We start from the raw sequence: 130,445 nt of genomic DNA, 5'->3' as shown, positions 1-130,445 counted from the left end.
TTTTTGTTACTTTCTCAGCTAGCAAAACCCATTTCCTAGCTTCTTGATGTACCCAGAACTAACCTGCTTTTGACACTCAATACCCTCACACTGGGTTGCCTTTGGGCCGCCCAGAGCTCCCTATTACCCTGTTATGAGCTTTTCACTCAGTATTGCCCTCCATCTTGAAGTCTCATTCTTCAAACTATCTCTTTTTCTGCAGCAGAAAATGCTAGTTATTTCCTCCATATCTGTATGTCCCTTCTTCCTTAATGAAAGAGTTTCCATTTTCTGGCTCCATTATAGTTTGTTATGGCTGTGTAACTAAGTTTTGCCCAATAGGATATGAACATAGATTTTGTGTGCAATTTATAGCAAATGTCCTTAAAGAAAGGTGTTGTATCTTTCTTTCCCTCACTTTGTCCTGCCTGCTGGACAAAATGTAGATTTAATTTCTGGAATTATAGGAGTCTAAGTCTCTAAGTCTCATGGAATGCCATGGCAGACTTGGACTGACAAGCTCATGAACTAAAAAGACTTCTAGAATATGATAGAGAAACAAGCTTCTACCTTGTTTATTATTATCTGAAGTAATTTGTTACTTGCAGAAAAACTTAACCTAACTATTCCCCCTCTTTCTGTTATTGAGCAGCAGGACTTGTGGCTTTGCTAATATAAACAGAAGAGTATCCTCTCTATAATACAGAACTTTATGAGCTGGTCCCTCTTGATTCAGCCAGTGACTATTAAAGAAATTTGGAAAAACTCTCTCTTAAAAACTCAGCTTGTAAGGCCACTGACATGCATAGTAGTACTATTTTACTTTCAGAAACTATCATATAGCTTTCTCTTTTTGCATCTTTTCACCTCAAATCCTAATTTTTCCTTTCTACCAGCTAGATCAACACCTCTGCCAACTAGAGCACTGTACTCTGAGAAAAGCAAAAGAGAGCATCATAATAATGGTTTTTGAATATTATCCTGTTAAGTTACCTGAAGGAAAATATCTAAGTCTTGTTCTTTTGCATTCCTTAAGCCACTTCCCATCCACATAGCCACCAAAGTTCATCTTCTAAAAATGAGACAAATTCATAGACATGGAAAGTAGATTAGAGGTTATCAGGGTTGGGGGGAGGGGAAACGGGGAGTTATTGCTTAGTGAATACAGTTTCTGTTTTCAGTAACAGAAAAATTTTGCAGATAGCTGTGATGGCTATGCAACATTGTAAGTATAATTAATGTCACTGAATTGTACACTTAAATGGATAAAATGGTGTATTTTGTGATCTATGTATGTCTTACCACAATAAAAATAATAAAATAAAATGTCAGAAAAATATGTCTATTAAGGGAGTAGAGAGAAAGATGCCTACCCCTAAAATCTTATAATAATGTGTCTCTTCCTTTACCAACTTGTTTGTATTGTTTTCTAATTTTTATGTACACTTTTGGAAATTAAAGAATGTGACTAAGATATGCTACAATGATAACGAGCATATTTTATTTGCTTGGCTGAATAATAGTAAATAAAAGCACTTTTTTTAGTACATGATTTTCCCTATTTACATTTAATGATGTAGGGGCAGGAGAATCAACTTCTTAGCAGCTCATGCCAAGATTCCTTTTACTGAGAAACTTTATTTCAGCTAAGTTCTGAGGTGAAGGGGAACCTGAGCTGGGTGTGGACACTACTTCAGTTACTCCACAGAACAATGGAGGGCCTACCTGAATCACATTTAAGCCTGTCAAACCTACATCCTTGATTAGCTTACAAATTATCTGTCCTAGGATTGTGTATAACTTTACATAGTGTATGAGGTTAGCAGAATCTCCTTCAGGAAAGACTTAATTAAATCAAGAACCCCCACAGCTCCTTGTTAGGAAATATGAAGTATAAAAGAAAAAAGTCCTTGATGGGAAGCAAAATGATACTATCTCCTAGGATATTAACTAAGGTAATGACAGTAGAAGGATCAGATGAACCAGAAGAAAGGAAAATACAAGGAAATTATAATCAGCAAATAAAGCAAAAAGTGTTCTAAAATCTAAGTGGGGATCTAAATAAATAGAATGAAAAGAAGTTGTGGGATTACTGAAACACCTGGCAATCTTAAGATTCTTTTCCATTTTTAAGCCTTCACAAAGTAGTATTTAAGTTCCTATATTAACTATGTCTTGAGCATTACTATATTCATAGCAACATGTAAACATTTGTCCTTGCTTCTACAAGAGAGGAGATTTCATAACTGCCGCTCAGGATAATTTATTCTTCTCTACCTTCTACATGTTCACAACCATATAGTGATAAAATGATAGTCAAGGCCAGAGATAGGTAGCAGAAAAGGAAGTAACTACTATGGTATGACTTGCTGAAAGAGCCTCTGTCCAAAATCAATTCCTCCCCTGATCTGACTCAGTGACTCAAGTCCCCACCCTTTGAAATCGTTTGCTTTGTGTTACGGTATTACTGTCACAAGAAATTTTAACAGATAACTCTCACATAACCCAAAGCTGTGGGATTTATGTGTCAATGTGAATTCAGAAAGCCGTGAAAGAACAAGGCACAGGACAACTAAATTATTGTGTGTGGAGGGCCCCATGAGTCTGTTCTTTCTCAGTGTCTCAGAAGTCTCATATCACTACATATGTTAACACGCTTTCCTCCTTTAATATCCCATATTGCTACTGATGAGTATTTCCCTTTAATTATAATTAATTATACTTGGGTCAGAGTTATCTTCACTCTTCCCACACATAAAAGCAGGCAGTTCTTAATTTACAAACAAGCAAAATATTCATATAATAATTTTAGCTTCCTGCTGCCCATAAATTATTAAAAACAGGGGAGCTTTTGGTGAATCTGGGGCTCAAACATGAAGGAAGGGAAGATTCTCCAGGTCAAGATGAGCCTAGGAGAGCTGATTCCAAGGACAATCTCACCGGTCTACCTATATAAAAGCCACTCTTTCCCCCCTTTACCCCTAAATCTCTTCTGCATATTGCCTAAAATTCCACCTTATAGAGTTTGTTTTGATTAATAAAATTCAAATATACCTGAAAGAGAATTTGGACACCCTCTTTAAGACTCATAAGGGCATGACAAAAAGGCCATAGAAGTCAAATTGGGGCAATTTAAATACCAAAAGGAATAATAGCTGCAATTAATTATAAAACATTTAATAAATAAAATATTCAATACATTTTTTAAAACATGGTAATGTGATCACATAAGAGAATGCAAGCTATAAAGTATTAGGGGGAAAGTGTCATAAGGTTGGCAATGCGTTTCCATACAGATACATAAAGAAAGAATATATGGCAAATTATTATCAATTGTTGAGTTTAGTCGATGGGTATAAAGGTGTGCAATTCTCTCAATTTTTCTTTCTTATCGAAATCATCTACAATTTTTTAAAAAATGGGAGAAAAGTAGCCCAGAGAGAATTAAATGTCTGTCAGCCAATACAGATGTTAGTCTCATTTTTTTCAATCAGATTATTTTCTTTCTAACAGTAGCTGAAACCAACTGTACTTTAAACAACCCCAACACTAAAATTCTTTTTCTTCACAGTTTTACATTTTATACATTTCCATTCAGTGTGTACTCTGACCTTGCTCAGTTGCACAGAAGCCAGGTGCTGCATGATATTAAAATTAAAGCAAAAGTATACCAAAATTAGGGTGATTGGGGTAGTGGTGGTTGCTGGTGATGAACTGAGGTTGAGAAATGAAGATAAAACTTAGGACTGGCCAGTAATATCTACCAAGATACCACAGTAAAAACTGCCAAATCTAAGTTGTTACATAGAGCACCCCAGTTATATGGAAGTAGTCCTGAACTGAGGAGCCTGTCCACTAAAATTAAGTCCATCCCCTTTCTAGGCTCCCATCTCTTTCCTCTTACTTCATCTACCTATCTCCTTCCTAATATTTGGGTCCCATTTCATGCTGAGATTGCTCTGGGACCCATTCAAAATTCTATCCCTTGCTTCCAGGACTGGAGCTGACAGTTCACCTTCAGCTTCTCCAGTCCTGAGCCCTTCCCATGTAGTACTGTGTTGTAAGTAAACTTGTGGGTATTATCTCATTTAATCTTATCTCTTTTAACCCTTTAAAGAAAATACCATTATTTACACAGCTACTAAGTATCAGAAGCTGGCTCTGCTGACTCAAAAGTTCACCTTCAATCTTCTATCAAGGACCCAGTATCAAATTCCTTAAAAAGTCACTTTATTTTCTCTACATATTTTATCCCTAGCCATTAAGCTGTTTTCTCACTTCCCTATATTAATTGAAGATGTGGTATCCAATACAGTTTTCTTCTCTCCTCCAAGCCCTATTATCATCAGGGATAAGTCCAACGTCCTTGGCCAACTAGCCTAACACTCTGACTTCACGTTTCCCTGACCCTCTCACCCCCAGGAGGCATCATCTCCCCTCTACTTCAGCCACCCAATTCTATGAACTTTATCATCATAGGGGATTCTTCCTCTGACATCTTATGCTCATATATCCCACCAGACAACAATCTTTGATCCTTCTAGCTGTCTTGTCCAGTTATTTTTCAATATCTGATTGCTCAATTTTCTTTCAATCCACAGGGTCTTCACTTTTTTATCTAGTCTTCATGACCCATGACCTCAACCACTCTTATCAATACTCTCAACTCCATTGCTTCCCAAGACCTCCTATCCAGTCCTACAATCCTGGACCAAACTGACTGGTTGACTTCTTTGTTCACACTCTCAGTCCACTGACACCATCTGGAAAAAATTACTCAGCTAAGGAAATTGAAGCCACCCCAGGTTTCTCGCCCTTAAACTGGGTTTCTGGAGGTCCTGATCAGTTCTTTCACAACAGCTTTTCAAAATTTCATCAGCTTCCACCATCCCTAACCATCTCAGCAGATAATTTTGTTTCCTACTCACTAGGGAGAACAGAGGCCATCAAGCATTGATGTCCTGAGACCCTACCAACAATCTTATTTGATACCATATTCATCCCTGAGTGAAATAACTGCCTCCCCAGTGAAGAGCTAATCTTTCTCTCTACTCCCAAGAGCCCTTCTGCTGATCTAGAGCCTTTCTACGATCTTACTTCATCCATCAATTTTCCTTTCTCTTGCATTTTCAAATGCTTCTACTCTGTTGGAAATAAACAGTTCTTAACTGGCCATTCCCCTTCTTACTCCCAGAGCTCAGCGTAGAAGGAGTAGACAGAAATGCCCATCTCCTAGACTTTCCCTGAAAGAGGCCTACTTGCTACTGCCTGAGGATCTAGCTTCCAATCAGCCTGCATCTAGGTGCTGACTCAGAGTCTCCCTTTTACTGACTTGTCTTGGCACATCCTCAGCCACTAGGAATAAAGAAGGCTATTTGGACAATCACGAAGGTTTGAAAGAGCATGGACAGGGCTAAACAATAAGGTTCATCTCCTATAGGAGACCACTACTTCAAGAATCTTTCTTATTCTTATTCCTTGTTCTCCCCATTATCCACAGTGTTCAATCCCTCATGTCCTTCAAGTCTTTGCTCAAACATCAACCTTCTCAATTAGGCCATCTTGGACCACCCAAATACATTTTCTCCTGCCTCCCCCAGAACTCTCTACCAACTTCTCCATTCTGCTCTGTTCCACAGTATTTATCACCTTGTAATATCTTATATTATTTTTTTAGTTAGTTAGTTTATTGTCTGCCTCTCTCATTTTGAATGTAAGCTCCTCCTCCATCCTTCAAGGTTCTTTCCTCTGGTTTAATAGTTAAATCTACATGAGATGGATTAATAAGAGAAAATAACCAGATTTAATTACATACGTATGTATGGGAATCCCACATACATGAGAGAGTCAGAGACCCCACAAACACGAAAGGTTCAGAGACAGAAAGGGAAATTGAGGTATACACGGCATTTTGAGATAAGGATGAGTAAAATAACTTGGGGCTTCAGAGAAGAGAAAGGTCATTGCAGGAAAATAAAAAGAGCAGATGTTCATAATTACTAGTTTGCCCTGTCATATAGAAAGGTTCAAAAGGTTATCTGATAATCTCTTATTATGATAAGGCCTCTAACTTAAATTCTTCTAGGTAGCTAACTGAGGCGGGAAGGGTACGGAAGTTTCTCTTGAGCCTTCAGGGTCTCGACTGACTTTAGCTCAAAATAATCCGTATACCACGGAGGTACTTTTTGAGGTGACCTGTTCTGAATCACTGCAGCAAAGACTTTGGCTTTTTTTTTTTTTTCCCCTAGTGATGTATCCCTAGCACCCAAAATTTTGCCAGGCACATGGCTGGTGCTCAATAAATATTTGTTGAATAAATAAATGAATTAGTAAATAATAAGTCACTTGCCCAATCTGAAACCAATTACTGTAGGTAGAGGGATATAATGTTCTAATTGGCCAGGCCTCAGTCAAATGCTGCACCTGTGGTCAGGGATTGGATGAGCTCTCCCTGGAATCGCATGGTCTAAGAATGAGAAGTGGGTGGTCCCATAAGAAAATTAGAGTGCTATTACTAAAAGGGAACTAGATGGTAAGCGGGCAACATCACAGATATTCATCTCAAAAGATGTGACTAGAGAAGTATAGGGAAGTTGTTGTTAAAAAAAACCCAAAAACCACGAATACCAAGATTTTAGACTTTTCAAAGTCCAGTTGAGATCTACCTGAGAAACAGCAGTCATTGTGTATGACTCATCAGTACTTCTGGAATCAAATTACCTCTTCACCTTTTAAATTACCCAGGGAGTAATAAGTTCATTAAGGTGGAACCCCCATAATGTTATTGGTGTTCTTGAAGAAACACAAGAGCTAGCTAGTGTGAGCCCTCTCTCTGTCATGTAAGGACACAGCAAGATGGCCATCTGTAAATCAGAAAGAGGGCTCTCTCCAGCACATGACCATGCTAGCACCATGATAGACTTCCTAGTCTCCAGCACTGAGAGAAATGTTTTTAATTCACCCAGGACGTGGTATTTTGTTGAAGCAGCCTGAACTGACTGAGACAGGAGGATTAATATTGAGAATGGGAAAATTAATTTGGCAGATAATTTTTTGTGACCTTGGAGAGAGTTTCCATAGCCTGGGGCAGGAACTAAATTATGAACACTTAAGAAATGAGTGGCTAATAAGGAAGTAGAGGTAAATCACAACATGGAAAATGAATCAATTGCTCAAAAGAGACTAAGAGCCTGCTCTAAACACTAGGTACCAGCGCCAGCTTTATGGAGTATGACCTTTGTAGTCACACAGGGCCCTGTGCTCAAAAAAGTCTTGGTGCGGCTTAATGCTCTGATGTTACTATCTTGAAATTCTTAATAAATTTTGAACAAGGGGCCCTGCATTTTCATTTTGCATGAGGCCCACAAATTATGCAGTCGAACATGTAGGGCACTGAAAGGGACCCAAAATATTTCATTCCTCATTCATTCATTTATTTATTCAACAACAAATAAATGAATTGCCTACTACAAGCCAGGCACTCTAGTAGTCTCTGCAGACATGATGAAAAAGGTAGTCAACATGACAGATGTATGACAGAAAATCTTATAGGAAGGTAGTCAACATGACAGATGTATGACAGAAAATCTTATAGGAAAAAGTTGTTACTTCAAAGAATATTAAAATATAAATACAGCTAGCTATGACATGACTTTCTATCTTGGTTCCATGTTGTATGGCCTATATAATCCTGGTAAATTTATTCAACTTCCTTAAACCCTAGTTTACTCAATACTCAACTTAATCTAATTGGCTATATTAAGTGATTCCTAAATCATGCAGCATCCTATCTAGCAACTGGAAAGGCCCTCCAAGGGGTTGTACAAAATGGAAGGTTTTTATAGGCAAGAGGGTGGGACTACGAAGTTAAGTGTGGATTATTTCAGGCTAGGATATCTTCCTTTAGGGAAAGGCAGGGGGTTTTATTAAGCAGATTACCTGACTACTGTGGATCAAGAAATTCCAGACTGATTGGTTTAAAACTCTAGTCTTGGAAGAGACTGCAACTGCAATTAGGTTAGGTATTACATCCAGGTTTGGTATCATGGGCTTTTTAGCCCAAACGACACCATTTTGGGCCCGTGGCTTTTCTTTTTAACATCTGAAAAATGACAATAATAGGACCTACTCCTAAGGTTGTTTGGGGAATTAAATGAGATCAGGAACATAAGGTGCTTAGAACAGTAGAAGATATGTGACTATGAAGAATTTCTGGCACTTGACATTGCCTAGTACATAGGTAAGAGTTCAATAAATGACTAGTTTGTTAAGTAGAGGTAAAAAGGAAATTACATACCAATCTGGATAGCTTGTTTTATGTGTATATATGAAGCAGATATGGCTATATACACACATTAAACATACTTAGGGAATTGAGTAGCCCCAGAAGAAAATGTAAAAGGATATATACTAAATTGGTAACTGTGGTCAAATCTATGCAATAGGATTTGAGGGGAGACACTTTTTGCTTTGTTTTGTTTTACTTTATATACTCTTTATTTAAAAAACCAAGATTTCAGAAAAATAAAGCTATTGGCATATTTAGAATACAGTGGCAGATATCAAAGCTTATAGACTATCACAATTTTTCCCTTCTAAGAATTACTATCCTCCTGTCCAGAATATTTTCATTCAATTTCCATTCTTCTAGTTCTGAATCTGCCATAATTTGTTATTAATCTTGGAAAAAATCAATTTCTTGATCTGCATTACAGATTCCTTATTCATAAAATGAAGCACACAATCCAGACAGTGCTTCCCAACTAGTGGGTTATGGCATACTGGTATCCTGAATGTGGGTGAAAAATTGACCCCTCTTTCAATGAGGTAGCTGAGAAGGGTCAGGGGCAGCCAGAGCCTCCTGATCCAGTACCTCTGGCAATGAGCAGCCTTGTTTAGGGCTCCTCAGGGCACTCTGGGGTGTATGCCAAAGATGCAGCAAGCACTATGGACAACAACCAACATACAATTCAGCTGTCTGTGCGTGGCCAAGGATGCTGGCCACATGGGCATCTATCTGCAAGGCACTCCACTGCCCAACATGGATCAGACATTCTGGTGTCAATGTACAAGTTTGTGATCCAGGTGCCCAAGGCGGACAGCACACAGATCCAGGGGAAACCTGTCAGGGGGTGAGAGAGGATGAGCTTGGACACAGTGGGGTTCCTGGTGGGCTCAGCTCTAGGCAATGCGCTTAATATTTGTCTTAACATGTAGTGGCTATTTCTATCTTTTTATGACAGTGCACTCTTTTAATGGCTCCCAGACTAACTTGACAATGCATGCATGTTCTGAAAGCTAGAATTTCATTGTGAAAACACTGATATAAAAATGTACTATTAGTTTGAAATCAATTTGCATTATCATATGAAATTGCAGCATTACATTTGTCAATAAAAGAGTTGTTATTCTTTAAATATAATTACAATTGTAAATTTTGAATGATAGTATAAAATGGTTTTAAATATTTTATCACCTACTTAAGTGATCACAGTCCCTCACTGATAGTTACTATTCAGAATCTGAGTTTATCATTAAAAAGTTGAGATTAGAAACTGCAAAAAGCCATTTCAACCATAAAACCTAATATCAAAATATATTCATAGGAACAAGTTCAAGCTTATCATTCAAATATGTGGAAAATTTTTATCTGAAAGTTTTATTCAAATTCAACATTTAATATCTTCTCTAATACACTGCATTTTATTATAATTATATAATTTAAAGAAAATGTTATGAATTTTTTAAACTGTCATTTAGATGTCTCCAAATGTTTGTGTAACCTAGTGTATTGTACAAAAATGATCTTTTTCTGTATGTGTTGATATGAAAGAAGTTGAGAGGCCCTGATATAATTATTTATAAAGCTATCTGCCACTCCATCCCTCCTTAGGACACTTGTCTTGCTTCCTAACCCATATTCTCTCTTTCTATATCAGTTTCAAAGAGCCAGGTCTATAATGATAGACAGCAGCTAAGTTTCAAGTTTGTGTCCAACGGAGTCAAGAACACAAGCAGAGATATTTATATGAGATACCACGTGGCCCCAGAACTGGGGGTACACTTAGACAAAAGCATAAGAAGTAGCTAATGTCTAAAACTACAGTCTGGATGAACTACACAACTCCAAGGGGAGGAATCCACATTTTACTGAAGAACAAAAGACCTGAATAAATGGACTGATATACTATGTTCCTGGATGGAAGTACTTAGTATCCCATTCCCTATCATTTATCAATTTAATATAATTTAATACAATTCAAAGAAGAAAGAATAACAGAAGTTACTAATTAGAAGTAGCTTGGTTAGAAAACACCTGTACAAACATGTCCTAAAGTGAAGCCAAGTGATCAGTCTTCATGATCACCTTTGTAGTGTCTCACAGAGTACTTTGGTGTGAATACCATCTTCCTAAGGTCTTTAACTTTGCATTTTTCAATTTACTCAGAGTAGAAACAGAAATCATTATCCGTGACTATTTCATACTAATCAAACTCAGAAAGCCTTGATATGTTAACAAGACACTAAAGGTATAAATGTTCCTAACAGTCTCAAGTATTGTTATTGGCTATCAGGAGTACTTGATAAGCTGAATACACAACAGTTTGCTTGTGATTAGAGCAGCAGGAGGAGGCTAATTTGGAGAGTTAGTTCATTCAAGTTATATTAAAGCCTGGTGACTGGTTTCTGCCCTGGAACAGAGTACCTTTTGTTCATGTCTGCCAAATAAAATACCTGTTCTGCTTGGGCAATACTAGATAAACTTTAACAATTTTTTTTTTTTGTATGTGCTTCTTTTTCCCAAGCTCTAAGCAGACCATTTGTGACCCTTTTCCCATTTGTTAATACAAACTTAAAAAAAAACTATTTACAACATAATTAAATTTCTAATCTTTCCAAGGGAGGAGCTTCGATATGGGTTGCCACATTAAAATACAGGACATTTCTTAGTAGGATAGGGAGACTTGTCAGTGGTCACTTTCATCAGTACCTTTGTTTAACATGAGTCCAGAGATTAACGGCTGTCACGGAGAGATCACCTAATCTCACCCTATTTATGTTTTAAAAAAACTAAAACTGGAGCTCAGTCAGGTCGAGATTTAAAATCATTTACTTAAGGCCAGAAAAGATTACATCTCTATTTTTTTTTAACTCTTTAAGTGATCTCATTCATTATGCTTCAGAACACAATTAGAAACAAAGGTAAAAATCGCTCGCGAATAGGTAGCATACCTACTTTTTAAAGTTTTGTAAAGCATTCAAGTCCTTAAATTCCACCCGTGAGAAAAGTTGCTTCAGCTCTTTCCACAGTGACTAGCAAAGTGTTAGAAAATAGTGCCGACAGATTTGAGTTCAGTGAGTACCTAATGAATTGACCATGGCTAGTCCTGCCTCAGCTCGTTAGGGGTAAAATTTCAGTATGTCAGCGGCGTTGTGAGTGAGGCCTCTCCAAAGTGCCCATGATTCATAAATGGCGGTGTCGCAGGGATTTTAAGTACGGTCCCTCACAGTTGGCGTCGCAGTCACAAAAAATGGTCCTTGGCATTTGGAACCATGTGAGGAGGCGGCGAGGGGCCAAGAATTCTTTCTTGCGACTTTTAAGTACAAGAGAGAAAGTATGGTTTTATTCAGGGACCCGCAATGGAAAGAATTCGGAAATGGAGACTGAGAGGCCTACGTGGGGGAGGGGAAAGAAGCCTGAGAAGAAAGGGAAAGGCCTTTTTCTCCGGTGACGCGCGATCACGAGGCGTTCTCCCGACGTGGGCGCTCGCCATTGGCCAAGCCAGAGCTGACGTCCCCTCAGCGGCCAGGGCGCGAACGGCAGCCAGGGCGGTGCCGCCCTGGAAGTTGGAGAGGCGCGCGCGCTCCCGCGGCCTGCCACGCCCCCGCTCTCCGCCCGCCAACCCGCTCCTCCAGTCCCTCTTCGCGCCCAATTGACCACGCCCCTTCCTAACTCGCCCCTCCTCCATCAGACCGGCGGCGCGCGGAAAGCGCGTCACGTGATGATTGGTCCCGCCTCTTCCTCTCGGTCCCATATTGCACTCGAGTTGGAAGAGGCGAGTCCGGTCTCAAAATGGAGGTAAAACCGCCGCCCGGTCGCCCCCAGCCCGACTCCGGCCGTCGCCGCCGCCGCCGGGGGGAGGAGGTATTAGGGGGAGAGTGGGGGGTTGATGGGTAGTGGCCGGCGTGGGGGGCCTGGCTCGGTGGGAGCGGGGAGGCCGGGTGGACGGGTCGGCCGTCCCGCGCTCTGCGTTGAGACGGGCGATGGGAGGGGGAGGGGAGCGGGCCTGGGAGGCCTCCTCCGGGCCTCTCGCTCTCCTCGCTTTCTCCTTCGGCTGCACAGGTGTCTCCTTGGAGGTGCGGCGTGGCTGAGGAGACCTCGGGAGGGGAGCTGGTCCGTCGGCCGCGCGGCTTCGGATCGAGTCCGAGAGCGGCATGGCGGGCCTGGGCGGGAGCGGTTGAGAAGAGGCGGTGGGGGAGGGGAGGGGACGAGCAGGCACATCCGGGCGAGCGAGCAGGCGGGCGGCGGCCACATTGACATTGATCCGCTGCCGCGTTACGAAATGGCGCATTGGCCCGCAATGGCCGCCGTCTCGCTCCGCCACCAGGAAAGAGCGCGGGGATTGGAAGGAAGAGGGAGGATGCGGCCCAGCAGAAAATGCTGCAAATGGCCTCTTAAGCTTGGGGCGCATTGCTTTTCCTGGAGTTCTGCCGTCGCGTTCTAGGCTTTACAGACATCTTTAAGGCGTGGAGAATTTAATTCTGTCTTGCTCTTTTATTCGCAGCATTCTGTTGAAAATAAGTTTTGAAAAAGTTTGCTGCTTTTTATTCCTGATGTTCTTGCTAAAGTACTTAAAATTATACATATTTTCGCGCCATTCTCACTAATATTTGAGTGTGGATGTAAAATAGAAACTGGAAAATTTTTTATCTCCATTTTTCTCATTTTCTGATTGGTCGGCTCTGGCTAGAGTTTCTTGGATTTTTGTTTTAGAGGACTGCAACCACATTTGAATTTTTCGTGTGCTTGAGAGAGAATTTTATATGGGTTATGGCTTTTTTTTTAAAGTCAGTATTGTATGTTGCTAATGAAATGCATTTAGCCAAGAACCGAACAGATGAGAGTAACTGAATTAATGCTTGAGGCTATTAATCATTTAACTTTTTTTCTCTAGCATGTGACAGTCTCTTCGTATTAAATGCCTTAACGTCGCCACTTTTAGAAATCACAGGAAGACCTTAAAATGTAAACGTGAGCCCCTTTAAGGACTGGATGAATGATATCCTAATGCATGTGTTAGTGGCAATTAATGTAATTTTTTAAAGAACTGATTTAAGTTGTAAAACAATTCAGTCCCGTTTAAAAAATCTCAATTTCTGTTTTATTGTGTTACATTCTTTTCAAGTAATATAAAGTATATACATATACACACACTTAAGTCCAATTTGTCCTTTTTGTGACCCCCCCATAAAATATTGTATTAGGAAATTTTGTGCAATACAAATGCAGATAGGTAATTTTCATAGCACATAACCTGTAACAGATGGTACAGAAAGCTATCAAGTTTCGTGAGGGATTTTGTTATATTGGGGAAGGGGAGTGTTGGTGTGGCCATTTATTGAGGAATACCTGTTTTAACATGTTGATTTGCTTGAAACCGGTGAATTTCTCTAAATTTGCCCCTCAGAACTTATAAGTGATACCTCACAGTTTTGTAGTTTAAAATTAAATGCTTGTTGGCATGTAGACAGTAGAGAAGACATGGAAAAAAACTGGCGTGGTTGAAAAGCACTACTTCTATAATTTTGGTTTCTTAGAAAATGGTTTCTCAGTTGTAACATCTGACATAATCTATTACCAGGTACTTTTGTAGTTTACAATTAAGGGGCTTTTGATTCTAGGATTCCCTTGGACTTCAATTTAGTTTGTGATGTTGGCCTTTGAGAGGCTGATTATAGATTTTCTTGGTAGTTTGGTTCCTTTACTGAGTTGATGTGTAATGTGTGTGATCCTGCTCCATTTTTTAATTGGACAAAGTGTTAATGGTACAGAATTTAACATTGAGCTTATTTGTAGCTGATTAAAGAAAGGCTTGTGGGTCTTCCTTAGCAATTCACCTAAAAGAAATAATTAAAATATATTGGTTTGTTTTCTCAGGGCCATGATCCGAAGGAACCAGAGCAGTTGAGAAAACTGTTTATTGGTGGTCTGAGCTTTGAAACTACAGATGATAGTTTAAGAGAACATTTTGAAAAATGGGGTACACTCACAGATTGTGTGGTAAGTTACTAAAGGAACAAAAAAAAGTTCTTAAGGGGTAAAGAATTTGTGGAGATGTCTCAGTGCTTTAAAATTTGTATTTTGTAGGTGATGAGAGACCCCCAAACAAAACGTTCCAGGGGGTTTGGTTTTGTGACATACTCTTGTGTTGAAGAGGTGGATGCAGCAATGTGTGCTCGACCACACAAGGTTGATGGGCGTGTAGTGGAACCAAAGAGAGCTGTGTCTAGAGAGGTATTTTAATAATACCATGTTACATAACGTAAAATTGTTGTAAAAATTTGTTCTTTTTACTTAACGTAGTTTTTACTTGTAGGATTCGGTAAAGCCTGGAGCCCATCTAACAGTGAAGAAAATTTTCGTTGGTGGTATTAAAGAAGATACAGAAGAATATAATTTGAGAGACTACTTTGAAAAGTATGGCAAGATTGAAACCATAGAAGTTATGGAAGACAGGCAGAGTGGAAAAAAAAGAGGATTTGCTTTTGTAACTTTTGATGATCATGATACAGTTGATAAAATTGTTGGTAAGTAGTTTATCAGAACGTGAACGAGAAAGCAGAAATGACTTTTCTACACTAAATTTGCTAAATTTTTTATAATTTTACATTGTGCATAATAGCATATAAAGTATTTTGTTTAGTTTTCATAAAGTGACTAAACTTGTGTAAGCAGCATTGGCTCAAGAAATGTTAACATGAGAACATTTTCTAATCTCTCTCCAGAAGTCCCTATCTTGATATTTTAATGAGTTATGTAGTGCTAAAGGATATAACATACATGTGCTTTTTCAACCATCAAGTAACTTTTGTTTGTTTGATTTAAAAAAATTTAGTTCAGAAATACCACACTATTAATGGGCATAATTGTGAAGTGAAAAAAGCCCTTTCTAAACAAGAAATGCAGTCTGCTGGATCACAAAGAGGTGAGTAGGACCATGTATTACTTACACAATAAATGTGAGTGGTATTTGTAAGAGTCTTAAAGATCTTCTTGCCTGTATTAAAGGTCGTGGTGGTGGATCTGGCAACTTTATGGGTCGTGGAGGAAACTTTGGAGGTGGTGGGGGTAACTTTGGCCGTGGTGGAAACTTTGGTGGAAGAGGTAGGATGGTTATCTTATTTTTAAGTACATGTCTACCTAAAATTTATTGGTAAGTGGAATGTACACTTTTAATTGATACCTTGCTTTTTCCTCAGGAGGCTATGGTGGTGGAGGTGGCAGCAGAGGTAGTTATGGAGGAGGTGATGGTGGATATAATGGATTTGGAGGTGATGGTAAGTTTTTAAAAAATTAATGTTTGATGTTTTGACTTTGTTTACTGTGCTTTATTGAAAATTAACTATTTGTTTTAAGTTTTTCTAGTTTTAGCCAGAATTTACAGTTTAATAAAGTGTGCTATATTAATAATGTAGAAGGCTAGATTTTTTTTCTCTCTAAAGCTTTAATATTAGCTAGTTATTTTTAGCTAAGATTTGTTGTATTAGTAGCTGAGCTTGCTTTGTCGAAGAGACTGTTGATCATTTTCCTTAGCGAAATTTAAAAACATCAAAAAAAGTTTTTAGTATCAAGATATTTAATCTTAATCATTCATCTTAAATTGTTACTACCCAGACTCTTGGGGTTCTATTAATCAGGTGTTGCCAGGCTTTAGTGTTAAATCAACTAATTGGCTTATTTTCCAGTGTTTTAAATGTAACATAAACTAGAATTCAATAATTTGACCCTCATGTATTTTTTTGTGTGTGTGGCTCATTTTTTTTTTTTTTAGGTGGCAACTATGGCGGTGGTCCTGGTTATAGTAGTAGAGGAGGCTATGGTGGTGGTGGTGGTGGAGGACCAGGAGGATATGGAAACCAAGGTGGTGGATATGGTGGTGGAGGATATGATGGTTACAATGAAGGGGGAAATTTTGGCGGTAAGTTTTCACTTGTTTTAAATATTCATTATAGTTTTATTACAGATGTAAAGTATTAAAGTGGAATTTGGTCAGATTTCATGATGTATAAAATAAAATATTCAGTAGATAATTGACAATTTTCGCACGTTGCTGGTTATTTAGTAAGTTGGTAGAATGTATTCAACTATTTTAGTTTAAATGGGCATGTGTTCGTAATCTCAGAATTTTACTTAATCCTAGGCACTTTTAAGTTGGGAAACGGGAACTTTAACTTTAATGTACAGACAGACATGTTAAAATGAATGGGATGTCTAAGTGACAAAAGTACTTTGAGTCTGTCACATATATTGCAGACGGCAAGCAAATCTGCATCATTGCTCCATGGTACTATATAGAGTTTTGTTGTCAATAAGGTTTTTCTTAATTATCAATTTAGGATACTTTCTCTGTCATTGATTTCAAAGTTGTACTGCATCAGAATTTGTGAATCAAACTTTAACAATTTTAATAGTGTTAGTGGTATGGAGAGAACATGTGCTAAAATGTGGCATCAGGTATAAACAACATGGCAGCTATCTAGATACATATTCTTCAGACCATCTTCCAGTGTTTTTTCTTTTCCTACTCAAGCCTGAGGTCTGCTGATGGACCTGTGTGTTCGTGGTGGAGTTTGGTAGTTCTGTAAAATATTTTTTCAAAGGGTTGCGCATATATATGTATATATGTATGTGTATATGTATATGTATATTATAATGTGTTGCCATGATTGTCAAAAGATAATAGGTACATATATTAGAAGAGGGATGTAATTGTACATATATTAGAAGAGGGATGTAACCATAAATGAAACCTTTGTCGTTTCAGGTAACTATGGTGGTGGTGGGAACTATAATGATTTTGGAAATTACAGTGGACAACAGCAATCAAATTACGGACCCATGAAGGGAGGGGGCAGTTTTGGTGGAAGAAGCTCGGGCAGTCCCTATGGTGGTAAATAATTTTTTTTAATCAAAAATTCATTATTGCCTTTTAAATTTAAAAACTCAGGTATATTTTTTTTAAAACTCTCTGCGTATGTTTCCAGGTGGTTATGGATCTGGTGGTGGAAGTGGTGGATATGGTAGCAGAAGGTTCTAAAAACTGAGAAAAGGGTAGGTATCTTTAAATTTTTATTATGATGATAAAGCATATGTGGAACTGTTCACTGAGTGTAATAATTTTTTTATCCTGTATTATTCAACAGGCTACAGTTCTTAGCAGGAGAGAGAGCGAGGAGTTGTCAGGAAAGCTGCAGGTTACTTTGAGACAGTCGTCCCAAATGCATTAGAGGAACTGTAAAAATCTGCCACAGAAGGAACGATGATCCATAGTCAGAAAAGTTACTGCAGCTTAAACAGGAAACCCTTCTTGTTCAGGACTGTCATAGCCACAGTTTGCAAAAAGTGCAGCTATTGATTAATGCAATGTAGTGTCAATTAGATGTACATTCCTGAGGTCTTTTATCTGTTGTAGCTTTGTCTTTTTCTTTTTCTTTTCATTACATCAGGTATATTGCCCTGTAAATTGTGGTAGTGGTACCAGGAATAAAAAATTAAGGAATTTTTAACTTTTCAATATTTGTGTAGTTCAGTTTTTCTACATTTTAGTACAGAAACTTTAACAAAACGCAGTTTTGAAGGTGTTTCCTTGTGAGTTAACAAGTAAAGAAGATCATTGTTAATTAATATTTTGTATGAATTTTGCTAAAGTTAACTGTAAAGAAACACCTGCTGACTTGCAGTTAAGGGGAATCTATTCTCCCCATTTCCAAACCATGAAATAAATGGGCTCTGACATGTGGAGAGAATAGATACTTGTATGTTTGCAATGTGTGTTTTAGATAAATAGAATTGGGTATTTAAATTAGCATATTTGTGACTTTAATAGCGTTAAGATTTACCTTCAAATGAAAAATTTCAATTCCTATTTGGTTTTTGTGCATTTTCTTTCAAAATGTAATCATGATTTTAGTGTGTTAGCTTTGCTGAGAGTCCTAGCTGTGTTTGGAACATCTCCATTCTACATTCACCTTGGTCACATGTGAACTGCTGCCATAGTTTATTCGGGTGTAAAGAATGTCTACTGCCCTCTGTTTAAATTCTGGAAAGGGAGGGGTAGTGGATGTTTTCCCTTTCCTCCTACGTTAAAAATCATTCATAGAATCTTTTCAAAATACAGAACCACTAAGCCTGCTATATCTGAGCAAATTAGTGGCTACCTTTTTCCTCCCCCCTTTTTAAAGCACAAGAGGCCCATAGATCTTCAGTTTTTTTTCCTTGGTTTAATATATTTTTTTGATACAAGCTCTCAAAGCAAGAGAATAAAAATCATGCATTGTTGAACCCTTAACCGGCTGGCATGCTTTACTGTTTGTACCCTCTACATTGTATTGGATGAAACCAAGGGCAGTCTAGGTACAATTGTCCCAAATGACTTAATGCAGTAGACGTGTACCACTGTTGCTTAGTACAAGCTTCTCACTTCCCAAAGACCTGAATTCAAATTTGCGTAGTCTTGAGTTATTATTCAAAATCCCAAAGAACACACTGTTATTCCATGTGTATGCTTGAATCTAAATCATGTTGGTATGAGCTAATTTGTTTGGAAGACCCTGGTTGAGAATTTTAGATACTAAGGTCATATATATAAACCAATGTCAACTGTTTTGCGCCAGCCTACTGCTTACAATTTCATTTGAGCCCTAAGTATGTGCCCTGCTGTTATTTCTTTGGCAGTTGAACATTGACTTCAAGATTCTTATTTTTGTTTTAAGAAGTACTAAGCAAAACAAGCAATAAAAAGGGGAATGGGGCGTGCTAGTGTTTGCATTTGCTCTCTTGTTGCTCTAATTCTGTGCCTCTGTGCATTAATATTTGGATGCATGCAATGCCAGCATGGAAATCGGTCTTCACAGATACTGCAGTTTTCCAGAAAACACTCACAAACCAATAAATGTAACAGACAACACACCATTTGTTAATGGACATATGTGAATAAGCAGTGTAGACAATAGGAAAATACTAGAAAATGGTTAAGTCTTTAACAATTTCAAGTGTGGTTATACAAATGGACACTGTCAATGTTTATAACTTAAAGCTGGGTACCTGGTCAAAATGCTTGGGAAACATTTTATTAAAATTGAGCTAAATTGTCTCAAGTTCTTTTATTCATATAATAAAGGTTGAAGGAATGGGGGAGATTAACATTTCCTGTTTTTATGTTTGTGGAATTGTTTGACACAACCTTGACAGTATCCTTTAATGGCATATGAAGTTAATTGTACTGTTAACAATCTTTCTGTGTTCTGGAACTAGTTTAATAGTGAAATAATTTCAGTAAGTTGATGTTTGCAACCTATAAGCAGGTGAAATCTGTATGTGACCTGTTTATAAGTTGTATTAGCTTAGTTCTTGTGAACAGTGTGGAAAAGTAAGCCATGAGGAGAGCGATTTAACCAGCTTTAATGGACCTAAGATGTGCTTTTTAAGCACAGTGTGGATCAAAGGAGACTCACTAAGACAGGACTTCAGCAGCCTTTTGAGTATGGACAAGGCAGCAGCAAGAGCATCAACTACAGAGAAGTGAAGGCATAAGATACTATGGTGATAGTGAGCAACTTTCCAAAAGCTAGTTAAATCTGCTTATTACAACTGAAATATCGAAGAAAGTCTAGCAGGAAGGAGCTCTTCGCCTTTTGGAACATCAATGAGAGATAGTTGCCACAGTCACTAGGTCTAGCATTTAGACCTGCAAGGAAGGGCAATAAGCATTAGGTAAGGCTTGAATTTGAATTTTTTCACTAATTAAAGAGTAATTTTTTGTAAAGCAAGGTAAGAGTAATCTTTTTGATTTGCAGGTTGAATGAGAACCTACTTGCCTAAATGAGGAATGTCTTTCCTACCATCTTAAATACGAAGGTTTCTGGCTGGGTAAGGTTTGTAGCTCACAGTAAAACCTGCTGACACCATTTGTTTCCCTACAAATTTATATTACATATTTTAAAACTTAGATACATTAGTGAAATTGGTCAGAGGAACCACATCCAACACATTTTAAAGTTTTAAAAATTAACCTGCATTAACCATGAGTTCAGTCCTGAGTGAGATGTGGACTCATGTACACAATTTATTATTGGTGTCTTTAGGGTAAAAGTTAATTTTTGATGAGGAAGGGAGTAACCTCAAATTTTGTGAAGTTTTTATAATAAGCATGATCTAATTATAGCAGTGAAAAAGTATTAAGCTGTCAGTCCTCGTTCTAGGAAAAACACCTTGTAGTGAACTTTTTAAATTGCCAGATGATACATAAAAATGGTCTTTGTTCAAGTGGCCTCATATGTAAGATCAGGAGATTATTTGGACTAAGAATACCTTGGGGTTTTATTTTTTTGCGGAAGGGGGGGTCATTAAACCCATTAAGCAGAAGCAGGGGGGCCTAATTACATTAATGCTCCTTTTTAAGACAAATGAGATCCGGCACATTCAGAGTGGCATGGCCTTAGAATGCTCCTTTTTAAAAGACAATTTTTCCCAAAGAATAAACTATTAGTTCACTTGCTGGTTTCATAAGGGCTATTGTTGCCCCTTTAAAAAGGGCTTGTTAAAAATTGAAATTTGATGTTAATTCACTTTTTTTTTTAAAGGCATTTGGTAGATAAATGCTTAAAACTAGTTTCTAAATTATAAATGACATTCTTATGTAAAGTTTGCCAGAGTTTAATTCTCTGAAAATGACTGGTTGGCTCTGTTTAAATCAGGACTGAATTTCTGCACATCACCAATAGAATGAAGTGTTGAACAAGATAATTGGCCTTTGGTAAATTTTCTTAACATGGGTTTAGTGAGGCAGATTTCCTAAAATAGGAAGCATTTTCCTTTTTTAAAGGCATCGTTCTTTCCAGTCCAACTCATTTCTTTTGGTAATAAAGTGATTTTATTTAAATGTAGTCCCACTGTCATTTCTGAAGAATATTCTCTTAAAGTCATGGTACCAGTAAATAAAAGGACGACATTCATAGGGAAGTAGCCAAGGCAAACAACTGATTTTGTCAAAGCAACTCAAGAGGTTATTGCTTGCTATACACTGTTTCTTCAAAAATCTTTTTTTTTTTACATTCATGTTCTAAAGAAGAAAATTTGGTAATAAAGACCCATTAGTTCAGCAACCAATTGAAATAAGTTTGGTTTTCTGAGTTTCAGTATAGAAGTCAAACAATTTGAAACATTGCTAGTTAATGACAGTATCTCTTGGGGTTCCAGTAATTGATGTCACAAAGGGGATAAGCATGCTAATGTGCAGGGGTAATGTAAGGATTGTTAGCCTATATATAAGTATTCAAAATTTTAAGTTTCAAATGTTTTCTGACTTGAGGTGGCCTGTAATGGATTAAAATGTTTCATTTGTGGTATAATGAAATGTTTACAGAAAGATAACTTTTTCATTAAAATATTTTTAGAAATGTGTGTGTTGTTTTGTCACTTCACAATGTTCATGTAACTTAAATGCTATATATAGGTGACTATTACATACTTTACTAGTAATAAAATAACAGGAAACTTGGAATGAGCTCTTACATGTCAGTTGATTTAAAGAATGGATTCTATTCAATGGGAAATAGGCGTGGGAAGAAAATCTTAGAAAATGCAACTAAAAGGTTTCAGTCTTAAAGGACAATATATGAGATCTTGGGTGATAAGTGAGGAATCTTACTTGCGGTGTAGGTAAGGATAAGTGAAAATTGGGGAGAAGTATGAAAGCTTTCTAGATGTTAAAGGCATTGGTTGAATATTTTGGTGCTGTGAGGATGGGTTGGAAAAAGCTTTCATGAAATCAAGTAGTCAAAACTACAGTGCTGCAATTTGAATCAAGGGAAGAGTAATCTTGGTAGGTTTATGAGGCAGGGTTTTTGATCATTGTGATTTTGAAATTTTTTGTAACAAGTATTAGGATTTTTAGCATTAATAGTTAAAAACGTTAAGGTAAATTGTGAGTTGAAGCCTTGGGTATTTTTAGCTGTTAACAGGATTATAACATGCTTGTATTCAACACTGGTTTCAGAATGTGTGTGTAGTGGTTTCATATTCTGCAGCTTGTAATTCCAGTTTATTGAATCAGAATAACTCATGGCAAGAGTAGATTTCATTTCTACCAAAATAAATATATTTACTTAAAACAAAAATACATTGTTAAACTGCAAAATATTTAGGCAACAAGATAAATTGGACTCTTTCTTGTACTCATCATAGACCAGTTTTTCGAAGATCAGTGTTTTTTGCAAAAGTGGGATCCTGTCAGTATATTAGGTCAATATAACTTAGAATTAAATAGAAAGTACCAAAGGTTAGGAGAGAGTAAGGTAATAGTAAAATACACCATTTCTACCTATCACGTTTTCAAAGACAGGTAATGGCAAATGTGTGTTTACTATTCATGTGGGAGAGTTAAGTGGGCAGAGTCCTGAAAGCTAGGAAATAGGAATTTACCCTTACTGAACTATTAAAATTTAATAGTAATGGGAAGTTAACTACACGGGTGTTGACAGCGTTAAAATATTTTAAAAGGAAGTGGCTAAGTTACATTTATATAGCCATTAAAATTAATAGTTAACGGGCTTGTAGTCAGATGAAAATTCTACAAGTGTTAACTAGCTATATCTGAAAGTTAAAGGTAATTCATTATTAAAAATCAGTACACGCATTCTCATGTTGGGAAAACTTAACATCCTTTAAAATATGTTTACATCAAAAGAAGTGAATTTTCTATTTGTATTTAATATCAGTTTTTTCCATCCTTATTTAATAGGTACTAGAAAAAAATGCGTATCAGTAAAAAATTTGAGTACAGAACTTAAGTATCATGAACTTGAGCAGGTTGCTTGGAGCTTGCTTTTTATATCATGTTCCCCTTCGGTGGTTTAGTGATGCCAACTGACCCCTTAGAATGAATTCATATGCATTAAATACGTAGAATTAAACATTGAAAAGTTACAAAATATTAAATTTGGTTTAGCGTGTGCTTTAAACATTAAATGAGGTTAGTGGTGGGTCTAACTTCTAACTTTGAAGAGATGTATTTTGAGATACTTGGTGGCAACAGTAATCTGATGTGATTTTAATGACAGTCACGAATTTTGAATACCATAGTTTGCTGTGATATTGAAGGAGTTTTGATTTCACTAAATGTTAGTGAAAATTAACATTCTCCCAGTCAAAATCCTGACCTAAATTCTATCCTGATTAAAAACTTTTTACCTAACTCCTTTTGTACAATGGAGATAATACCCTCATTGAGTCTGAAGATTAAATATAATGGAATTAAAGAGCTTAACTTAGTGTCTGGATCTTTAGCCCTAAAAATAGTATTTTTGGTAATCATGAGTACTGTATTCTTAATGTTCTGAAGCATATCTAAAGTTTTAATGGGTGATAATAAAGTTAATTATGCCAGTGTCTCAGTTTTTTCCTACACAAACACTGACTAAAAGTTTTTATGGTCTCTACATTTTTCCATTTGTCAAAAAGTATTACACAGCATCAACTGAAAACTGAAACTGCCCTGATAATTAAAATAGGAATGAGAATTGTATATGTTCTGAGGCTTAAAAGCAGAAGTGTGGGTATGGGCTGTCTCAAGAATGGGCTTGAGAAATCTCAGCAAGAAAATGTTTTATATAACATGTATCATGCGATTAAAGTTTAATAAGATGCTTTATAAGTCAGTGTAAACCATAGATATATTTTAAAATCACAGTTCAGGTGAGGTTTAACAATTGGATAACCAAATTTAGTGTGAGGGACACGGATCTTATATTTCAAATCCAGAACAAGAGATGAAAACTTTTAAGTCATAGGTTAAGTTGGTTTTGTTATACAGGCAGACCTCCAAGACCCTGGCTCGGTTCCACAGCACCGCAATAAAGCAAGTCATAATCTTTGGTAAAGGGAATTCAGTTTATAAAACATCTGTGAAGAACAAAATGAGAAATGCTTGTATGTAAATTGTTTTTGTTTCTAATATTTGTACAATATGTCTAGTAGTTCAAAATAATTTTTAGGTTTCTGTAAGATCTCTATGATAGTCATCTTGAATGAACTTGGCAAAGTATTTTGAAAAATTTGACTACTTCAAAAAATGCATGTGAACAAAGGCATCTGCTGTCAAGCTAGTGGAAGTCTGGTCAGCCTAGCAGTGCTTTCCGTTGTAGTTGCAGGCCAATTCCAGGTGCTCCTGACGGGGCTGCTGGTAATAGACACCACCCCAAGCCCCACCCATAATTTTAGGGTGGGGCACTCTTCAAACTTTTTGTCCTGAGGTTGGTCAGAAAAGTCCTATCTCCTGCAGGGCTTGCTCTAACCACCACTACAGGAGGAAATGCCTGACCACATTAGGAAGGCCAGCAGTGGAATCACCACATTTGAATGCTAGTGGTCTGCAACCTTTTTGGTACCAGGCACTGGTACTCCTGTAAGAATCTAATGCTTGATGATCTGAGGTGGTGATGCTAGTGCTGGAGAACAGCTGCTTCACTCACTTGCTGCTCACCTGTGTGGCCCACCTTCTTCAGGTCACAAACCAGTACCTGTCCATGGCTTGGGGGTTGGGGACCTCTGCTTTAAGTCATTTTCAACATGGAGCTTTCCAGTCATGAGTCAAATTCTCACTAAGCTAATTTGGCTTTAGTTTTGTGTGCAACCAAAAGGCATCCTAAAGCTCAAGAAAATGAGGAAATGCCCATTGTGCTAGGTACAGTATTTTTTGTGGAGTAACAAAATTCTTGCTTTACAGATGAAACAAGCCTGATTGAGTTTGAAGGTCATTCTAGGAAAGTGGCAGCAGCAAGCCCAGGTGAACTGGCTCTAGGCCCAGTGGACCTCTACTGTATTGCTAACAGTAATAGGATGCTCAGTGAATCATTTGCACACAGTGGTTATTCTAAACATGTTTAACTTTCAGATGAATCTCCCTTTCTCCACTTAAAAAACAAAACTTGAAGACAAACATTGGATTAGGTAGAGTAGTAGTGACTCAATGCTGTAAATGGTTTGTTGGGCAGCATGCAGATTTTCAGTTTTGTGGGGCCTTGACTTTGTACTTACTATTTACATGTTTAACATGTTCCAAAGTGAACCGATTTTCCCACCTAGATCTCCCTCTAACCAGTCTCCATCTGTGGGCACCTCAGTTCTTAAAGATGTTCAAGCCCTGACTCCACCTTCACCCCACATCCATTGTTAAAATCCTTTTAGTTCTACCTTTGAAACATGCAGAATCCAGTTCCTTCTCACTACTACTGCTTTCACCCTAGACAAAGACACCGTGTCCCATGTGAATATTGCAGAGCCTCCCCATGGGTCTCCGTGCTCCCACCATTATCTTCTAGACTATTCTCAACACGAGGCAGAGGAGACTTTATCAGATGTTACCCTTAACACCTTCAATAACTCCCCAACTTTGCTATGTGAAAGCCAAAGTCCTTAAGGCTTAACAAAGCAGTTACATGTTCCACTCCTCTACCCACCCACCCTTTTCCTCCCTCTCCATTTTCAACCATATAGTCCTTCTGAAACAGGCCTGAGTCTTTGAACTTGAGTTCAGTCTGAAATATTCTTAACACCATGGGTTTCCCACACCTTCAAATGTTGCCACCTCAATAAGGCTTTTCCTATTTACAACCTATTTTAAATTACAATGCTTCCTTTTTACTGGTCTTCCTAATCCTCTTTCTGGCAGTGTAGCATAGAACATCTTTGAGATGTACCACCTGTTGAAGTGATAAAATATCTTCTTGGTATATTTTATTTTTCTGTGTCTCTAGCACCAGAATTTTAATATAAAAAACATATCAAAACATTCTGAAAATGCATATCACCTAAATATGTTGTATGTAATATTAATGTCCTGGAAAATACTGTGAATAAACTCATGAATTGCAAAGAAAAGATTTAACAATCACAATATTCCTTTATTAGTACCAGCTTTCCAACTAATTTTTTAACCAGAGCTAAACAATTTCATATAAAAAAAATGCCATTTTTTTTTCCATACAGTATTTATAAAAAAGTACATAGTGGTTAGTTTTGCAATAATTTGCTTTTAGCCAGATGTCAAAACATATAAATCTATGGATGTAACAAATGAGATAAGAATATAAGAAGTTTTTGTAGTATTTACATGTATATAGAATGTATGGTGTACTAAGAAATTAAGTTTGCAGTTAAAGTGAAACTGATTTCAGCATACTGACAACTTATTTTAATGCTTCTTAAAGTTTTATATTATTTTCTATACTAGTTTGACTATAATTTTGCATAGAATTACTTATAAAGTATATTTCTGCATTTCACATCACAGTAGGAACTTAGTATAACAGTACAAAAAAGAAAAACCCACTATCTCAGAAAATGTCAAGGCCTCCCAAATCTAGTTTTTCTTAACATCTGGCTTCTTACTCTTGGGAACAAGGAATACATTGCCATCTCTTGTTTGCTGCAGGGAGTATTCACTAGGAGAGTAAGGTTTTCCATCTTCATCCCGTAGCATGCTGAAGACTTCGAGATACAAGGTGCTGAGTTGTTTTTTCAGTAGATGGAGAGTTCTGTCATTTTCTCCTTTTTCTTTGAGCAATTTTTCTTTTTCATCTTTTAAATGATCCAAATCTTGCTCCAGTTCCACTATGTTTTCCAGTTTTCTTTTTCTGCAATTCTGAGCAGCCACTTTATTCTTACCCCTCCTACGTATATCTCGAATTAATGCAAGTTGAGCCTCATTGAATTGTTCCTTGGACATCATTTCATTGAAGTCATCAACAGGGAGGTTAATGATTTTTTCTACAGGGAATGGGATATGGAGAGCTTTTGCCCTTAGCTCATCTCTTGTTAGATGAGCCTCCAAGCGGCTTGAATGTTTGTCTTTTGTGAATGGGGTTTTGCGATGACCAGGACTTAGAGGCAGTTCTTTCTTGGGTGTACTTTCGCACTGGGCATCATGTGCTGGAGCACTGTGCCCCCGAGACGGTGACAGGGGTCGGGCTGCATCCTCAGAAGACTGTACTGGCTGTGTTTTAGGACCATTCTGTTTGACACTTCCAGGGGCACTATCTATCTCTTCCATTTCGGAATCACTGAAGCCAAGTGGTGTGTCTCCATAGACAGAAGATTCCACTGAGTGTTCTGGGGATGCCATGCTGGGACTTCTGTTCAGTGAAATGCCAGAGTCAGAATCATTGAATTCTGTTGTGCTTTCAGGGTGGTTTTGGTTGAAGGCTTTACAAAGTGATAGATCAGAAACATCAATGGGCCCATTTAGAAGTTCAGAGAGTGACTGGCTGAAAGTAGAAGAGGACATGCTGTTGATGACACTGGGCTCTGCTATGAAAGCAGAATAAAATTCATCACCAAAATCTATGTTTGTTGTGGCATTTGAATTTGGTGAGTTCACTGTCAGCTGGTTGGGGTCTTCTGTGGAGAGGATGCTGCTGAAGGAATCCTCAAAAGTACTGAGAAAATGTGGACTGCCGTTACCTACTTCTTTTTCCAGTGGGGGTACTGAGGAGTAGAAATGATAACTGTTGCCAATTTCTGTCAGTTTGGTTTCTGGACTTGGAACCGTGCTGCTCTCAACCAGCTTGAAATTTTGAATATTAAGACACTGTATGGAAGAGACGTTTATACTATGTAAATCAAAGTTAAATATTTTTAACAGCTGATGATACTCTGTATCTGAAGGTAAAAACTGTCCCCACCCCCATTATCTCCAAGCTTACCTCTTCTATAATTCAGAGATAATTCCCATTTCCGACAGATCTTTATGCCTAAAGCATCTGTATTATTTTCAGAGTTCCGAGATCAGACTTCATGTTTATAACTTGATCTATCCTCAATACATCCAGCTCATGGTAACTAACAAGACTGTACTTAAGTGAGCATGGGCAGTTCTCATGACTAATTTAACAGCACCCTCTAATCCTTCCTAAAGTAGGTGGCACATAAATAATAACTGGAATGACTAAAAGTACTGAATATAAATAGCATCTTTGGTATTTATAATATTAGATCTTAGTTACCTGTAATTCTGGAATGGATAATAGCTCCTCCCAAACTTGCTCAATGTCCTGCTGCATATTATCTAAATCGGCACTGGTTAGCTGAAGGACAACAGGTTCAGGTGACTGAGTCTGATTAGGAGCAGTGAAGACTGGGCTCTCGATGTGGCTGGGAATATCAGGAACAAGTGGCTGAAACGTAGCTGAAGAAACCTAAAATTGACAAGGCATTTATCTACATGAGTCTGCTACCAACAGTGGATGAGTACACTCCAAGGCACCATCACAACACCTTAAGTTGGAACTGGCTTCAGTTCTGTATTCCTCTACTTAAAACTATTTAATACCTCTATTTCTGTATAATGAAATATCTTTTCTTCTTACCCAACTGACTCCAAATTTACTCTTTATCTACTGGTTTGTTTGATCTTGTGCATTTGAAGGCAAACTTCAAAATAGGTAAGAACAATCTTTAGGATTTAACTTGTATTTCTTTATATAATACCTCATATAGTGCTTCAAACACAGTACGTTTATTAAAATTGTTAATTAAGCCAGTTTCTGGTGCATTACCCAGGTTGCTCTTTACTCATCAAAATTATTTTTTAGTGCCTATAACAAATGAGTTACTTGTTTCCATGGTTAGGCTGATCCATGCTGCTTCTGGCTATGCAGTAGTTAATGTTTGGGGTTTTGTATTGTGAGGGGGTCTGTAAAATTATGTACAGGTTAAGGCTTCATTGACAAAATTTCCTCCTGATACATGTTTTTCATTTTTTTTAAAAATGGAGACATTGAAAGGACCCATAAAGGATGGATTAGATGTAGCTATGGAGTTTTGCTATGAATCAAATGTTATACCTCATCGTCATCTACAAATGGGAATGTCTCTGCCAAAAGCTGCATGCAGTCATCGAAGTACAGAGCATCTGGTTTGGGAATGTGGGCAACCTGGATAAAAGAGAAAGACATAAAGGAAAAACAATGATTTAATGTTCCATTCCCAGCTAAAGGTTCATGATCAGTGTTCTTAAAATGTTCACTATCTGGTTAAGTAAATATTTCTTGTATTTCAGAAATTAGGTTAGTGTCGTGGTTAAGAGCACAGAATTAATTGAACCAGATCATCTGTGTTCAAATTGGCTCCCCCAATTTCTTGAGTGCTCTGGGCAAGTTATTTAACATCTTTAAGCTTCAGATGCTCATTTGTAGATAAGATGAGGATAATGGTACCTAATTCATATAGTTGTTATACTGATAAATCAATCAATATATGTCAAGTGCTTTAGAACAGTCCACAATGCCTGCCAGTTAGTGCCGTACATCATCCGTACCTACTAGTTCCACTATTGCCACCACAGCTGCTGCTTGATCCTTTTATGATGTTTCTATAACATACAAAGCTCATCTAATTTATGTCCTAATCCTAATAAACTCTGTGAGGTAAGTCAGTCAGGTACTGAACTCATCAGGAGGCTGAGGTTGGGAAAGTGACATGATACAGTTTGTGAAGGCAGCAAAAGGCAAAACTGGAACTCATCCAGACGTTTTAACTCCTGGGTTAATGTTCTTTCCTTAAACCCTGCCATACACCTGCATAAGAACTAAGTACTCCATACCTGGGAGTAGTTGTCAGATCCACTGGTTTCTGACAGGATGTGCTGGGCTGGCTGAATGGGGAGGAATTCTCCTGTCTCTTCGTCTAGTTGTAACTGGGCAAAAAAGGCTTTCTCCTGCTCCTTTTGGAGTTGTTCTTGTCTTTCCTTTTCAAGTTTTTTCTGTTTTTCAAGCTCATGCTCCTTCTGTCGTTGACTAAAGTCAAATACTTCTCTACTCACCCCAAGATCTATATCTTGCCTCCAAAGTATGTCAATCAAGTCCATGTCCTATGTGCAAAACAAAAAGAAGAGAGAGACCATAGTTAAGATGGTTTTAAAATGGCAGATTCCGCATAATTTACTTTATGCCATTGATGATGGGGGCGAGGAATTACAACCCGATTCTGAATGGAGACAGAGATCCAATGTTCTGGAAGGGCACAGTTAATTCCACTCAATCTATTCATTAAAAAAAACAAAAAACTACAAACACAGTCATCCATCCTAATCTCTAATTACTTAGATTATTAGCGACCAGGTCTGGGCAGAGGTCACTAAACAGCAAAGTTAACAAATGTTTCACATTATGGTTCTTGAATTGAAAGACTCCACACTTGTTTAATGGGAAACAGAAATTAGAGCAAGCACTTAAAGCCGCTGGTTTATTATCAGAAAAGGGATTTGGAAAACATGATCGAACACACAGAATTTTTTCTAAACTTGCTCAGCAAATGTCCAGTTTACAGAAGAGGAGGAAAACCTCAAGTTAAATTGTTAGTCTAGCAGTTGTAAAATAGCGCCATTCTTTTGGTTTTTCCTACATTGGTTTATCTTTTCGTCATCATTTCATGCTACTGCCTCTGTGGCTCACTAAAACAATTTCACAATGACTTAAATTTTGTCTCTTGAAGCATGAACAAACTGGCAAACTGGTTAGAAAAGTCATAGCTCATGGTAATCTTGTCACATGTGGGTGGAGCAAGAGGTTGCTTGTTGTCTACCAAGAGTTGGGAAAGGAGTGGTGCCCATTAGATTCACTCCTGAGAAATCATAAATACTTTAAATCTCAAATCTTAAAAACAAAAAAACATGGCTCCAGGAAAGGATAGAAGATGCTAAGTTTTAAGATAATGGGAGAATCTTATAAGGAGAAAATGGCTATTTTGATTTATACAACAAGGCTAGGCCTAGGTACCAAGTCCATCCAGATTTTCATAAACACACAAATGTGTCAAAACCAGTTTTTCTGATTTATAACTTTAGTTTTTGGAAACTTATAAAATGAGTGGGAAATATAAGTCAGTTTCCACTTAATAAATCATGATATATTGAAAACAAAATCAAATTGAGTGGAGAAAGCAAGACACAGAGGGAAAAGGAGTTGAGGCCTGACAACCAGGAGACAGCGTGCACAGAATCAAACTTTGTATTTTGGTTCTGATGACGGCTGGCAGCACCAGGCTGGCCCAGTATGTCTAGAGCTCTCCTAATATCAGCCTCCCAAGGACAAAAATAACATGGTTGTTGCTTCAGTTTGCTTCAGTGAGCAGTCAAGCTATTTTTACCCAACAGAGGAGGAGTAGGCCACCCAGCCTAGAGGCAGCTTTTGGCAGCTAGCTGGATAGCAGAGGCCATCTCTAGCCCTGACTGAAAATTGGTGTTGGGATCTTAAATGCTATGAAACCTTGCTCATGGGGATTCATCATCATTCTAGCCTGAGCAGTATAACATACAGTATGTAAAGCACACAGAGTAGGTAGAGTTTAAAGCAACACCTGTAGCTCTAAAACTGGCTAGGGTATATCTGTGTTTAAACCAACATCTATTGAGAGCTTTTATATGCCAAGCATTATTCTAAGTGCTTTAGATATATAAACTAATCCTCAAAACAACCACATAAATATATATCACTATTTTACAGATAAGAACTACAAGGTTTAGAAGGGAGACCACTAGAAAGTGGCTGAACAGGGATACATATGCGGCAGCCTCAATCATGGACTCTTGCTTTTTAAACCACTACCCTACTCTAAAAATATATAATCTGATCATTGGCCTAAATTGGGCAGGATGTAAAATCCACTGTCTCATATACTTTGTCTTAAGATCTTGATGGTATAAAGAAGTGACCAGTTTATAGAAGGCCGGATTAAGCATATGTCACCTGGATCATTTTCTTGACCACAAGCAACAAATAGCAACCAACAAAATAGCAACCATAGAAGCATTCATGGCTATGTTCTCAAGGGGATCCCCCACTGAAATAAAGCATGAGAATAATTCCCATTTTTAAAATGATTTGTTTCCATTTTAATGGGCATGTTTACCGAAGGGTCATATGAAAGAGAAAGGCCTAGGGTACAGAGAACCCTACTTTAAAATTGCAGTTAGGTTGGGCTGTATCTTCTTGGGAATCTAGATAAAGCAGAGTATCCTATCTAGGCTTTTTTTCTGAACTGGAGCTATCGCACCTACTAAGACTGAAAAAGGAAGGCATGCTCTCAGCATCTCAACAGAACTCCAGTCTCTAAATAGGCAGTACCTGTTCCTACCCATCTCAAAAAGTGATGTGGAACGTGCACTGAGCTATTTACAGGATCGATGAAAGGGAAACCCAAATGCTTGTCCCTGCACCTGGAGACTACTCTGACACATCCTTCCCTCACTTTCCCCAGACTACCTATGCCTGAGGCTTCTCTTTCTTAAGAGATCCCAAAATAAAAACCAGTATCTAGTTTTGATTTTTTTTCACAAACAAACTGAAAGGGCACTGAAGCAATTTGTGTTGGAAACACCTGCACACACATCTGACTATTCCAGAGTATCCCTAGAATAATTCGAGGAAATCTTCAAATGTAATTTACTCCAAAATCATCAGTTGTACCGAGTTGATAAAACTTTTTTTCTTCCTTTCCTTCCCACCAGATGAGATGTGTTGAGCAGGTTCAGATGGTTTAGCTATAAATTTAGTATAATTATTCCATCTTATTCCTACCATACAGATGTTGGTGGATCAAATGAGATATGTAAAAGAACTCTCTATAAATGTAAAGTATATGCAAATGTTGTTACACATGCTGATGGTGGTGGGCCCTACAACTAGCTATAATGGAGACCAAAGTCCAGGCCATGGGATTTAATGAAGTCGTGGACCTACCTGTATTGGGAGCATGAAATAAAGCAATGAAGCTATTTGGTTCCTCCTCAGGCAAGGCCTGAAATTGACTATGAAGCATGTGCAACATGTGTTGTAAATAAAAATAACTTTACTTTTATGTACACACCCATTCAATTGCCACTCAGTTCCTGATGCGACTACCTTTCAATGCACAGCTCCAAACCAATTCAATTTTTAAAAAAAATTTCCCATAACATGATCAGAAAAGGATACTTCGATGGAATCTTATCAACAAAAAGGAAATATAAAACATGAAATATCATTTGGATCAGCTCTTGAGTACCTACCTGTTCTCATTATCTGACCTGAAACAGTGCTGAACTCTGGGGTACAGAGGGCTTCTACAGCCTTAGTTCATTGTGTCCACCAAGAACACCACCAAAAGATCTTTCAAGTGACATCTAATTGTTCTTAATGCAGGCTAGGCAGCCTTCAATGACATCTTAATGGACCCCAAACATATTTCAAAGTCTTCTCAGATGTTTTCCTCTGTATGTCTATTTTTATGTAATGTTTATTCTTGCTATGAGAGGTCTCTAAAAGAAAACATGCCTTAAAAAAAACAACTGAGTTTTAACTATTTTGAATTCCTTAAGAAAGTTGTTCTGATCAAATTTAGGATGCAGCAAAAATGGTTTCTTGTCGTGGCCTCAATATCTAATACTCTTTACTCAGATTGTCATGTAAGTTTCAGAAGAAGAAAAAAAAACCTGCAGGGATTTGATACTGTGTGAAATACTCAAAGCTTTATGTTGAAAATGAGAACAGAAGTTTGTCCACCCAGGACTCAGTACCGGGGACCCCATAGGCTCAGGACTGTGTGCGTCCTGTGCTAAACTAACAGGCAGTGAGCATTTCCTGCAACGAGCCCTGTGACTGTGCACATGACTTCTTCCACAAATGACCCAGCCCTGCAAAGCTCGAGCACCACCTCAGAGGAAATAGTCCCGGTGGAGCCCATAACAAACAACATGACACTGGACAGTGGGGAAGGGAAGTGCTTAAGGAAGAACTAAAACTGCTCTCCTATACATAAATCCAAGGCACTGAGGAAATACAAGCTGCCTTACCACATCCAAGCCCCCATGAGCAAAGCCGCCATACACAATGGCAGATGAAGGGTTAGGGAGGGAGAGGAAAGCAGGGGATGGTTTGCACAGTATTCCAACAGGAAATACATGAAGGCTGCCCAGGGCGGCTGTGAGCCTTCACATGCCGCATAGAGCAAATGCTGCTGGCCACTTAAGTGCCTGAATTTTTTTGTTGTTGTCCTTTAGTAATTCCTGAATATGTTTCAAATTATGTTGCCAGCTTGGCTTAGACAAAAGACAATTTAATAAGAAACATAAATGTTCGACAATTCACATTAAATCACCATCTGGCCCAATTGAAATATTTATATTTAAAATGTATATATCATCATTTGCCATCTGGGTAATATTACACGTTTTATGGGAAATTTGAAGTTGGACAATTAACTCATACTACTTTAAAACAAACATCTTTGTTCCAGGATAAACAAAGAAGAAAAGCCTTGAACACAGAATCCCATATTAAAAGTCTTTTGCAAGCCAGTTTTAGTGCCTTGAACAAACCAGCATTTATCATGCTCAGATGATCGCCCCAAAATAATAATAAGATACAACAAAAGCAAAAATACCAGAAAAGATAAGCAATTCAGTAACTGAGGCTTTGGAAAAGTATTTGAAATGAAAAATAAAATGGTTTCTATTATACATTCAAATGTGTAAATGAGGCTTGTACCCCAAACCCTCCTTCCTCCCTCCTTTCTCTCATCATCTATTTTGTCCTATGAATGACAGGAAGGTGGTGGGAGGTTTCTTTCTAAAAATAAATTTCCCCAATAAACTGTTAAAATAAATTTTGGATTACTAACTTTGTAAACAGAGAATGAAAATTGATTCTCTCAATTTTACTGTATGAATTAAGACAATATCTCAAGTTATTCTTTCTTAAAACCATGTATTTCTATTAAGAAAATAAATAAATCTTAAAAGTTTATTCCCTTGAGATAGTATCTTTATCTAAATATTAATTACTAGCAGTAAGAGTCTGAGTTACACGTGGTAATGTTTTTCTTTCATACAATTTTTAGTTTTTATATTATGCCCAGATTGTTATATTTACCTAAAAGCTAAATCTGGTTTAATATTTTTTCCATAGAAGTTGCTCAAATATTTTTGAGCAAGACCTGATGGAACATGAATCACATCCTACCGTCTGTCAAGAGTATAAACCCAATGAAGAGCTATAGGAGGCTACAAAAAAAAAACAAACCTGAGGGCATTCCTGAATTTTGAAGAATTGCTAAAACAACAAAATTAATCTCCTCTTGATTCACAAGGCTCTACCTTGCAGTAACAATACTTAGTGAATAAAGTAAAATGACACCAAACAGGTGTGTTTTTAAAATACATCTTGCTGATGACTATTATTTCATCAATATTTATCTATTTACTTTTTTTCTTCTCTACCACTGCTTCATTACAAGATACACAACACAATGCCAGTTGTTTTCTCACTGAAAGCAGACACATTATTCTTCATACTTTGCCCACATTCAAGTACTTTTGGTTCTACTGGACTTGCTAATTTCTGAATATATTGCTACAATAACTGTGAAGTAGGTAATTAAAAAGAAATCTCTCTCTTTCACACACACACACACACACACACACACACACACACACTCACTCTCTCTCTCTCTCTCTCTCTCTCTCTCTCTCTCTCTCTCTCTCACTCATAAAATGTTAGTGATGGAAGGGCCTTCCAGCCATCTAGGCCAAATGTCAATGTTGCTGGGTTCATTTCTTTGTAACCACAGCTCCTTTTTTTTTTGAAATCGCCTACACCACCTGGTCTTCCTAGGTGGTCTCCCATCCAAGTACTAACCAGGCCCAATCCTGCTTAACTTCCGAGATCACACGAGATTGGGCATGGCCGTAGACTACAGCTTCCTTTTTAAAAATAACTGACCTAGCAACCAGTTGTACGTGTCAACAGAGATTCCTAATAGGTAGTAACGGTTACCACTAATCCAAACTTTCTAGAGAAATCTTACTAAGAATTACTTCCCTAATCTTCAACAACTAGCAATTTTTAACAGCATAAAAATTCTCAAACACACACCTAGAGAGGAATTATTCAACAAGTTAAAACTCTAGATGACAAATTTTGCTATTCCTTGGGTTGTAGAATCATTCTTCTGCCGTTGGTCTTTCAATGAGAAAGTGGTCCAGTTTCCTCAGTCTGACATGTTACTCTGTACAGACACTTTAATGGGCTGCTTCCTGTTCATAAACAAGTTTCTTAGCAATGACTCAGTCTAAGAAATATGATCCCGCCAGTTTACTGGAAGTCATCCATTACAACTGTGTGCAAACTGCAAAGCATGATGCAAAGATAAAGCAAGACTGGAAACTGAATAGAACAGGAACTCTGATTATTTTCTCATGAAGCACATAAGTATTTGGCCAAAAAGATCAGAAAGTTAATTTTCAAAATAGTAGGTGATCCCACTGGCTACCAAAAATGCATGGATCTGACTTTTCCATGAGAAGTCACACCTAAATCTCAATGGAGTTATTTTTTGGTGGCTGGTATCAGCAAGATGCTGCTGCTACAAAAGATATATGCTATCATTACTTTGCCAAGAGAATGATTTGGTTTGATAAGCAAACTTTAGGATATGTTTTGCTAAAATCTTCCCCATTTTGAACAAGCCATGGTATGTATTGTTCTGGATGCTGTCTTCCACACATGAAAGCAACTTCTCCCTTTGTGAGGTCTTCCAATAGTATTAGAATGATTCTACAGGGAAACATACACACCTGCATGCACCATTATTATCAACAGAACCTTCAGGAGCACTGGATCTAACTCCCTAACCACCTCTATACCTTGTGTATAATGAAATTAACTGGGTGTGGAATAACCAGGTGGCTCAGCCACCCACCTTGGGCAAAGAGCCCTGCTTGCCCACCCTTGTGTACCCTCCTCCCACAAGACGCCCCCCACAAGGGAGGGCAGTGCTCCATCTGGCAGGCTTGAACACTTCAACTCCCTAAAGATCCTTGACCCCATTTGGGTTCCGCATTTGTAAAAAGCAATTATTTATTTCAATCTTAAAGCTCCTTTTCAGGTTTAACTACCTACAGTTAGCTTAAAAAAAGAATCAGAACAGTCATTCAGGCTTGGGGGCCAAATAAATTCTCTATGGAGTCAGCTGCTGATAGCCAAAGACCTGTGTGCTGGTGGCAGTGTGAACACTGGCCATGGCCATGGTGATGAATTGGAGATCTGTACATTATATGTTGTAACAGAGACTATTTAAAACACTTACCTTCCTTTTTTTTTTTAAACTGCGGATACTGTTAAAATATATTCCAAGGGGTTTAATTTTTTTAGTGTGGACTTTTTAAAGTATGACATAGTTCTTCAAATAATAAGATACTAATAGGTAAAACTTAATTTTACCAGAATGGTGGTAATTATAATAAAAGTGGTGATCAAGATCAACAAGATTAATACATATACTACCCTAAATGGATCATTAATCCATCCACCCATCTAATACATATGTATAGATCACCTCTCAGGTGCCAGAATGTGCTAGGTGCTAGGGACACAAAGGTAACAGATATTCTCTGATCTTAGTTTTGAGATGTGATGAGAAGCATGTAGGAGCTAAGGCAGCACAGCAGAAGTGTCACTAAACTGCATGGACAGACCTCGCAGGGTGACAACTGACAAAGTACACCAGTCACAACCATGTGAGCATCCTATCCTACAGACCAAGCGCTTAACCTGGTTTCCACACGTCTAGTCCAAGTGAATGTCTGAAAGCAAAGGTTATAAAGGTGAAGAGAACACAAAACACTGCTTTTTTGGGTCACCCCTCCTGGCAGTAGCAATGTTTCCCCCTTTTTCCCCACAGAAGCTCATATTTACATCTCAAGGAAATTCTCAAACGCAAAAAGACTTCTTTCTTGCATTTGGACTTTTTGGTCAGTATGACTCATCTCAGCTGTGATGGGAATTGCTGCGAATGCCACACTGTCATGGCATGCTACACTGGAAGGGACCATAAGACTCACGTAGATAGCCTCTTTCATTTTTTAAATAGGGAAACAGGTCTAGAGGGTGAAATGACTTGCTCCAAACTCTGAGGTCAAGGCTTCCAAAACTACCTTTGATCTACTTTTCTAATTTTACAACTCTTGCCAAATTATTTGGCAGAGGGAAAAAGATATGTTTCTTTTCACTTTAATTTTTGAATTAGCATCTCTTGCTCCAGCCTGTAAGCCTGCTGCTACCTAACAGCTTATATTGCAGCTGGTGTCTGCATGGTTTACAGGAGTGTTTGTAGGCAGCATCTCATTCAAGCCTCACTGAGAAAGCATGGGGGAGGTGCTTTATCTTTATTTATGGATGAGCACATTTAGGCTTTGGGTATCAGGCAACCTTGCCCCAAATCACATGTTCTGCAAGTAGCAGAGCCAGGACTCCAACTCAGAATTGTTTCTGAGCCTGGCAGGCTCTTCCCGCATCGTGGTGCCACCCCTTGGTAGTCACAACAAAACAAGGCATGGAAACTTTTAGCCCCAGTGCCCTCTCCCCAGGCAGGACACTAGCACTTGGAAGTCAGCCCTCTGACACTCAGACCTGCCTGCTCTAAAGGCCCATGGGTAAATCAGGTCTGCTTAACGGGATAAGGAGAGATTAACATTTAAATAAACCCTTCCACAAAGCTGGTATTTTACCCTGTACTTTACATCTCACCTGGGCTTTCTTTTCTTTCAATGGCCTGACTAAACTGTAAACTCCTATGTCTTTGGGAAGTAGTTAACATGTATATAGTACAAAATACAAAAACTACAAGTTCTCTCTCTGTTACCCTCCTCCAAGGCAACCACTGACATGCGTTTTTTGTTTTCTTATGAAGATGTTCTATTAAATACACACACACAAAGTAGCACATAATCATTGTGTACTACATTTATTTCTCCCTATTTAATATGTTTTAGAGATGGTTATACATCAGGGCAGAGTTGTCCCATTATTTTTAATGGCTGAGCAGTATTTCATTATCAAGATGTACTATAATAATATTATTTAATAATATAATTAATCAGTCCCTCGTTGAGCTTTTAAGTTATTTCTAATCTTTGGCTATTACGAATAATGCAATAATGAATATCCTGTATATAAATCATTTCATAAATGTGTGAGGATATTGTAGGAGAAATACTTAGAAGTGGAATTGCTGGGTCAAAGAGTATATGCATTTTTATGATAGATACTGCCATATAGCTCTACACATACGTTGCACCTTTTACACTCCCACAGCAATGTGTGAGTGTGCCCGTTTCCCCACTCTTCTCCCAATTCATGCATCCTTCACACCTTGCACTTACTGACACATGGTACCCACTAAATAAATACACAATAACTGTTGTACAAGTCTCCTATGTTAATTCCAGAATGACTTCAAGGCAGAGGTTGGGCAAAGTCTCAACAGGTGAAATACTCAAGTGTAATAGGCAAAATCAGCAAGCTCAGCCATTAATGAACTTCAAAGAAAAAGCAAATTCAGCCAGGCTGACCTGTCTACCAGCTCCTTAAAGACCAGGAAAAGGCATTCTTTCTATGGATGCGTCTCTCAGGAATAGATGTTTGTTGGCCATTAAATTACATTTAGAATACATACTGGACTAAGGAGAGCTGACAGTGACCTTGGAAATCACGGTCCAAGCCCTAGGTTTATGAAAATCTTAAAGCCCAGAGATGCTAAATGGGCAATCAGCCCTGGGTCTCATCTGACTGAGCAAAACCCAGGAGGGGTGGTCAACCTAATACAAATTAGATTCAAACTAGACTTCCTTATTGCAATTTCTATTACTTAAAAACTCACGGGCTATTAAGAATTCTTTGAAAACAGACCTTTACAAGACTGTTGTGTGGCATTCAGCCCTGCAGCCAAATTAAGGGCCTATGAAACTCTTTTATTAGGAGAAAACGACCAATGTTTGACCTGTACTTTTCTGTAGAGAACTTTCCCCAACCCCAGGCTCTAAGTACTATGTGGTTTTCTAAAGACTCTGCCTGTGCTCAATACAGTCGAACTACAACCAGACTAAAAGTCTCCCAGTTCTAAGGCCCTTCAGGCAGATCACTTCTGCTACCAAGAGTGAAAGTGGCTCAAAATTAATGTGGAGCCCTGAGAACTCCCAAATCACGGAGTCAAGGCCATGTACCCACTAAATGCACATTCCAAATGACTGACTCATGCAAGGGCTGGCTAAGACCAAGTGTAACCCAAGAAATAGCTCTACATCTCCTTGAAGAAAGTTCTTGGAGACACCAGCCCTTACATCTGTAGTGCTTTAGAGCACAAAACTCTCTCACCTGCATCATGACATCATTTATTTATTTATTTTTTTACAGCAGAAAGGAAAAGCTTTATTAGAAGGGAAAGTACACTTCCATGGAAGTAGGCCTGAGCAAGAGAAGCGTGACTCAAAAAGCCTGCATCATGATGTCATTTAATCCTCACACTGCTCTGTGTGAAGATTAGTGAGGTGAAGAAATTGACGCATTTGCAGCCAGAGCAGCCCTCCTCTAAATCTGATGACATACCCATAAATCAAATCATAAAAGTAATGCCTCCCTTTCCTCCTCTAAATATAAATATGATTCTGGTTTGCTCTAAGAATGGCCACTGTAGTTGCTGGTGGCTTCTTCCTTTAAGTCAGTTGGTAAACTCATAAGAAAATGATACCATAAAACAGGGCTAAATCTCTACCAAATGATCTCAGAAAACCTAACTGAATAATAAACACAACCTAACTGAATAATAAACACATGAGGTCAAACTTAGCCTTCTCCTCGAGGACAAAAGCTGTGGGTCTGTCTGCTGTAAAGTCTCTGGCTTTGGGAAGAGGACCAAAGCTAAAATCTGAAAGCCCGCTATACGGAGTTCTCCAAAGCAAATGCTCATACGAAGTATGAGAATTATTTTTACCTTACTATTCCCCATGAAGGTATCATTATACTGCCCAACAAAAATATACATCACATACATAATTAATCATACTGTTCGCTGGTAGGCACAGCACAAAAAATTACTTTTCCTTACCACCTGAAATAATTTCTTTTAAAAGTCCTTTTCTTTAGCCTGGATCTGGAAGAAATTAAAGTTCTTTGAAGCCCTGATGCCTACCACATTTCCGACGCCACGTTAATCCAGGACACATCAGGTCCCAGTCCCTGTCTGGGATTGGGTTGTGCCACTGTTTGGTAACTGTTAGCCTCGGTTTCTTCATCTGCCACAGGACACATCTGGCTTAGGCAACCCTAAGATCCTTTCTTCTAAATACTTCTGAGTCTATGAAGTCCAAAATTATGTAAACTTAATTCTGAATTTTAAAACAGGCTAATTAAAGCTACCTGTAACAGATGCTCTAAAGCAGCACTGTCCAACAGAAATACAAAGCAAGCTACATTGTATTTAACATAACTTTTAGTAGCCTCACTAAAAAAAGAAACAAGTGAATTTAATTTTAACAATATATTTATTTAACTCGATATATCAAAAAATTATTGCAACATGTAACCAAGATATAAATTTATTAATGTGCTATTACAAGTGATGAACACATTCAACATACAGCAAATTCCACCTGACATCATCATAGGAAATATAGCCTTACCAGAATAGTTATATTTCACAGAGATACCTTACAATACTGCTGTTCTTACATTTAAACCAAAATTCTTTAAATTTAAAAATTCAGTTCTTCACAGGCACTAGCCCCATTTTAAGCACTCAAAAGTGTCAAGTGGCTAGTGACTGCTATTGGACAGTGCAGCTCTGCAAGAGCCTACAAAGTGAGGCCTGCACTCTCCTTAGGGGGCATTGTATTGAACCAAACTCCTGTTTTGCAAGTTACTTCCTGAGGATACACTGGGAACATTAGCCCTTCCAAACTACACTAGGTAGTATTTATACTTTTAGCAGTTATTTAGAAAAAGCTACCTCAATGACCTGAAAGTGTTAGTGTGAATCTGAATTACTAAGAGGGCTCAAAATAACTAAATGGATCATGATATTATTCAGCAATGTTAAGGTCCAGATGCCACACAATTACCATGATTATTGTAAAGGTCCTCTGAAGAATGGGTAGAAATAAGGAGTCTTAGATGATGGGAAAATATTATCTGTTCCAACTAAAGATATGAATAATCCTGAGTTTGAAAATTATATTTTGTCTGCTTTCAGATGTATACATTTGAAAATGCACAGTACCCACTGTTGCTGCCAATTGCCAGGTGGCAATTTGGACCTCTTAGAAAGGAAATTAGTGTATACATCATATTATATTCTCTTAAAATATAGAAATCTTTTAATGTAAATCTTTTCAATTAACTTGCTAAATAAATATGTAAGGGTAGTGGTTACCTGGTGAGTCTTCACATTAAGGTTTGAGAAAGATCACAGTGCCAATATTCTAAGTCCAGATAAAGATAGGTATGACAATCTAAGTGATAATAATAATGGCTACCACTTACTGTGCACCTTTTATGTGCTCAACACTCTTCCAGGTACTTGTATCCATTATCTGTTTATACTCACATCAGTCTGCGAGGTGGGTAGTATCATTATCATCACCCTTTTGCAGCAAGGAAACCAAAGCATGGAGGTTAAGTAATTTTGCCTGAAGACCTCAGTCTAGTAAATGGTGACAGTGAGATCCAATTCAGGGTCATATTACAGAAGCACTCAAATAACACAGGTTCTTACTTCAGAATAACCCAAGCCTCTTTAAAAGGGAGGCTGACAACGCTGACTTAGGGACACCAGCGGGTGCCGTTGGGGTTCAGCTAATTAGCTGCGTGGGGTAGCTCGGCCTAGATAGCTGACCTCACTGTGCTGTTCCTGTGAGGGAAAAACCAAGGCGATAAGACATGTCATCAAAGAATTTTTTTTTTCATATGAAAAAAAGTATGTGAATGCCCCTTAAAAATACAGTGGACAACTCGGGGGTCATTAATAAATTCAGTTCCTGTTGCAGATGTCAAATGAACATGAGAAACATCTAATTTTCAGGCTTCTGGGTCTAACCACTATATAAAAAATAGCAAGTGAGGTCCTAACTTATTTTAATATCAGGTATCTGCATGGCAACAACAAAGGGTTGTTGGTAAATGTAAAGTTTTCAGCTGTGTCATCTTCCTGAGGGTCTTAGAAGGTTCTTTTCCTTCGCCACTCTGGTTTGTTGTTGTTGTTGTTGCTGTTGTTGTTTTTTAAGGCCAGAGTTACTTCGGGGTAATTATTACTAAAGAAATATTTTGGTCAAGACTAAAAGAAGGGGGTGTGCTTAGGAAGAAGACAAGGCCACAGGGGTCAGCTTGGTTCATGTTTGAATTTAGCCTTCCACTAATGTACTTCTGCCTCCCAAACTCTTTCTGTTCGTACAACTCTGTCTCTAGGCCCAGAATCTCAGAGTAAGAAATTCTGCCAGAAGTGAAAAAGTGTATCTGGGAAGAAGTTCAGCGGGATGGCTTATTAATCCACCTAAGTCCAGGGAATCCAGAGGAAAGGCCAGAGGGTTCCACAGAGGAAGCTGGGCAGTGCATGACACTGCTGTCCTAAGGACGCACATTAAGGCCTTGCCACCGATTGGTTTTCTGTCTCAAGAGGCTTCAGTTGCCACAACAACCAGACCCTCACATGAGGCCTGGGACGCGCACAGGGAAAACCAAAGGAAAATAAGAAGTTTATAGCAAAGACCAAGAAGAATCATGTGAATGCTTATGCCATTACACAGCTAGAATTCAAGGAGGGATTTTTTTTCAAGGTGGCCATAGATATCTCAGACTCCCACACATTCAAATATCCTTGACAAAGAAGAAATATAATAACAATAATCACAGTCACCATTTGTTCAATGTGTACCATGGGCTAGGTCTTGTACCCAGTTCTTTTCTTAAGAATACTGTGATACAGCCATATCATAGAGATGATGAAACGGAGCCATATCATAGAGATGATGAAACGGAGGCATGTCCCACTGTAAAATCTATCAACTTCACCTCTTGGGACCTCAGTTCTGAAAGCCTATAAAACAGGGATAATGCTTCTTACCTCACAGAGTAGAGTAAGGAGTACACAAGACAAAACCAGTTTGTTAAAGCACTTCGCACCCTGCCTGGCCTTGGTGAGAGCCTGAGAGATGGCAGCTGTCATCACCAATATTGTCAGATGCCCGCCTCTGTTAGCTTGGGACTTACGACCAAAGCCCATGGCAGAGAAAAGAGAGGACATTGTTTTTTCTTTTCTTTAGTGAATACTGCTCATCACCGGGACTGGAAGCCAAGGATGAGACCCGCAGATGACTGGAGGTGGCCGGAGTGAATCAATCTCAGGAAAGAGCAGAAAGAGAGAAACTCTCCCTGTGCCACCTTGGAGAAGAAAACAATCCATCCTTACAGCAAAATAGCAGTTTCTGGCTTGTTCTCCTCTCCTGTCAATGGAATGAATATACTGGTGGATGGGTTTCTGTTAAAACACAGGAATAACTGGGCATGCACACTTGTGCACAAATAATTGCATCATGGGGCTAAAAGGAAGAGAAAATCTACTCTCCTCCAAACTTTAAAAAATTCTTTTAAAATAGCTTACAAAGGTACAGTTTAGAGTTACAATTACAGAGCCTCGATCCTTGTGCTGATGCCTAATTGACTCAGCCATTCGCACACCAGAGCCCCCTCACCATCTCTGCCTTCAACCTGCCTGTCTTCTGATTCACGGGCCATAATAACTTCCTGTCCACATCCAGCTCTTCCTTGACCTTTCCAAAATATTCCATGATTTCCAGCTGCCTTGTATAAACATGAAATGTCACACGCAGGCACTTGAAGGCCCTCTATAGCTAGCCCCAAATTAACCTTTTCGGCCCTAGTGACCCAATACACTGCCACAGTCCATCCAGCTCACGCCTACACCTTTCCTCAGGCTTCCAACTAAAGCTTGTGCCAAGTGAAATCCTTGGCTTGAAAAAAAGTCTAGTTAAAATGCTACCTCTCCTCTGCACTGTTATGGAGCTGTCATATATCACAGAAGAGCCTGTATAAACACCAAGCTCCTAGAACGCAGTAACAAACTCACTCTTGTGTTTATTCAGCAACTACTAATAAGTACCAGGCACAGTGCCAGACATCAGAGTTATAAAAATGAATAAAAGACAGTCCCTACCCTGGAGGAAGTCATATCTTAAACAGATAAAGACGTAATTTATAATCATTATGATATGATGCATGCCCTGTAATCCAGGTGTACAAAGGGATCGAATAGTTACGAGGGGCAATTTAGAAAACAAATGTCCTTCAAGGAGAACAGCACATTTGCCACATTATCTTGAAAGAGTAAAACAACTTTATGTCCTGAAAGTTCTGCAAGGTGTGTAAATACCTAATAAATACTTGTGGAATGAGTAAGTGCACATTTGTGCTCAGAATTTAGTATCTTCATTGTACACTTAAGATGTCTGGGGTTAAATAGTTCTAACTACTGAAGTAACAAAGATATCATGTTTAATGTCATTTATGACCCAACCACTAGTCATAGAGAAAGTATTTAACTTTAATCACAGTAATGTTGCTTCAAATTATTCTTTGGGTACTTTACTAAAACAAAGTGTCATTTCTTAAGAACTATAAACGCACACTGCAAATTAAAAGTAAAGTTGATTTTTTAAGAAAACAAACATGATCGTATCCTTCAATATCCATTAAAAGATTTTGCAATTTGGATAGTATAACAATTAATCAACCAAAAAATGCTGATTAAGTGTATTTTCTTAGAGGAGACTAGTTATTTCCCTCAGACTGATGTTCAGAAAAAGGACAAGAAATGGGCAACTTCACTTTGCCCCCATATTCTAGGATTTTTCTCCAAAGCATCAATCTATTAACTATAATATCCCAATCTCTTTCACTGTTCTACAGCTTCCCTTACTCTCAGTTCTCAGATGTCTTCAAATAGTGCTCAGCAGAAAAGGCAGTAAAGACCCAGAGAGCTATGGCATATGACTTTTAACTTCATCTTGAAAATTAAAAATAATGTTTATCTTTTTCAGACCAACTTCTTGCAGCTGTAGGCCCAAGAAATGGTATATAGCGGTAACAATCACCATCAAATAACACTGCTCTGTTAAGGGAACTGGACTAGATATTCTACCTGAGTCAATGAAATGTACCTGGTCCCTCTGGTTTCTAGAGCTTTTCACCACTATGATCTCTCTTCCATTACCCTGTTTCAGTTTAGAATACAAGGTGTGAATGGGCTACCATCTGAGATGCTGGGCCTCTTTACAATGACCAAGGAGGTAATATCCTGAGATTTCCTGAGAACGAGCAGTAATATTCTAGAAGTCAAGGCATCAAAGTGGTTCCACCAGGCTGGCACTGCCACCTCAGAGCATTTAGAATTGTATGGGGGCTGATGGGTCTGCCTTCTGGTTGTCACAAAATATCCTGTAGTGTGGGACTGTCCTCCAAAGACAAGTTCAGCCCATGTGCCAGTAGCACTCCATCAATAAACACAGAGTACGCTCCTTGAGGTTGGGACTCTGTCTTAATTTTTGTCAAGGAGTCTATTATTCATTGGCATCTAACAAAACAACCATAGTCATTAGACAAGAAAAGAAAGGAAGGACAGAGGAAAAGAGGGAAGGGAGAGCGGAGATTATGAACAGATATCTCAATTCCTGCTCTGCCATCACAAGTTGCATGGCCCTGGACAAGATATTTTAACTCTTTGTATAGGTTTCCTCATCTGTAAAATGGAAAAAAACAGCCCCCGTCAGCATAGATTTATTGTCTAAATCAAGTAAGAGAACATGTCTAGGACCTATAATAGTACTAGCAAGTGTTCAGTAAAATTTAGTCTTTCCCCCTTTTTCTTCCCCATGAAACTGCCAGTTATCTGTATTCAGATGCAACTACAGAAGGCTGGTTCTCTTCACAACGTAGGAAGGAAATCAGTTGGCAACGTGAACCTAAATAAAGACTAACTGTTCTCTCTGCCTCTGTTATTATCTTTGCCAGCACATACGTAATCACTGAAGCTTTACAGCGCAATTGTACTGTTACCAAGTGGACTTTGGAAACCTGTAGCACAGGGCAAGAGATGTGTATTCTGGAGCCCTAGACTTCCAAGAGTCCCTCAGGGACAGAAGGAAGAGAGATGCATAAATTCTATCTAACGGAGTTATTTCTACTCATATCTCCCTAGGGAGAAAAGGTTGTATTTATTAGGATGAATGAGAAAAGCTGTGAAGTTATCCCAGTTCTTCTTAAGATACTTTCCCTCCTTTCTGAACCTCCCCCCAAGTTCAAGACCCAAAGGCCCAAGTCCTTCGGCAAACCCAAAACATCTATATATAATCAATCCTGCCCTGGCATCCAAGGGGTACCTCATAAGGGAAGGGGAAGCACAGAACCTACCAACAATGGGAATACTTATCTAAACCAGGAACTCCCCAAATAGGCCTCCACCTGCACTCCTTAGAGGAATTCCTAAGATTACATTACTACTGAATTACTCTGCAGTCACACACGTATGGCCATAACTAGAGGAAATGTATAACTATAACATGTTACATGGAAGTCAGAATACAGTGGGCATTGTAGTCTCATTCTCCTTGCAAATGGGGAAACGTGAATTCCATACTTCATGGAATTCCCATGCAATTTATCCACAAGCAGGAATGACAACTGCCCCTACTCTGTTCCCAGGCTCCCTTGCCAACTGGCTTCCGACTATGTTCCACCAAGGACTGGGGGTGGGGAGGACACTGGAGAGATGCTAGAGATGAGAAGGGCACTTGTCAGTAGTCACAGCTTCCAAGGCCAGGGTAACTTCAGGAGGGCAGGCCAGATCCTGGTATTCCACTGACTCCCTCAGCCCCTCCAGCCCTACAGATGGCAGTGGCTTCCTAAGGCTGCTAATCTCTGGGTTGTCTGGCTTCTCAGCTCTTCCATCACCTATGTAATTAATTTCCTATATTAAATTCCTTCTGTTTGAAATAGCTCTCGTGGTTTCTGGTTTTCTAAACCAAACTAGACTGTTTTTTAACCTCTCCAAAGAGTTTTCTCAATAATGACAATATCTACATTAGAGAGTTGTTAAAAGAACTAAAGATAATGTGTGTAAACATAATACAAGTAAATACTCAAAAATGCTTTCCCTTTTTTCACATGGAGAACTTAAGGGAAAGTTGCATGTTGAAGAGCATAACTAAACATTACAGATTTGGGAAATCCTCAGGTAAAAATTCTGGGGCAACCTGAGGTCTCCCTTGGGAAGAGCCCCCAAAGAGATTCCTCCTGGGTTCATTAAAAGGAACCCTACAGGCTAGTTTTCTTTTTCCTTCCAGCCCCTCTCAGTTTAATTACAGAACCCTTCCTCCAAGTGAAACCTAACCTATAATCTCCTCTCTTGAAGTCACCATCCTCACTCTCAATCCAGTGACCCAAGGAGTCTCCCAAACATGCAGCGTGGTAAAGACGTTCCTAGCAGAGAGAGGTGAGCTTCTGCCTCTGGAGAAGAACCTGAACCCACAGGACAGTTCTCCTTCTTGGCTTGGTCTCAGCTTGGGTGCCAGTGGAAGAACATATGGCCAGGGATGACAGGAGGACCTAGCCAGCACAAAGTAAAGGAGCCTTGTTCTTGTCTTTTAGGGTTTCTCAGTATAGATTTTGTAGATCTTAATTATGTTTCATTGAGAATTACCAAGAACAAAAACAACTTCTTCAAAAATTGGCAATTTTTCCTATTGCAAGCAAAAAATGATTTGTTTTAATTTCTGGTGGTTTTCATCACCAGGATTTTAATGATTTAAAATTTTTTTTTTTTGTTGGTTGGAAAAAATTCATGGTTCTTTAATACTCTCAAGACACAGCAGCAAGACTCTAGCACTGTGAAACAAACCAGCAAAAAGTACAGGCCCTCAGCCCTCAAGCACCCGAAAGAGTGGTATAGTTCCATCATGTGCCATGCCTCTGCGCTTCTTTTGTTCACAGATGGCGACAGAGCATCATCATCTTTTTCTCTACACCACTCCCTTAGGCTAGGAATAGGCTGGGTTCTACATCCACGTATCGTATTATAACTGTGCTGAAGCAGAGTAGACAAGATTGTCAAGTAAAAGATTGTAAAGCAAAATTCCACACCCTTTGTCAGCAGGCCGCTAATACCTATTATTCTTGACTTTCACACAGACATAGGAGGGTGACGGGGGGGATGGTACGAGATCACTTTTGCCGCTTACACTCTGGCAAAAAAGAGAAAGGGCACTTAATGGGAAAAATGATACATTAAAATACAAGTATGCATTGCATGTAACCTAAATGTTAACATTGAAGTCCTTCCCTTTTGAGGTAAACACATATCATGCATAAAATTCATAAGAACAAGAGAAAGAACAGGATAGTTTTTTAAATCTTAAAACAATAGGAGGGGACGGGTTAAAGAATTTCAAACTACTGATGACTAGAGTTGGAAAAGCAGGCATTTTCCCAGAGGTGACTAAATGTACCCCTACCCCAATGGGATGATGGCTGGGGGCAAGACTGGAATGGGGCCGCACAAGCTCTGCTGGCAACACCGGAGAGAGATCGTGGCTGGCACAGCGATGCCCACTTCCTTCTGGGCCTGTTCCTACCCTGTGTGCACGATGGGGCTAAGCCAGCTTCAGAAGGCCCTGAACCACACCCTCAAGTCTCTTAAGTGGGATTTCTGTGCTATCCATCACTCACTCTCTCTCTTCTTCCAAAACAATTTCAGAAGTTAGCCCCTGTTGCCAAATATGTAGACCAGAAAGCCACTCAGGTAAGTACAAACAGTAGCCACTATGGTCAGAATATGAAGTTGACTTTACTGGGCAGATACAGAAAATCAAAAAATTGAGTTGCTAAAAGATGCCTTGTAGATTTAAGGGGTTTTTGTTTGTTTTGTTTTGAATTGGGAAGAGACGAGTGGATAAATAAAATGTTGTGTATTTGTACAATACACTAGTATTCAGCAATAAAAAGAATGGAGTCCTGATACATGCTACAACATCATTAAACCTTGTATACATTATGTTAAGTGAAAGAAGCCATAGTCACACAAAACCACATATGGTATGATTCTATTTACATGAAATATCCAGAATGGATAACTTCATAGAGATAGGAAATAAATGAGTGCTAACCAGGGACTAAGGAAGTTAGATAGAAATGCAGAGTGACTGCTAATGGGTATTGGGTCTCTTTTCAGGGTCATGAAAATGATTGTGGTGATGGTTATACAACTTTGAATATACTAAACCACTAAACTGTCCACTTTAAAGGGGTGGACTGTATGGGATTTGATTTATATCTCATAAAGCTGTTAAAAAAGAAATATAAAATATAAATATAAATATAAATTCTATGCCCAGCTCTCAAGGAACTAGCTGCAGAGAGAAAGAAAAGATTCAGAGCTAAGACAAGTGTCAGTAGCTTTTTGTTTTCGTTTTTTTTTTTTTTTTAATTTTTATAAGAGTTTTTTGAGCCAAACTGACAACATATGCCAGGGAGCAAGCCACCAAATGCTCCCAAGCATTAGATTTTAAAAGTCCATTAAAGAGAACTGCCTAATGTAGGAAACAAAATCTCTTAAGTTCAGAAAGAGGCTTCAAAGCCCGAATGATTTGATATTTTCCTTCTTACCTAATCATTCTTCTCTGATTTGTGAAAAAGCAATGGAGAGTTCGGATCTCCTCAGCATGCTGCTGATATTACTGGCCCCAAAGTCTCAATTTCCAAGCCTGTGAGAAAGGAATGACTACTTATCATTGCCAAAAAATATATATATTTTTAATCCTTCAGAATATAGCCTGTTGATGGATTATAATGACTCTCAAGAGTCAATTATCAATAAAACAAATTTGGTAATCTAAATCCTTCCTTTGCCCGGCATTTGTCTTTAATACTACCAGTTTTTGGGCCAACACACTTATGTGCTCACATACACAATAAGACTTTCATATATGAGGCTTTGTGACATACAGTTATCACAGGACATATGCTGTAAAAACGACTGGTGATAAGTACTTTCCACCCACAGAGTTCCTAAAATTCTAATAATAAAGTATTTACGGTGGCAGGGGTTGACACTGAAAAGGCCAACTTTAGGCAGGGTGGGCTTTTGTTTAGCAGTTTTGTTTTGATTTTGTGAGGAGAAGGGAACAGTTGGTGCAAGAACACCATGTGTATTTTTCTAATACCGTTTGAGAATTATATACTTGAACAGATTTTTGCTTTCATTTCCAGAGAACATACCATTATCAACTGAAGAAGCCTTGGCCTATACCTTAGAGCCCTTTTAATAAATGTTTGTTGAGCATACTTAAAAGCAGATGGTAATGAAATTTTAAGAACTCACAGAAATCATATTAGCAAAATATAAACTCTATTCTCCATTTTATGGTAAACTTAAACACACAGTTATAGGTAAAGAAAGCAAGTTAAATACTGCTTTAAGTAAACTTGTCCTTTTACACCTTGGTGTGCAACAGACTTCAGCAAATTTTATAAGTGACTGTGCCAGGCATTTAAAGACCCTGGGTTTACCCAGACCAACTTTTCGGTAATTTCATCCACTGGATCCTAAAAAACCTGCAGGATCCTTAATTCAGACAAATAGGACAATAATTCTGAAAACAATTTAAAGATAAGGACTAAGAAATAAACCATTTAATTTTGAACTGTACTATTCTCAAAATTACAAATGAGCTTTAATTAGATACACTTGAGCCCTTACATGTGCTTCAATTTGTCAATACCAAAACAGGAGATTCATGTTTAATTTGAGCCAAAGGTTCCTACTAGCTGTTTTTAAGTCAAATTCTTTCTCTTCTACCCACTTTCCTTCAACCTGATTTAATCCCATCTGTCCCATTCTTCACCATAGATAAATTTTCACTACTGAAGTTACTTTGGACCACTACTTCAAACTGAAAAAAGCCAACAGAACAGGAGAATATACCAACTAACAAGGCAAACAAAGGTGAACAAAGTCTCTCAGAGGAGCTTAAGAGACTTAAGCTCTCTCAAGCTAAGAGACTCGATCAAGAAAAAGGAAAACAGTCCCTGAAAAGTGTTTGAGGCAGAATCGTGGACACTGCTGAAATCCCAGAAATTTTAAAAACTATTTTTAAGAAACAGTCCTGCCTCTCTAAATTAACCCGTTTGGCCTGTGTCTTCCTTAAAAGGCCCCCATGTGGTAATTCCATTGGTAGGTCTAACTATTCTTATTGTATTGAAGAAGGTCCACGTCCTCCCTCACAGTTACTGAATTTCTTGGTAAAGAAAAGTCTAGTCTTTTTAATTCCTGCCTTTCCCCAGTTTTCAATTTATTCACTTTTTAAAGTGTGAGCTTTTCCTCCAGTTCAAAGTTTAACTAGTCCTGGTCCAGTTTGGAAGTGGTGATTAAGTGCCATGGGAGTCAGATACCTAGGTCTGAATTCCACCTGTGCCACTCAATAATTGGGTTACTTTAAGCAAGACTCAGCCTCTCTATGCCTCTTGTCTCACCTGGAAACTGGAGATAATAGTGTCTCCCATGGGGTGACTGTGAAATTATGCATGTGAAGCAATTATGGCACTGCCTGCCACCCAAGGGAAGTGCCCAATAACACATCTATTATCACCTTAGTGCCAAGTTCTTCCTGCACCCTACTGAAACCTTAACCTCAGATCAAGGAAAAATTAAAGAGGAAATATTATTTATGCAAAAACCCCTTTAAGTAAATGTGTTCAGCCAGGAGAGAGGAAATTCCCAGGGGGGAGAAAAGTGCTTTTAGTTCACAGAGGGTTCCTTTTCTCATGAAGCTTCTTAAGTAATTCATCCTGAATAAAAATAAATATGAAGAAAAATAATGTATTTGGCTTTCAACTCTTTCTGGTAATCCTAAAGACAGACAGGGTTTGTCTACAGAAATTCAAGTTAACAAGAAAGATTTCAAAATGGCCTAAGTTATTTTTAATGCAGAAAGACCGATGTGAGTTGTGTATTTACCTTTTACATGCTGCTTCCACAATCCCAAGAGCTTTTTCACATCTTAAAAGACAAGCTGGTTTTTGGTTAACATTCACTCAGGAGATGGAGAGACCTGTACTAATTTTCCTTTAAAAGTAATCGTATTTGTCTAATCTAAGATCAATGTCATCCCTCACACACAAAAGTACTTCATTTTTCCAAGACATCTTTGAAAAGAGTAACGGATGGCTTCTTCCACCGACTGGAGAAAGCACCTAAGGTTCTTCTTACTGACCTGTTCATCAACACCTCCTCTGCAGAGAGGACCAAAACCAGTATCATAGTACCACATCACACCTGAAGTTGCTTTGACAAAAGATCAGAATTCACTTTGACTTTTTGTTTGAATTTTTCCGGACTACAATGATTTAATATGAATCGGAGTTATAGACATGAAATTGATTCTAAATTTTACTCCATTTTCCTTTTTCATAGTCTTCAAGTATGCTAACCGATGTCTGATTACAAAGGTGGAAAGGAGTTAAACTATCAAACATAACTAGAAAGTTCACATTTAAAAGAGAAAGCAATATAAATGCCATACGCACTTCTAAGGAATGTTAAATTACGGAGTAAAGAAAAGAAAAATACTAAAAATAATGGAGGGCTCCAGGCTATAATTCTTGAATTTGGGAAAACTAAAGCTCATCAGCATCGTATTTCCTTTTGTCATACAGATGACTATAGTTACAGATTACTCTCGAAAAGCACCTAAATTCAAAGCGTACTTCTTCACACCAGTGGCAACCAGGAGAATACAATCCCAGTCATTACTGGGGAAAGTTCAGGACAAACAGCTTTAAACAAGCACAACTAATGCATTGTCCATAACTTAAAACCTTACTTTAGATCTTCGGGATCAGTCTAAAACATTAGGTTTAAGAGCATAAACATATTTACTGTACTTATTAAGTTACACACTTCCTTAAACCAAATATTTTTCCCGAAGACTCTAATCACACCAAAAATGGAAATATAAATATCTACTCCTTTAAAAGTCCATACAAAGTATGAACAGAAACTTATTTTCACTTTTATAACAATTTACAGAACTTTATAGGAAAGCAATATGAAACACAAGTGTCTCACCCTTGAGCTTGCCCAAGAAGCGACATGCTAAGATATCGAGGCAAATTCTCAAACAGAAAAGGAAAACTATATAAAGCACCCAAGGGAGAAATAATATCCTAAAGTCAAATATTTAGTAACAGCCTAAAATCTACAGGAATTCTAATCTACATTCGCAACTCTTACCCTTGACAGCACAAAACAGAATATCTTGCCTTACACATTTTGGAATTGCAATTCTGAAACGCTAAATCCAAAGACAAAGCCGCTCAGGGGAAAAAATAACAATTGCGCAACAGATCAACAGCTCCAACTTGTCCCTTGGCCCCGGCGCGGCAAGGTTTGCACGCTATAAAGCAGGAAAGGGCCAACCCAGGGCTGCCGTGACGGCCAACCGGCCACGGTCACGGAGGCCAAGGCCACGCACACGGCGTGCGCCACCGGGCGGAAACTGAGAAGCACCCGGCGCGGCCGACTCCGACCGCAGAGTTCTCTGCTCCGCGCGTTGCGAGGAGACGACCCATGGCCTTCCAGCCCTAACCTTTACGGATGCGCAAGGCCGGCTTCCGCCGCCGCACGTCGGGGCATCCGAGCGCACTGGGCACTTAGGGACCTCCTCCATCTCCCCCTGGGGGCTAGGCTTTCTTGCCAAGCTGCCTAAGAGGGTGATCCGACGGATGAACTGATGACTTCGCAAAGAATCACCCTTAGACGGCCCAGCGGGGCGAGCGAGCCGTGCTGCAGCCCGCGCAGGTCGTGGGGCCAGGGGCGGCGGTGGCAGAGGAGGGGCCTCCGGGTCCCAGCCCGAAGGAGACCTGAGCTCCCCCGGGAGCGGCCCCGTGACTAGGCACATTTTTGCTGTCTCCGAGGCGGGGTAGCCGCGCGGCCCCGGAAGGGCCGGACCGCGCCGGCTCAGACCGCCGGTGTCCGCCCCCTCCTGCCCCGCAGCCTCCGGAGCCGTTCGAACTCGGGGTCCAGCTGGGCCACCCGCGTCCCAATCGGGCGGCCCGGGACGCCGCTAGAGACTCCTGTTCACCCCATGCACGCAGGCGTAGCCCCCAACCAACCACCCAGTCGCGCTCCGGGGTTGCGGCCAAGCTGTCGGTGGGACCACCGGCCGCGCCCCCACGCCCCGGACGGCCCCTGGAGTCCCGCTCCCTGTCCCCGCCCCGCCCCGGCGCAAGCGCAGCGGCCCCAGTGTGCAGCTGCGGCAGCCTTGGCTTCGGCCACAGACAGCAATAGCCGGCTGCGGCTGTCCGTCCCGGGCCGCGGCTCCCTCGCGCCCCTGTCCCCGTCCTGGTACCACAGTGGGACCTCGAGGGCTGGGCAGCACCTGCTGGGACGGTAGTCCCGGCGGCGGTAGCTCCGAGTCCATCATGCTGTACTGGGGACCGTGCTCTGGGGCTCCCCGACGGCGACCCTGTCCCGGCTGGCGAGGCGCGGCGCGGACCCGGAGGCACTGACGACGGCGGAGGTGGCTAACCCGCCTTCTCCGCGACAGGGCCGGAGTCGCCTGTCGGGCTCTCGCCCCGCCACGCCTTCCGCCCTTCCCCACCCGCACCGAAGGCGGGGCGAGAGCCCGGGCCTTCCCTTCCCCGGCTAGCCTGCCGGCAGAGCTTCCGAAAATCCCCCACCCCCGTCCGGGCTGACGCAAGAAGCTCGCGGCCCGGGGGTGGACAGGGCCGCGAGCGGGGGGTCCCTGTGGGCGGCCGCGGGCGGGCGGGGCACCCGGAGGATGGCTGCGTCAGCTCCACGGGTTCTGCGCTCAATTTACCCTCCCTGCAAATAAAACCAGCGCTCTCCGCCTGCGAGATCAAGAGTTATTTGCCGAAGGTCGCTCGACTTCGGGCGCTTTGAGACAGTTTAAACAGTTGGAACAAACACGCTTGGAGACAAGGCAAAGGCCCTGGTATCGGAGCTGCGCCTCCCTGATTTGGAGTTACAGAACCTTGCCCCGCTTTATCTCACCCCACCGCCAGAGCGTGGCGCCAGCCGGGAGGCGGTGGCTAAATGCTTGGACCCGGCCGTGCGCATCGCCAACTGTCCTCTCGCCCTCGGTCCCCTCCCGGGCTGGGACCAGTGGGACTTTCCCAGGGGAAGTGTGGACTAAGCTGGGAGCTCGTGCTGGTAGTCACCCTGAACGCCCTCCACTTAGTCCCACGCACTTGCAGTCTCACTACGCTCAGGACGCCAAGGGCAAACGAAGTCTTTTGGTCGGAGAGTAGTCACTACTGCCCACTATAAGCTTTCTTTTCCCAACAAAGCGCACACACTACACCACAGATGGCGTCCTTTACCACTGTGCAGTACTACAACATCCCATAGTCTTCACAAGTTTCTTTTCACGTATTCACGATATAATTAAAAAAAAACAAAACAGTTTATAAAGTAGTTTGTACAGTATGGATGCATTTTGCAAAAACGTCTAGGAAAAAAAATTGAAAGTTGTCCACCAAATATTAATAGTTGTAGGATAATGAATGATTTTTATCTTTGTTACTGTTTTGTCTACAATGAGTATGTTTTACGTTTTACATTAAAAGCAATTACTTAAAAATTAATCATTGCCCACAGAAAACTTCAAGTTTTTGAAAACAAATATTGTGAAATCGTATGAGACTTAAAAAGAATATATATTTTTTTTTCTCAAGCATTAACAATATTTCTAATTCTTTAAGAAGCCTGGTTTTCAGTTTTTAGCTTCTTGGAATTATGCAAAACCAGGCGAAGTAGTGCCAGCTGCGGTTTTACTATTTCATTCAAAAACCACACACCCACCCACACACACACCTGACTATAGCAGATCAACACCCAAAGAACTTTCTTTTGGTTGCATAATTTGACACTCCCAGGATTTATCTGTAAATTTATATGTTCAAATATTCCTTGAGGTAAGTGAAGCATAAGATAATCGCTTGTAATTGAAGCAAGCGTCTTCAACTTGAATTAAACCCTTTCAGCTCTTATGTGAAAAGCCTGCACGATGATCTGCACACCAAAAACAAGCTTAGGAGAAATTATTTACAATGAACCGTACGTGAAACACAAAGAGACATAATGAAATGACATTTCAGCGTCAAAGAAGGGCAAAAGTATATTGTTAACAATTCAAATTACTTATTAAAATTACTACATTTAAGAAGGTAGACAATGAGTCCAGGAGGTAAGCGATACCAAAGTTACATGTGATATGGCTGCTGCCCTCAAGGGGTTTATATAAAGTGTTTGGTATTTCCTCATTAAGCAACAAATTTCCATTGAGTTTAGACTGAATGAAAAAACCTTTTACAAAACTGCAATTGCTGGGACTATATTATTTCAGGCACCTGCAGAGTACATATTTTCAAAGGGAGTAGAACAGTATGATAAGAGTATGAACATGTTTAAGAAAAATAAACATTAAGGAAAAGCCGTTTGGTATTGAATGGTGGTTCAGCACAAGAAAAGGGAACCCCAGTCTCAGATTACCCGTGTAAAGCGGGTTCCCAGTCTTTGCAGACATTGAAATGAGATTGTCTTTATGTGAGAACTTAGGTCTTGCTCTCTGAACTTACTTATTGTACTGTGGGGGCACGGATATTATACATTGAAACCCTCAAGAGGAACAGGAAAGATGATGCCGGTTTTTCTCCCCTGTCCTGGTGCCATGAGAGTCCTTTTTACTGCCAGGCTCTCTTAGCCACTATTTTATTTCTCTCCTCTGCCCTGCCCCGCCACCCGCCCAATTGATTTCACATTCTACTAATCCTTGTACATTTCAATTGATGTCTGAATTCTTCGCTGACTTTGGAAAGACAACCCTCTATATATGCTTGAAATGTGTCAGAATTTTAATACTTTGCTCTAGAGTTCTCATAAAAAATAAGCATTATCAAGTAAGATTTCTGAGCACAAAGATTTGGGATAATGGTAAAGCAATGACCCATTTATTTCACCATCTTCTCAGTGATCTAAGCTGCCAAGTTTGCAAGACCCAAGAAAGTACCTACTGTTTCAAAATCCTTCATCAACTTGAAGTTTCTTTACTCTTCTTTTCACTTCTCCTTAATTGAACTATGTTTTTGAGCCAGAAAATATCCAGAATCTCTTGGAATTATAGTTGAAATTCTAAATTTGTCCAGCTTATAGTTGGAGCATATGAGGTAGCTAGTTTTTAAAGATGGTACCCAATGAAACCCCCGCCCCCCATATTGATGTAGTCCTCCGACACTGAATCAAGGCTGGCCCTGTGACTTGCTTTAACTTATAGAAGGAGGCTGGAAGTGACACAATGTCACTAAGCCTTAAAAAGATCTGACCACTTTTAATTTTATACTCTTAGAAGTTAGCCATCATATAAGAAGTCTGATTATCTTCAAGGGAAGAGAAGTTATGGGGAGAAACCCTGGGGGATGAGACTCTTAAGTGGAGAGAGAGGCTATGTGAGTGAAGAAACCATCTTGGACCTTCCAGCTCACCCAGTGAAACCCCTGAGGACTCCAGCCCCACCTGTTATCTGTCGGCAACTATATATGAAGATGCTTAGCAAAACCAGCAGAAGCCTGCCTGGTTGAGCCTAGCATAAAGAATTGTGAGAACTTATAATAAACTGTTTTTAGCTGCTAAGTTTTGGTATGGCTTGTTTCACAGCAATAGATAACCAGAACAACACATATTGAATATCAAGGGCAAGGTTTTTCCCAGTTGCTTTTTGTTTGTTAATCATCATTGCGAGCACATATAGGGATGGTACTTTGCAATTTAATAGTCTCAAACTCTCAGAAGCAATTGACCACCCTGTGAATGAGGAAGGTATCTTTCCTATAATATATGATTGTTGCTACATAACTAAGTAAATCATCTCATCAGAGCATACATCAATATCATACCATTAGATAGGCGATGGTGAGATATTCTCCTTATTGAAATACACTTAAGGAACACAGACATTTCAACAATTAAGTAAGTGGAAGTATAAATGCATACAGAGATTCTGGACCTGACATGACCTCTTTCATATCAGTTATGTAAGATACTTTCTGAATATCTGCTGAGGGAATTTGAACTTCAGGAGCAGTGTGCTCAGAGGATAAACTGAACTCCGGTATAGCAGAGTTCCAGATAATTGGTGTATTAATTTCAAAACACACCCATAATCTTGGTTCCTTGGTGTGCACACCTCACTGTCTAAACTACTGATACAAAGAGCTGTAAATCTCGAAAGCCAGTTTTAACTCATAGTTTCCTGCTCGTAATAGAAATAGTTCTCTGCAAGAACTACAATGCAGAGAAAAACCCAGAAGTTTAAAAGAGTGCTTTTGAATTATATGTGTTGATACCTATATAAATATATATGCATAGGAAAAAAAGACTGACCATATATCATCAAAAATATTAAACATAATTATTCTGATTAGTGATTTTATTTTTCTCATTTCACCTATCTGCATTTTTCTAAATAAACATATACTACTTTTATATTAAAAAACAAAAAAGGTGTGTGTGGGGGTGTAGGAGGGTATGGGAGGAACATTGGCTTTTCTCCCAAGCTACTGGGTCCACTTCATTTTCAAACTGAATTTTAACCACAAGCTTTGGAGATCTCTCCATTCTATATTTACTAGAGTGGAGCCTGGAGAATTTGACCACATCTTTAAGTGTGGTTGTGGTAAGGGTCTAAAAATCCCTTTGTCCTTTCAATCTACTGCTATATTTGCAAAATGTCACTTAGTAGAATAGGAGTCCCCAGACAAAGATGGAATTTTACAGGTACATTGAATAGAGTCTAACAGCTGCAGCTTTGGAGTAATATGCAAAGTTGTCCATACATAACATTCCTGTATGGGGAAAATAAACAGGGTGCAGAAAAACACATACCTAGAGTTATGATTGCAAGGTCGGTTACCAAATATTAATAACGGGCATTGAATATCATATAATTTTCACTTTCCTCTTTGTACTTTTCTGCACTGCTCCAATTTTTACAGTAAGCATTTTTAGAATTAAAGGAAAAAATCAATTAAATTCTTTTCATTTTGGATAAACAAAAAGCAAAATTTAGTGATGGAAGAGCAGACATCTTCATGGACAGGCTTTGTAGACAAAGCCTTTAACACTCTCGAGGATGGAATGTGAAAAAGGGAAGTAAGATTTGCCAAGATATTTGTGTTTTGGCATTTGCTATACTGTGTACTCTCATTTGGGCTTTCGAGTAATATTAGAATTAAAAGAACTCTTAGAGCTATTTTGGCTCAAAGATGGCAAGTAAGTTTTACTATGATTGCCAACTCCAGTTGATTGGTAATGGTTTGCCTACAATGCTCTGCTGAGAAAAATTCAGAAGGAGATTCCTAATTTGGTAGGAAGTTTTCAGTAATTGATTAACAATGTCTGCCACAAACACAGAATGATAGGAGTGGTGGCACGTATCAGGGTATCAGGTGTTTCCTTCCCTGACCTAGTCCCACTCCCTACTTTTACATTTAAGAAAACTAAGGAGTGAAGTTGTTACCAATAATTACAGAACGAGCTGTTGGCAAGGCCAGGAATGAAATAATATTTCCTGATTCCTGGAATTATGTTCTTCCCATGCAACAAATTGAGTTGGACTTTTGAAGGCAAATCTAGTACTGGGCCAGACCTAAAGGGTCTGATGTAAATTTTATTTACATGTCAGTGCCTTATTTTGGGAAAATATTAATAACCCAATTTATTAATGATAATAATTATTTCATGTATTTTATAAAAATTCCCTACAAATCATGAAGATGTGATTAAGCCCAATATTATAAACCAGAAAGCTACAAAACGATTAAGCGAGTTGCTCAAAGCTTAAGAAAATTGTTATCTGAAACTGGCTGGTTCTAAAACCCAGGCTCAGTCCACTATAGGTCAGGTCTCTGTAGAGTCCCTTGGCTGTGCTGTATTTACTGAGAGTACTCACAGCAAATCTCCCTGAAGATTACGTTTTTCCATATTCTGTTTAATTAATTCCCCATGGACAGAATGATAAAGTATTTTTCACTAGAGAGAAAACTTGCAAACAAATATGAGAACTGGATTCTACATTCAAGAACCTCAAAGCAAAGAGTAGGGAGAAACTAAATGGGCTGTTTGCAACCTCAGCCTCTCTACCTAAAAAAAATATATGGTAGGGTTTTTATCTTTCTATTTTACTGAAGAAGTCTAACAAAGTATAAAATGTACTGACAAGATTGTAAGCTATATAATCCTTGTACTTTTTCCAATAATTAAAGTCCTCTGGTTGCCTACTTCTAAAAAGCCTAAGATACAGATAACTTTAATGCCAGTTTAGAGCTATCTCTCCCTATAAAATTCAGGTACCTATGAATCGTATTTTCTTTCTTCTAATGGAAGATAAAATATTTCGGTCTTTGGGGTTCATAAACTGTCAAAAGTTTGTGAAAGGCACTTGTCAAAAGACACTTGTCTTATTATTTATTTATTTATTCTTTTAGGCGAGGCAACCCTTGGTTGACCTCACAGATTGCAAGGACCTTGTCAGCTTACAATTCCTTATTTTTCATTTTTTTCATCTACAGTACCTGGTCTTCCTAGGTGGTCTCCCATCTAAGTACTAACCAGGCCATGCTTAGCTTTCAAGATCAGATGGGATTGGGTTTGTCCAGTGTGGCATGGCTGTATCACTTGTCTTTTTTAAAATTGAGTATTGACTATGGGCCATGCACTTTATATGGATTATTTTATTTAATCCTCTCAGAAAAGCAATGACGTAAGTATACTATAACTCCGTTCGAAGTGAGAAAACTGAGACTTGGAGAGGCTAGCTAATCTTATCTACGGTCAAGCAGTTAATAATAGTAAGTAGCTGAGCAGGTCACTCTATCTCTAAAGTTCCTAAGCATGAAGATTTGCTGCCTCCCATGGATGTTTAAAAAAAAAATGGCAAGGGTTAGTTAGGGAATTCAGGTAGAAATGTTTTACCTAAATTATCCAGGCAATTTATTCACTTGAAAAACAACAGGTGATGAGGGGTACCATGCTTGGAGAGGATCAAGATGAATTAAACATGGATTCTACTCTCAAAGTTCTTTCATTCCAGTAATAAAACATCACAATTGCCCATATCCCGGAAGTGGTGAATGCCATAGAAGAAGCGGGCAGTTGATATACCTAATCTAATAGCAGAGGGTCAGGGTTGTCTCTTCATTTTTATGAAAAATAGCCTTATTGAGGTATAACTGGCATACAATAAATGGCTCATATTTAAAGTATACAATTTGATAAATGTTGATATATATGTGAGAAGCCATCGGCACAATCAAGATGTCCATTGCTCTCGAAAGTTTGCTTGTGCCTCTCCCTGTCCCCCATTCCATTCCCAGGCAACCACTGGTCTGCTTTCTGTAACTATAAATTAGTTTGCATGTTCTAAAATATTATAAATGGACTCATACAGTATGTACTCTTTTTTTTTTTTAATTTGGCTTCTTTCACTCTGCATAATTGAGATTCATATATTTGGTTGCATGTATCAACAGTTAATTCCTTTTTATTGTTAAATATTCATTGTCTGGGTATACCACAATTTGTTTATTCATTCACATATTGATAGATGGTTTGTTCCCATTTTTTAGCTTTTACAAATGAAACTGCTGAATGTTGATGCACAAGTCTTTGTACAGATATACATTTCGCTTCTCTTGGGTAAATATCTAGGAGTGAAATGACTGAGTCATATGGTAGGACTATGTTTAACTTTATAAGAATCTGCAAGACTTTTTCCTAGTGGTTGTACCATTTACGTTCCCAGTAGCAATCTATCAGAGTCTCAGTTCCTCCATATCCTTGCCAAGACTACTTGGTATAGTCATCCCACCAAAAAAAATCTACATACATATAGATATATGCCACTGTAATTTTAATTTTAATTTTAATTTTAATTTCCCTGATGACTACAGATGTTGACTATGTTTTCATGGCACAGTGGTTTTAATGCATAATGTAGTGTTTTCTATATATTGATTGAGAGGAAAAGCTACATCCCTACAATATGCTTCATTGTTATAAACTTTGCTGTTAGATAATCAAATATGAGGTATGGTAAGAAAATATCATTAACTGTTGATTTAGAAGTCATTAAAATTCCAGAAAATATAAAATATGCACCTTAATGCATATTTGAGTTCTTAAAAAAAGAAACTACACAGTACTAAGCTTTTACTTTCAACTGCTGCTTCAGAATTTCTTCTACACATCCTGCATTGATGGACCCACTGGTGTTTCCTGAACTGCATTGAGAAGCAACAACTATTATTTGATTCTTTTCCCTCTTTGATTCCTCTTCCTTTGACATCCTAGTTATTACCATAAAAAGTTTTAATCAAATTGGTTAAAATCATCTATTAACTACTCTGACAAGATCACTGCAGTTTTATTTATTTATTTTTAAAAGGCCATAAACACCGAATAAATAGATATTTTGTGACCATATTGATTTATAAGACAGACAGAGGAAGTTTTTACTGTGCACTATAGACTTCTCCATAAAGGAACATTATTGAGACATTTCTTGCTAAGGTTTTCCTATTCGCATCTCTCGGTAAGTACTATATCGTCAGCAGCAAGAAATATATCCTTTCAATTTCAGTTGTCCACTTCAAGAGGAAGATCACATAATACCAACACTTAATCTCTTAATAATCAATTCAATTTAATAAAAAATCATTGTGTGTACTATGTGAAATGCACCATGTGAAACGAGCTTTTTCAGCACTTTCTTATACACGAGGCTTTACTTCCAGTAACTTTATATGTCATGACTAATCCTCACAACCACCACTTTATAGGTGATAAAGCTGAGTTCAATCTGATTCAATAACTTGGCCAAGGTCACACAGTTCTATGATTCAGTAACGTGGCTAAGTTTCCATGGCAGAATTCTTATGAAATCCTAGGTTTAACTCATTCTCAAAACTTAGCTCTATTCACTGGGCCAAGCCAAGTCCCAAGATATCACTCAAAGTTTTGTGAATAATTAACTAATATAGGGATATGAACTATGTTATAACTTCTTCCATGGACCTCATTTAAGTGTATAACAATCTTTGAAGAAAGAAGTGTAATTTTATGCTATTGAGATATAATAGAGCTATATAAACTGTGCCATAATTTTCATGCTGAAATTTAATTTAAGATATCGCCATGTATTTGTTTTTCTTTCTTAATTGGTGCTTACCAACCCTCTACTATTGATCCAAATCTTTAAATACTTTAAAAAGAAATTATAATGGCTCCTCGAAACCTGTATCTGATTGCTAGTAGCTCAGAGTGAAATTTGAAGAATATCACTCTACAAAACATGATTCAGATTTTATAATATTATTGTATGGTCCAAAGTCTTTGAAGCTAACTGTCTGCCAATCAATGCCAGATTTGATCATGGGACTTTACCCAAATTATCTCCTTTACAACAGAGCACCTTCACGATTGCAATAATCTTTAACCTGCTCTAAGTGAGCTATGCATTGATCATCCTCTATAAAGTGAATGTCTTACTTCTTAGAAGACTTAAGTAGAAGAGTGTGTGTGTTAGAATTGCAACAACATGGCTAAAAGAAAAAAAAAATCAGGTACCTCCTAAAACCATAATAATAATATAAAAATAATATGGTATCTTTAAAGATACGGTAAACTTGATATGGCTATTCAAGAACTGTAGAGCAAAGTAGTTCAAATGGACAAAATATAAGGCTATTGGAAAGTTTGAAAATAAAAGGCATATCATGGGGAAAAAACAGTGATTTCATTTATACATTGATCATTTTATTGTAGAGCACCATAATGACTAAAACTAACAATTATCCAGTATCATCTCATGGTTTTCATGAACTGGCATTAAGGTACTCAGAAATACCTCGTGTCTACAGTTATAGTGCTTTTCTCCAAGAAATTCTTTATGAAGCATCAGGGGATTTAACAGCCAAATGACAATCATGTTCTCTTAAAGTATTAATACAAATTACAATTTCCCTAGCCTACATTTTGACAAATCTTGCTGGGTACTATGGTAGAGAGAATATAAGCACTAGAGACAGGTCTGGGTTCACTTACTAATAGCTGTGTGATCCTGGGAAAACTGATTAATCTCATTGACATCAGTTTCCTCATCTGTGAAATGAAGGTTGTTATGAGGTTACCTGGCATAATGTATATAAAGTTACTCGTGAAGATGAAGAGCAGTTAGATCTTCTGAAATAATCCCAAAACAAGAAATTACTATGTGAAAAGCACTGCACAGACCACTGCCAATCCATAAATATAAACTATTTGGTTCTTTTTGTAAATGCTTGATATTTGGCATAATGAAAGAAGTACTGATCTGAACTTGAGAGATCTAGAGATTCTTAAAAAAATAAAATAAAGGTGTTGGCGTAAACTTAAGGTCCTCAAGGGCCAGGAACTGTTATTCATCTTACCCTATTGTGTTTTACTTTACATAATGTGTGGAGACACTCAACAAATATTTGTTAAATTAAAGAATAATTGCATCAGTAGCTCTGCTGATGTCTAAGGTTTCTTCCAAAATTAATACACTGCTTTTATAAGAAGATGACAGGAAAGAGAGTGCATTGATTGTATAAACACTATATTGTAGTGTTATATTAGGGCACATGTATTAAAAATGTTAACCGCTAGTTTGGCTAGAGACCTTGAAGTTTATGTGAAAATGGGGAAGCTGTATGTGTTATTTTATAAACACACACACACACACATATGTATATATATATATATATATATATATATATGTATATATATATATATATAATTAATAGATATTTGTAACATTCATTTGCTACTCACCAAGGAATTATTGAATCAAAGGAACATGATCTTAAGGTCTTTGTAATGTGATGTTTGCTTTATTGCACTAGTAGAATGTCAGATTCCAATTAGACAATATTTTTTAAGAATTTTAAATAATGGCAATGGAAAACAAGGAATAATTCTTAGTGTTCTTTGTAACTTTTTGTTTGTAACTTAGGAGCCCTTGCTGGCTGAATTCTGTGCCAAGAATTTGCAGACTGCATAAACATTTTCATTTGCTAAAATGTTAATGCCTTAATTTTAAATCTACATAATACTTAGCTCATTAGAGCTAATGACCTCTGCCATTCACTTTTACATCGTGACCTAATTCAGAATTATTTTCCAGTTCCACTTTTACATATACCTGAACTTGCATAGGATTAAGTGCTGTGTAAGCCCATCAGCTCACTGTGAGCCTGTACAAGGGGATCAATATTTACTTCATCTACTTATCTTTGGTCTAGCAAATTTGGCATTGCAGCAGCAACATGATTTCAGGGACTCAGAAAACAGTGCTTTCCTTGCCTAATACATTTCTTTTAAGTCTCTTGTCATTTGTAAAGTCAGCAGGAAAGCAGATATCCTGATCACAAGGACTGATGATTATTGACCTTCTATCTGAAGACAGAGTCAGTAACCAATCATATATATCTAAGAGTAGCTCTGCTTAGCAGCACCAAATGGAATTTTTTTTCCTTCTTTTCATATAATAATTATTCCTTTCCTTTTTCTCATAAAAACCCTTGCTTTCACCCTGTAATTGAGACACTATGTGTATTTCTACCTAAATCTGTGTACTACAAGTTGTAATTCTGTTATCCCAAATAAACACTTTGCTTCCAACTGGGTTCTTGTCTTTTTAGGTTGACAATAAGAAATACATATTTGGTCTTGTCCTATTTCTGGCATAGAGCGCCTAAAACAAACAAACAAACAAACAAACAAACAAATAAAAAATCCTTGGAATGCCCTAAGTGAGGATAGCAGTAAAGGTTTTCTTTTGTTGTGACACTTTTAATGAGGAAACTTTTTGGAAAGCACTCAAGGATGAGGGCTGGTTTTCAGGGTAACCAGCTGTGTGATTAGAGGGCTGAAACTTTCAGACTCACTCCCTGACCTCCTATGTGGGGAGAGACTGAGGATTGAGTTCAATCAACAATGGCCAATTATGGCCATTCGATTATGCTCATGTAATGAGGCCTCCATAAAAACCCCAACGGAAAGGGTTCAGACAACCTCTAGTTGGTGCACCTGTAGAGATTCCGGGAGAATGGAGTGCTTGGAGAACATGGAAGCTGCGAGATCGTGCTCAATTCTTATACTTTCCCATTTTTATACTTGAAGTCTTTATCATGTCTCATTGTGATTGTTAGTACCATCAATAAAATTTGAAATAATAATGGTGACAGTGAGCACTTCTGTCTTATTCCTAACCTTATTGGGGCCGCTCCTAGCATTTCTCCATCAAGCAGAATGCTGACTTTTGAGATAACATAACAAGTATTTTATCATGTTAAAGAGATATTCATCTGTTCCTATTTTGAGTGCTTTTTATAAGTTGTTGAAACCATGAGCACTTTAATAAACACCAACCACAGTAAAGCTATTCTTCTGACCTATCAGCTCTCCTAACCTCCAAGCTCTTGCTGATGTCTCCCATTGGCTGAAACTAAGCAGAAGACAGAGAAGGGAGTCTCTCAGGGGCAGCTCTCCAGAGCACAGAACAGGGTAGACGGGGATAGAAGGTAGATCTGGAGGAACAGACACAGTATATCCAATGCCAATAACAGATAACAAAACAGCTTCTCTCTTCATTAGTTGAAAACAAAAATATTATGGTTGGCAAAAGCAATTTTCTTGAAGCTAATAGTATCATCTTGGCTTACAAAAACAAGTGAAAGAAAAGTGTGGGGTCTCAATCTTGGCACTTTTACATGGAAAGCCACTGGGACTAACCTTTTCTGCGTCTAGTGTTGGCAGGTCCATGGATTGCATTTCCTGGTCAGGACCGAGCTTCCTGAATGTACTTTCCCCCTGTATCCAATATCTTATTTTTAAAACCTTGCCACTCCTTCCTCAGACCTAAAAATAATGTTCTTGTGTGATGGATATCTGACGGGTCAGTTGTCACTACCGGAACCAGACAGTGTATCTTCGGGGAAGGGTCCAGCGGAACACGCCCTTGTTCCTGGCACCTCGGCCATTCTCCAGGGGCGTCCCATTCAGGCCTACCCCAGATGCCCCCACACATCAGCAGGCCTGGTTTTAAGGGCAGAGAGTTCACTGGAGTGTACCATATGATGCCCTCTTGGATGGGCCGGTTCCTTTCTACCACATGGACTGCACATTTGGGAGCCATCGTGGGTCATGGGGTTGCCAGATAAAATACAGGACATTCAGTTAAATTTAAATTTCAGGTAAGCAACGAATAATTTTTAGTATAAATATATCACAGATATTGCAAGAGACATCCTTATACCAAAAAAAAATATTATTCATTATGCGAAATTCAAATTCAGCTGGGCATCCCATATTTTTCTTTGCTAAATCTGGCAACCTGCATAACAGAGCTCTTCCCCAAATAATCTTCCACTATGCTTCCTGCTTCCTCCCTCAGTTTCGAAATCCCTTCACTGGAATTAGGTTCGCTAAAGTGTTAAGACAACCTAGGAGGGATGTTACCTATACAAGTCACAGTTAAGATTCACTTTTGAGGCCTTTGCTTCTGCCTCTAACTCCCACTAGCAGCGACTGATCTACCTGATCAGTAAATGTGTTATTTGGGCACTAAGAAGGACATTTTGGTGGTGGTTGAGAACTAGGGTGGATCATGAAAAATTTAGATTCTAGCAGGTGTGTGTAGGGGTAGAAATGGGGGTGGGGGTGTCTGGGCATAGCTTAAAGGAATGCACACACAAAAGGGAATGCCGAAGAGATCTGTACTTCCTGACATTTCCCCCTGACTGGGATCCTTGCATTATTCCTTCCTCGCTTTCCCCTTTCCTTCCTTTCTTCATTCAACACAAACTCATCCCCAGGTGTAGGGCATTAACTAGAGGCTGGGCCCTAGCAGAACAGAAAGCAAGAGGCCTGGTGGAGGAAACAAATGCCAAGCAACCAAGAGCTGGGGTCAAAATAGGCCGGAAGGAGAAATAAAACCAAGAAATATTTAAAAATTAGGTGCTTGACATTTAAGGAAAAAAGTCCACAGTTAGCCAAGAATGACTGCTTATTGCAGGATTCAAAACCTCTGAATGACAAAACTAAAAAAAGGACGTGATGGTAGCACGGGGCGCCCTGCTGACCTTCTCCCTGCCTGAGTACTTCTCCATTCCAGCCTCTATGCAGCCACAAGCAGAGACAAACAGCAGCCGCCCTCTCCTTGCAGACTCTGAACCACATGGCTGTGGCTGACACAGCGGCCCCATCTCAACGAAGTAAATAAACCAGACCGCAGCCTTATTTTCTGAGACTGACTCAACCTAACCAGCTTTCCCAAATGTTGTGGCCCAAGAGACTAAGAGTTCAATCGGTTGTGAGGCAGACGAAGCTTCCATGTGGCATCGAAGTTCATGCCTGGAGACCGATCATTCAGGGGAGTCAGGCTTGGTTAAACTGTGAGGTATAAATTCGTGTTTGCTGTCATTTCCCCACCTGAGGTTTTTGAGCCATACCACTCAAACATGAGGCCCTCGCTACAAGACCCTGCTCAAGTCTGACCTGTAAAGAGAAGCAGAAGAGTTTCATGCTCTAATTGAGTAGGGTGGTCAGCTCATCCTGTTTTGTCCAGGACTTTCTGAGTTTCAGCCATGAAAGTCCCACACCCCAGGAAACCCCTCAGTTCCAGGCACACTGGGGCGATTGGTCAACTTAAAATCAAGATACCAAGATTTCGATATCTGAATATCAGTTTCCTTAGCTGTAAAAATGCTGGGGCTGATCAATACAACTTCTAATGCTACTGCTGCATTTAACAGTCCATGATTTACCCTCACGTTCCTGACCTTACCCATACCCATCGGCTCCCAAACGAAATTCAGTTAGTTCAAGTTCTCAGTTTACTTAATCTGAGGATGAACTAATCACCGGTGTGTTAACAGGAAGGGATGATAGTGTTCGCAGAGGAACTGGAACAATGGCTCTGGGAGGAAGGCATGTGGCCATGGCTGAGTGGTTCTAATGGTGGGAATTCAGCTGGGGAGTGTGGCTCTGTGCCACCCAGAGAGGAAGATATTTTTAGGTAAGCAGGTTTTGAGGCAGCCAGCCTGAGTGAGAGAGCTGGTTTGAGGGGCTGGTTTCAGCTGCACAGCTAGAACGGTAGCCACATGCAGGGCAGTCTTGACTGACTTGAACCAACTTTCACACTAATATGTGAATTAAGTCAGTAGTTGAAACCAGAGACTGCAGCAGAAAGGAAGTAGTCTACTGATAACACTATTTATTTATTTTTAAATGTATTTGCTTTAAGCTTTGGTCATCTGAAATACAGATGTACAGTTATCATTTTGGAGTAGTTGAGAGTTCAAACTCTGTAATCACCACCTACTAACTGTATAATATTGGGCAAGTATTAGATGGAATCACACAAACTTGCCGATATTAGACATTTTTTGACCTGTAGAAACAGGAATGTCACATGGTTAAGCCTAATAATTTACTCTTTCTTTTCCTTGAAACACAGATAGGCACCAACCTTGAGAGGACAGAGAGAAGACTAAGTGGTGCTCAGAACAGATGCTGACTCACACTCCCTGCTCCTTGGTGTCCATTATTTCCCCCACTGCCTCCTCCACCACTACAGGCAAAGACGCGCACAGGGCCCAGAGACTCCATCAGCTGAACCTAAGGAAGGCTGCACTATTTCCAGGACGTGGGACACTGACAAACCAAGGTAGATGGGTCATCTGAGCTGAATGGAGAACTGCCTGCTAATCCCAGGGTTAGGAAACAAGAATAAGGCACATACCACAGATTTTTCAGGTTGTTCTGAGAACTGAAGATTTTGTTTTTCTTCTCGGTACAGAACAATCAGTTCCAAAGCACAGTAGGGAGCTTTTACAGTGGGGTTTTGCTTTAACAAAACTGGGCCTCATCGTTAGCCTTAAATCTGTGTTTGTAGCAACCGCACAACGCGGCTGTCTTATTCAATTTAATTATACACACACACATGCACATACATTATGAAGCACACACAAAACAATTAAACAGCCTCATCATTACAGAGTACAAAAAAGTTACATTGGGTTTCTTCTCTCAATAACTAACAGGAAGCAATAAAAAGAGAGGAAACATTAAACATTTTGCTGTGGTATTATCATCATAATTAGATAAAATTTATTAACTTAGGCAAATTCACTTGGCTTTTTATAGCTCGAGGAATCTAGGAAATAGCTTCCTTAAATATAATGAGGAAGTACATCCTTAGGTCTCAATGTTTTTTATCCATAACACTCCTGCGTTTTGTCTGTTCCCTTCGAGTTCATTCCCTTGGTGCTGAAGCAATCTACTCACAGAAGAACAGGGAACACTCCAATCCTTAGGTCAAATGATGGCTGGGGGGAGCCTTTGGACTCCAAGGCTAGCACTTCTCTACTGTGCAGATACCAAAGATATGATGTCAGAAATCTAAAAAAGAAAAGAGAAGAAATGAACCTTGAACATGGCTTGGTTTAAATTCTCTCTCAAGCAGGCATCTTTCAAATGTGAGAAAGTTCAGTTCTCAACATGTATTAACAAAAAGTGTTTACAACAGAAATGCCTGGTTGTGCCTAATAATGGCTTTACCCTTTGAATTAATTCTTTGCTGGTGACAAAGCCTGAGCTTTTGAACTAGTAGGTATGGCTAGGCAGGGCTTTTTTGTTTGGCTTGGCTCTCTTAAATGAGTAGAAAAGGCTTGGTTGGGCACCTGGTATTTTGTGGCTAGTAATTATACTACAATTGCTACTGTGCATTACCAAAACTTCAGTTTTTTTTTTAAACAAAAGCCAAGTATACTCTTCAAAACAAACATCTTTTGAAAGATTAGTGTGCTTTGCAATAATTTTAAAATCCACTTCACAAATAGGATTTGGTACAAATCAGATTGTTTTTTTCTTTTTGAAGCTGTTTCGCTTTAATGCAGTATCTCTTTGCCTGCCAACTTGGTCTGAGTTCCTTCAGCTCTTACACGAGTATGTGATCTTTTCACTTAAGCTGTCTTAATGCTTTCTTTTCCCTTATCTGCTGTGGATGCACTGTATAATGACATGTCTCCCTGGGAACAGCTTTACCCTAGGGTGCGTGCTCATAACTGAGGCAGGGATAGTGATAAACACTTAAATACCCAGAGAAACGAATCACCTTATCCACATTTAGAAGACTAGTAAATCATCTATGGATGGGCTTTCATAGCTGTGGGTCTTCCTCTGAAAAGACCAGGTTCCCAGTTCTTAAGTGAAAACTCGATCACCAAGCTTGTAAGATCAAGCCATGGGTGTGTGCCTGCATGTGCGTATGTGTATGTGTGTGCACATGTGTGTGTGTGTGTGTGTGTGTGTGTGTGTGTGTGTGCTGGAACAACAGGAATTGAGATAGGTGCAGGGGGGGGGGTGGCAGGGAGGGATGATGGTCCATTTAAAAACCAATCGGACAGGACAGGGCTTAACATGCTAGTTCCCAAATATAAAAACTCCCATCAATGCCTCTTCCCCTTACTATTACGACAGAAACTTCACCTCACAAGGACCTGATGAAGTTAAATGTGATAAACATGTGATAGAAAAATGGTTTGTTCTTGGTATTCCCCCATCCCCACCTTGAGCCACGGACAGCAGGCTCCTGACAAATTGCCTCAGGTAGGGGAATGATGTGACAGGATAAAGAGCAAAACGAGAACAAAACAACTTCCCTTAGTTGTGTTTTGTATTATAAAAGTCTTCAGAAGACTAAAGAGAATTTTGAGTGCAGCCAAAGTATTTGGAAGAAAAAGGTTTAAGGAGAGTGGGGCTTCCCTGGAAGACCAGAAACATGACCTGCACTGGGGTCGGAGGAGGGGTAGATGAGAATTCGGAGAGAAAAGGCATGGGTGGGTCCTTCTCTCTTACTCTACTCCTCTGTCTCAGGAAGGCAGCAAGCCTGGGGAGAAGAATGGCTATGTGATGCAGGTCTACAGAACTTTCCAGATCCTGGATTGGTTCCAAAGTAGCAAGCGGTTGCTGGACACAGGTGGACTATGTAAACAAGAAGGCACAGATATTTTATGGTAAAGGAAAACTAGAAGAAACTGTAAACATCTTGGTTGGTGCCTCCTTAGAGTGCTAACTTGGAAAGTGCTATCTCCCAATACTTTGGCACTACCCCTGTACTCCCACCAAGTCCCACCCCAAACTTAGACATATCCTCAAAGTTGGGGAAATACCAAAATAATGGAAGTCATTTCTAACATCTTCCAACATAGAGCAGGGACTTAAAAGATAAATTAGGTTGATTTATAGTAGAATAAAAATACTTCTTGCTTGAGTTTGTATACTGTTTCCGTGCCTAATCTAGTTTGAGCTTCTGGGGAAGACAATGTGTCACAGTGGAAAGACCACTACCCTGAGAGACAGCTACCACCTTGTGGTGTGTGATTTTGGACAGGTCATGTAAATACTCTGGATCTCGGGGTCCTTGATCTATAAAATGTGTGTGATAACATCTGTCCTGACAATTCACAGTGCTGCTTTAAGAAATGGGATGCTGCATGTGGATGTCATAGAATACCGTACAAGGCAGGGAGGCAGCCTAAACAGTATCAAATGCAAAGCAAAATTAGAAGAAAAACACTACATACTAACTCCAGCTTGTAGGAACTTAGAGGAATGACTGGCTAGATACTCATCAATTTCATTTTCTCTTCCTGGTACACAAAGGACAACATTTTTCTGCTACCCCTGCAGTTAGGATGGGGCCTTGTGATTGGGTTTTGCCAGTGGGATGTGGCAGAAGTAACAGACTTGTAGAATTAGCCACAAATTCCACTGTGTGGTTTTATATATACTGTAGTCTCTTCTCTCTCTGTGGCAACTGTGAAATCTAAATGTTGACAGTGATGGCATTTTAAGATGAAAGGAGCCTGAATTGCTCAGGAGGTCCCCCTACCTACTACAGTGGATTGTGATGTAAGATGTAAACTTTTATTTTAAGTCAATAATATTTTGGGGTTCATGTGTTATCTAGCCTATCCTGACTAGCATAGTACTATAATAACTGAATAATAATATATTATTATAACAATATATAGACACATATCATGTATGTATACATATATTGTGAGGTGTCTCAAGTGGTTCAGTCTGTATCTTTCCTACCATATTACAAAGAACATAAATGTTGAATTGGTGCTGTTCTTGGGCAAAGATGTCACAAGCACAAGTTACAGTGACATTCAAGTCTATGGAAGTCAGTGGAAGCGCATTTATCTGTAAACCTGGGGGAAATCTCTCACCTGGAGTTGACAGACCCAGGCTCTCTGCACTACCTCATGGGAGCTGCTGAGGTTTTACCTTGAATGATTGCTGCCTAGCTGGGAGACAGCCCCTCCCTTCCTGGCTCAAACTCTCCATGGACACCCAGTATTCTAAAAGGGAGGACCCAGGAGATGCTCTTGGATCTAGGCAATCAGGAAGCTCGTTCTGTAGGTAGCGCAGCTATCATAAAACATCTCAAAGCAGTAGGATTCGCATGTTTGCTACCTCCATTCCCTAAACTGTTTCAGCATGCTCACATTTGCAGTTTAACTTCTATGCAAGCCAGCAGAGCAGTTGGCATTAGTGACTGTATTCAGAAACCTAAAACTCAGTGCGGTCCTGGAGGCTGTTCAACTGCAGTCAGCAGGAGAGCGATGCTCCCCCCAGAAACCACACTTTCTTTGTCTAGGGCTGGCAAGAAAGTCCAGTTATCTTTGAGGCCCTGGGCTTCAGATTTCCTCTGGTGCATGCCTGGTCACTACCCCAACTCTGGATAAGGCTTTATCTTAATGCCTTTGGACCTGTGGGAAGAATCCCTAGGGATGGCTGGTCACTTATTCCTTAACAAAAACTACCTCCTTTGGATGAGCGAGCTGGCTTTGATCCATGGTAGAGAATCCTGCCCAGTGGGCATGCAGACTTGGGCCGCTGGTCACAGAGCAAATGAAGAACACTGAATACTGTGGGAAATCTGTCAGCACAATTGAATAAAATCTTAAAGCTTCCATCCTATACCAAATGTCGGTAAGTGCAACTTTACCATCATCTTTGAATAAATGCTACTGACCTTCAGAAAAAGAAAGCATTTATATGCTTTCTCTAGGTATTATATTATTATCATTCTGAGAATTGGTAACCTGAAAAATAAAGATACTTTAAAAAACTGTTGCTTTCTAAAATACATTATTTTAAAATCATGAAATGAATATGTGCTTATTGTAGTAAATTTGCCAAGTACAGAAGGTGTTTAAAATGTTTTAATAACATCTATCAGCTTCTGCCTTGTGATATAGTTAGCCATGTACATGTCTATCTTCCCACTAAATTATATGTTTCTTGAGGGAAAAAAATCATAGCATTTCTTCATCTTTGTATAGCCCATAACACCAAGACGCAGAGCCTTTAATACAGTAAAATACAATAAATCTTTGTGGAATAATATGATTCAATTAATTTTAGAGAGTTGGTATTTTCACCCACCTTTGTGGACCAGAGTTTCCAAGGTTGAAAACAAAAGATACCTGCAATAAAGACTACCTACCCTGGGTGAAGTAGTACCTGACTATGGACTCTGAAGTCAGAGAGATGTGGTCTAGAACTCATCTCTGATCTTACTAATGATGTGGACGCAGGTAGGTTATTTCAATGCTCTGAGTCTCCAGTGGGATGGAGGCTCTGCTTCAAATTGTCCTTGCTACTGGACCCAAGCTGATGGAATGATCACAACTTGACATGTTTCCTGGAACTGTCCCAGTTTTAACACTGAAAATCCCACGCCTTGGGAAATTACTCAATCTCGGGCAAACAAGGAGGTCGGTCACCCTACAGAGAAGTAGGACAAATCACACACTGGCTCTTAAAGCTTCTGTATAGAAGCCAAACACAACACTTCTACACATTTCAGTGATTCAAGCAAGTCACATGGCTACAAGAACTCCGAGGGGCAGGGATGTGTCATCCTGACTATATCCAGGGGAAGAGAACAGGAAATATTTGCTTGCCAGCTCTAAGTGACCACTATACCTACTTTCTCCTTCCTGCCCCTATCTGGGTTTATAGTCCCTCAGGTGACATGCACCTCTAGCACCGGATACTAGTACAATTATTGTCAATGAACTTTTGTTCCACATGTTCCATTCCAAAAACAGCATCAGTAGTAGACTGAGCAGTGGATGCCAAAGACAGAATCAGCTTCTCCTTCAACAATATCTGTTCATTCATTTATTGATTAGTGGATTCATTTATTAGACAAATGTTGATTGAACCCTTATTGTGCTAGAGATGTGCTATGTGATGTGATGTGACCTTCAGTACAAAATATTTAAGTCTAAGAAATAGTACTAGGCTTTTACTATGCCATTTATTAATCTCATTTCTTCTATTATGTTGTGGGCAGTTTGATATTTTCTTTCCTGCCTCTTCTCAACATTCACTAAAGACTGAAGTTAGAGGCTTAAAATAACATTATATTAAAATGCTCAAACTGATAAGTTCATGCCTGCTTAGCCAAAGGGCACTTCCCACTCATGGCTCTGCCTCGTGGGTTAGGTGCTGGGTTTGGGGAAGGGCACAGGACTTAACACTGGAAATTCGTGGTGCTCTTACGTATTTGCTAGTCCCTGCAGTTTGATTTTATGCCATAAATGTACCATTAGCCATTCTCAGATGCAAGTGGCTGCCTCCGAAGGTCTAGGTCCCAGTGGTCTCTATCATCTGTGGAACGCTGAGAACCCACACTCAGGCCACATCCTGAACCAATTAAATCGTAATCTCTGGGGTGGGTGAGACTCAGGCAACTGATAGTTTTTAATGTTTCCCAGGTGAAACCATTGGCCTGGGATGAGGTTCTCACATTTTAACATGCATCAGAATCACCGGGAGGGCTTGTTAAAACACAGATTTCTGGGCCCCACCCCCAGAGTTTGTGATTTAAAGGGTCTCAGGTAAGGCCTGAAAATTTGCATTTCTAAGACGTTCTCATATAATAATGATGCTGCTGGTCTGGAGGGCATATTTTGACAATCACTGGTGTAGGAGACGCTTGGCATTCTTAACAACTGAGTGGAATGGGGATGCCATAGTGGCAGGGAGGCCTGTGCTGGATTTTGATCAACTCTGTAGGAGTACATAGTTTGATAGCATATATAATGTTTTGCAATCTTTTAAAAATATATACATAGCTGTGCAAACTGTATCATGAGACTGTATCACCTCACTGAAACTATGTAGCATATGTTGATTAACCAGTCTCCCATAAATGAATGTTTACTTTTCTTTTGCCATTAGAAGCATTCAAACAGCAAGATGAACAGATCTATCAGGTAAATTCATTAAGGTTAAATTGTTGGATCAAATTATGTCCAATTTCCATTTAGATCCAAACTGCCAAACTCCCTAGGAATTCCCAAGAGGCAGTATAATTACAAGGTTTCTGCTTGGGTTAGCTACTGGCTTGGCCGCTTACTATTTGTGTATCCTGGGGCAAAGTATACTCAATGTCCCTGTGCCTCAGTTTCCTCATCTGTAAAATGGTGCAAAAAGCAGTGCTTTACTCAAGGCTGTTGTGAGGATTAAATGAGAGAATACCTGCGAAACAGTATGACACTTGACACAAAGCAGGTCCTGACACAAAACAGAAAACTTTTAAAAAGACAGAACAAGACAAGTAGAATCTCTGAGACAATGGTGGGTGATCCAGATAATCTCATCTTGGTTTGGCCTGCTGCTTCCATGTAGCACCAAAGTTCCCAATAACCCCATATTTGGACTATAGATGTAGCCTATAGCAATGAGGACTGTGTTACAAGGGCATGGCATGACTGAAAGGCTCAGCAATTTCACCAGGACCAATGTGACTTCCCTGAGGCTCAGGTCTTTGCCTTTGCTTTGGGTCCTGACACAATAACTTACACAGATAAAGTGTGGGGTTCTAATACTAGTGTCCTCAAAGGAGCGATGTGTCATGTCAAGAGTGAGATTTAATGCTGACAACAGGTACAAGAGGCTTACCTGGGGAAATCGATGCTGAAAGAAAAGTGACTTGCCTAAGATTATACAAAAGGAAATGATGGAGGTGGAATTAGTAATAGGAGAAAGCATCGTCTTCCCATTGTGCAAAACTGCTCGCTCTCTCTGTCTGTCTGTCTCTCTCCCTCATTAAAGGAATGGCGTCAGCCAAGTAAAGAAATGACAGTGATAATGATGACTATGACAACAGCAGCTAACTAATTTCTATTGAATACCATGGACCAGGTGCTACGATAAGCATTTTACGTGGATTATTTTACTTAATTCTAACAACCCTATGGTTGAGTGTTCACATGCGCCAGCTGCTCTTCTAAGCACTGCAGGCATGCAGATTCCTTTCCTTCTCACAGAAATCCCATGAGGTAGGTACTAATATTATCTCCATTTTACAGATGATAAGTTGAGAGATAGAGAGGTTAGCTAACTTACAGAAACTTAGTGGGTACCGGGTTCACAGATCTGACCCAGATATTCTGGCTATTTGTTTGTTTGTTTTTTTAAACTTCAGGTGGAGAAAGTCGTATTAATCACACTTCTTGGTCCACAGTGCCCTCTTCTCATTAGTCTCTGCAAGGCCCCCCTTTGATTTTATCTATCTCTATCTATCTATCTATCTATCTATCTATCTATCTATCTATCTATCTATCTATCATCTGTCATTGCATTTTATTTGTGCTTCCTCCCATTCTATTCCCTTTCTCTAGAGCAAACATTCTCTAGAAGCAAATCAGTTAGGATGAGGTCATATTGGAGTATGATCCAACTATAATGATGACTATGACAACAGCAGCCCTTAATCCAACAGGACTGGTGTCCTTATAAGAAGAGGGTCATGTGAAGATACAGAAACACAGGGAGAATGCCACGTGAAAATGGATGCGGAAATTGGACTGATGTATCTATAAACCAAGGGCTACCCAGGTATGCCAGAAGCTATGAAAGAGGCATGAAACAGATTCTTCCACACAGTCCTCAGAAGGAACCAACCTTGCCAACACCCTGACTGTGGACTCTAGCCTCCGGAACTGGAAGGGTATAAACTTGTACTATCCTAAGCCACTCAGTTTGTGGTACTTGGTTATGACAGCCCTATAAAACTAATATAGGTAGTCCCCCCTTATCCATGGGGGATATGTTCCAAGACCCCCAGTGGATGCCTGAAAACTTGGATAGTACCGAACTCTATAGATACTATTTTTTTCCTAAACATACATACCTATGATAAAGTTTAACTTATAAATTAGGCACAGTAAGAGATTAACAAGAATCATTAATAATAAAACAGGGCAATTATAATAATATTCTGTAATAAAAATTATGTAAATGTGGTCTCTCTCCAGTGATTTTTAAATTTTTCAATCCAAACTATTTCTGAATGTGTGTACCCACTCCTTACTGATAGTAAATGGCTTGGTGTTACTTGTTTCAGTGGATCTCTTGCTGAAGTCTTCCTATAGGCTTGGTGCTTTCCGGCACAACATGTTGTTATCAGTCGGAACATGTCTTCTGTGCGTGTCTTCCATCCACAAATTTAATGCCTTTTCCATCTTAACTAAGCATTTATCATGCACTGTGGCTGTAACTTTTGCAGTTTGAGGTGTGACAACAAAACTGGCACAAATTTCTTTTTCCTTCCTCACAATTTCATGGATAGAAGATTTGTTCTTACCATAGATCTCAGCAACGTAAGAGTATAGTCTTTTTTCTTTCCTTTTATGTCAAGAACTTTCACCTTTTCACTTAAAGAAAGCACTTTGCAGCTTCTCTTTGGCATATCCAAATGGCCAGCATCACCACTCCTGTGCTTTGGGGCCATTATTAAGTAAAGTAAGGGTTACTTGAACACAAGCACTAGGACAGGAGGACAGTGGATCTGATAACATAGAATGCCACTAAGTGGCCAGGGGTGAATAACATACACAGCGTGAATACGCTGGACAAAGGGATGATTCACTCCCCGAGTGTAACAGAGCAGGACGGCGCAATATTTCATCGCCCTATTCAGAATGGCATGCAATTTAAATTATGAATTGTTTAATTTTGAAATTTTCCATTTAGTATTTTTGGACTGTGATTGACTGTGGGTAACTGAAACCCGAGAAAGTGAAACCGCGAATAAGCGGGGACTACTCCACAAGGCTCCATAGGGAGACATTTTAGCAAGATTTTGCCCAACAACCCTGGTTCCATCACCCACGCCCTCTCTGTGCTGCTGATCCTGCTGATTCCAGCTCTGGATACTACACACCATCGCATTTTTCTGCTCCTGTCCGCAGGCTATCAAGATGATGGTAAAATTTTATAAATGGGTTATGTTACAAGGTCATTGCCGCTGACCACACTTGCCCCTCTCTGAGCCTGAGCAATATTTGATCACACTGAACTTCAGCAACATAAAGATTCTCAACTGGGGTTGGGAGTGAGAAGGGCCTGTGGTTTGGAATAAAATCTTTGCCTCACTGCTTTTTATGCTTTGCAAAGGAGGGTACAGGTCCATCATATTTCCCTTTGTGTCACTTGCCTGAGGTTATTAAGTAGGAAAACTGAATTCGAGTCCAGGTGTGCCTGACTCCAGGAACTGCTCTCTCTATCCTGGTCCATAGCCCAGCTTCTTGTCTCTTTACTCTAGTAAAATTGCTCTTTGAAAGATCACCAATGGCCATTGAGTTGCCAAATCGAAAGATCTTTTTTTCTCATCTTTGTTCTCAACTCCTTCTTAGCATTCGAAACTGATGACTTCCTCCTTTTTCTTGAAATTGTCTCTTCTGCATCTGCTGCTCTTCTGGGCCTTTCCTCACACCAACTGTTTCTCCTCTGGCTCTACTTCCTTCTCAATTTCCCTAATGAGGGCATGTCTCAAGGTCTCCCCCTTGGCCATCTTTTTTGCCCTTCTCTGCTTTCTCTAGGTAATTTCATCCAATCTCCCGTTTTGCCATCTACTGCCATAAACTTGCAGGGCATCTGAAAATCTGTCTAGCCTTGAGCTTTTCTCAAGGTCCATATTTCAAACTTCCTCCTGGACATCATTCCCCAACTGTCTCAATAGTTTAAACTCAAAGTGTCAAAAGATGAACTCATTGAGTTTCTCCCCCGAGACCGGCCAGGTCCTTACTTTTATCTTCCCACTCACCCAGGCCAGAGATTCCACTCTTTTTCTTGTCTTCTACATGCATTACATGTCAAATTCAATAAATTCTAACCACCCCAGTATCTCATATCTCTTTTTTCTATCAGTTCCCTCCACCACCTTGCCTTTGTTACTCTCACCACATAAATGGATTAGTACATTACCAATCACGTGCCCTTCACACCAGCCAAACTGAAATATTTCTGCTATGAACACTCCACATCTTCTCACCTCCTTTCCCATCCCCTTTGCTTATAGTTCATCTTCCTGGAGTACCTTCTGTTCCCCCATCTCTGTATTTCCAAATCTTACTTATCTTCAAAGCTCAGTTACAATGCTACTTTCATAAAGCCATCAATTAATGCTTTCCTCTGCCCTGCCCCCTTAACTAGAAACTATTGCTCCAGCCTCCGAGTTTTTATAGCTCTTTATCTAGACCTCTCCTATAACACTGAACATTTCCTTTGTGTGTTAGTTATTTGTATTAATAACAACAGACATCCTTTGTTAACATCTTAATGCATTATTTCATTTAATCCTCCTAATGACTCTATGAAGTAGCTGCTATTATCCCCATTTGGCAGGTTAGGAAACTGAGCATGGAGAGGTTAAATAACTTATCTAAGAATGAGTAAGTGGTGAAGTCAGGGTTCAAGTGAACAGAGTCCTAGAGCCCACACTTTTAACCACTACTACACAAGACATCATGTGGTTCTCTAGATAAGGAGTTCCTTAATGGTGAAAATACTTGTACGCTCTATCTTTGCATCTCCCAAAGTGCAGAATGCCATTCATTACATTTCCTTACATTTTAGAGAAGCTCAGTAAAAAGAGGCACAGGTTCCCTGTCAAAGGTTCCCTGTCCCTCATCGATAGGCGGGTAAATTGGTGACTATTATATGGTGTTTGATGCAAATACTGCAGTTCCGTTTTCCCACTAGTCCCCCTCTTTATTTCTTTCTTTTTGTCCCTTTTCTGCCCTCACCCTGTGGAGAAGGTAATGTTATCAGCAAGGGCAAAAGGGGTCTCTTTCTACTCCAAGGAGACCTTAGAGGCATTCTCCTGGAGAATAGAGGCTTTTAATAGTATTCAGGCAGCAGTTTTCTTTATCTGGCAAATGCTCTACAGTCTGTAACCTTCGGTCATTCCAGAGAATGAAACTTCTGAAATAAACACAGAGGAATGGACCTTTTATTATCTCCAGATGAGACTGTGCAGCCTTGGAAGATGTTGAAATAATTCTGCTATGCTAGATCACACTTCTGTTATCTTCCAAAGGGAAAGAAAGCTCCTTTCACTGAGAAGTGGTAACTTGTGTTAATTAAAAAGCCAGCTTGGACTAGATTGAACACTCCACCCCATCTGGACTTTTCTGGTTTGCTTTTTATTTAATTTTGCACCTCCTCCCCTTTTTAAATAAGAGATCAAGTTGGGTTCAAACACACACACATGCGCATGCACACACATACACACGCACGCACATGTAAAACTGTTGTTTTTGAGTCCTTACCCAAGATTTAGATGTTATTTTATAAAACAAGGATGAAATCTGAAAGTGAAATGTCCTTTAGGACATTACTGGAAAAAGAAGTATGATAAAGCATATCTGTAGAATTTTAACTTTTACTCTTGTCTGTCAGTGATGGCCAGCTGAGAAGATTCCACATAGAAGTTACCCAATAAATATTTATTGAATGAACCCAATACTTAGAATATTGGGCTATAGCAATATAAAATATAATTTCAAAATTGATGGTGCCACCTATTGGTGAAGATATAAACTGTAAAATGATGACTTATATAATAAGTTACTTCATGTTTCCCAATCATTTGCTACCTACTTCCACAGAGATTCTGAGTAGCTGAGGAGCTGGAACGAGTAGCTCCCTGGTCCATGCAGACATGAGGTACTAATGTTTTCAATTTAGTTGCTCTCTACAAAGTGCCTATTAAGGGCACAGTACCTTGGAAGATGCCAGAGAAGTGAAGACATACCCCTGCCTTCAAGGAGTGTCTTATCTGGGTGGAAAGAGAAGACCTACCTCCTGAAAACAATCAACAAATGGAATGAAACAATGAATAGTCTGACACTATAATGCATGATGTTCATTCCATATATATGGTATATTTTATATATTATATGGTAACCATACGTTTTAGACTCACAGAGCAGAAACAAGTCTATTTTGCTTACCACTTACCCCAGGCCTAGCATATTACAGTCCTGGCACTTAGTAGGCAATTGATAAATGCTATTAAATAACTGAATAGTTGAGGTCTTGGTTAGATACATGTAGTTTATAGAATATTTAAAATTCAGACTGGCAATACAGATCAGAAAATATGTGTGAACACAGGAAGTCCTATGGAGGAAGTGGAGTTTGAGTTCTGTTCTGGAAAATCCCTCGGGGGATTTATATAACCTGATACAGACAAAGCCATCAATGTAGAGAGATCTCTTACAGTCTTGACTTTGTGTTTGAACTTGGGTTTTATGGTTTGCTGTGCCAGCCCATAATTTTTCCTCAGTCAATTACTGAGGTTTTGCTCAATCCTGGTGGAGTCCAAAAGCAAAGGAAAAGAAGAAGTCAGGTAGTGGGTAGCTGCAAAGCTGTTAACATACTAAGTCTTATAGGCAGGAGTAATTCTTGGAGTATGCGAGTAGCCTAGAAAGGTTTTTCCTTGCTCCCTTCCTCCAACCTAACTATGTGCTTCAAAGTATTCTTACAAATATTTGGCAATATGTATCAAGAGTCTTAAAATAGTCATATCTTTTAACCCAGTACTTTCCTTCTAAGAGAGTATACTAAGGAAATAATCAGAAATGTGAACAAACGCCTTCTAGAACAAAGGGAAAATCTCTACTCAATATGGAGCATCTGTAGAGAAAAAAGGGAAATATTTATTTTTTGCTACAGATATAAGACAATTCTCACAGGCTAGTAAAAAAATGTGGCACAAAATTTGTATAGGCAGGTTATCCTTGAATAGAAGGATGTGGGTTGTTTTGATTTTACTCAAGTATAATAAAGTCTTTGAAATTTAGTAGGTGAAATTTAGCTCATCCATTCTGGTTATTCCTCCTTTCACTGTCTTTGACTAGACTATTTTACAACTCAGAAAGAGGTTAACATGTAAAAAATTGATAGTTAGGTAAATGTTTCCTGTCCATAGCTATATAAATGATTCCTATTAATTCAATGCAAATAAATTCTGTTTGGTAGATAATACAAATCTCTGTAAATCAAATCCATTTGAACTGGCTATAACATCTTACTGGTTCTCTCATTAATTAATGAGTTAAATAAAATCTTTGATATGTATTCATTTGATATTTAAATGAATTATGATTTTACTTTTGGAAGCTATCCTTTAACACTACATATTTCCTATGTTATAGATTTTTAAAAGTAAACATGTGTTGCTAATTTTTAGTAAAATTTTAAGTATAATATGCATGCATACTTAAATTTAAATTTCAGTATAACATGCATTATACTAAATTAAAATGTTTTAACTTTAAAACATGCACATGTTAATTTAGCATGCATGCATGCATATATAAGTTTATAGCACAATGAATTTTCACAAAATCAATGCACCTTTGTAACCAGTCCCCAGATCATGGAATGGAACATTATCACCACCCCAGAAATTGCCCTATGCCTCCTTCCTAGTCACTGATACCTCCCTGCCAAATAGGTAAACGCTATTCTGACTGCTAACATCAGAGATTCATTTTGTCTGATTTTTAATGTTCTATAAATGGAGTTGTATGGTATATATTCATTTGTGCCTGGCTTCCTTTACTCATCCTCATGTTTGAGATTCATCCATTTTGTTGCATAAAGTTTTAGTTCGTTCATTCTCATTGCTGTGTAGAATTCTATTATGTGAATAGATTACAATTTATCTATTCTTCTGCTGATCAGTATTTAGATTGTTTTTGGTTTGGGGCTATTACAAATAGTGTGCCTATGAATATTTTTGTATATATTTTTTGGTGAAAATATGAACACATTTCTGATGACTATCATGTGTATTAATTTAAAATTTGAAAACTAAGCCTAAACTATATTTAAAAATGTTTCTTTTTTCTCTATGGGTCATTCCATCAATACGAACTGTTTTTGATTAATGAACTCTTTTAAAATGTAAATGTATTCCTGAAGAATTAATCCTTATTTATGCCTGATTGTGAATTTCTATAATCCGATAATGAGATCAACGGCTAGTTGGGAAGTTTCCACTGGTGCTGAAGGGCGTGAGGAAATATGGGGTGAGGAAAAGGGAGTGGGAGACTGGGTCTGATAGAAGGCAGTGGGCGCTGGAACATTAGGGGTGCAGCTGAGGAGAGGGCAGGGGGTGGGAGCTGCACTGACTTTTCCACTGAAGGTCTTGGCTGTTTCCTTTGAAAATAATCACTAGATGGTTTGTTTTAAATAGTTTACAGTTGGCAAAGTGCTTTCACATCCATTACCTCATTCGATCTTGCTCTCACAAGCAGGTCAGTATTTTCATAACTGTTCTTATTTTAGATGTTTAAAGTGTAAAAGTGGATATCATGGTTGGACTGGTAGTTAGGTTACAATTCCTCCCCACTGATGCCAAGCTCCATAATCTAAGTGCGTCTAATTCATCCTCTTCAGATCAACTGGTACTTCCCTATTCAATCCCCATCTCAGAAGCAGGGAAATTAGGAGGAATTAAAAAGCAGTGGGAGCAGAAAATATCTCATCACCATCTCTTTTATTATCAAATATTGTAGACTCTAAGTGACGGGTCCAAGATCCATCTGTCATATGTGACCAAGGGCCAAAAGAATGGTACAGACTAGCAGGGTTTGTACTTTGGTCTTCTGCAACTGGGCACTGACCCAACAAAGAAGAAGGTGGGGCAGGGTGGAGTGGATGAAGGTAGCATGGAGATCCAGGATGGGCCAACCCAGAAAGCTTGGTGGGGGTGGGGCATGGGGCTAATCCTTAGAATGGCACTAGAGTTAAAACTGGAGTACAATCAGAACTGGAAGGAAATTTTAGCATAACTAAGGGTTCTGGGTAAAATAGTGCAATGGATAGACTATGCTAGAAAAGCTGTGGTGAGTTTGGGGGTGCAGGTGGGTATCAGGTAAGTGGCTGAGCAGCAAGTCCAAGATCTTGGAGGTGATGAACAAAGAGGCTCAGGTTGGAATGCAGTCAGGCATCTCAGTGGATCTGAGACAGACTTTTGTCTCAAGAAGAATTTTCAGAACGTATATCTGGACTTGTAGCTGTTTTTGAGATCTCTCGAATATGGTTCAGCCGAGCTTGCTGTAATGTACCCTCAGCAGTCCTAACAGCAGATGACAGGGGAGGCAGCTGTGGTGCATGCCTCCTGTGGATGGATGGTCAGGCAGAATGGGATTCACCTGAGCACACCTGACAGCTGCTCTCCTGTGTCCTTTGCTTCTGTGCCCTGAGAAAGGATTAAGGCCGATCCATGCCAGCCCTGTCAATGGGCTCACTCTAACTTGGCAAGCATATTATTGTTGACAGCTTCCAGGTGTGTGTTTTCTTAGAGATAGATTCCATGCAAGAAAATGCAATCCTCGTTGCCAGGGTATTAATTTAACAAGTAAACAAAGTGCTAAAGGAGAACATGAAGACGTTTCCAGGCTTCTCGCTGGGCTCATCTGGAACAGCTTGTCTGCTTCCCACACTAAAAAGGCCCAACAACTCTGCCGTAGATAGTGTGTACTTCATCCTTTTTTCTTAATAAATATTTTAAAGCTTATTCTTACACCTTAGAACTCTAGCACTGTGCACCCATAGGGAGCCTCTCACTTAATATGAAGAATAAACAAAGAGTAGGATTCCATTTTAAATCTATAAAAATGAAGGGATCCGGGAGATTAAATAAATTCTTAAGCCTCACATACTAAGGTATTAAAACTGGATCCCAAACATGTAACTAGGTATCTATCCAAGTTCCATCCTCCATAGAGAACATAGTCTTGGAGTCTCACTTTCTACAGATCGGAAACATTAACACTGAAAGCTAGTCAGGCTACCAATTGGGACATATTTGCACAGGTTAAAGCCCCCTTAAAGGAGCCCTCAGCTGCATCTTACTCTCTAACTTCTAAAGTAGCCAAAGGATTTGGTTATCCAACAAGCCTCTGAGATAAATGCTTGATTGTCCTTTCAGGATTTCAAAGTTGTTCTTTGGGAACAGTCCAATCCTAATTGCTCAGTTTTGCGGGCATAAGCGTGGATTAATCATTAGTATATCAGTTCCTTTTCTACATTATCTGCAGTTTCTTGAATGAGTTTCTAATTTATAAAGTAGTAGCCTACTTAATGTTACTGCTACAAATGTCATTTTCCAAGTATATTTCAAATTCTCAAATTTCTTACTGATAAATATAAATCTGTGTTCTTAAAATTTCAAAAAGCATTTTACACAAGGAAAAACAATTGAGGGGCTAGTTATTAGTGTCATATAACACAGATTGGGATTGGGTACATTTTGTAAGATACAAAATTGCTGTGGCATTTTATCACTAAAAAGCGCTCTATATGCAGCAGCAAGAGGAAATCAGATGGCTCTAAAGAACAGAGTCGAGTCATGTTATCTTGTTGCCTTTGGAAAAGAGAGTGAGCCACTGGGTGACCCCTGGCCAGGTGAAGGTGGAATGAGAGCTACAGACATGGTTAAAATTTTTTTAAAATATAGTTTTCTATACTACAAAAAGAATACTTCCTCATTATTCGAATAGAAAATCTGACTAAATGGAGAGGGGAAGAAAATAAAAAACACTTTAATACTACAACTGATTACTAATTTCTGCACTGGCTTTCTATAGCTTTGGGAATTACTGTCTAAATTAAGGGAGGAAAGAGAATTACCCTTGAAAGTACCTTAAGTCACTCAGTGTTGGAACAGAATGTTGCTTCCTCAGATGAGCGTCTAACAAAGTAATGTATTTAAAAGCCATGTTATTTAAATGTAAACAAACAAAAAACAAAAGAATGTATTAACTCTAGAATCACACCTCCATGACAGACACTCAATGTATGAAAAGCACTAGGGATCAGAATGGGTCACATTCACATCCCCTCTTTCAGATTTACTTTGGGTTAAGTCCAAGCTAATTGAAAGGAACATCAGGCAGAAATCCCCGTATCACTGACAATGTTCTCTCTTGCTATCCTGCTTCTCTTCCCTTTCTCCCCTTTCTTTTTTCCTTTATTCTTTCTCTTTGGCCTCCTGCCCTCACCAAGTTTAGGTGAATCCTAGTGAAACTGAGTGCAAAATGGTGTGATACTACTATATTAACATATTTGTATCCATCCTTCAATAACTTTCAAAGTTACCAAGATACATACATACCAATGAAAAAATTCAGATAGTACAGAAAGTATAAAATAAGTAAAAATCTCCATTTCCCATTTTCTTGTCTCACTCCTCAGCATTCTTTCACTTCGAGAAATGGAGGCAAGACCCTGAGTTGGGTTGGCAGTGAAGCCAGGGGGAGTTCCTTTTTGTACTCTTATAAACCTTGTTCTTTGTAAGTGTGTTTTAAAATCATTTTAGTGGTATTTGGAGAGCAAGAGGAGATTAGATGCATGTATTCAGTCCACCATCTTAAAACAGAAGATTTGGGTTTTTAAAAGTACACTTACATTCACACATTCATTTTTCAAAAATGGAATCTGTGAGTATGTATTGGTTGGTTACCTGTGTTTGTTCTTAATAAATTTTAAATATCTTATATTAATAAATGTTTATCTATAACATTACTTTAAATAGTACACAATATATGGATATATTTATTTAACTAAACTCATAGTTGGATACTTAGATTGCTTTTACTATTTCTGTATGATGAACATAGGTTGGATGATCTGCCTAGTAGCTCAATCTTTGCATATATGCTTAATTACTTCCTAAACATAGAGTTGTAAGATTGAAGTGGTTCACCAAAATATATGAGCATTTTTAAGGCCTTTGAGTGTACTGGACACAGTCTACTACTGTTCTTACATTTTAACTGCAGTCTAGAAGCTAACAATGAATTTAGCTTCTTTTCTAGGGTGGGTCACCTGCTTTCATGTCAAGATCTGCCTCATCTCCCAAAATGGGAGCTCCCAGCATCAGGTGGTGGTGGAAGCATAATCCTCCTCTTTCCAAAAACTGGTGTGAGTCACTCTCAGCTTTCCTTTCTCCACCTTTACTGAGTCCATGCACATCCCTGACACTCTACCCCACTCCCTTTTTTTTTTTAAAGAGGTAGAATCCAACCTAAGGATTCTGCTGGAGTAAAATTGGAAAAAGGCATCTGTTCTAGGTCATTCTTGCTTTCAGACTGGAATGTACCTGTCTCTTAGACCAATTTTAAAATAAGCTCTTATCTTAAGAGCTGATTTAAGAAATCTTAACCAATTTAGCAAAGCAAAAAAATAAAAAAATTAAAAAAAATCTCCACAAGTCTTTGAAAACTATGAGCAATAAAAACTGGCTATTGTGTTTTTTAAAAAGTAATGAAATGAATTTGGGATGGGCAATTATTTTGACAGTAAGATTAATGTGGATTCTCTGATATCTGGAGAGATTCCCCGATTTGTGTTCCTTTCTGTTTGAACATTAGACGGCTTTCATGGAGCTTCGCAGGGCATGAAGAAAACTCAGCACATGGGCATACACAAACACATACCCCACCACTTACACTTCTCTGTCTGTTTTCCTCGCTGTTACTACCACCACTGCCAACATCTAGCAGTAATTTTAAAATATGTAATGTGCTCATATGGCCAATCAGGGCACTTTCCAGATTAAAAAGCAAAGGAAATACAAAAATGAATTTTCAAAATCTGTAGTGATATATAGACTGCTTTAAAATTTACAAAGTATTTTTACATATCTCACGTGATCTTATAATATTCCTATTAAATGGGTATCATGAGCCCATTTCACAGAAGACAAATCTGAGGTGGACGGAGGTTTAAGAATTCCTTAAGGCAAATTTAGAGTTATCTTCCACTTCAGTATTCTCCCCTTCCTGCAGGCGCTATGCCCGGGGGTCGCATCCTACTGAAATTGCTCTTAATCTGAGGAAAAAGCAATGAGAGGTTCACTCACTGGGGTTGGGATTTTGTTTCTTCCTATGAAGCCCTGACATTCTGCTTTCCATCAGGCTTCTGTACCAGACTTGCATGATGGGGTGGAGACAATGGTTCTGATTTTCCCTTCTCTAGAACTAAATTCATGGTCACAGAACTCTCAGATGAAATGTTCCAGTACATTAGCTCCCACAGTAGACCATTTTACATTCAGCTAATGAGGGATTAATTTTCAGGAGATTCCATATAAATGAAGGTAATTAGAACTTTAAAAAACAAGGCTGTAAAGTCTTAAATGATCCCTATGAGAGAGCTCTGTTTTCTCTGAAGTGGCTAGAGGCACTAATTTGCTCAAGTCAAAAACGGTGTCAGGAAGAAACTTTTATTTCAATTGGGAAAAGTAAAGAATAGAGAAAACCAGAAGTTTCACTTTAAAGTGGCCAGGTTTATAAATTAAGGCACCTAAAAAATGCAAAGAATGTAACATTATTACATGGTAATCAAAGAGTGTCACCAGATTGAGTTCTAAAGTGTTTTTTTGGGGAGGGGCGGGGGGACATGTACATATTTTTCTATATAAATCTTACATATAGTGGTTAGGTATCAGGTTCATCTCTAAAATCTATCAAAACTATACTGACTCTCAAATGGCACTTTCAATTCCCCTAAATTCCATTCTCGTCCTAACCCTTGTGGAAGCCTTGAGTGTACTGGAGATTTGGGAAATTGAGACTTGAGATTCACTGACCGCCAAGGGGGATCGTGGGTGGAGGTGGGCCTTTCAGGGGACAGTAGCTTTCAAATGAGCATAAGAAGAAACTTCTGCTATTTCTGGGAGATGACCCAGAAAAAAAAAGACTATCAAAAACAATAATAGCTGTTCATATGTCTGAGTCTCAAGTGTCTGATCAATGGGTTAGAGACTGAAGGATTTCTTTTTCTTTCTAATTAAGTTAAGTTCCATTTATGTTTCCTATGAAAGGGAGTCTTGTACTTCTTTTGCTTCTTATCCCATTCATTCATCAGAACTCACGTTGGACATATAGCTGGTGCCTAGAAATACTTGCTTCAGGAAATGAATAAGGAGATTTACTCAGACAACTGACGTGCCTTGGTGTGATGGGTCTTTGCAAAGATCAATTCTGTAGGCAAGTGGAGATGATAACGAGAGGTTTGCATAAGATCTGAGAGGCAGGGCAAGGGCGGGCCAGTAGATTATAATGGCGCATTCACACAAAAGAGCAAGGAAAATCAGTCCACAGCAAAACCATCACCAATAAAGAGATATGAGAGCTTTGGGCATGTTACCTAACCTCAACGTCCTAATCTATAAAATGTGGATAATAATAGTAACTATAATATAGGGTTATTATGAGGATTAAATAAGACAATGAATATAAAGCAATTAGAAGAGTGCTTGACAAACAGGAATTGGAAGAATCTAGGAGCAATGGCTATCAGGTACATCTATGCAGAAGGTCAGACCAGGGGACCCAATAATAGAAGGTTTCCAGACATAAGTGGGCCATGAGGACACCTACAGCATATATCAGTCTTGGCAGCATCACTGTGAATTTGTTAAGGACCAGCTGGGAAAACCACCCCATTACAAAAGTATTGGCACTGTGTAAGATCCTGAAACTGTATAATATGACTTGGAAATAACCATTTCAGTATTACCTGCAATGAGCAGTGTTACTTTTCCTAATAGCCCAGAGATATGCGAGCATAAAATTGAGTTGAATAATTAAAAAACCCACTTCAGCTATTATTATTAGAGAACAAAAGTGTAAATCCAAATGTCAAAGGAAAGAGCAGGGATTCAGGTACAAGGTTGTTGAGAAGAATTTTGTTCTAGATTTATTTATTGTTCCAGGGGTCACCCCAAATTTCTAGAGGAAGACTTTGTTGGGGGTAAGTCTGGTGTAAGGGAGCCAGGGAACTTGTTTCCTGCTTTTCATAATATCTTACATAGGATCAAGACATCAATTGTTCCACATAAAAAAAATTGCAGAAAATCACTGTGCTTGTCAACGGGGAAGAGTTAGGGCAAAGGAGCTTGTTTAACCCACTTAGGAGAACCCACTTTTCCTCTTTCGGAACAATGCCCCGTACTCGACCATACCTTCTTAGATTAGGTAGTAAAATTAAAGTTCATCAAAAGTAACCTAACAGTCACCTTTACCCACCAAGTCTAACCGTGGTTTTATTTTTATTTATTTGAAAGCAGATAAATTCTTGCTGTTATTTCTAAAAAAAAGGAATACAGTGTTCTGGAAACAATGATGACATTCCAAGAGGCACGGTAAGAAAGACGAGATAAAGTAACTGCCACAGGTGGACTGTTGCCATGAGGGAAGTGTAAAATGTAGAAAATGGCTATCCCAGATGATCACATTTAAAAGGGGTTTCAAAAAAATTTGGAGCTAACTGTCCTATAGTGTAAAAACTCACCTAAGTTAACTGTTAGATATGCTCTCTTGGCACTCAGCATTCATTTTCACCACCTTCTATAGATACTCCATCCTCACTCCACAGTAATATAAGAATTGGAAGACTCAAAACTGTTATTTCCTACTCTTCATTATACAAAAAAAATCAATACCAGATGATTATAAAGCCAAATGTGAAGAGTAATACAATAAAGCTTTCACACACACACAACATAGGAGAATACCTTTATGATCTTGTAGTAAGCAAATATTTCTTGAACTGAACATACACAAAATAAACAAACCATAAAGGAAAACCTCCGATGAACTGAACTAAATCAAAATTATGAATGTCTTCATTAAAAGACACTATTAAAGGAGTAAAAACCAAGCCACAGAGTGCCAAAAGATAGTCTCAATACATATAGCCAACAAAAGACTCATTCGGAATAAAAAAATACAAAGAAAAAGAAAAAGTCACATAAGCCAAGAGAAAATTGGGAGAAAGGCTTGGACAGGCATTTCATGGCTTAAATTTTAAAAACAGTGCTGTAGACATAAAAAAAAAAAGAAAAAAAAATAAGGGATTGTAAACTGGCAAGGTCCTTGCAATCTATGAGGTCAACCAAGAGTTGCCTCACCTAAAAATAAAAAAAATTAAATTAAATTAAATTAAATTAATAAAAATTTAAAAACAGATAAGTTTTGATAAGCATGTGGCAGAACCAGTACTTCAGAAAACTGTTTGGCAGTTTCTACTTGAGCTAAACATATGCATCTCTTATATCTCAGAAACTCCGCTCTCATATATTCACTGGAAATGCATACATGTATTCACTACTGCTTGTAGCTACACTATTTGTAATAACTCTAAACTGGAAACAACCCAAATATCCATCTGTAGTAGAATACATAAATTGTGTCACTCATCCAACAGGATACTATACAGCAATGAAAATGAGGACACTATTGCTACACACAATATGGGTGATTCTTACAAATATAATATTGAGTGAGAAAAGTCAGTTACAAAGAGGACATACTGTAGCATCCCACTTTATATAAGGTTCAAAAATAAGCAAAATTGCTCAATGCCTAGAAAAGAGCATGTGGAGGGCTTCTGGTATGCTAGTAACTTCTGGCTCCCAATGTGGGTGCTGGTTACACAGGTGTGTTCATTTTATAAAAATTTATCAAGCTGTCTAATTATGAGTTGTGCATTATGTATTTGTTATACTTCAATAAAAACTGACCTATAGTTAAAAAAAAAAAAAACCCAACAACTATAAATCTTAGACTACCCTGCTAATAGGATTCTGTATAGATTTTGCCAATCACATATAATGATATAGGTGGAGGCTATTTTCACTGCCTGTTAGTTTTCCCTTTTAGTCACTGATGTGCGTGCTATATTAGATGTGATTTTCAGTGGTCAGACTTTCTGTGCCTTTGTATTGCCACCAACTTGATTGGTGAGAAGTGGCTGTGATATTGGTAGTGCTTTCCATAGCTTCTTGACCTCTAGATTGTTGCTATGTGGTATGACCTGGAAGTTTAAGTACAATCCTTTCTAACATCTGCTCTTCTAGCCTTTCTAATATGCTTTATAAGCATATAATTCCTTGTATTCAATGCTTGGAATGGTATCTGCACTGAACCCCAGTTAATATATCAACTAATAACACAACTGATAGGTGATGGAGTAGGATTATGGTTGGTTTTAATAGTCTTTAAACAGAAATTACCAGTGGCAATCCTATCATCTAGGGTCATTATCATGAGAAAGTTCTGTCTTACAGCTAACCTAAATTTATTTTGATGCATCATAAAGCCACTTACTTCAGAGGATATGATAATTTCTGCTGCCATTCAAAAATGATTCTTAAGGCATCCTTTGTCCTCTCTTTACAAGCTAAATAATGCCAGTTCCTGGATTTTCCTTTGTTCTGCAGCTCTTCCCAGCTGTGTCTATTTTAGTAAAGTATTCATATAAGGACTACCTATTCTGGTAGGATTAGCTGTGCCTTTCTTTTGGTTATACTCCTAGGTTCACATCTGCTTATCTAACCAAAGCCTAACATCGCTGACTCAAGTTTAGCTTATGGTCCAAGCCCAGTATCATGTTATTATTAGCCAAAACTTCCCATGGATTGAGGTAGACTTGTAGAAATTTGAAAAATAAAATTTGTCAGCCATAAGCATGAGTTTTTACATGGCCTTCTAATATAGAACAATATCTAATATAATAATAGCTTATAAACAATGAGAATCAGTAGTCTAAAGAAAAATTAGTTAATTGGCAAACAGGGATTATGGAACTGTGGAATTGTACAGTTAGAAGGGACCTTAGAAATAGTCTATATATACCAGGAAACTGAAGCTCAGATACTTATACAGTACTTATTCTGAATAATCTTGCTACTCAAGGTGGGATCCTCAGACCAACAGCATCGGCACCACCTAGGAGCTTGTTAGAAATGCAGAATCTCAGGGCTCTTTAGGACCCACCAAATCGGAATCTGTATTTTAACCAGACCCCCATGTGATTGGTATGCATGTTAAAATTTGAGAAGATATAAGCGGAAGCACCACAAGTTCTTGTTCTACAATATAAAATCTTGCCTTAAATTATATCACATAGAAAACCTGATCTCCTTTGGGCAAGACCTGTATCATTACAGGTTTTGGACTATTAGATTGTTTGAATAGCTGGATTAAAGAAAAAGAAAAACTCTCAGTAATGATCTCTGAAAAAAGAGGGCATCTATTTGAGCTGTGCTAGTTTTTAATGTACTCAGATTTTAAACTGTTAGAAAAATTAACAGCCTATTTGAGGGTAGCATGTTCTGCAAAAATAAGTGCATTAAAGTGAAAGTATTTAAATGGATATTTAAACTATGCAGTCATCAGTGATTTAGTTTTCAATTACACAAAGGTAATTACCCTAGAATCCACCTCATTCACCCTTCCGTGAGAAAATGCCAGAGTTGCTGATGCTTTCAGGCAATGACTGATCTCCACTCCTTGTTGGCCAGGACCTGAATTCATTTACTTTAAGCAGTTTAGGGTGTACACTAGGAATATAAATGATGAAAACACCCTTTGTGACCCTTCTCACAAAGGAAGTTGCATCACTATTAAAAGTGTATGTGAGGGCACAGGGCCAGCCTCTCAGACTGGGGAGGGATCACATGGCGTGCAGATTTGGCCCATGAGAGAAGGGTGGGACTGAGCAAAGAAGTGCTCCACAGCTGGGCTCCTCCCTAATAGTCGTTCTAAAAGTTCAAGTGCAAAGGAGGGCTTCTGGAGTGTTGGGAATGTTGTTTCTTGATCTGGGTGCTGGTTACATGGGTGTGTTCGGTTTGTGAAAATTCACTGAACTGTTCACTTATAATAAACACATTCTACTATATGTATGTTATACTGAAATAAAAAAGTGCAGAAAGTTAGAGTTGCATAAGAACAGATTTCTGTCCCCTCTTCCTCCTATTAAGATGTAGGTGATTTGTTTCCCTGACTTTGAGAAACACTGCCTAGAGCAATCCAGGAAGCTGCAATCAGGGAAAACAGATGAGCAAGCTTCATTAACCCAACACATTCACAGAAGTAGACATGTACAACCAAACAAGTAATAATGCCTAGTGCATGGTGCACTGTGTTCTAGATGTGATACAGACACATTCTACTGGTCTTCACAGCATCCTTGGGAGGACAATATTATCTCTGTTTTACAGACGAGGCAAATGGCACCCATAGAGAAGGCTGTGCTGAGAGTCCATGCTGGGTCTCTCAGGACCAAAGTTTATCTTTTTCACCAGAGCCAGTGCTAGGCAGCTTGAAAAAATAAGTAAGTCACAAAAACAGCCCAAGGGAATAAGAGTGGACAGAGAAAGAACATAGGGTTCTTTGTCAGGCTGTAAGTATTCATTAAGGGCAGATTGCAAATAGGCACCGGTGGTCTTTTCAGAATCTTCTGGCAAGCAGACAGCAGATTCTCAGAGGCAATGAATGCCCAAAGGCTAAAACCCATGAGACGTCCAAGTACCTGGAGAGAGTCCTGGACCATGTCTCAAACTTGGCTGAAAATCAGAATCACCTTGGGAAGGTTGAAACATACAGATTCACTGGCTCTACCCTAGAGATCCAGATTCAGCATATTTGGGGTGAGGCCCGAAAAGCGCTTTAGAAACAACCCCAGCTAATTCTGATGATTAGCTGGAGTTGGGAACTGCTACTATAGACACACTGACCACACGGAAGAGTCACAGGCCTTGGTAGTAGTTCATCACAAGCCAACTAGGTGAAAGCAAAGGGCTCATTGTGGCATGTCCTCAAATTGGATAAACATAACCAGATGTCAAGCTTAGAAACAAAGCAGAATAAAAGGAACCTTGCTATCACAAGATGGAAACTTGTGACCAGTTTAGGCCTGCAAATGTTGTGTCCCAGGCATTACATGTAACCAGAGTTCCTCCTTTTAGCCTGTGCATAAGGAGACAATCTAAAAGGTTATTTTTAAAAACTATTATAAAAAAAAACATAAACAGTAAAGCAATTTAATATCTTAGATCTCAATCTGAAATCCTTGGTCTAGGCTGTTTTTAGTTTAGATATTTGAGAATTTTGAACAGAGCAAAATTGAACTTTGCAAAATTTAAGGAGCCAGTATCACAAAGGTAACAAGATCCAAGGGCACCCTTCCCAACCCCTATCGACCTGAACTGATTTATTCTAGGTTTAAACTATGACCTTGAACAGCCTAGACTTCCATTTGACCCTGTTGTTCAGTGGTGAAAGTACAGAGGTGATTATGTATAGTCAATAACTTCCCTATCTCATCTGTCAACTAGAAGAGCTAAAACCGGTAAGTTGATAAAGTGTTTTTTTTTTTTTTTTATTATTGGAGAGTTAATAACTTACTCTAAAGTAGACTTTAATTACTGAATCTTGATAACAGCTGACATATGAATTAATTAGCTTAAATCATTGCCAAGTTTAGTCCCTGTACAAGTTTAAAGAACTACACAGCACTCAAATCTAGAGAAAATCTTAATGATATAAACGATAGAACAAAATTAAATCTATTATTAATCAGTATAAATTGGGAAAAAAATACAGCGAGCAGTAAAATAAGCCTAGAATTGGAGCTAATTGGTTTTACAAAAACCACCTCAACCCAAAACATGTTCTCAGCCTAAGCCTTTGTTTTATTCGAGAAAACAACCCTTGTGCCTCATTTGGGAAATTAGAATCCCATGTTTTAGTTCTTTCTGCATGTGGAAGTGGATTAAGAGATTTTTTTAGCCAAGAAATATATTCTGGGCCCAAACACTAGAGAGATGACCAATCTCCATGTATTTTACAAAAAGTTAACATTACTCTTTTGGATAAAAAGAAAAAAAAAATGAGGACAAAAAGAGGAAATTAAAACACATAACCAGAGATTAAGGATATCCTTTGTGTCTTCAGTTTCCTAGTTTACTTAGATTTGTTTTCTGTATGAGTGAAATACCTCTAAAGGGAAAGAATGTGTTTAGCCGCAAGTAGTATTTTTCTAAATGGCTCTAGGGGGACAAGACAATTGTAAAAGTAGATTTTCTTCTAAAATTTTTGATTTAAAAGTCACAATAACCTGAGATATGACCTATTACTTACCTTGTTAGAAAAAAATTATAGATATTAGAAAAGAAGTATTTTCAAAACTCGTACACCTTCACACTTGTGGTCAATTGGTTTTAGACAAGGGTTCCAAGATAATTCAATGTGGGGAAAACAGTCTTTTCAACAAATGGATTGGGACAACTGGATGTCACACGCACAGATAAAGTTGGACATTTATCTTACACCAAATATAAAAATTAACACTAAATGGAACAAAGACCTCAAAGTAAGAGCTAAAACTATAAAAGTTTAGAAGAAAATGGAGGCATAAATCTTTGTGACCTTAGATTAGTCAGTGGTTGCTTGGATATGACACCAAAAGCACAAGCAACAAAAGAAAATATAAACAAATTTGATAAAAACTTTTGTGTTTCAAAGGACACCAGCAAGAAATCTGTAGAATGGGAGAAAATACTTGCAAATCAAATGTCTGATCCGGGATCTGTATCTAGAGCGTATAAAGAACTCTTATAGCTCAATAATGAAAAGACATATAATCTAATTTAAAAATGGGTAAAGGATTTGAATAGACCTTTCTTTAAAAAAGATATACAAATGGCAGATAAGCACATGAAAAGATGCACAACATCATAGCCTTCAGAAAAATAGCAATCAAAATCACAATGAGATACCACTTCACACAAGTATTGGTGAGGAAGGTGGAGAAACTTTCATTCATTGCTAGAGGGAATGTAAAATGGTGCAGCCATTTAGGAAAACAGCCTGGTAGTTTTTCAAAAAGCTAGACACAGAGTTACAATATGATCCAGCAATTCCCATTTTACGTATATAACCCAAGATAAATGAAAACATATCCACACAAAAACTTATATACAAATGTTCATGGTAGCATTATTCATAAATCTAAAAAGTAGAAACGGCCTAAATTCCATCAACTGATGAATGGATAAATAAAATGTATCACATCCATACAATGGAATATTATTTGACAATAAAAAGTACCGATAATGCTGAAACATGCATGAACCTTGAAAACATTATGCTACATGAAAGAAGCCAGTCACAAAGGACCACACATTATAGGATTCCATTTACAAGCAATGTCCCAAATAGGCGAATCCTACAGAGACAGGAAATAATTAGTGGCTGCCTAAGGCTGAGGGGGGCGGGCGGGCGGGGGCGCAGCATTGGAAAATTGGGAGTGACTGCTAATGGGAACAGTGTTTCTTTTGGGTATGACTGAAATGTTCTAAATTGACTGTAGTGATGATTGCACATACTGTGAATATACTAAAAACCACTGAGTAGGTGAATTGTATGGTGTATGAATTATATCTCGGTAAAGCTGCTTATTAAAAAAAAAGTAAAAGAGATATTCCTCACATCCAAATAGAAGCATTGAAGATCCAGTGCATAATTCTCTATGCTTTCTCTTTCTCTGCCAGGGCAATCGTAGACTCATAGAAGCACATATTGACAAGAAGGTGCTATAAGATCAAAGCAGCTCATGTGTTTGTGTGGGGCAAACACATGTAAGAAAACTGTTCTGGAGAGCCACCCAGACCTGTAGCTGACTTTGAGTAAAAGAATAATAAAATTTTGTGTGTTTTAAAAAAACAAATCCCATCTCATTTGGGTTTTAGAGTTGAAAGAGGATTTAGAGACAGTTCACCTAGTCTAGGGTTTTTCAACTCCTTAGTATTATTGATATTTTGGGTTGGATAATTCTTTTTTTGTGGAGAGCTGTCCTATGTATTGTAGGATCCTTAGCAGAATCCTTGGCCACCTCCAGCTGTGACACCTAAAATGTCTCTAGACAATGCCAAATGTCCCCTAAGGGTGTATGTGGTGGTGGGGGGGGGGGGGGGGGCAAAAACCCGTTCTCCCTTCCTGTTGAGAACTACTGATTTAGTCTAACATTTCCCAAAGAGTGTTCCTTAGATTATTAATTTTGCCCATTGTTGCAAAAGAAAAGGGTTTCCTAGTTTAGTAAGTTTGGAAAACAGTAAGCTAAATGAATTCTCCTCCCCCTTACCCCAACCCCATTTTACATCAGTATTAGTACCCGAACAGTAAAGCGAAATGACTTGCATTGTGTCACTAAGCAACAACCTAATCATAGTGCTGAGTCAAGAACTTGGGTCTTCTTAGCCTAGATCAATACTCTCTTTTGACCTCTTTAGAAACTAAGCCTTCCACCTTTCAAATAAAGCTTTGAGATTGATTGGCAGATTGTAAACTACCATCAGAGTCCTAGCACAGACTCTCCCATTCTGAGATTCAAGATGTAGTATAGGGCATGTCAAAATGCAAATAGAATGATAACAGTGGACCTGTCAGGCAATCCTGAGGCTATCTTCCTTCTCTTCTCTGTAGTTTAATGACTAAACATTTTCAGCTTTACCTGATTCTACTCCTTTAATTAATATCTAATAATAAAGGAATGAAGATATAATGCATGGATTTGCAGGCCAGGTCTCAAATTTAGCATTAGACTCAATGTATCAGAAAACATCTGGAACATATGAAAAAGGTATGATAGCATCCTCAAGATCAAAGAAGAGGTATTGAAGATGTGTTCTACTGTTTGTTTATCTGATGAGCCCAGCTCTGTACCTTGAATGTCACAGGAGGATCAAAATGTTTAGAGATTCTTTTAGGAAATGCTGCTTAAATATGGGCATTAGTAAAACAGGAAAACATACTCTATAAAATGACATAAACAATATTAAAAATTGGAGAAGGTTACCAAACATTTTAGAAATCCAAACAAGATTTTTAATGGGTTTTTAATTTTTACCATCTTGGGATACAATTCGGACCTAACTATATGTCAAATAAACTTAGAATAACAATTTTGAAGAGCTTTTTTCACAACAGGTAAATAATACATTGTAGGAGTTAGGACTGCCCCTAACATTTGTGGGACCAACGGCAAGAGCACCAATGGAGGTCTGTATTCCATATATCCAACTATGCAAAAGTTATAAATAAAATATATCTTTTTTTCCCAACTTGATAACTATCTTCCTAACGACCTGAAGGCCAAGTATGAATGTGTAATTCTTGGACTCTTTGGAGTTCTGCACCAGGACGTGGAGGCATGGCAGTTGCTGGACCCCAGGCAGAAGCTGCCCGCTTCTCTTCTTATCCCTGGCTCTGACTGAGAAGGGCCTCTCGGGCATGAGAATGGATGCCCCAGTCCACATATCCAAGCTCTGCGCACCTCTCCGAGGCTCCCCTTGGCCACTTTCAGGCTGATGAGTGCATACACTCGTGGCACCTGCCTGGCCTTGTGTGGATGGGAATGGGGAAAGAAGTGTAGGCAGGCCTTGGAATTGGGCCTGAGGCATTTGGGCAAGAGATTCTGAGGTGGTCCAAGGTATCCAGAGTGTGCTATCCAGAGTCTCCTCACCTCATGGCGAGGGGCACAGCCAGGAGGGGTCAGAGCAGGGCTTTCCAAAAGCTGAAAGGTGGTATCAGCAGGAGCCCCACATTCTGGACTGTGATAAGTAGTCTAAGATGCATGTTCCTGGAGCATACCTCAGGCCTGCTTTAGCAGAAGGTAGGCCAGACCAAGCTTGTCTAGGCAGGGACCGTGGATCATGCCTCACCTACCCTGGAGGCTTCACAGAAGCTTATCAATGCTTAGCAAAGTCAAACAGCCCAACCTGGGAGTCTGCCCAGACTTAAATGCCAGTTTAGTTAATGATTTAAAGGGGTAATTCACCTTTTCACTTTACAGAGAAAATATCTAGAAGATTCTGGTGACTGTACTCCTCATTTTGACCCTGCTCCTTCACCTACCACTGTCTCCATAGTGCTAAGGACCCCTCAGCCCCTGCCTGCCATCCTCTCAGCCTGTTACTGTGTTGACAATTTCAGCAATAATCCTAATAGGCGCCCTCATTTCCTTGGTCTTTCATCCATTCATATCTTTCTAAGCCCAAGCCCTGAATAAAATTCACCAGATAGTACTTTGTTTCTGCTCCAAAGCAGAATTTATTGCTGGAGAAAATTCGAAATCTGATCCAAGCCAATGTCAGCTGACTGGTTCCACCTGAGGCTTCACTCCTAATAGGCAATTCTGATTTTTCAATCAAGGTAGATGCCTTCCTACCACATTGCCCACCACTCCTTTTCCAAATCTTTCTTACTTCTCTCAACTCCCAATCCCACCTCCTGCATATCACTTTCTCATCTTGCGTAATAGAAGGAACAAAAATTCTGCAATGTGAGCTCCCACAGTCTGCTTCTTCTCTACTAAGAAATATTTGAACAAGACATTTCCTCTTCTCCTTCCCTTTCATTGCAGAGGAAGAAGGGAACTCTCTTCTTTCAAGGGTTTGTTTTCCTCTTGGGTCCTGAAGTCCGGGGATTCCTATTGCTTGCAAACATTGTATCATGCATGGCCCCTTTTCTGTTCTACATCTTCTGTTTCTTAGTATGCTAGTTTTTTTACTTAGTCTTCATTACATCAAAACATCCAATTTCCTGACCCATCTTCTACTCCCTCTCCCCTGCAATCTATTAGCACCATCTTGGCTCTCTTCTCTCAGTGTTGAGCCTAGATGTCATTATCACTTTGAACCTGTTTTCATAGCATCATCAATCCCCTCGCCCCTTGGTCCTTCTGCCCCATCTTCCCAGCAAATCCCAAGTCTTGGATTAATGCGCTGCCCACTTTCTCAGCTTTTACCATTCATAACCCAAATTATTAAAGAAAATCACACAATTATGTCTACTAATGCCAAGTCTGGTCTCTAACCTCAGACTCTCAAGAGATGATAATTCTCATACTTGTCTTTCTTGGCTTAATACCCTCTCCTATTTCCCTTGGTAATAATTCTAATCTCTCAATCTCTCTCTTTCACTCAAAATCTTCCTTCCTTCCTTCCCTCCCTCTCTCCCTCCCTCCCTCCCTTCCTCCCTTCCTTCCTTCCTTCTTTCCTTTTTTCTTTCTTTCTTTCCTTCCTTCCTTCCTTCCTTCCTTCCTTCCTTCCTTCCTTCCTTCCTTCCTTCCTTCCTTCCTTCCTTCCTTCCTTCCTTCCTTCCTTCCTTCCTTCCTTCCTTCCTTCCTTCCTTCCTTCCTTCTTCCTCTCTCACATTTACCAATGCCTGTGATGCACCCTGTATTTTTCTTTCCTTTCTCTTCTACCTCAATCCAATCAGTAACCACATCCTGTTGATCTTCCCTCCCAAACACCTCCTAAACCCACCCTCTCCTCTCTATTTTGTCATTTTCTTAACTCAGGCCTTTATCTCTGCCTGCCCTCAATCAATTGTCTCCCAAATGGTATTCACTGATAGTTATCTCTCTCCAATTCATTCTAGATAGTACTTTCAGAGAAATACTTCCCTAGGGAAGGGAAGTAGATGGTGCTAGGGGTGGGAGAGCAAAGAGGAAGAGAGAGTAAAAAAGGGAAGAAGATCCAACTTTGGAAGCCAAAGAGGGATATTAAGCGGAGACTAGAAATGCCTGCCATTTAAACCCCCTCCTCTGTCTTTGCACAAAATCTTCAGTCGAATCTACATCGCTCACCTCTGCTTTGTGGAGCTGATTTGCTTTTGGAGAAACAAAATAAAGTACCAAGATCTGCTTTAAGACAAAAGACAGTACACATAAAGCCAGCTAACATCTGGCTTGCATGTTCAATTTATTCTTCATTCAATCATTTATTTTTTATTTAACAAATATTTATCAAGCACTTAGCATGTGTCAGGCACATGCAAGGTGCTGGAGGGTGAACGGCAATCAAAACAGACATAATCTTGCCTTAAAAGCATTTATAATCTGGTGGGAGAGCAGACCAATAAAGCAAATTAAAATGTAGTAAGTGGTATGACACGAGAAGTTTTATGGGAGTGCACAGAAAGGACACAACAAAGTCAGGAGTGGGAGGGAAGTCAGAGAGGACTTTCCTGGGGAGGTGGCATTTACCTGAGACCACAGGAATGTGCAGGAATTAGTCAGGTATAAGGCATAGTTGGAGAAAATCTTCTAGGAATGTGAGAAAGTCCAGACAGAGGCAAGAGAGAGCACGGTGAGCCCATGGAACTGAAAGAAGAGGGGAAATTACAGGAAATCATGTAGGAGAGCTAAACTGGAGACATCTTAACTCCTAAGTTTCAAAGTTTAGACTTTACCTAAAGGTAATGGGACGCTACAAGCAGCCTTTAAACAACGAATAATCTGATTAGATTTACGATTTTGACAGAACATATGACAGGATGATATGTGACATATTAATGGAATGTCCTCTCTCCATTCATCTCTCTCTTTGGGCTCTGGGCTGCCATTCTGCATCCTGCCACCCCACCAACACACACGTATGCGCACGCGCGTGAAAACACACACACACTCTACCAGACTATTGTCAGTAGAGTGGAAAGTATCATTAATTCTTGTGGAGATAGTCTGCTTCTGAGAGAGACCCAGACTCCACATTATAAAATTCAAATACAAAGGGCTCCGCACTTTAACTCAGAGATTAAATTGATGAGATTAAACAAGTTACACAAATGTGTAAATATGAATTGTTTTTTTCCACCTCTGTGCGGGGTGGGGAGAAGAAATAACCCAACTTGGAAGAAGATGTGCTAGACAAAAGGAGGAGATGTTCCTGAATTGCTCGCTGGGGTTGTGGAGGACCTGGCAGCCTCTCTGAGAGATGGAGCTACATGGAACCCACCCATGTGTGCATCCAGCCAACTCATCACCACCTGTCAGAGCCAGCAAGGTCCAAAAATCTAGAGAATATACTGGGCCCTGCCTATGCTGAGAGGATAGGCAAATATGGCATTAGCAGCTTGTGCCAGCATTAGGACCACCCCAGATGAGACTAGATGGGGAGCTCCCGTCCCATCACAACATACAGCCAATTACACATGGTCATCTATCCTCTTCACCACTTCCCTTGGCAGCCAGCCCAAGGAGACCCAAGAGTAAGAGGCAAGAAGAGGAAAGGGAAGGCCTGAAATTGAATTCTGGACTGATATACGTATGTAGTCTCAGTTTCAGACAAGTCACGAAATTCACTTGAGAAAGTCTAGAGTGAGCTGTCTGTCAGGAAGGAGGATGGAAGTTCAGATACAGACATTAATTTACTCGAGGAAAAAAATGTTCCATTTTTCATACCTGAGTGTTTGCAGAGTCTTGTGCCTGTGAGGTTTCTTGCTTATTACAATCACCTGGCTACTGTGTGGGAAATGGTTTGAGAGAAAGAATGGACACAGGAAGACCAGGAATTTAGGTTAAGGCATGATGGTGTCAGAGAGGAAGGAAATAGGAAAAAGGACAGGCAAAACAGAATCAAGAGTTCGTGGTGATGCCATTGGATATGAGAGGTGGTGAAAGGAAGCAGTCAGAGATGATACACAAATTTCTGGCTGCATCAGTGAATCGATAGTAACGTTTTCCACTCATTAGATTTCCAGAAAGAAGTAAGGTCTGAAGAAAAAAAATGAGTTCAGTTCAAGTTTAAGGTATCTATGGAATCTATAGGTAGAACTGACTAAAAGGTAGAGTTATCTTGGTCCATAGCTCAAGAGAAAGGTCCAGGCTAGGGAGAATATCTGGGAGCATGTAGACAGTATCATAAATGCCCAAGAAAGAGAAAGTATTAAGAAGAACATGTCAAATGCGGTATAAATTCAAATAGAGAACTGAAAAGTGTCTCTTGAATTTAGCTACACGGAGATCACTGGTTACCTTGGAGAAAGCAATTTTGGAGAGTGAGTGGGAAGTGAAGAAGTTGAAACAGTGAGTAGTGATAACTTTTCCAAGAAGTTTAGCTGGCAAGGAGGAGAAAGGACTGTAAATTGAGGGGAATGTGGCTTTTTAACCTGAAAAGGAAGGAGCCAGTAAAGGGGAAGAGGTTGAATAGATAAATAAGAGTGAGAAAGAATTACTGAGAATGAGGTCAATGAAAAGTCAATGAAAAGTCAGGGGTCCAGAGCATGGGCCAAGAGATGGGCCTTAGGTGGGGGAAGGGATATCTTTTATAATAAGAGGCAAGGTTCAGTTAAGAGGCAAGGTGGGTAAAGATCCAAGTAAGTTTACACGTTGGCATGGAAAACTGAGACTCCTCACATCCCATAACTTCTATTTCCCCCCACCCTTGCTAAGTGGGAAATAAAATCACCTACACAGAATGATAGAATGGGAAATAAAACCACCTGCAGAGAATGAGGATGGTAGAGAGAGCAAACATTGAGGTTTGGAAAGAGAGGAGAAATCCTGAAATAGCTGTTCTGGAGATTTGAAAGAAAGAGCAAGGGTCAGGGAAATGTGGCAGGATTGCAAATCCTGCTTGAGGCTGCTAAGCATGACTTTAGGGCAGTTTAATCTGCATGGCTGTGTGGTTTTTTCTAGCAATGTCCCAATAGTCCAGGTACAGAAATGGCCAAGGCAGACGATTGGATTCAAGGTACATGTTCCAAGTTTTGTCAGGCAGATGAAGCAGAAGAATGATGAAGAAATGGAGTTGAGGACACAGGTTGGAGGCTAATGTTATAAAGCATGAATTCCTCCTGGGTAGAGAAGGAAAAAGAGACAGCAAATGAATGATAGATTAGGAGAAAGAAGAAAACAGAAAGAATAGAGGTCTTGGAAAATCAACAGAGTGAAAATAACCAAATGAGAAGATCTAGAGGAATAGAAAGCCATGGGTTGAGAGATGCTGTGGTTTCTTGATGACGAAGTCTGGAGGTGGCCAAGGGATTGAGTGATTGAAAAAAATGGAGAAGGTAATCAGAGATGGAATCAAGAAACTAAGAGATCAAGGCGCACTTCATGGACATATCGAATGTGCCAGGTTGTTGTCAGAATTTGGCATGAAAGTAAATACTGTGGGTACACTGCCAATGTCTTCAACAAATAAAAGGCATGGACAGGCAGTCAGTAGATGACAGACAGCCGGAGTAGAGATGTGACGTAGTGGCTATGTAGCCTGGGTCTCAGAACTGAGACCCATGGACATGGCAGTGTGTGAAAGAAAGAACCTGGCTCAGCAGCCTCTTCTTTTGTGAGAGCTGCAGAGGAAGCGCTGTTTATGAGGAAAGCCAGGTTTCTCAGGATGGGAAAGCTAAAGAATGTTTAGTGAAGAGGCCAAGGGTCTCAGGAACTTTGTTGATGACAGAATGGGATTCTTGAAGTCACGGAGGAAAAGTTGAGGAGGACAGGAAGGAATGGGAGACTGAGTCAAAGATGAAGATGAGAAGATATTGAGGGTCTGAAGGGTGGTGGGTTTGGCAGCTGCAGAGATGCAGGAGAATTAATGGGTCAGATCTCTCAGGATGTAGCATTGTCCTGGGTGTGTCACACCTCCAAGACTCCAAGGTCTCAAGAAGGAGTGAGTGAATGACTCTAGGGCAAGGCTCAGAGCTGAGGGCTGCTGGCCTGCAGCTCTGGATGGTGTTAGATGGTATGGCCCTTGAGACTCACACGGGTGAGTGGCTGGCCATACTCAACATCCCAACTTCCTTCACTCCCTCTTATTCTGCACTATCTCAATGGCCTCTGCCTGTTCATTTTAGGGCTTGGTTTTGTCTCTAAACTTAGAGCCCAGGGATAAGAAGTCAGTAACCTTAGAGCGCCAAGAGTTGTTTTGGGAAAGGCAGAGACAGCCAGACTCATCATGGCATTAACTGATTTTAACCCAAGGAGTATCAAAAGGTACTCCTTCAAGGAAAGATGTGGTGTTTAGAGTAATTTTTCTGGAATGTTTGCTTTCACTAAAAAAAATAAAATTAAAAAAGAGAATTTTAAAAAGATTCTGAAACATTACAAATTGATTTTTTTCTTAAATATAAACCACAATCTTCTTGGCTTGAGGTTGGTTTATTTATGCACTACATTTATTTACACTCCTCATGTGAGTTTTTTGTTTGTTTAAAAGGCAAAAGGCACATCTTAGCTTCTGCCTAGTTCATCACACATGAACAATTAGCGTTCTTTGTAGGATTCTGGAGTCCTTGAAATGACATACCTTGAAGGGGCCGGCTTCCTTATGTTCTCCCTGTCGGCAGATTTTGTTGTGAACATCTTGCCGGTAGACCCCATTTTATTGTTTAATGAAGAGATTCAATGATAACATGAAAAGTAAAGGTTTTTTTAAAAACCCTTAGTGGGGCTTTGATGTACACTATAGAGATCTAAGTGTGTTCCACTCCTTTTCTCTTGCATTATTAATTCATGCTTTTAATGAAGTTACCTTAAAAGCATAAGTTACATGTTTTTAATGAAGTAGAACCTTCATGTGAACTTCCTAAGTTTCAGTGCAGCATCTAGTGACATGGTGATCACTTTACAGTAGGTTCAAAGCATTGGTTGACAAAAGGGTCAACTGGCATCATTATATATCTTAAATGAATCCAGTTCTTACAGAAAATCAGGTGTTTTGGTATTTGGCTGTATCAGATGCCCAGTGTAATGATGCAAATGACCATGCTTATATGACATAGGAATATTGATGACAGTAAGATACAAAAAACACATCTAGCATGGGAGAGACATTGCTAAATGGTCAGTTTCCTCATTCATCACTGATGTCAGTTTGTCATTAATTCTTTCCATCCCTAATAACTGATTATATCTTTTTGAAAAATTTGTCAACCATCATACCTTAGGTTCTGTTCATTTTTAAAAAAGGAAGGGTGAGTGGGGCAGGCTGTGATAGATGTTTGCTGCTGTTGAAACCAGCCAGCTCCGGGGTTTTCTGGAATTTTTTTCATCTGTGCTGCCATCTAGAGAGAAGAATTAGAAACACAAAAATAAATAGGAAGTCCCAAGATGGAGTTGAGGGAAAGTGGATATTGTATATTGATTTGTAGAAAACTGTCAGAAACACCAGTGAGATGTGGTGGTGATAGTTCTGTGACTCCCTCCATCCTTCCCAGATACAAAACAGGATTTGTATCGGTTTTTGTGACATTGCTGTGGAGCCATTTCCTGGATTCAGATTGACCTCTTCTTACATAAGAAATATTCAATTGTGTTAACGTTCTGGGACCTCCAAAGTGGTGTCAGTTTTCCATAGTTAAAACATTGCTGGAAACGCTCTCATTCTTAGTCCTGTGGGATTTGCAGACAAAATAACAGTTTTTTGTTTGTCTGTTTGTCTGTTTGTAATTTAACAAGGGGTCCTTTGAACACAGCGGGGCAGTTTCCTGAAGTCATTGTGTTCCACAGAACCTACTAGTTCGGCAGGATGTTTACAGGTGAAACACTGGTTAAATAATTTGGGGGTATACTAGGTAAAACAATTTAAAATAGTTTTCCGTAGTACAGGCAAGACTTCTGATAGCCTTTAATTTACCAATATGCACTGTGACCTTGCAAGAGAGGAAAATGCTGGGCAGAGTTTCACAAACTTATTTGGCCTTGAAACTCTGGGCTGTTATTAGAACTAATGTTGTAAGGACTAAATGGTAGGAAATACTACAACAGGGAAGGGAAGTTGGGCTGCTGCACGCACAATGTATGCAAACATACCAGTCCTCCCTTGATCTGCCTTGTCCCTTCTCTCTGCGTCTAAATATATTTGAAGCTTTGCTTTGATTTAAGACGGAAAATTCAACTACATTTTTTTTTTCCTAGCAGGAATGTTATATGAATAGTTCTTGTTCGATAATTCCTACTTCAAGATAAAACAAAATAATTTTACCTCTAACATAGTCTAGATTTTCTTTCTCAGCTTACCTATCAAATAGCACATAAGCTGGTCTTTTCCCTTAGCATGCATTTGGTATGCACTAACTCTATGCAAAGGACCATGGATAGGGAGAACAGGGAGAGCTGAGTAAAACATGACTCTTGCCTTTGTCAAACCATGAAATAGGTGGAGGGATAAATTCAGATACAATTTACTAGAAGATCCTGTTTAAAAAACAAAATTCAACTGAGTAAATTTAAAGGTCAAATTGGCTTTGTTCAATGATTCATTCCCAAGAAGCAAAGAGAGAGATGCTCTAAGGAATTGTACCAAATAGAAGGTTATTATAGGTAGAGAAGGGGGAAGGACAAGGAAAGAGCAAATTGTTTCAGGCCAATTCACCTTTCTTAAGGGGATGAAAGAGGTCTATCAATGCGAATTACCTCACTACTGCTGATCAGAAAACTCCAGATTGATTAGGATTACCTTCCTGGGAGAGGCTGAAATTGCAATTAAGTTAGGGATTAAGTCTCAGTTTGCTGATGTGGGCCTTAGAATTGGTGACTCCATTTTGGGTGTGACGTCTTTTTTTTTTTTTAACAATTCCTTACATAGATAATGTTCATACTAGATTTTTTTCATCATAACTGAAATAACAGGACTTTGTTTCTGTAGAACAATGCCATGCTTACCCATGGAAGAAAATACCCTTAAAGTAACGTTGTAGTAGCATCCATTGTTAGAGGATTTCACATTATTTTTTTAAATTATCGATGGCCATAAATATTTTTCTGTATTAATTTTAGAAAATGACATTCTTAGTGAAACTAAGTGAACAATATTAATGCTTCTCTTTCTGCACTTTAGGAAAAGAAATATATAATCCATATTTTTGACTCAAGAAGTAATGTCTCCATTTAGGTATTAATAAGAATAATGATAAAACATCATCCCTCAAAAGGGATAAATATTATTTTCATTTTATGGAAGCAATTGGGGTTCAGAGAAGTGAATCAGTTTGTTTAATAGATTGTAAATGGTGAGGATGGGATTCCATTCCATTCCTGTCTGATCCCAAATCTTTATTATTTAATTCCCTTATGATGGAGCAGAGTAATTTTAGAAAACATTTGTATACTCCCTTATTTTCATAACCTAAAAATCTGACTTGCCAAAGTGAAATGGGAAAAACAATCTGCCTGGGATTTAGAGATTTACACACACACTTATAGGATACTGACTGCAAGCTTTATCAGAGCAGATACCATGGACCATATCTATTCTCTCTACCATACTAAACCCAGTGCTTAGTACATGCCTGTAGGTCCTCAATAAAGATTTGCTCAATGAAGTACACACAAATGATAATGTTTGGGAATAGATGGTGGGCACACATAAATACCTTCAATATCCTATTGTTATTTTTTTGCTGTAGAATTCACAGTTATGAATTTGTAAAATCTTCTCTCTTCATAAAATGAGCTGGACCTGGTCAAGGGCAGTTTCCATATCTGCAAATGTATTTTCCAATCGAATTTCAATAAGCAATTAATATGATCACAAATCAACTAGTAGATGATCGAGAACCGACTCCGGTATGGTTGTTTGGTCATTCTCTAACAAATTAATTCCCTGAAAATGGATAAAAGAAGTAAGTCTGAAAAAAAAACTAGACTTGAAGGTAAAGATTAAGTATTTTTTATACATGTATGCTTAGCACCCTGCTTCATAATAGACGCACAGTACATGTTGGAAAGGAAGAAAGAAAAAGGGGTGGGGGGGGCGAATAAAAATTAGGAATCTTGCTTTTTAACCTTGGTTGCCTCTGTGAACTTGGGCCAATCATTTCTTCTTTTTGTTCCTCAGTTTGCTTATCTGGAAGCCAGAGATGTTGACCTTGTTTATCCCTAAGGCCCTTCCAGATTCTGCCGGTGGAAAAGACTGGGTCTTTCTTGGTATAAAGACCATGTTTCTTTGTGTCCACCAGGGGGTACTGTAGTACTAGTGTAGTACCATCTTCCAATTTATCCAATTCTGTTGATTTTTTTCCTGAAGTTAATCACCTGAAAAACATTCCTACTTTTAACTCAAACTCAAATGTATACTACAAAGTATAAGATTTAATTTGGTAATGAAAGCTGTAATAAACCTAGGAATAATTTAGCTCAATGATTCACATAGCTTAGCAGAGAAATTAGAATCATAGAGCTATTGGCATAGTAAAGTTATGAGATGTTAAGATTTTGCTTGGGTCAAAAGGAAGGCCTTGGAACTCTCTTAAAGAAAAATAAAATGAAACAAATACCATCTACCCTAATAACATAAATATAAACTTAAGAAGTGTGCCAAATCTATATTGAGACAACTATAGAACTATTCAGGAGAATAAAAGAAGGCTTAAAAAATAGATATACCATGTTCTTGGATAAGAAGATTCAACAAACATTTTAAATTATTCCCCTAATATATTAATAAATGTACAACAATTCCAATCAAGATCCTAGTGGGATATTCTTGGAAGCCTGATGAAGGAGTTCTGAAATTCACTGAGAAAAATTAAGCTGAGTGGAGCCGAGAAAATTTTTTTTTAACTTTTGAGAGGGAAGATTTGAATTATCAAATTTTACAAGAAATTATAAAATGTCTGAACTTAAAATAGTATCACAGTGGCAACAAAATAAACAAACAGAGCAATAAAACAGAATAGCAAGTCCAGAGGCAAACACAAGTATGACAGCCTGGACATGTGTATACACGTGTGTGCACATACGTGCTCCTGTGCCTTGGTTGCCTAGCATCCCAGCAGTTTTCCCAGTATAGAAACCAAAGAAGGGCAGATCTTCCCTCTCCTAGACATCAAGACAGTCAGCATGTAACTGAGGTTTGTTCAGGGGGATTCTGACATTGAATTCAGGAGTGATGCAAAGGTAAAGGGTCTAGCAAACTATTTACAGAGATAGTGGTGATGTCAGTCATCAAAGAGAAAAGACTGTCCGGTGGGGGCAGTATCACTGGAAGCATTCTGCCTGGACTCTTCCTATAACAGTTCTTGCCCAAGTTCTGGCAGCATTCTAACCAGCTTGTTTCTATAGAGGTCCTTCTTTGGCTGAGTTTTCTGTTGCCAGCCTCTTTTGGCTCCTGTTTCCTGAGCTTGGTTTTAAACTTTCCCATAGATTTTGTGAGATACTTGGTGTTTTTCCAACAAATTCCATTCTGTGTAAGCTACCTAGTGTTGGTCTCTAATGCTTGCAACTACTAACCTTGACTTTTACAGAAGCTGGTAATGGGGCATTGGTTACAAACAACAGACTCTGAGGGAAATGAGGAGACTCTAGTTATCCACACCCATTATGTTTAAAGATAATAAAGGCCCAATTAATATTCAGAGATGGGATGCTGGGAACCCACGGACTGTTACAGTGAAACAGCTGAAAAATTAATGCCTACGAACATTAGGGTTAAGATGGCCATTGAAGATAAGACTGTGGAGGATCTAATTATTGTTGCCATAGAACAGTAGGAATGGTACAAGGAATTCAAGAGCTGTGTGCTGAGTTTAGCTGCTTCAAATGAAGATACTGACATGTGGAAATTTCTAGGTTCTCATTTTAATCATTTTAAACATGAACTGAAACCCAAACTTTGAATTTATTAAAAACAAAACAAAACAAAACAAAACACCTCTTAGAGCCCTAGAATTTAGATAGCTATAAACCAGTATTTGTACTTGCTGATTGCTGACATGCAAATCAGTTGAATTCACCTCCTTACCTGGGGTCTTATATGAACATGTTAAGGTACTGATCCAAAAAGAGTTACATCTTTAAAGTGAAAATGCTATATAGAAGAGAATTTGTTGAACCTAGAGAATTCACATCCCCAAACTCCGTTGAGCCTTCCTCGTCAGCTGCAGCAGTATCTTTGTAGCTTATGGAGGCTGTTTCTCTTTGTTTGAAGATACCGAAACACCCTTGTTTGAGGGAGTTACCTTATAAAAGGAGGCTAGTTCTCTTACGCCCAGTTCTTACCTTGCACTTTCTCCAGATCTTTAATAAGAGTAAAATTCTACTATGCTTCAAGATGACAATTAAAAAATGAAATTCAGAAAAAGATGGTTCGAGCTTCATAGTAAATAATTAGTTTGGGAAATGTGTGTTGGAATAGATTTTAAGAATGTTGAATGAAGAAGAGGAGGACAATTTTGACTGGGCTGATTGTACGAATAGGGCTTACAAGAGATTCTAGATCAATTGTATCAGCTTGAGAAGCTGGTGATAATTCTATTTATTCTGCTAAAGGTTGATTGAAATCTGGACACAATGGTGGCTTATGCAAAATGAAGTCGAGACGCAAACCTCTTTGGTGAAATATAAAAGAACAAATAAAAATATTTCAGGAGACAGTAATGCTGGACGAGATTTATCATTTCTGACCCAACCACCCACCTCAACTGTATCTTACAAAATGGTCTAGAAGACATCCTTCACAAAGGCCTTAAGAAACAAATCTATAAGGAGGGGGTCGGTATATTTGAAAATGCTTTGGAGAATGTTCTCTGCAGACCTGGAAAGATGGTGAAAGAGGCTAAAGTTTAATCTGGTTTACAGAGTTTCAAGGGGATGGAAGGATCCCAGAGTGACATGGTCTAAGCTGCAGCATTTAACACTAGCATGTGGCTAACTTGAAAGGCAATAGGGTCAGTGTGAAAATCAGAATAGTCTGACCCATAGGTTCTTTGAGGTGACAAGCTGGTCATGGAGTCCCTAAAATCAAGGTAGATGGGAAAAAAAAAGATAGATGGGCTTATGAATTCCAAGGAAGAGTTAAAAACCAACCTCAGAGATGGGCAGAGCTGTAGTTGGGCCTCAGAAAAATCCCAGGAACTCCATTACCATCGAAATTCCTTTTGACAGTTGGCTACGCTCCTCTCTGCCTGTCAGCTTCATCTGCTCACACTGCACACAGGATTTTCCCACAAAGTGGAAACATGGACGCCAACAGCATTTTGGGTCAGTCTCCTTTAACAAGTAGGTACTGACTCTCTTAATTCCAGTTTGAAAAATCCAGAGGAAAGCCTCTGATTGTACTGGCTGTTGCCAGGTACCTATCCCTGGACCCATCAAGTGTAACCAAGGGAATGGGGTCACGTAAGCACAGAAAAGTTCTGCCTAGAGCTGTGTGGATGGGAGCAGGGGAGGGGGATACTAGTTCTTAGGAAAGTAAGATTTTAGCGAAGGCAGTATCACTGACACCCACTATAGTCATTCTTAAGTAACTTTAGTGACATTAAATAAAAACAGCCAAAAATAGAATAATTAATTATATTTAACTTCAATTATAATTAATAATTGATCCAGGCCAACTAACACTGTAGCTGGCTCCACAATAATATATTTTCAGGTCTGCCTGGCTTACAAATTTGTGCTCATAATTTGCTATTTTATCTAAGAATTTTTTGTTTTGTTTTGGGTATCTAATCATATTGGTTCCAAATACTGTTAATTTTATTTCCTAATAGTCGTAACTCATATTCCATTTTATTGGTTATTTTATTCACCAGAAGTTTTGGAATCATTTATATTATTGTAAAATTTTCAGACATATATATAAGTAAAGCCTAGTAGGGTAAGGAAGCAGAAAGGGTATCTCAACTGAGAGACTATATAGGTTCTTGTTGGAGCTGGAAGGGAACTCAAAGAATTCAAGACTTGTAATAAACCAGTATGCAGAGTACAGCATTTTCAGTTTTTAAAATATTGGAACAGTTCTATATTGGTTGGTGAACTGCTGCTGCCCTGAAATAATACCCTTCCTCCACCTCTAAAAAAAAGTCCAACAACTAAAGAATTAGATCATGGCATAGTAGGGGCTGATTGGCTCCAACTGGTTGTTTAATATTTTGTGTATCAGTGATATTAAAACATAGTAATTTGACTGTGGGATTTTTGATTTGACCCCTACTGGGCTATAACCTCAGGGAAAGAAAACAAAACAAAAACAGAAAAAAGCAGCAAAAAAACAAAAAAACAAAAAAAACCCCTTAAATCTTAAATTATCTTTAATGACCAAATTGTCAGTAAAAATTCTGGAAGAATTAAAGTACTCTAAAAGGAGGGACCTAGATTTTTTAGCAAAAAGAAAAGAAATACAACTATAAAATCAAAAAGTAAAACTTTGTATTCCTAAATTTGAACTGAATATATCAGTGTGACTGCATAATGAATTTTTCTCTTAAAAAAAAATGGCATTTGTTCACTAAAAGGGCTTAGAAACAGTGAACAATCTCATAGAAATAAATACTACTACTGCCCAGATTGTGGTCTCTAGAGCTTCTTAGAGAAATGGCTGATTTGAGATCTGGGTCTGGAAATGTATAAAATAAGTCTGAACATCTTATCATACCAAAAAGTGAGGAAGCTTGATAAGACATGTCAAAAATGACATATCAAAGACACGTCAAAGGATGTGTCAACCTGAGGAATTTCCTAAATTTGAGCATCAATAAGAACTGCAATTGATCAAACACATCAATAGTTAAAATCCGCGACACTTTTAAAATAATTTCATTGGTCACCTTTAGAAGATGCTAGTGAACCAACTCATTCTGAAAACTGATAAAGGGAAAAATCAAGCATTTAGCCTGTCTTTCATGAGCTGTAACTCACAGTAATTAAATAGTTGAAGTCAGGAAAATTATAAAAACAGGTATTATAGAAATAGTCTAGCTAATAAATGAAAAAAAAGAGATAGAATATTACCATTTTGTAAACTCTGATGGAAATAATGGAAGTAGGCAATTATCATCAAGGACTGTAAACAAAAAGAATGACAACAATGCATCACTATCTGCTGGTGGATGTACTTACTATTCCTTATGAAGTGTTCTCGCCCCACCACCCTGAATCAAACCTAAGTCAGATCAAACCTCTGGAACCAAAAAGAAGTTTACAGATGGTAAAGGAAACAGAGAAACATGTTAATTGATGCCATGGGAATGCAATCAAATCCAGATGTGGAAAACTCTTTAGGATTAACAACCCAGTTTCTTCAATAATTATGTTACAAGAAAAACAAAGATGGGGAGATGAGGAAAGCATAGATTAAAAGAGACTTAGAGGACATATCAGCTAAATACAACGTGAAGACTTTGGGTTCCGATTTAAATAAACCAACTGTAAAAAAAAAACAAACAACCAGGAACATTTAAACACTGGATATTTATGATATTGAGGAATTATTTTTAATATTTTAGGTGTGCTAATAGTATCAGGCTTATAAAGTCTTTCCTTTTAGCGATAAATATTGAAATATTTGCAAATCAAATATTTGCAAATCAAATACTATATCTAGACTGCTTCACAAGAATCCCATGGGGAAAGGGTTGGGGAGCAAAGTCTGGAGAATAGATGAACCTAGAGTGGCTTTGAGGTGCTGATTGTTGTGGCTCGGGTGTGGGTCATCGTACTAGTCTCTCAACTCTTGTGCAAGTTTGAAATTTTTCATAATAAAAGTAAACAAATAAATTAAATTTAATATCATTCCTGGAGGTCACATAATTAAATTCCCTAATTTTACAGAGGGGAAAAAAAACTAAGGTCTAAAGAATTGAGTCAGTGGAAAAAGCAAGGACTTTGGACTCTCACTTACTATGGCACGAGCTGTGTGACCTGGGGCAAATTACTTAACCTCTCCAAACCTCAGTTTAATAATCTGTATAATAAAGCTAATAACACTTACCATGTAGAATTTTGTGAGAAAGGAAACCTACACAGTGAGCAGAGAGTAGATGCTCATAAGTTGCAATTGTCACTATCATTATGGCACCGAAGATCACACAATTTTAAGTGCACAACCAGATCCTGAACACAGGCTTCCTTAGAAGTTCTGTACTATTTCATCTTTTTTTTTTTTTTTTTTGAGTAACAGAATTCAAGAAATACCAGTTGAACTGAAGAAAAAAAAGAAACACTTGAATGGAAATTAACTGGCAATTGGGAAGAAGAGGTTTTAGCTGAAAAATTTATTTCCCTACATATCATATGTCATTGGTAATAGCAAAATAGTTTCTCACCTGACAGTCATGGCCTGGCTTCATCCTCCCCCAAGCAAGTCCACACATGCTTCTATTAAACAAAAAGGAAGTTCCTTTAGGAGGCTTTCCATTTTTAAATTTGTAATATGAGGCGCCAATTGCAACATAACTAACTATATATGGTAATCTGAATTTCCCAAGGTCGCCCTGCTAGATTGGAGCAGAAATGGGATTAGAAACTAAATTTCCAGGTCTATATGTTTGGTTTCAGTGAATATATCATTTTCAGATGTTTAAACATTAGGAGGATGATTTCCACTACAATGCATATAATGAACTTCTAAGAATCAATGATAAGGCATGTTCAGTTTATCAGCACATGGACTATTTCTTTTCCTTCTTTGAGATATCAAATGCCCTTGGCATTTAAACTTCTTATCATCTGATTTGAGGAAGAGCTCTGAAAATGTAAACATGCACCATATCTAAATGTGTTTATTGACATTACTTGGTTTGTTATAAATTTTTATAAGCCTCTCCTTTCTTCTTCCTCTGTAATTTTGGAAATCATTAATAGGAAGGGCAAAGAGAACAGGATGTCTTTGTTTCCTGTACTTTCATGGAAGCAAGGAAGAATATATGATGAAATCAATGAGTGGAACAGATAAGACTAAAGGACTTTGCCCAGTCACTTTGGTTCTATACCAATAAAAAAAATCAAGTTAGTTTAATAAACACTTAATATTGTATTAGATGCTGAGCTACAAAGATGATTCAGACAACATATCACTTCAGCATGTCTACCCTCGGAGAGAATACAGTTTGGTAGAATACAGTTAGGTGGATCGCTATAATAGAAAGCCAGAATATAACCAATAAAAAGGGATAAGAATAAAATGCTTTGGCAAGAAAAGAGACACTCTGACAAGACTAGGCAGGTTTTCAGAGAGAAAGAGATGTGATTGGGACCTCGAGGGCTCTTACTTCAGCTGGCTGAGAATCAGAATTCAAGACTTGTTATTCAGAACTGTTGGTGGTTTCAGAACAAAAGGAAATGAGAAAAGACTGGGCGTGTTCTGAGAACACTGGTGTAGCTGCAAGTGCCAGCTACAATTCCATCTTTCTTGCCTTTTGGAAATAAAACATAAAAGCATAGAGGATAAAAATAATCAAACCAAAGCAAAGTTAAAAGAATAACAATACGGGGACACAATAAGAACTAGACAACTTCTCTCTGATCCAGAACGAGTGTGTCAGGGAAGGAGCCATGTTAACGAGTGCCCCATTGTGCTGGGCACTGTGATAGATGCTGGGGATAGAGAAGTGAACAAGATAGCCATATTCTCTGACTTTATTAAGTTTACATTCTGAGTAGGGAGACAGTCTTTAAATAACTAATTATATAACTGCAACCAAATAAGCATGGTGAAGGAGAAGTGTGCGATGCTAGGGGAATTTCTGATGGGGACCCTCACTTAGTCTGGCATATTAAGAAAGTCATTCTTGAAAAAGTGACATTGAGCTGAGCTCTGAAGGAAAAGTAGGGGTGTAGGCGCTGGGGTTAGGGTTGAGGGAAGGGAGAAACAAGGCTCATGGTATCACCAGTGTGGGTGGCCCTCAAAGAGAAAGCTAAGGAGGTGGGCAAAAGCCTCTTTGCACATGTCTTTGTAGGCCCCACTCATGATTTGGGTCATTACCCTCCTTGCACGCCAAGAAGCAACACATTTTTGAAAGGTATTCTGAAAGCAAAATAGAGAAACGATCAAAAGTAAGAAAAATATAGGTGTGGAAAGGCCAGTTAGCATGCTATTGAGTCCTGCCTAGAATCCAGGCAAAGAAATGAGGGTGACTTGGCCTAGGATGGAGACAATGAAGATAATCCAAAGAAAGGTTAGGAGGAGGGCACGATCTGAAGAGTGTGACTTGACGATATCCGCGTGTGTGCGTGCATGATGTGTGTGTGTGTGTTTCATAGCAGAAAGAGGGATCAGATTATCTCTGTAAACGGGGATCAGATTTTTTGTTAACAATTCTGCATCATTTTTAGTTATACTCTCTTTTCCTTCATAACACAATCTCCACACTCCCATACCCAAAGGCCCAGAGTCAGACCAGAACTTTAAGAATCAGTCTTTCTTGTAATCCCCATATACAGAAACTGTGCACGATTTGGCTTGTAGGGTCACACCCTAAGCTTTCTCACTCTTTTCCCAGAATCTTGTGCTCAATTTTAAACAGAGACAATTGGCAAGGATGCTAGAAAGATATAAGGGGAAAGAGGAAAGCTGTAATCACTATCGGAAAAAAAAAAAAAGCAATATGAATTAACTGTACAGAGTTAGAAATGTATATTGGTACAAGTTCCTCAGGCCTTCCTGTTCTGGGCAGAGATGAAAGCACTCTTTAAAGTGAATGCTAGCCACAGCTATGTTTGAGGCACTCATCTGCTGAAACAACATCTAGTACTAGGGCTTGGATCTTGCAGTCACTTAGTAAATATTTGTTGCATTGAAGGATAAGTATAACAATATGTAAGACAGGACTGTCCCAAGATCCTTAGGACTATATATTCTCAGCACAATTTAGAGTCCCCAACTCCTATAATTTCATCATAGAAAGGAGAAGGAAATAAGGCACAGATAGGGGGCTTGGTTTCTGCTGTGGAAACAGGAACTTTGAAATGGCATATGAAGTAAGCTCTGGACCAGGAGTTCTAGTAATAACTAGTTCACCCTTGACAAGTCGGTGTCTTTGTTTTCTCAGTGTTAAAGGCTTTGTTTTCTCAGTGTTAAAGGCTTTACGTAAAATTTTTCTAATGTAGTATGGAAAGCAAGGCCCAAAACCTTATATAGATTTGAGTGAGGAGAGAAAAGAAAGCAAGCCAATTATTGAAGGCAATTAGGGAGACTTCTCTGCTACATTTCAACCTTAAACTGAGACAGGATCCAAATGTGGGTTCCTTGCTGGGCTCCTGACTAGGAAGTGATTCCCATCACCTGTTTTTATTCATATCAATAACTGCTCTTATCTAAACAATGATTCTTCCTTCACTAAAGTCAGTTGCCAAACAACTTCCCTTGCAACACAGGAAACCCAAGCAGCTTTGCCAAGGACTTGAGTTCATCTAAGTTTCAACGTTAGCCTCCCAGGGCCCTTACCCGGGGTGGCCAACCCTCAGGCCTTCTTTCCAGGCTCCTGAAAAACAATTCATATCTACCACTTTCCAATAGGTTTTCATGGGAAATGGAAGAGAAAATTCAGTCACTAAATTCCTAGATTAAGGTAGAACTGGTTGAAGAGAGAAGAATCAGGAGAAAGGTTTGGACTAAAGATAGATTTTTACTGCCTAATTTTGTGAGAGGTTGGCCTTTGACATTTAGGGAATATATAATTGAATTGTCGATATTCAACTTTGATTTCCATTTGCTTTGAAGGTAGGGTTCTCCTAGACCCTCAACAAATGTACAGATTGCTGTCAGCATGAGAACAGTCAATACTGGTTTAGGGTGGTATCTTAAAGATGTACTTGACTTTTGGTGGCACTATATTACAGAATTTCAGAACCTGAGAAACTTTGAGTAGCATCTTGTCTACTCGGCTAAACCAAGAATTTGCAAATTATCTTCTTTTGAATTCGGGGGGGATTTCAGGGATGTCACATAATTTTAACTGAATTCTACTTCTAAGTTGCAAAATCCACTAGAGTAGACTAGAAGTTTTCCGCCTGTCATCTCTGGTCTTCAGCACAGGGCAAAATACCTCACGATGTTTGTTGAATTGCTAAAATGCAGTCCCCTAGTTTAGAGATGTAGAAAGGGAAGGCTAGGGAAGAAAAATGATTTTCCTAAGGTCATGGAGTGAGGTGACAGCAAGACAGGACTAGGGAAGAATCTTCTGTGTGTTCTTTTCATTCCACTTTGCTGATTTCTCACAACGACTTTCTTTGTTCAGAGAGATGTGCTGATAATATTTTGTTGTACTTCTTCCCAGTATTTTTCCTTGGTAATTTTTTTAATTTTAATTTTTGCCATCAAAACTGCCTTCTTTGGGTACTTTCTTCTTCAGGAGTCATGTGTGAAGACTAGATCTATCCAAAACACAACTGACTACCCAGTTTAAGTAATGATTTCAATGGCCTCTTATGGAAAAATCCCTTCTGAAAACCACCTCTTAGTAATTCTAATATAGTGGTTTCAGGAGGTCAAAGGAAGGCAGTGAAGGAGGCTTTGCCCTTCTCATCCTCCCTACTTCTCTTGCTTCCCTTTGCCCCTTTCTCGACTTCTGCTCGGTCTCCTTTCTTCCTCCTCTTCCTTTCCCTCTCTCCCTTTTCTTTTTACCACCTTTTCCCTGTCTTCTTCCCTGCCTGTTACTGAACTTGGCATTGTACCTAATGGATGGACCTTTAAATGCTCACGAAGATCCCAGTACTTAGCCTTTGGAGCTTATGCCATGAGACTGTGTGAAATAAACTCCTTTTCATATTTACTACTGTTATTAATAGTAACAATTATTATTACTACTACCAATAAAATTATTATAATAATACTTTATTTTTGTGTCATGATAGTCATCTTATAAAAGAATGTTCCCATCTAATATCTATCTGGCTTGATTCTCAGTGCCACCACGTGAAGAAAGGGAGCAGCTACTATTTCTATTTTTCAGATGAAGGAATAAGGCTCTAACAGATTGACCTGCCTGTAATAGCACAGAGCTAATGAGTTTGGGACTGGAACCCAAGTGTTCTGGTAGCTGTATTCTCTTAGATGGAGTTAAAATTGCATCACTATATCTAATTTTAAGTTATGGCTAGTGGTTTTCAATATAAAAGGTTTGTGTTCGTGGATAAATGCAAATGCAGATAAAAGAAGTGGTGCCTAACAAGCAATTCTTTATACACTTGGCAGATGTAGTTGAGTTGGCTTTTGCCTGGTCTTACTTCCAAGGGCTAATCCTAAAGTACTCTTTGGTTGCCTCTGCACATTTGAATATTAAAATATAAGCCCAGGATTTAACCAGACACAAATATGCACAGGGTTTGGAACAAAACAGTAATTTTCTTTTAAAATTTTGATACTTTGGGATTTCTTTACATTTAAAATAGATTTTTAGAGCAAAGAGGGGTGTGTGAGGCAATGTCAGTGAGACTAGGAGAATATTGTATGTGAAGTACAGTGAATTCAACAGAAGAGGTTATGGAAAAAGTTAGAAGGACTGGTGTCTCAGGGCCTGGCCCAATCATCCTGATCTTGCTATAATGTCCTGCAAGGCTGGATCCAGACGAGCCTGTGAAAGACATGAACTTTTTTTGTAGTTCTCCTGGTACTAACTCTCTCTGCATAACCTTAAGTCCTTCCTAGGCCCCTTATGCAAACTCTTCACCACTTCTAAGGGCCACATCAGTAGCTCTCTATACAACCCATGCCCTAAAAGTATCCCAGGCGTTGTCTCCTTTTCAATCTTGGTTTCATTGTCAGAGAACTCTCCTCTGGTGCCTAGTGGTATTGTTTTACTTTGACCTGTATACCATGTGTCCATATTATCTTTCTGCCCTTATTTGTGAGGAAACTGAAACAGCTCTCTGATGTCTTTTTAATCCGTGAGCCAGTGACTTGCTATGTAAAATCCTGACCTATTACTTTTAGGTGATAACTTCTAAGTTTGAACATCTCTATGTGGTAAAACTATAGCAATCTCAAAATCAGCTTTTGAAAACTGAACATATGGTTCCTCCCAAACTTGCTCTTACTTCTATCTTGTCAATTCATTTCTTAGTAGACTAGGATCGAAATATGCTCAATTTTATATGGCAAGACCTAGTTTAAATTTCCCCCGCATCCTCAGATTTCTCCAATTCCCTCAGTCAGAGTGGATCCCTCTCTGACTCTAACCTCTGTACCCTGGCAGCCCTTTGCTTGTATCTATAGGAGAGCAAACCACCTCATCTACTGGTGGTCACTTCTGAGGATGAAAATCTCAACCTACCTTTTACTTGTCCTCTTATCCTGGCCCTGGCATAGGGGTGGTACATGTGGGGGAGGGGCAGGTGCATAAACTCTGGGAATTGAAGTCTCTACCAAAATATACTCCTCACGTTTAGCTAGGCTCCCAATTGTGTCCTTAGTTAGCTCTCTTTCCTATTTTTCTCTGCAGTTGTTCCAATTGTGAGTGCCCGGTCCTCAGATACTCTTACCTTTCCACTTCCCTGACTCACTCTCAGGAAATAACCTTGCCTTTTAGTTCATTCTGAAAAACTGAGAACTCTAAGGGAAAACTGCTCTCCTAGAAAGTACTCATTAGGTAAGAGATCTTTCTTTATCTGGCTTTGCGTCCTGACTTCACCATACAACAAGCTACTTACTCTCTCTTTAGATGGCAATTTATCTGTAAAATTGGGATAATACAAGTGCCTCCTCTAAAGGGTTCTGCAAAGATTAAATGAGACAACCCACGCAAACCACTTAGCACAGTGCCTGGCACAGAGCAGGTCCTCAATGAATATGAGCTAATGTCGTTAATAACTTTCTCTCTCAGCATCTACGTCACTTCTCTCTAAGCACGTCTTTTCTTTTTTTCCTGCCCAGTAGAAAAGGCTGTCCTCTTTCTGTCTGTGGCTAATTCTTCCCCATCTGTGATTTATCCTCTACTCCGTTTTCTCAGCTACCTAGCTTTATCAAGCACCTCTAACCCCAATTCTCCTATATATTCATCTTTCATCGCTACTTGGCTCTTGTCCCTCAACACATAAAGAGGTTCAAATCTCCTCCTTGTAAAATAATCTTCCTTCAATGCTGCATCTCTTTTTCTCCCTTCCTATATGACTCCCAAGCTTTTGCAGTCAAATCTCAAAAGGGCAGTCTACACTGTCCTCACTTCCTCATGGCCTCAATCCACCGAAATCCTCTTTCAATAGTCCCTTGGTAACCGTCTTGCTAATGTCCCTAATAACCTCTTGATTGCCAGATCCATGGGACACTTCCATGTCTTCACTGGGGGCTGTGATGTTTTCTGGCTAACTCCTTGAAATTCTCTCCTATCCCTCCACTCCTGCTTTTCACTTTGAGTTTCTTTCTACATCCCTGGCCAGTTCCTCTTAGTCCCTGGTCAGTTCATCTTAGTCCCTGGCCAGTTCATCTTAGTCTCTTGCGGGGCATTCTTTTTCCACTCCATGCTTAAATGTTGATATTTTCATCCTTGGCTTCAGCCTTCTGTTCTTCTCCATGAGACTCAGTGACCTTACCTCTCCAGAAGGTGTCAACCACTGTTTTTCACCCAATGACAGGTTTCTTTAACACAGGACTCCCCCAAACGTGTCATTGTGCTAATGGGCTTTGTGACTTTTTGAGACAAGAAGTGAGTGTTCAGGGTTTCCAACATTTATTTGACCTCGGAACCTTGTTTTTCCGGTGTTTTCATGGACTAGTGCTCTAGGAAACACACTTTTAACAATGGTGTTCCATTCCTTATTATTCCTATTCTGGTTTCATTGTGTCTCTTCTGGGTGCCCATAAGCACCTGCGCATACTTCACCACATCAGACTTGTCTGACTCTCCCACAAGCTCCTTGAAGGCAAGACTTAGATCTCTTTGTATCCATTGCACAGTGTCTGGCATACAGAATTTGCTTTAAAATGTCTGATGAGTGAATAAATGGTAACCTACCTCTTCCTGGTATAGCACAGAATATTCTATAGCACATTTAAAGCAATACTAACTGGGCAGGACTTTACCCTGAGGGTTGGTCTTGAACAAGTCTTGTGTTGGGGGCTATAGTAGCTGAAAAGAAATTTGAGACACACTCTCTTTACTCAAGAAAGACAAAATGAATTCTAATGCAACTATCTGAGAATACTTCAGTGTTAAGCTGCTTGGGCCTGACTGTAAGTACTAGGAACACTTTCAGTTTGTAGAGATTATCGAGGTCTCTAGTAGTCAGATGTGCTAGAGGGTATTACAAACAGTACTTTAGTAAGGTTATTCTGGCAGGAATGTATTTAAGTGTAATTCAAAGGAGGGAGACTGGAGAAAGTTAGATTGGCCAAGACTGAGGAGATATGGCCTGGTATAGAATATGAGGAGAATGTAGAACTAATTACTCTGCACGTTATAGACTATACAGAAACTTTGATTGTAAATTTAAAGAATATATCCAACAAGTAAGCAGACATTATTGACTTGATAAGGCCTATGGATAATAATAACTAATTACTTGCATAAATTTCAAGCCAGCCCTGATAAAAATGTAATGCATGACAAACCATGAACACAGTAATGAGAAGTTCATGATTTCACATGAGTAGTAATTCATATTGTGATCCACTAATTGTGCTATTTGTAGCAAGTCCTCTTTTTCCCCAGACAAGGGAGAGATAAAAGAACAAAACATGTTTTTGACTGTCCATGTCTTTAAAATATCTGGTATTTCCATGATAACTCAGTGTAATGAGACTTGCAGGCATTGCAAGTCATACTTAACAGAACTACTTGAGTAAATTACTTTAAGGAAACAAAATGAATATGTTTAAGAACCTAGACACAGTTTAAAAGTAGTGCGAGATCTGGCTTCGCTGGACACTCAGGCACTGAGAATCCTGAATTGAACCTTATGAACTTTCACTCTGACTTTGTGTTCTTCATTTAAGCTTCTTTATCATCATTAATTGAACACCCCCAGGATGCTTACACCCACCCAGAACATGCCAGAGATGCAGTTCTAGAAGGTCACTTTCTAAAAAAATGGATAAATGCACAAAGATGATTCTTTTTCTGGATAAAAATACTGAAAGAGGATAATGAAGATTATTCATAGAATTTAGAGTAGGAGATAATCTGCCCATTTTACACAAACAAAACACTTTATCCGCTTCTGAACCCCACTCTATCTATAAAGCTGTTGCCAATTCAAGTTAAATATCGAAGACAAAGACAGAGCTGATAAGCTCACTCTCCACCATACATAGCTTTCCTATCACAGCAAGCATCATCCTCTCGAATAAGAAACATAGGAGCACATTTGGAAGCATCATGATTCTTTCCATGTGATGAGATACTGTCAAATTCTCTCTTTTCAACAACTTCCTTCTAAATCTGCACCTGTTTCTCACCCTAAGAAGTACTAATACCTTGCTTCTTTTATTCTACTGTTTGTTGAATGTTTCAATATCACCTTTAATTCTTGTTCTTTCATCCAGGGAATCATCAAGCTCACAAACCTTGGTCACTCATCCAGATTATAGCTTCCATGTATAGAAACTCTGAATTTATATGTGTACATGTAAATGTGTGTGCAATAAGCTTTCTAGGTCTATTTAAAAGGCTCAACTCTGCCCAACTGGCGGAACTTACCTTATAGCTAAGAGAAAAAGATTTTATTACATAAGTTTAGCTTAAGTATCATATTCAGATGTTAAGAACATGCTCTCCTGACCTTCATCCAGGGCATTAATAATTTAAACTTTGGACTGACCACTTTGGACCACTATTCACAGAATAATTCATCAATGATCACAGTTCTTTGGGTGCTAGCCTTGGTTATTCGTATCTCAAGCACTTGCTCTGTAGGATGTATAATTTTAGCCAATGTATCTCAGAGGGATATAAATAGATGTTAGGGGTGAAATCATTCTGTGGGTAAACACAGTGTATTGTAGAAGGTTACAAAGAATTTTCAGAACCTTTAATAAGCTAATGGGCAATGTGACTTTGCAAGGGGGCAGAATTATAGTGGTGTTTCCCAAATTTATGACAATAGAACCGGAGGAACATGCCCTGTCCTCAGAAGAATTAGCATCTTACAGAATTTTCATTGGGAAACCTCTAACTAGCTAAATTTTCAAAGCCAAACACGTTCTTCTTTTCCCTTCCCTCTAAGAGAAAAGTGCAATATATTCCACAGGCCCCTGAAAATTCCCCATTTGCTGTTTGGGGTTTGGCCAACTCTCAGTAGAGCACCAGAACCAGATGTACAGCTACCAAACTAGAGTCTGGTAACTTAACTAGTTCTAGAGTGGAATGCAAGAATCCTGACTCTTCATGTAAGCAGTTCTTATTACACTTCATTTTTTAGGTGTGTGTGTGTGTGCACTTTACAATTGTATTGAATCTTCGATTTAAAAAATATTTTATATTTATTTTCCCATTTATCACTCTAGATACCCCAACACTCTAGCTTAAGGCTAAAACCAAAAGCTTTGTCTAAACCAAGAAACAATTATTAGTCATATAGAGAGAAAGGGAATGTGAAACAGAATGTAAAGCTTCCTTAGTTTTTCTCTAATCATATTAAATATTTGTCAGCATTTGAACTGTGGCTGAAGCAGACTTACCTATTATTTTTCCCTTATGTAGAGAGCCTCTTATTATGCCATAAAGGAACTTATTTGATGTCATTTCTCTTTGAGAAGTCATTAATTGCTACAGAGCCAGGAATTGGTACTTTCCTGAAGGATTAATATTTTATTGATTTGTTTTAGTATTTTTTTGTGTGTATCAAAACTAAACTAAATTGGGTTTTCCTTTTCCTTATTTCTAGGGTTACGTATTACATTTAGCCTTTTGCTATTTTTAGGAAGTTTTATCTTCCAAGGTGTAACATAGAATGACAAATGACAATGTATACTTAGAAATACCGATATTTTTACAGGACTCATAACTTTGAACAGTACTTTTATATGCATTATTTCACTTGACCCTAACAATATCCCAAAAGGTAAACAGAGATTAAGATCGCCACCCAAAAGGTAAACAAGGTGAAGAAAGGTAAGGAAGACAGAGAGCAAAAGTTTTGAGTATGATCATATACTTTAATCAGAACTCAACCCAGGTCTCCTAACTCAGAGCTTTGAGTGATTTCTATAAGACCAGGAGGTTTTTCTCCTTCTCTAATACTGTGAGGTGTATGCCATCAGGTCCTCATGCTAAATATACTCAGTAATTAAAAATATACATCAGCCATTTCCATCCCTGACCTACTGAGTTTGGCTTTCTACTCTATTTTGAATCAAGACCAACTGTTGTACCCAACTAAATTATTTTATAAAATTTGAGGATAAAACAACCACGACCCAGAAAGCATTAAAAGAAAGAAAAACAATTATCTTTACATGATTAATTGTAATCACTTTTCCTTCCTTGTTTGGGAGTATGTGTGAGATTTTCCTCTCTCTTCCTTTAAATGTATAACTACAGAATGCTTTTCTGTTAACCTTTATATCCATTTTAGATTACATCTCATTTCTTATTTGTTTCTCATTTTGTCCCTATAAAATGACGACAATCCTTTATGTTACTCTTAGGTAATTACCCTCAATTTTTCTCTAAGTATCAGGGACAATTTCCTGAAATATGAGAGTAGTTATGAAGTCATTGGGGGAACTGGGCCCTTAAGCAGAATTTAGATAGAAGGACAGATGAGTGATCTCGGATGTAGGTAAGTTCTGCCTGACTTCTCCTAACTCCCTTTTAGGTGCTTGTTGTTCTTGTGATATCTCTATTTCTGACCTATCAAAACTTGCTCTTAGAAAAGACTATGATATTAATCATTTATTCTTTGGTGATCAGCTGAGGGTTCTCTCACATGTTTGTATAAAACAAGATTTATTTCCTACTACCCTTGCTGCCCCTTACTTCACACACACATACACAAATCATACAGAATAAACTTCTATCTATGGTTAAGGCCAAGCCGGTCCGTGGGAGTTCTTCAAAAATAAACATATGAGAAAGGAATTAGACTGACCGCTATGATCAATGACAGTTTTTCTCTGGGAAAAAGTGTATGCTAAAGTGACCCTAACAAGGAAACCCACATGATTTGGCTTTATAAACATAATAACCCATGGAGAATGAACCACAGGAAAGAATTCCTTCATCCTAAACTATTTAACTTTCTGTTAAAGAATAACAAATATTTAATTTTTATTTTGGGGGTGAAGCAGTATAGGTGATTTATTCTTTAGAGTGGTACCGAAAAAATCTCTTTGAAGAGATACCAATGGATCATCTTGACAAGAAGAAAATACCTGACAACAAAATAATTCTAAACATTCTGATAACATCAAGAGAGGACTCAAAAAGGAATGTGTAGGATATTATTAAGAGCACTATGGGGTTGGGAGGAGATAATGATTAATAGTGACTATTAGACTCAGAATGAATGTTCGTATGCATCAAAGTCTTCCCAT

At 38.8% G+C, this 130,445-nt stretch overlaps 2 protein-coding genes across 10 annotated transcripts; one reads left to right on the top strand and one right to left on the bottom strand.

Annotated features, from left to right (window-relative positions):
* Positions 1–11,958: 11,958 nt before the first annotated feature.
* HNRNPA3 (heterogeneous nuclear ribonucleoprotein A3) lies at positions 11,959–21,657 on the top strand. 4 transcript variants are annotated; one of them, XM_011356932.2, is made up of 11 exons: positions 11,959–12,058; positions 14,138–14,260; positions 14,348–14,494; positions 14,577–14,787; positions 15,096–15,185; positions 15,269–15,364; positions 15,460–15,537; positions 16,032–16,178; positions 17,025–17,150; positions 17,245–17,311; positions 17,404–21,657. In XM_011356932.2, the coding sequence occupies exons 1-10, from the start codon at positions 12,053–12,055 to the stop codon at positions 17,295–17,297; spliced, it is 1,077 nt and encodes a 358-aa protein (XP_011355234.1). In that variant the 5' UTR covers positions 11,959–12,052; the 3' UTR covers positions 17,298–17,311; positions 17,404–21,657. The 4 variants fall into 4 exon arrangements, with proteins under 4 accessions (XP_011355234.1, XP_011355243.1, XP_011355225.1 ...); XM_011356941.2 differs by having other exon boundaries at positions 20,056–21,367; XM_011356923.2 differs by having other exon boundaries at positions 11,972–12,124; positions 20,056–21,367.
* Positions 21,658–26,139: 4,482 nt separating this feature from the next.
* Positions 26,140–109,323, bottom strand: NFE2L2 (nuclear factor, erythroid 2 like 2). 6 transcript variants are annotated; one of them, XM_023529196.1, is made up of 6 exons: positions 109,202–109,323; positions 71,573–71,686; positions 29,859–30,125; positions 29,101–29,190; positions 28,261–28,452; positions 26,140–27,845 (listed from the first exon to the last, which is right to left on the bottom strand). In XM_023529196.1, exons 3-6 carry the CDS (start codon positions 30,120–30,122, stop codon positions 26,619–26,621), a joined length of 1,773 nt encoding a protein of 590 aa, XP_023384964.1. In that variant the 5' UTR covers positions 30,123–30,125; positions 71,573–71,686; positions 109,202–109,323; the 3' UTR covers positions 26,140–26,618. The 6 variants fall into 6 exon arrangements, with proteins under 6 accessions (XP_023384964.1, XP_011355268.1, XP_011355278.1 ...); XM_011356966.2 differs by lacking the exons at positions 71,573–71,686; positions 109,202–109,323 and adding an exon at positions 55,566–55,777; XM_011356976.2 differs by lacking the exons at positions 71,573–71,686; positions 109,202–109,323 and adding an exon at positions 54,419–55,126.
* Positions 109,324–130,445: the final 21,122 nt, after the last annotated feature.

The sequence above is a fragment of the Pteropus vampyrus genome, unplaced genomic scaffold (assembly GCF_000151845.1).
Source record: "Pteropus vampyrus isolate Shadow unplaced genomic scaffold, Pvam_2.0 Scaffold2, whole genome shotgun sequence".
Taxonomy (NCBI): Eukaryota; Metazoa; Chordata; class Mammalia; order Chiroptera; family Pteropodidae; genus Pteropus; species Pteropus vampyrus.
This window is presented reverse-complemented; position numbering and strand designations above follow the sequence as displayed.

Excerpts from the sequence above, each read along its gene's own strand:
- HNRNPA3 (XM_011356913.2), top strand. The coding sequence starts at position 12,053 with ATGGAGGTAAAACCGCCGCCCGGTCGCCCCCAGCCCGACTCCGGCCGT. Across the intron at positions 14,788-15,095 it reads TACAGTTGATAAAATTGTTG|TTCAGAAATACCACACTATT; the intron begins GTAAGTAGTTTA and ends AAAAAAATTTAG. Across the intron at positions 15,186-15,268 it reads GTCTGCTGGATCACAAAGAG|GTCGTGGTGGTGGATCTGGC; the intron begins GTGAGTAGGACC and ends CCTGTATTAAAG.
- NFE2L2 (XM_011356966.2), bottom strand. The coding sequence starts at position 55,610 with ATGATGGACTCGGAGCTACCGCCGCCGGGACTACCGTCCCAGCAG. Across the intron at positions 29,191-29,858 it reads GATCTGACAACTACTCCCAG|GTTGCCCACATTCCCAAACC; the intron begins GTATGGAGTACT and ends TCTTTTATCCAG. Across the intron at positions 28,453-29,100 it reads CATTTGTAGATGACGATGAG|GTTTCTTCAGCTACGTTTCA; the intron begins GTATAACATTTG and ends TGTCAATTTTAG.